The sequence below is a fragment of the Microcebus murinus genome, chromosome 12 (assembly GCF_040939455.1).
Source record: "Microcebus murinus isolate Inina chromosome 12, M.murinus_Inina_mat1.0, whole genome shotgun sequence".
Lineage (NCBI taxonomy): Eukaryota > Metazoa > Chordata > Mammalia > Primates > Cheirogaleidae > Microcebus > Microcebus murinus.
The window spans coordinates 13,704,855-13,849,033 of NC_134115.1; the positions used below are offsets into that span (position 1 = coordinate 13,704,855).

General features: G+C 43.3%; 2 protein-coding genes, 1 long non-coding RNA gene, 1 other non-coding gene and 2 pseudogenes across 7 annotated transcripts; 3 read left to right on the forward strand and 3 right to left on the reverse strand.

Annotated features, from left to right (window-relative positions):
* Positions 1–17,349: 17,349 nt before the first annotated feature.
* On the reverse strand, positions 17,350–23,449 carry LOC105883806 (spermatogenesis-associated protein 31E1-like). The gene is given in 4 exon segments (XM_076008419.1): positions 17,350–21,610; positions 21,856–21,916; positions 22,249–22,459; positions 23,183–23,449. Coding segments are annotated over 4 exon segments (4,407 nt in total). The 3' UTR covers positions 17,350–17,742.
* Positions 23,450–23,507: 58 nt separating this feature from the next.
* On the forward strand, positions 23,508–35,685 carry LOC109731158 (uncharacterized). Its single transcript, XR_002224605.2, has 3 exons — positions 23,508–23,605; positions 34,750–34,840; positions 35,604–35,685. It is a non-coding gene; the product is annotated as an uncharacterized LOC109731158 (long non-coding RNA).
* LOC105883807 (F-box/WD repeat-containing protein 12-like) lies at positions 33,807–80,657 on the reverse strand. Of its 4 annotated transcripts, none has more exons than XM_012787256.3 (10): positions 80,534–80,657; positions 77,947–77,984; positions 69,140–69,300; positions 68,583–68,701; positions 60,547–60,756; positions 40,412–40,570; positions 38,995–39,205; positions 37,698–37,876; positions 37,486–37,613; positions 33,807–36,610 (listed from the first exon to the last, which is right to left on the reverse strand). In XM_012787256.3, exons 1-10 carry the CDS (start codon positions 80,621–80,623, stop codon positions 36,484–36,486), a joined length of 1,422 nt encoding a protein of 473 aa, XP_012642710.2. In that variant the 5' UTR covers positions 80,624–80,657; the 3' UTR covers positions 33,807–36,483. The 4 variants fall into 4 exon arrangements, with proteins under 4 accessions (XP_012642710.2, XP_012642709.2, XP_012642708.2 ...); XM_012787255.3 differs by having other exon boundaries at positions 38,995–39,217; XM_012787254.3 differs by having other exon boundaries at positions 37,486–37,876.
* LOC142874657 (uncharacterized) lies at positions 56,685–56,785 on the forward strand (annotated as a pseudogene).
* A 4,563-nt stretch (positions 80,658–85,220) lies between the features above and the next one.
* LOC142874668 (U6 spliceosomal RNA) lies at positions 85,221–85,326 on the reverse strand. The gene has a single exon (XR_012922323.1). It is a non-coding gene; the product is annotated as a U6 spliceosomal RNA (small nuclear RNA).
* Positions 85,327–88,974: 3,648 nt separating this feature from the next.
* Positions 88,975–90,507, forward strand: LOC105883809 (ornithine decarboxylase pseudogene; annotated as a pseudogene).
* Positions 90,508–144,179: the final 53,672 nt, after the last annotated feature.

Genomic DNA, 144,179 nt, shown 5'->3' on the forward strand with positions numbered 1-144,179 from the left:
GGCTTTCATGTAAAAAACAAAACAAAACAAAACAAAAAAAACAGAGCAGCATCAAGAGGCTTTTCAAAGGAAGCGTGACAAGAAGTGTAAGGCCAGTCGACTTGGATGATGTATTCCTGCCCTGCACTCTGTGCCCTTCACTTGTGCGTTCCCAGAGCCTGGCATGAAGCAGGTGTCAACAAACACCTGTGGTCGCAAGGGCACAAGTCAAAGGGAACTCTGTGTACACTCTGTTAGAGGAGCACATCTGCACTGTCCTTACTCCTTCATCTCTTTTCCTTATAAAATTGAGGGCTTTTTCACTAGAAAATAATGTGGATAAGATTACAGGTTGAAATTTTTATTTCAAAATGATAAATAAACAGAGGCATAGTTCTGACTATGTACTACTTCTGCAGGGCTTGTGAAGTTAGAGAAACAGTTCCATGGGGACTCCAGTCAGACCCAGAATGTCACCAACCACACTTGTGACTGGCAGAGATAGCCTCTTTGATCTTCAAGGATTTAAAAGTTCTTCATCCTAATTTCTGAATATCATAAAAAGTAAAAAGCACTTTCATTTTTTTCATTGAAAATGATTTTTTTTCTTTGAAAATGTTTTTAGTGGCAAACAGGACTACTTCATTTTTATGAGCATGGTAGTTATACCTACTAGTGTTTCCCCGAAAATAAGACCTATCCATAAAATAAGCCCTAGCAGGATTTCTAAGCATTTGCACTATATAAGCCCTATCCTGAAAATAAGACCTAGTGGTGGGCGTGGCTACACAGCGTACCTGCGCAACCCATGCATTTCATCACAGAGCGGTAAAGAAGATGGGCATCCCTTCTTATCTGCCCCATGAGACCTCTATTGCTTGACTTGAGAGATTGGGGTGAATGGTTCTAAAGGAAATAGAGTCATAAGAAATTCAGGATGGAATTCGGGGTTTGGAGAGTTATGATGATGTTCTAGAGGAAGATGACTTAACTATATTTGAATAAATGTAGATTGTTGTACCTTACTTAAAAAAATAACACATTCCCTGAAAATAAGCCCTAAGGTGTCTTCTTCAGACCCTGTCTTATTTTTGGGGAAACACGATATGTCAACTTATTTAAAATTAAAGAGGGGAAAATCCAGAGACCTCTGAGTGGCACTGCTCACCCACAAAAGGCCCACATGAATGGATACTCATGTTCATGGTATCATTTCTACAAAGAGCAATAACATAATGTTTGTAAATCAGAAGTACAGTAGTAGCAGTTCACACATATTTGATATGCTTTCACACAAGCATTTGGTAGACAATAAATATAATTTCCCCTCTTCATGTTTATCAGCGTACCATTTTTAATGTGCTTTGAAAGAATTAAAAACCATGAAGCTGTATTCATTGAATACTGGTCCATCTTTACTTTTAACCTGGCTTAAATACATACATCGTGGCTTTGTATTAAAATCCTTAAATCTATGGTAATTTGTGATGGATATATTAAAATTTTTTTTCTCATTAACAATTTCATTGTTAAAAACAAAAATGGAATATTTAATGAATTGACATTTTATTTTATTTTTTTATTTTTTGTTTTTTGAGACAGAGTCTCACTTTGTTGCCCAGGCTAGAGTGAGTGCCGTGGCGTCAGCCTAGCTCACAGCAACCTCAAACTCCTGGGCTCAAGCAATCCTGCTGCCTCAGCCTCCCGAGTAGCTGGGACTACAGGCATGTGCCACCATGCCCGACTAATTTTATATATATATTAGTTGGCCAATTAATTTCTTTCTATTTATAGTAGAGACGGGGTCTTGCTCAGGCTGATTTCGAACTCCTGACCTCGAGCAATCCGCCCACCTCAGCCTCCCAGAGTGCTAGGATTACAGGCGTGAGCCACCGCGCCCAGCTTGAATTGACATTTTATAACCAGCCTCTTTTCATCTGCAGTGGGAATCTTTGATTCCAGAAATTTATAAAGGTTCTATATCTTCACATTTCAAATAAGCATAATACCATAAAAATGACATTTCATGACATTTCAAAGTGTTTGTCATTTCATTTTAAACTTGTATTTTCTTTTGAGATAAAAATGAAATTAAACTATTTGTTTTTAAGACATAAAAAAAAAAGAATTTAAGTTCAATATATGTTAGGGTTGAAATACAATTTAGCCACAGAGATTTGAGAAAGTTGTGCAAGGGACTCTTGCACAACTTGTGGTCAACTTAATTCAGTAAACATTTATCAAATGCTTGTCATGTGCCAGGCACTGTAATAAAAGCTGAAGTAATAAAAGCAAATACTGGTTCTTTACAAAAACTTGGTGATCCTATAAGAGAGTCAGGATGAGTCATTAAAGTGGCACCAGTTGTGATTTTAGAACCACCTTCACATTTGGAATCTGTTCCTTTTGCTGAATGCAGGTGTTCAGTGGCCATGTGTGAATAATAATTGGGATTATTAACATTTGTCTTTCAAACAAGTTTAAGTCGTTTTCTTTTAGGATACCCAAGTAGGACAGTCTGAGAAAACAGGAACAATTCTCCCTCCACAGTTTCAGTTCCCCTGAGGTTCTGTAGAGTCACATAATTCTGCCTAATTTAAAAACCATAAAGCAGATAGATTTGATTCAGTTGTCAGGCCAAGTACAAGAGCTGAATTTCAAAAATAGGCTCCTGGACATAGAACTGGAAAAAAAATAACAACTGAAAGATTAAATTTCTATGTCCTTACTGTCAGTAAAGTTGTTTATGTTAAGTCTGGAGCCTCGTGTGTGGCAAAATGCAGTTTTTTTGGAGCATCTGGGTGCAGATGGGTGGAGGCTGAAAAAGGCATCCATGAGAGAAAAGGGTTTTATAGAAGATTCTCTAGGGTGAGTAAGTGGGCCAGAACAGCCGCTGTAATAAAAATTTTCTTAACCACTTCGGGACCAGCGTGGACTATAGTTGACAGCCACAGATGAACCCGCACAGTGACTTTAGCCGACAGCCATGATGTGTAGGCGTACAGCCAAGCCTCGACTTTAGCCAACAGCTGTGATATGACTTTTCTAATTTTTCACTTAACAAAATAAAATTGTGAACACTTAAACATAACGTAATGAAAACATATATGTATATGTTGCCTATTCTGATTTACATTACAAGTAAAGCTGCCTGTAAAGTAAAACAAGCTTTCAGTGTGTGTTAAAGCTTTCCTCATCACACAAGAGCAAAACGGATTCGTCGTCAATGCACAGCACACACTGTCCTGTGGACTGTGAGTGCCGGCTGTGGGCAGGGTTTCACGGCCGGTGAGCGCAGTACCAAAGTGGTTAATTTAGACTCTGCTAATGGCTGGACATAATCCCCTGCATATATGAAATAAATTAGCCGAGAACCAGGAGCAATGTGCCGTTTCCTTTTTTCTTCTGTGAGGTCTCCATGTGGGTCTCAGGCAGAGGTCCCTGCTCTGGCCCCAGCTTCCCAGGGCCTTGCCCCTCTCACAGAGTGTCCCGCTGGAGGTTGCCCAATGCCTGGTGGAGACAGGACTGGCTCTAGGAGCAGCCCAAGTGTGAAGAGCAGGCAGCAGGCACAGGGCCTGTGCTCACCTCTTGCACCCCACCATTGGGCAGGGTCCATCCTGGCTTCTGTGTGTCAACATCCCTCTGGCACCTGGTCCACCGCCAGCCTTGAGGGAAAAAGCAGCACAGACTCACTGAGGGACCCAGGCCAGCCTCTACCTCCTCCTGTAGCCACCCCCAGTGGCCCTATCTTGCCTGTAACTCTCAAAGGGAGGAAAGCAGAGGCTAGGAAAGGAGCACTCCTGTCACCAAGGCTGATCCCAGAGGTACAGGAAGGGCCAACCTCCACTTCAGGCTTTAGCAGGCCCGAAGGGGGCTCCAGGCAGGGTCATCTGTTCCCCACCTTGAGAGACAGCGGTATTTATCTCTCTGCCTCTAAACCCAGGGCCAGCAGCCCCACTGCCAAACTGCCTGACCCACTTCGAGGGTGTGAGGCTGCTTGGCTCCCACATTCCTAGAACCCAAGGGGAATTTCTGTCCCAAGAGGCCTCTGGAAACCCATCCCTCACTGCTGCACAAAGTTCAAGGCAGAGACAGAACAAGGAAAGACCAGGTGTGTGGAGAACATGGAATGTATGTTTGGAAATGTGCTGTTTTGGCTGTTCCAAAATGCCTGAGGGAGGGACGCCACAGCAAATCTCTAAGTCCCCGAGCACTTGAGCCTGTTTGGGAAATGCAGCCGTCCACATGGCCATGGGCACAATGATAATGATTGACGGATGCTGTTACAGATCCGTCTCCATCTGGATGTGTTGTATTATGCCAGTGGTGTGTGCACAACAGAAAATGTAGCTGGGTTCATCTGGAAATATTTCTTCCTGTGTGAGTTTTTAATACAGTAAAATTGTATGAAACTGACAGTAATATTGTAGTCTATAAAGAGGAATCACTCTTTGAGGTTAACAATGTATGTAGAATGACTACTTTTTTTTTTTTTTTTTTTGGTCAGCTTATTTGGGAAAAGATCTTTATCCTTTAGAGCTGTGGGCCCCAAGCCCTGGGCTGCAGACGGGTTTGTGGCCTGTTAGGAATGGGGCCTCACAGCAGAAGGTGAGCGGTAGGCGAGGGGGAACGAAGTGTCATCTGTATTTATAGCTGCTCCCCATCCCTCCCATCACTGCCTGAGCTCCGCCTACTGTCAGATCAGCTGCGGCATTAGATACTCATAGAAGCATGAACCCTACTGTAAACTGTGCATACAAGGGATCCAGGTTGTGCACTCCTTATGAGAATCTAATGCCTGATGGTCTGAGATGGAGCCGAGGCGGTGATGCCAGTGCTGGGGAGCAGCTGCGAATATAGATTAACATTAGAAGAGAGGTCTGACTGCACAGTAAATGTAAAGTGCTTGAATCATCCTGAAGCCATCCCCCCCACCATGTAAAAATTGTCTTCCGTGAAACCTATTCTTGGTGCCAAAAAGGTTGGGGACTACTGCTCTAGAGTGTTAAGAAGTCATCATATAATTGCCAACCTCCACATTGTGTTCTGGAGTACATGATTTATCGAAATCAGTGTGAGATCTGTTTTAAATAAAAATCTATTTCAAAATCACATTTATAATAGATCCTGAATACCATTTAGAGAGATATTTACCTACAGATTAAAAAATCACTTCATTTTCAGCAAAATATTTTGGTGTGAAAAATTTTGAAAACAAGGGAGATGGGTTTTTGTTATTTTCTCCATTATCTCATTTTTTGGTATTCATTCTTGGTATGTGTAAAATGGTAAAATGTTTATTAGATTTGCAGTAGGTGAATCATTAAAAAGAAAATACAGGTGGTCATAAATTCTGGAAATATTGAGAGTATTTTTGAAATAGATTGAACCTTTTTGATTATTTCTTCTGAGGTAAAGGTGCAAATTTATGCCTTGAAAATTGGACACAGAAATCATTTGAGGCAACATGTGACATATGTATGTGCAATGACTGATGGGAATGTTGCTTTAATGCACATCATTCATTGCAATTTTGCACAGCTTATTGAACTGTGAGTTGCTACTGAGGGACAACACATTCAGCATGTCTTAGCAGTAAGCTGTTTATTATGGATGTTTGTATGTTTTCAGACTTTATGGGACCTTGAACAACTTTAATTCAAAAGACCAAGTTTAACCTGTTAAAGAAAAGAATTTGAAAAAATACACTACTCTTTGTAAAGTATTTCCCATATGAAATCTTCCCTAATTGGTCCCATTTTGTTCTGATGATTAAACTTGCATAAGTTGCACTATTAAAAAAAATGCAGTAAAATACTAGAGAATATCTATGATTACATTCCAGTGTTTTGTGATTCAATGACATTTTAAGGGAGTAAAGTAAAAAAATAGCATGTATAAATATATAATTATGGAGAATAGAAGGGAACTTCTGGTTGGAACAACTAGGCCTAAAGAGCCCTCATGTCAGCTTTGCTCCTCTTAGAGAAAGGACAGTGATGCTTTCATCCTGACGGATAATCTGAGAGACTTAACCAGTGACACACGCATGATGATGCTGTTGAAATGGAATTTAACAAGGCGAGGGCAACGGGTTGCTTATGAGCAGCAAGAAACATGGAGTTTCACTGAAGTGCACCCTTTGGAAAGTGTGGGGTATTTAACAAGTGAGGCCTTTCATTATTCTAATGCAAATATTGACTAAATGTACACTTTCTTCAGTTCGGATGTTAAGGTGTCCCTTCCCTGTAGTTTTATTGGGCTATGTGTATATCTCAAGCATAGGTTCAGTGATATATTTTGTAAGATTCCAAACTATTTGAGGCATTGCATCCTTTTTAGCCCTATGATGAATATAATAGAGAGCCTGCCTTCCTGACTCTTGGAAAATGTACAATTCTTAGAATTGTTTTAAAAACGAATCCTTCCAAATAGTTCATTCATCCATTTAGCTATGTTGGCTGAACATAGGACTCCATCATATCCTGGAAACATGTATATCATGATGTGAGGGCATCACCACATTTTAAGGAAGAAAATAATATTACTATTAAGAAATAAGTACAATTTTGCCAGAGGAAAAAATAAGAATATTGTCAGAAATCTGACTCATTATTTTAAATCTTTACATGATTGTTAGCTTGTTTCATTTAAAAATATTCATAGGCCGGGTGCGGTGGCTCACGCCCATAATCCTAGCACTCTGGGAGGCTGAGGCAGGCGGATTGCTCAAGGTCAGGAGTTTGAAACCAGCCTGAGCAAGAGTGAGACCCTGTCTCTACTAAAAATAGAAAGAAATTAATTGGCCAACTAAAATATATAGAAAACATTAGCCGGGCATGGTGGCGCATGCCTGTAATCCCAGCTACTTGGGAGGCTGAGGCAGAAGGATTGCTTGAGCCCAGGAGTTTGAGGTTGCTGTGAACTAGGCTGACTCCACGGCACTCTATCCTGGGCAATAGAGTGAGACTCTGTTTCCAAAAAAAATAAATAAATAAAAATATTAAGAAAACCCTACAAGCTTGGCACAGTTGTTATACACAAAATAATGTGCTAGTGGCACCCCTGCTCCCAGGCCAGTGTGAGTCCAGATGCTTCTTTGCTGGTTTATTTCATTTTCTAGGGTCCATTTGCTACAAATCTTTATCGTGCTTCCAAAATAAAGAAGTCAGCCATTTCAAGTTCAGGTCTTGACCCCAGTGAAATAAAAAAAGTGACACAAATCCTCTGAAGAGCAGACTGACCCGCATGGCGGTGACAGCCCAGCCCAGGACTGCTGACACAGACTTGGACTGGGGTTGTGGCATCTAAGGATTGAACTGGGTGACAACATGGATGGGTCACAGTGGGGGTTAGTTGTTGTGGGTCTAATGTTTTGGGGATGGAGACCTACAGCTGTACTTACCGCCCCGAACCCCCACCAACCCCATAACCTTACATGGGTCTAAAGATTACTGTATAATGGTGTTAGTGTTCCCAAAAATAATATACCACACTGAGGAGACAATGTATGAGGGCATAGTAGGGTGAAGAGTCACCAACCTAATTTTTAAAAGAAAAAGAGAGCCCTTCACAGCCATAACCCTGGCTATTCTTTTTGGCTTAGGGGCAATAGGAGCAGGAACTAGTATCTCTTCTCTGGCAATGCAGCAAAGAGGGTTTAATACTCTGAGGGCAGCTGTTGATGAAGATATTGCAAGGATAAAAGATTCAATCTCACACCTAGAAAAGTCACTAACCTATGTGCTGCCCTCAAAGAATGTTGTTTCTATGCAGACCATACGGGAGTTGTTAGAGAATCTATGGCTAAGGTCAGGGAAGGGCTTGCCCGCCGCAAACGGGAATATGAACAGCAAGCAGGTTGGTCTGAGTCTTGGTTTAACAGTTCCCCCTGGTCAACAATGCTACTATCCACCCTACTAGGCCCACTCATTATGCTAATCTTAGTCCTAACTTTCAGACCGTGTGTAATTAATAGACTAGTAGCTTTTGTGAAAGAATGGATAAACACTGTCCAGCTACTAGTATTGCAACAACAATATCAGCAGCTACGGTCAAGTGCTATAGAACTAGAGCACCTAAGAGACCTTGAGGACGAGCAGGAGTGCTTGTCTGCTACCTAGAGAAAGGGGGGAATGTAGGACAGAGGAAGGGCAGAGGAATTTGTAGGGCAGAGGAAGGGCAGAGGAATTTTTCCAATTGTCGGGAATTTACTTGGGTGGGGCAATGAGCTAACCGCAAACTTTTGCTTCTGGTCATTGCTTGCTTGCTACACCGCTGTATGGGGAATGAGGTCATTGAAGCACGGGCGACTGGCCCATCAGGCAATAGAGGGCAACCAACCCGCCAATTATTTCAAAAGGCAATAGTGGGCAACCAATCATTTTAAAGGTCAATGCATGATCCATGCATGATCAGCGTGTGCGCAGCTTGTGCACCATGGGGATAAAAGGCATGCCGTTGTTCCGGTCGGGGTCCTTGCCTGCGAGAGTGGCCACTGCATTGGTGCTCTGGGGCTTGGACCCTGGCTAGCCAGAAAATAAACCTCCTCTTGTGTGATTGCAAAAAAAAAAAAAAAAAAAGTGACACAGATACTATTGCATTAGTGATAATAAAAATCAAATAAATAAGATATTTTTCTCTCATTGGAGGTTGGAAGCATTTTATTTACTTGTGTTTAAAATTTGTGATTCTCAAAGAATGGGAGAAAGATGGCAGACGAGAAACACTGATAGAGTGTCTCTGCAGAAAAGGCAGATTCTAGGAGGAATTAGAAGAAAGAAGCAAGTAGAGGAGCATACATAGGAGGAGGGTCAGAAGGAGGGGTACCTGAGACCACGGAGACTTCACGGGAGGAGGTTGCAGAGGAGAACTGGAAGCAGAGATATCCTGAGTAGCCTGGAGACCAGCGGCAAGGGTAGGTGGAGTCATTAACTTTCCTCTCCCTAGCATCTCAGACTGCTGGTGGTCTCCCCAGTGGGTGGAGAGACCGGCGGACACCAGCCCAGAGACGGCCACCGCCAGTGAGCAGTAAGCCTGTAGCAGATGCGGCACCAGGTTCCCAACCCCCTTGGGGCACCTCCATATGCACAGACCGGAGCCACGCGGCAGGCAACACATTGCCTCATTCTCCCCTCCCCCGTCTCTATCTGCGGCTGCCCAGAGAGACAATATAGCTACCAGCCGGAGGCACCTCCAGGGAACCCTCCCTTTTGGGGCCCTACAGCTGACTGAGGGGAATTCAGACAGTGAGCTCTCTACCTACCAGCCCTTCCAGGTGCTCCTGGCCCCGTGATCCCAGAAGAATGGGGCAGACGCTGAGGCTGAGAGACATCAACCCAGCTTGGGCTCCCCATGGGTGAATTAGGACTGGCACTCCTCTCCCTGGTGGGGTTAGGGATTGAACTCTGGGGCCCAGGGGTCAGACCTGTGAACCAGATCCCGTGTACCCAGGTATCGCATTGCCTGGGGCACAGAAGGGATATACGTGAAAAGCCCTGAGGTGTGTGTACCTTCAAGGGCAGATCAGCTTCCTTGAGGGCAACGCTCCTACCAAAGGGAGGCCATGCACCCAGCCCAGGCAGCGATCGTGCTCAGGGAACCTCCCGGCTGGCATCACAGCCAGGGGAGGCCTGGTGGCGTGAGATCTGGCCTGCTGGCAGAGGCCCAGGAGTAGCCGCAGAGTTGGGGAGGGTGGAAAGAAGCAAGGCCCGCTCCAGACTGCGGGTCTCAGACGGCCCCACACCCACACACAGACTTTCTGACTGAGCAGGGCCATTCCAGCCCCTCCCTGACAGCTTTTCCCTGAAGCAGAGAACAGAACTTTGACCCCTGCTAAAGGCATTGGTGGTGCCTGAGGGAAGGCTTACCCAACCCAGCTCTGCCCAGACTCACTCCAGACCAGCCCTCACTGAGGGGGAGAAAAGGAAAAACCTGGAGGTCCCAGGGCCCCACCCACCACCTGGGGCAATAGAGTGCCTCTCCAGAGGAACAAGAACTGGATACAAGACCCCAAAACAACAGTGTAGCCTGTTCCTCCAAATAAGTGCCACCTACTGTCAGGGAGGACATTCTGCACACCTTTTTCAGGGCATCTACAGAGTCATCATAGTCTGGTCTAATCTCACCCACAGATACCACCTACCGGCTCAGAGACTAAACAGGGCGTGTCAGTACCCAAACAAAAACCTAAAGGCAAGAAGCAACAACTGATCCAGATGGGAAGAAGTCAGTGAAGGAACTCCAGAAATATGAAGAACCAAATGGAAACCACAACCCAAAGAGGAACACCAGCCCCTTAGAAATGGACACCAACCAAAACAGGCAACCTAAATGACAGAAGAGGGATTTTGTTTTTGTTTTTGTTTTTTTTTTTTTTTTGAGACAGAGTCTCGCTTTGTTGCCCAGGCTAGAGTGAGTGCCGTGGCGTCAGCCTAGCTCACAGCAACCTCAAACTCCTGGGCTCAAGTGATCCTTCTGCCTCAGCCTCCCGGGTAGCTGGGACTACAGGCATGCGCCACCATGCCCGGCTAATTTTTTTATATATATATATCAGCTGGCCAATTAATTTCTTTCTATTTATAGTAGAGACGGGGTCTCACTCTTGCTCAGGCTGGTTTCGAACTCCTGACCTTGAGCAATCCGCCCGCCTCGGCCTCCCAAGAGCTAGGATTACAGGCGTGAGCCACAGCGCCCGGCCCAGAAGAGGGATTTTGAATGTGGATGGTAAGAAAATTCAATGACCTGCAAGAACTGGATAACCAAAACAAAGAAAACACAAAAAGATTCCAAGACCTGGAACAGAAATTCACTAAAGAAATTGAAACAATGAAGAAAAGTTTAACGGAACTCCTGGAAATGAAGAATCAATTCAGGGAACTACAAAACATAGTGGAAAGCCTCACGAACAGGGTTGATTGAACAGAAGGAAGAATCTCAGAGACTGAAGATAACACCTTCCAATTAAATAAATCAGTCACAGAGATAGAGCAAAGAAGAGAAAAGAGCAAAGCCTACAAGAAATGTGGGATTATATGAAGAAACCTAATGTGAGGGTTATAGGGTTACCAGAAGGGGAAGAAGAAAACACTCAAGGGTTAGACAAGCTATTTGAAGATATAATAGAGGAAAATTTCCCAGGCCTTGCTAAAAATCTCCAGATACAAGTTCAAGAAGCTCAAAGGACCCTGGGAGATTCAATGCAAACAGAAAGACGTCATGACATGCAGTCATCAGACTGAGCAAAATATCAACTAAAGAGGCCCTTCTAGGAGCTGTAAGATGAAAGAAGCAAGTAACATACAAAGGAAAGCCAACTCAATAACACCAGACTTCTCTACTGAGACTTCACAAGCAAGGAGAGACTGGGGCCCCATTCTCACTCTTCTGAAACAGAACAATGCCCAGCCTAGAATCTTATTTTCTGCAAAACTCAGTTTTTTATATGAAGGAGCAATCAAGACATTCTCAGATAAGCAAAGACTAAGGGAATTCACCAAGACAAGACTAACCCTTCAAGAAGTACTCAAAACACTGTTACCCATGGATCAGCACAATAAACACTCACAAATGTAAATCTACTCAAAGCTAAAGATCAAAGCCCAGATACCATAATGGCTCGAGGGAAAACAAAGCCACAAAGTTCAACCTAATATAATGAACAGAATCTGCCCCACCTATCCGTTATCTCAATAAATGTGAATGGCTTGAACTGCCTACTCAAGAGACATAGGCTGGCAGAATGATAAAGAAAATACAAGCCATGTATCTGCTGCCTTCAGGAAACACATATACCCTGCAAGGATGCAGTTAGACTAAAGGTAAAGGGGTGGACAACAATATTTCAAGCAAATGGAAGCCAAAAGAAAGCTGGCGTGGTGGTGCTGATTACAGATAACTTAGTTTTTAAATCAACAAAAGTAATAAAAGACAAAGAAGGTCACTATATAATGATGAAGGGTACAGTTCAACAAGAAGACATAACAATTCTAAATATATGTGCACCCAACATTGGAGCACCAGATTCATAAAGCAAACTCTACTTGATCTAAACAAATGGATAAACAACAACACCATAATAGTCAGAGACTTTAACACCCCATGGACAGCACAGGAAAGATCCTCCAAACAGAAAATTAACAAAGAAATAATGTACTTAAACAGAACTCCAGAACAAATGTGCCTGACTGACATTTACAGGACATTCTACCCCAAAACCACTGAATATACGTTCTTCTCATCAGGTCATGGGTCATTCTCTAAGACTGACCATATCCTAGGAAAGAAAGCACGTCTCAAACAATATAAAAAAATAGAAATTATACCATGTATCTTTTCAGACCACAATGGAATAAATGTAGAAATCAATCCTAACAAGAGTTCTCATTTCTACACAAAGTCATGGAACTCTTCTGCTCAGTGATAACTTCATAAATGAGGAAATCAAGATGGAAATCAAAAGATTCTTTGAACTAAATGACAAAGGTGACACAAGTTAGCAAAACCTGTGGGACACAGCTAAAGCAGTCCTGAGAGGAAAGTTTATTTCCATAAATGCCTATATCTAAAAGTTGAAAAGATTACAAATAGGCTACCTAATGAATCATCTCAAAGAGCTAGAAAAAGAAGAACTGACCAACCCCAAACCCAGCAGAAGAAGTGAGATTATTATGATCAAATCAGAACTAAATGAAATTGACAACAGGGAAACTATATGGAAGATTAATAAAACAAAAAGTTGGTTCTTTGAAAAAATAAACAAAATTGACACATCATTGGCTAGACTAACGAAAAGTAGAAGAGAAAAATCTCTAATAAGCTCCATCAGGAAAATAAAGGAGAAATTACAACTGATGCCACAGAGATACAAGATATAATTTATAAATACTACAAAAACCTCTATGTGCACAAACTGGAAAATGGGGAGAAAATGGACAATTTCTTAGAAACACACAGCCTCCCTAGGCTCAACCATGAAGAAATAGAATTCCTGAACAGACCAATATCAAGTACTGAAATTGAAACAGCAATAAAAAACTTTCCTAAAAGTCCTGGACCAGATGGTTTCACACCCGAATTTTACCACACCTACAAAGAAGAACTGGTGCCTATCCTGCAGAAATTATTTCACAACATCGAGAAGGATGGAAGCCTCCCCATAACATTTTGTGAAGCAAACATAATCCTGATACCAAAACCAGAAAGGATGCAACAAAAAAAAAGAAAACTACATACCAATATCCCTTATGAATATAGATGCAAAAATTCTCAACAAAATCCTAGTCAATCGAATCCAGGTGCTTGTCAAGAAAATAATCCATCACAACCAAGTGGGCTTCATCCCAGGGATGCAGGGATGGTTCAACATATGCAAATCTATAACTGTAATTCACCATACAAACAGAAGCAAAAGTAAAGACGATATGATCCTCTCAACAGACACAGAAAAAGCATTTGACAAAATTCAACACACCTTTTTGTGATAAGAACACTCAACAAAATAGGCATAGACAGGGCTTACCTAAAAATGATACAAGCCATATATGACAAACCCACAGCCAATATCATACTGAATAGGGAAAAATTTAAAGCATTCCTACTTAGAATTGGAATTAGACAAGGTTGCCCACTATCTCCACTTCTCTTCAAAATAGTGCTGGAAGTCCTTACTACAGCAATCAGACAAGAGAGCGGAATTAAAGGTGTCCAAATGGGAGCAGAAGAGATCAAACTCTTACTCTTTGCTGATGACATGATATTATATTTAGAAAACCCCAAGGATTCAACCAAGAGACTCCTTCATCTAATAAATGAATATGGTAAAGTCTCAGGATACAAAATCAATATATAGAAATCAGAGGCATTCATATATGCCAACAACAGTACGAGAGAACCAAATCAAAGACTCAATTCCCTTCAAAATAGCAACAAAGAAAATAAGGTACCTAGGAATATATTTAACTAAGGAGGTAAAAGACTTCTACAAGGAGAACTATGAAAGACTGAAGAAAGAAATAGCAGAGGATGTAAACAGGTGGAAGAATATACTATACTCATGGGTCGGCAGAATCAACATTGATAAAATGTGTACGCTACCCAAAGTGACCTACAGAGTCAATGCAATCCCTATTAAAATACCATCATCATTTTTCACAGATATAGAAAAAATAATTTTACACTTCGTATGGAACCAGAGAAGACCCTGTATAGCAAATCAATGCTATGCAATAAAAACAAAATAGGAGGTATCAATTTACCAGATTTCAAACTATACAACCAGGCTATAGTAATTAAAACAGCTTTTTTACTGGCACAAGTACAGGGACACTAACTAGTGGAACAGAACTGAGAACCCAGATATAAAACCATCCTGATATAGCCAATTAATCTTCGACAAAGCAGACAAAAACATACACTGGGGAAAAGAATCCTTATGGAATAAATGGTGCTGGGAAAACTGGATAGCCACATGCAGAAGACTGAAACAGGACTCACACCTTTCACCTCTTACAAAAATCAACTCACACTGGGTAACAGACTTGAACATTAGGTGTGAAACTATTAGAATCCTAGAGGAAAATGTTGGAAATACTCTTCTAGACATTGACCTAAGCAAAGAATTTATGAAGAGGACCCCAAAGGCAATCACAGCAGCAACAAAAATAAATAAATGGGACCTGATCAAATTAAAAAGCTTCTGCACATCCAAAGAAACTGTCAAGAGAGCAAACAGACAACCCACAGAATGGGAGAAAATTTTTGCAAGCTACACATCCGATAAAGGGCTGATAACTAGAATCTATTCAGAACTCAGGAAAATCAGCAAGAAAAAAAATCAAACAACCCTATCAAAAAGTGGGCAAATGACATGAACAGAAATTTTTCAAAAGAAGATAGAATAAAGGCCTACAAACATGAAAAAATGCTCAACATCTCTCATCATCAGGAAAATGAAAATCAAAACTGCAATGAGATATCACTTATCTCCAGTAAGAATGGCCTTTATCACAAAGTCCCCAAACAATAAATGTTCGCGTGGATGTGGAGAGAGAGGAACATTCCTACACTGCTCATGGGACTGCAAACTGGTTCAGCCTCTGTGGAAAACAATATGGAGATACCTTAAGGCAAAACAAGTAGATCTACCATTTGATCCAGCAATTCCACTACTGGGCATCTACCTAAAAGATCAAATGACACTCTACAAATGGGACACCTGCACTCATGTTTATAGCAGCACAGTTCATAATTGCAAAGGTGTGGAAACATCCCAGGTGTCCATCAATAATAAGTGGATTAATAAAATGTGGTATATGTATACCATGGAATACTACTCAGCTTTAAGAAACAATGGTGATATAGCACCTCTTGTTTATTCCTGGATAGAGCTGGAACCCATTCTACTAAGTATCTTAAGAATATAAAAACAAGCACCACATGTACTCACCAGCAAATTGATATTAACGGATCAACACCTAAATGGACATATAGGAATAACATTTATTGGGTGTCGGGTGGGTGGGGGGGGGCATGGACAATATAAGTAACCTTAACATTTATACCCCCCATAATATGCTGAAATAAAAAAAAATTGTGATTCTCTAAATTGTGAGTCAGAGCTAAAGCTAATGAAAACCTATGGGGGAAAGAATTTTGTGGGTCTGCACATGAAATCTGTAATTCTTCTGTTCAGAGACAATAGCATTACAAAAGAACCTCAATTTTTGAGCAATTCCCCAAGCAGAAAATCCCATTTTGGGGGCAATGTTGACAATGTCTGAATGTCTCAGTTTTTAGGTTGGGGCACAGTCCTTCCCGTGTGGCACTTTGCTAAGTGGACTCAGATGCACTACTAAGGAAGAATGCATGAGGGCTCTGTGGGGTGGGTCTGTGGAGATTTCTGTGGGCAGTGGGAGGTCTCTGTGCATTGTCTCTTGGTAAGTCCTCTGTGAGAGGTGGCTCAGTGTCGTGTTAGCACGAGGTTTCTGCAAGCGCTGGGTGAGATGAGTGTGACTTCTCTGTGTGAAGTGTCTGTGAAATCTGTTTGAAATCTGCATAAAGGGTCTCCATGGAGCAAGATGAGGTCACTGTGCAGCAGTGAGACATCGCTGTGTTGTCTCTCTGGGTGGTCTCTGTAGGGGGAGGTCTCTGAGGTCTGGGAGGTGCTGCGGGAGGCCTGGTGAGGGCAGTGGAGGACTCTGTGAGGCAGCGGGCATTTCTGCGAGGCCTGCAGTGGGCTCTGTGGGGCACGGGGGCTGTGCGTGGTGCTGGGGTAGGTGCTGAGGGAGGGCCGTGTGGGAACCTCGGTGCCAGGCTTCACACGAGGATCCGTGGGCACACAAGGTGGTGTAGAGGGCTCCACGTGAGGTCACTGTACCATCACCTGGGGCCTGCGTGGTCCTGTGGGAGGCACCGCCTGGTGTCTCTGCGCAGGCTCTGTGGGAGGTCTGTGTGGGAGGCTGGGAGCCTTCTGTGGGTCTGGGGCTCTGCGTGATGGCCCCTCAGAACCGTGTGCAGATACTCTGTGGGAGAGCTCCTGTGCTCGCCTCCTGGTCCTGGGCGGCAGGCCTTGGGGGTCCCTGGGCAAGGGAGTAGTTGGGTCGGAGGAGCAGCAGCAGCAGCAGCAGCAGCAGGATCTGTGCCTGCCCCTCCCCCACCCCTTCTAGCCCGTGTGTCCACATCCCTCTGCCCCCCTCGTCCCCTGAAGTCCTCAGGGCAGGTGAGGCCCTGAGACTCGCTGTGGACCGTGGCTAGCCCTGCCTTCCAAGTTCCCTGCCCTGCGAGCTGCCCCAGTGCCAAATGTCCGTAATGGTCACCAGACTGGGATCCTGCCTGACATACGTTGGTCCTTTCTGAAATTGCAGAGGGATTGTGGGCAGGCCGGTCACATATGCCATGGGAAAAGCTACCTTCTTGCATGAGGGCTTTTTGTCCCTGGGTCCTGCCCTCCACCCTGGGGTTGCAGCCCTACCCCCTTGGCCGGTGAGGGCACTGGGCATGCAGTGGCCACCACATAGGGGTCCCATGAGCTCTGCTGCCTTCCTGGCTCCCACCTCTCAGATTCTTCTCCCATGTCCCAGCCTCGTCCTCCAGGTGCCACCCTCCCATGGTTCCTGTGCACACAGTCATGCCAGAGGGGAGGGCAGAGCCTGGGAGGGGGACACTCCTGTCACCAAGCTGAGCCCAGAGGGGCCAGCAGGGCCCATCTCTACTCCAGCCTTAGGCGGGCAGGGAGGGGAGACTGTGGGCAGGGTTGTCTGGTCACCACCATGAGAGTCAGGAAGGCCAGATTGTCTGCACCTGCACCCAGGGTGAGCACCCCACCCCCAAAACTTCCCAGCCCACTTCGGGGTGGAGGCTGCTTGGCTTCACATTCCTGGGGCCCGAGGGGAACTTCCACACTAAGAGGCCTCTGTAAACCCATCGCCCACTGCCGCATGAAGTTCATAGCGGAGGGAAAGTGGGAAAGATGGGTGAGCCAGGTCCTAGGGTGGTGTCTCCACAGGGTTTGCCCATCCTGGCAGTCCTAAAGGCTCTATAGTGATTGCGCTGTGAAAATAAGGTTAGGGACCCCAGCGTCAGGGTGGGTCTGCAAGACCACGTCAGCCTCCTCCATGCCCCTCCTTCTAGAAACCACACTCAGGGAGAGCGGACAATAACCTCCCCTTCCTTGTGTGCCAGCAGCCCAGAGACAGAAGCCACCACCTCTGATGAGAAAACACACAATCTGATTGGAAGGATCACACATCTCAGTAGGAGGAGCCATTAGCACATCGGGGATGTGCTGCCATAGGACAGAACTCGTTTTCTCTGCCGGAACTGGACTTCTTCTGAGAGAAAGGTTTGCTCACCAGGAAAGGTGGGAGAAGTGTGATCTGGTTGACCAGGCAAGACACCTTTAGGTAGACAGCAGTGCCTGGGGCAGCCGATAGGGTAGCTGGAGGCTCTTGCCACTCTTGGCCGATGCTGGCAGGGCCTGGCTGGGGAGGCCTGGTTGCTGTTCTTGTCTCGGACCCACCTGTTCTTGACAGGAGAGCTGTGGCCCACAGGAGTGGCTTGGTGATTGCAGGCGGTATCACTCATCACTCTCCTTTTCTCCGGTTGGGAGGGGCCTCTGTGGTGGCTGCAACTCCCACCCACTGTGGCCTGGAGTTCCTCTCTGTACCGATTTCCCTTTGAGGCAGGAAGTTCATGGTTGGGTCCAGTTTCCTCCTCTAGGATCTGTCCGACAGTGGTCACGAGCCCCCGCACTTTATCCATTCTGGCGTCCGTACATGATCTGCCTGTGACCCGTCCCAAGCACTGGGCAGTGGCTGATGCAGGCTCGCGGTTTTGCACGGGCTCTCCTTCCCCTGTGTTTTTCTTGGGGAAAATCCACTGCAGAAACTGCCTTGTTTTGTTCCTAAAGCGGCTTCCTGTAGGAGCCTGTCCTTCATTTGGCAGGAGCTGGGAGGACTTGCTTCTTGGTGATTCGGCTAATTCCCTATCCTGGGAGGGGTGGCTTATACCATTGGTTTGGGAGGTCCTTGGTCTTGCAGACCTTTGTTTTTGCCCCCCTGGTTTGGGCCTCCTGCAGCGCTCTCTCTTGTCAGTAGGGCCAGACCGCTTGCTTTGACTCTCACATGGCCATCCTGTGTCAGCAGTGGACTTGCTGTGGGAGCTGGACAGAGTGGCCGGAAAGGCCCAGATGTCTACACCCAGAACGTCAGGGTCATAGTTTCCAAGGAGGACACCAGTGGTGTAGTCTTGGAGGAGGACATTTGGGGCAAGGCCTTGAGGCTGGTTCTGACACGCACCAACCCTTGGAGCATTAAGGCATAGCTCTTCTGGGTCCTGGGGGACATAAACTATAAAGGATTGGGAGCTGTTGCTGTTGCTCAGAGACCCTGAGCTCAGGCTGACATTAAACCTGTGGGAGTCTGCCCTCATACTGGTTCCCAAGATGGCTTCCCAAGCAGGGGGCTTCTTTTTCTTAGCCTTCACTGGCTTGATGGTCTTCTTGGCCCCTGAAGACTGGGACCCTAAGGTGAGCTGCTGCATTGACTCAGTACAATGGAAGTCTCCTGAGGCCACGCTCTTCTCTTCCTCCCATGGCTCACTCCTGGCCATTGCTGAACCTGGACTCAGCTCCGGGCTGCCTCTCCTGGCCCCCAGGAACATCTCACTGTGCCGGGTTCTGGATGTGAGAGGCTGAGAAGGCCACCTGCCCTTCTGCCCAGTGGAAAGAGCCTCTGAATGCCCACGGTTGTCACCAGACTGGGTCCCTCTCAGGTCCATCTGGACATTCTCACCCACAGGTGAGGTGGCAGGGTGAGGACCAATCTGGGTGAGGACTGACTTTTCTGTTATCTTCTCTCCTGGACCTTCCTGAGGATCTTCTCCCAGGAACTTGACAACCTCAGTTGTGGAGTTGTCCCCAGATTCACAGGTGGCCCAGGAGGAAAAGGTGGAGAGTGGAAGGGGTGGGGGTTGAGCCTTTTTCAACATAAAGAGATTTTTTGTCTTGAGGATCTTGAGGGGTAGGCCCCACTTGTGCCTTACCTGCAACCTTCTAACATGTGCTTCCAGTGCATGCTTACGGCCTGGATCAAGAAGTCCCTGCGAGGTGTCTTCAGAGGATTCCCGACCCTTTGAGGATGCTAGAGTTCTAGTTTCTATGTGCATGTTTGAATTTTCAAAAGGGGCCAAGGCTTGGTCATTAGCAAGCCTGGAATGACAAATGCTTACAGGGATCCTGCCTTGCTTAATCTGCCCCAACTTCCTGCTCAAGTGGACTTTCAGGATGTCTTCTACGTGCCCCTTGTCTGGTAAGTCATGTCTTGTGTCACTTGAGGGCTTCATCCGGCTGCTTTCTGACTCCTCCTGAGAGCTGGCCCTTGGAAGCACCACTAGGGAGCGGTTTGAATTGCAAGATAGATTTGAATCACTCTCTGGACAGTGCCCCGGTTTCAGGCTTGGGTGTTTCCATATCTGAAAAATTGCTGGGCCCTTGGACTCCATGTCCTGTATATCCTGGCTGCTTCCACCTGTATAGGCTGAAGACCAGGAGTCACCTTGCTTCTCTTTTGCCTGACCTGCCCTTGGAAATCTGCCCCATGGCTGCGCCCTGCCCAGAGACAGCTGGTTCCTGCGGGGCAGTGTGGCCCGGTGTCGGGTGGAGCTTATTCGTGGATGTTGCCCCCACAGCCCAGGGTTGATAATATCTTCTGAGCTGCTGGAAACTGACTTGTAGGTCTGGGAGGTCCATCTGTCGGAAGTGAGCTGGTGAAAGACTTCCTGAGAATTTTTCACTATAGTGGGTAAGGCCCTCCTGCTTTCTTGTTGCTTCTTCAGAAAGTGACACTCTAGTTGTTGAACAGCAGTTGAGAGAGGAAATTGGGCCTCCCTACGGACTGTTGGGCAAAATGCTCCACAGAAAGGTATCTGAGGTGAACAGAAATGTGGGGTCAAGAGAGAGTGTGGGAGACAGATCTGGGGCTGGAACCCAGCCAGAGGGAGCTGGGGCAGGGCCCTGTGGTGGGGCCAGGACTGGGGCAGAAAGAGTTGTGGATGTGGATGTACGCCAAAGGAGTTAGGGAATCCATTGAATAAAACAGAGGGAAAGTTTAACGGAGGACCAGAGACCCTGACAGCAGCCACCAGGGACTCACTGTGCAGAGAGGGGAGGCCCCAGAAAAGCTGGGTGCATTTCTGCTGTAAATGGTCCCCCTTGGCCTTGGGATGGGAGAGCTGCTGGGGACCCGGCAGCTGCTCTGGTTTGTCTGTCATGTTGCAGAAGCGCTGTGGGGTTGTGTCCCGATCTCCGCTCGGTGACTTCACCATATTCCCCAGGCAACCCCGGGGGTAGTCTGGGCTCACTTGTTTCAGAGATGACCCCTCCTTTTCGTTCTCCTTCCTCTTACCCATTAGCGTCTCCAGCAGGTCCTGGACGTCAGTGTGGATGAAAGAGGGGCCACGACCCTCCATCTGCCTGTGCGTGGCGTCTCCCCAGGAGGAAGCCTCTGGTGGGCGGTTGGAAAGATGCCCCTGCTGGGATTTGCTCTCGGCTGAGGCGGAGAGGCTCCAGGCTCTGCCAGTTCTGGCAGCCACCTGCCACCAGGTGAGGGCTGAGACGGTGTCACTTGTGCAACTAAGGTCCGATATCTTTGAGACGGGAGGAGGCAACCAACAGTTGTTATAGTGTGGAGAATAGCTCTGTGGGACAGTGCCCAGTGGGGGCGCCATTGAGTCACACTGAGCATGAGCCAGGCTGGAGTCAGGAGGAGGCAGAGGGCAGGCCACGGGAGCAGGAGACCGCGGTGTGGGAGGGGAAAGCGCCTGTGGCTGGGGTGAGGGGCGTTCTGGGGGCAGCAAAGGCTCTGGCGGCCGGGCGGCACTCAGGGATGACTGTGATGATCCAGCACAAACTGGGGAGGCTGTCGGACCTGGAGACAGCGTGGAGGCCAGAGGCGGAGGGCTCTGGGCCAGGGGAGCTGGCGATGCCAGTGGAGACGAGGTGGTGGGCGAAGCATCTTGCACACGCTCCGCACGTGGCCGGTGGGCGCTGGCAGGTGCTGGGTTGCACTCCTCCCCCGGGGGGTCTGGACATGAGAGCTGATGAGAGCCCCCCTTGTCAGGGAGCTTCACCTGGCAGCTGCAGGAGACAGGAGGCACAGACTATAGCAGGGGTGGGTGGGGTTGGGGGCCAGGCAGGGGTGGGCACCTGCAGCCCGCAGCCCCTCCTCCATGACATCACAAATCTCTGCCTCTCCCTGGCCCCAGGGCTCCAGTCACATCCCAGCGGATTCCCTGATCTTCCCCTCCCAAGTCAGTCCTAGGCCCTGGGGTCGCATCCCAGGCCCTGACGGAAGGACTGGGAGAGAAGGGGAGGGTTCTCACCTCTGCAGAAGCAAAGTCAGGTCCCAAGCCCCATCGAGTTCCCTCCGGCAGTCTCTATAAGCTGGAATCAGGAGTTGAGTTAGGTGGGAAGGGAGAGGCTTGGCTGAGTGTCCCTCTAGGGCAGACTGGGGGGGTTGGACCTTGCAGCCCATGCCTCAGTGTCCCAGCCCACGTGACACCGGGAATGGCAGCAAGAAGCGTGGTCCTCAGTGCTTTACCTTGTACACAGTGCTCCCACGTCCATCCCCCAGGTCCTCACACCCCCTGTGCGGCAGAAGGCAGGGTCCCTCAAAGAGAAGCCAGGCTTTGCCAGGCTGAGCAGCCGTCCACAGTCGGGCCTGGAGGCCCCACCTCCGCTCCAGGCCCCTAGGGCAGCCGCCCCCCCCCCCCCACCTGGCTTCACGCCCAGCGGGATCTGAGAAAATCCCGCTCTGATTTCCTTCCCGGGATGCCCACAGGCCTCTGCAGCTGACTTCCTCAGAGGCTGACCCTTCAGGGACAGCGACGAGGCTAAGTCCCCCTGGGGTTCGGGGCGGAGCAGCAGCTCCTTACCTTTCAGAGGGCCGCTCCTCTTCCTGCTCCGGGGCCGCTCCCTCCTGTCCGCCTGACGCCAAGAGACGGGGAGACTGAGGGGCTGGGCCGTCCTCCCACAGAGATCTCCATCCTCCCACAGAGATCGCCATCCTCCCTCAGGGATCTCCATCCTCCCTCAGGGATCTCCGTCCTCCCTCAGGGATTGCCATCCTCCCTCAGAGATCTCCACCCTCCCACAGAGATCTCCACCATCCCACAGAGATCTCAGTCCTCCCACAGAGATCTCCGTCCTCCCACAGAGATCCTCGTCCTCCTACAGAGATCTCCGTCCTCCCTCAGAGATCCCCGTCCTCCCACAGAGATCTCCGTCCTCCCACAGAGACCTCCGTCCTCCCACAGAGATCATCGTCCTCCCACAGAGACCTCTGTCCTCCCACAGAGATCCCTCCTCCCACAGAGATCCCCGTCCTCCCACAGAGATCTCCGTCCTCTCACAGAGACCTCCGTCCTCCCACAGAGATCCCTCCTCCCACAGAGATCCCCGTCCTCCCACAGAGACCTCCGTCCTCCCACAGAGACCTCCTCTCCTGTCGCGAGCCGCGCTGGCCCTGAGGCCCGAGGTGGCGCCGCCCGCCGCGCGGTCCAGAGCTTCCCGCAGACACCGCCCGCCCGCGCGCGCCTAGAGGACGAGCCCGCGTCCCAGCCGGGAGTCTCCGTCTGATTCGGAAACGTGGAAATGACAATGGAAAGAAGGAGAGGATGACTGTGTCGGGGCTGGGCTGAGGGCGCCTACCTTCCTGACGCTCCTTTTCTGCCGGGCCGGCGGCGAGGACGGGCCGCTCCCGAGGCAGGGGAGCAGGAGCAGGAAGAGCCCCAGGCCACACAGGATGCCCAGGATGAGATCCGTCACCCAGGCGGAGGAGCTGAGCTTCAGCCATGAATCACTAACGCTACTCAGAGGAAACGGATAATTCTCCATCTTCTGAATCGCACTGTTGCCCTAAAGCAACTGAGCCCTGGGCGTTGCCTTTGGGCCTTTTGACCAGGGCCCAGGCAGCATCACAGAGCTGTGGCCTCGTCACAGAGGGCTCCTGGGGTGGGGGAGGGGCGGCGAGAGGAGGGGGCTGGACCACGGCCCCTCCCCCACCCCAGCCCTGCTCAGCGCTCCAGCCCCTGGGCCTTCCAGAGCCCGCCTTTGACTCCATCCTCTCATCCGGTCAGATATAGACCTTGGTCAATTTTCTATTCCTCCCCCGGGACCAGATATTCCCTGGTTCCTTTTATCCATTGGAGACTTTGGCTTGAGGTCCACCTATTTTATAGCCCTTGAAAATCTGAAGTTGATCCTGGAATTTTCGTTGTATCCCAGGGGTTTTTACTCTCAGAATGTCCTTTGTCCTCAACTCCAGCTTTCCCACACAATGTTTTTGTCTTACATCCATGCAGGGGCAGCACTTAAATTTCTTTTATGCTTATTTAGTTTTGTAAGTTTTGAATAGTTTTTTATTTCAGTCCCACTGTTAATCAGAGGGACTGACACACATAAAATAATTATTCAAAATTCATAATTCTAATTATGAAAGAATTATAGATAGTTAAACAAAATGATATTTATGTAAGTGTGTAGCATTTATAGTTTTGGTCTTAGTAAAGCTTAAACTACACAAAGACTTTGGGACTGCTATACCGGTATACCTCAGAGATATTTGGGGGTTGGTTCCAGACCACAGCAACAAAGCAAATATGGCAACCAAAGCGAATCACACAAAACTTTTGGTTTTCCCATATAAAAGGTATATTTATACGATACTGTAGTCTATTAAGTGTGCACTAGCATTAATATTATGTCTAAAACAACAATGGACATACCTTAACTTCAAAATACTTTATTGCTAAAAAATGCTAACTATCATCTGAGCCTTCACCAAGTTGTAATCTTTTTGCTGGTGGAGGATCTTGCCTCCATGGGATGGTGCTGACTGATGAGGGTGGTGGTTGCTGAAGGTTGGGAATGGCTGTGGCCATTTCTTAAAATAAGACAACAATGAAGTTTGCTTCATTCATTGACCCTTCCTCTCAAGACTTCTCTGTGGCATGCAATGCTGTTTGATAGCATTATAACCATAGTAGAACTTCTTTCAAAATTGAAGTCAGTCCTCTCAAACTCTGTCACTGCTTTATCAGGTAGTTTATGCAGTATTCTAAATAACATGTTGTCATTTCGACAATGTTCACAGCATTTTTGCTAAGAATAGATTCCATCTCAATAAACCACTTTTGGCCAGGTGAGGTGGCTCATGTCTGTAATCCTAGCAATCTGGGAGGCTGAGGCGGGAGGACTGCTTGAGATCAGGAGTTTGAGACCAGCCTGAGGAAAAGAAGACCCCATCTCTACTAAAAATAGAAAAATTAGCTGGGTGTCGTGGTGCATGCCTGTAGTCCCAGCTACTCAGGAGGCTTAGGCAGGAGGATCGCTTGAGCCCAGGAGTTTGAGGTTACAGCTATGATGATGCCAACCCACTCTAGGTGGGGCAACAGAGTAAGACTCTTTCAAGAAAGAAGAGAAAGAGAGAGAGAGGGAGGGAGGGAGGAGAGAGAGAGAGACAAAGAAAGAGAAAAGAAAAGAAAATAAAAGAAAAGAAAAAAAAGAAAGCAACCAATTTCTTTATTCATTCATAAGAAGCAACTCCTAATCTGTTTAAGTTTTATGGTGAGATTGCAGCAATCTTAAACTTTAGTGTGGTTAAATTCCTTAATGGGTAGTTCTTTCGTGACTGGTTTAAGCATCCTGACATACCACAAAATCAAGAAAATGTTTGTTCTATATGCTCACTCTTCTAAATGCTTTATAGTTTACTTTGCTGTCATGGAATTGATACTTGCATATGGTTTGAGGAAGGATTTCAGTTTTCTTCCCATATGGATACCCAATTGTCCCAGTACTATTTATTAATTTAAAAGATTGTCCTGTTCTCTTATTGTTCTTCAGCACCACTTTTCTGTTGTATCATGTCTATATATGCATGGGTCTGTTTTTGTGGTCTCTATTCTTTTACCTCTCTTTCTTTTTTTAATCTTACCACCAATACTACAGTCTTAATTTGCTTTAAAATAATTTCTGTTAATATCATACCTTAATTTCATTTTTTGACTTTTAGCCCTTCACATTTATAAACTGTAAAATCAGCTTGTCAACTTCCAGGACAAAAAACAATGTGTTGAAACTTTAATGGAATGCCATTAAAAATATATATCTTTCACTCAGTCATATTGAATGCAAAAAAAAGAAAGAAAGAAAATATATATATATATATATATATATATATATATATATATATCTACCTGAGATACTGAGATATCTTTACCACTGAATCTTCCAATCCAGGAACATGACATTCATTATTTGTTTAGTACATCTTTAATAGATCTAATTAAAGATTTATAAGTTCACCTAAAAAGATTGTACACACATTTTGTTATATCTATTCCTAGGTACTTGTAACTTTTCATTCTACTATGATTAATATCTGTTTTGTTTAATTTTATAAATTGCTGGTATGTGGAAATGCAGATTTTAATTTGTTCATTTTGTATCCAGCAAATATGCTAAAATGTCTTATCAATGCTAATAGTTTAAAGATTATTTTGGATTTGCTGCATATATCATCTTATTTCCTAAAAGGATAGAGTGTTGTTTCATCCTTTTAATCACTAAAATTCTATTTATTTTTATTTACCTATTGCTTAGGCTACTGTAAAAATTTTAAATAGCAGAAGTAATGGTGGATTATATTGATCCTAATTACAAAGGGAACCATTTAAATGTTATACCAGTGAGGATTGTGTTTGCCATAGCTTTTTCACAGAAGGAGTTCTAAAACTAGTAGTTGTTCTTTATTCCTAGTTTTCTAAGATTTTTGTCAACATAAATGAGTATTGAGTCTAGTAAATTATTTTTCTGCATCTTTTGAGATGATCATATGATTTTCATCCTTTACACTGTCAATGCGGTGAATTTCACTGATTGTTTTTTCTAATCTTTTACCAGCCTTGCATTTTGAGGATTAACTTGTCTTGACTATGATATAGTATCTTTTTAACATATAATATTGGATTTGTTTTACTGACATTTTCTTCTGAATTTTTGTACCTATGTTCATCATTGACATTGGCCTATAATTTTCCTTTCTCTTAATGTCAAGTTTTAGTATAAATTTATGCTAGCCTCATAAAATATGTGGAACATATGAAATATGTCCACTTATTTCTTTTCTCTGGAAGTTGTATAAGATTTGGAATTACTTTTTCATTAATTATTTAGCAGAACATACCAGTGAAGCCACATGGTCTTAGAGTTTTATTTTGGTAAAACTTTCTTTTGAAGTCAGGTTCATTGGGGTATACCTTTTGATAAAATCCACCCTTTATAAGTGTATAGTTCAATGGATTTTTTTAAATTTTATTTATTTACTTATTTTTGTAATTTTATTTATTTATTTTTTGAGACAGAGTCTCACTTTGTTGCCCAAGCTAGAGTGAGTGCCGTGGCATCAACCTAGCTCACAGCAACCTCAAACTCCTGGGCTCAAGCGATTCTACTGCCTCAGCCTCCAGAGTAACTGAGACTACAGGCATGCACCACCATGCCTGGCTAATTTTTTCTATATGTATTAGTTGGCCAATTAATTTCTTTCTATTTATAGTAGAGACGGGGTCTCACTCTTGCTCAGGCTGGTTTCAAACTCCTGACCTCGAGCAATCTGCCCGCCTCGGCCTCCCAGAGTGCTAGGATTACAGGCGTGAGCCACTGCGCCCAGCCGAGTTCAATGGATTTTGACAAATGCATATAGTCATTTACCACCACCATGAAATATAGAACATTTCCATCAACCTCAAAGTTCTCTCATGGCCCTTTGTGTTCAATACCCTCTCCTTAGACCCAGACCCAGGAAACCATTCATTTGATTTCTATTTATATAGTTTTTCCTTTTCAAGGACATCCTATGAGTGGAATCTCAGAGTATGTGGCCTTTGGGATGGGCTTCTTTCACTTAGCGTGAAACTTTTGAGATGTGCCCATGCTTTGCATGTGTTAGGATCTTGTTCCTTGTTACTGCTGAGTACGATTCTGCTGTGTAGATACAGCACACTTTGTTTATCCACTCACTGGCTGATGGACATTTGGGTTGTTCCCAGCCTCTGGCTGTTATCGGTAAATTTCGTATAAACATTCATGCACAAGCCTTTATGTGGATATTGTGGCACCCTGCAGGGACAAATTTGCCAAGTTTGGTTTGGATGTTGAGAATGAGGATGCCACCCATCCACCAAAAGGAGACGAGAAGACTTGTTCCTCACATAATGCAGCTTTCTAGGGGGAGCAGGATGGCTACCAAGCAGGCCCAAACATGTCCTAAAAGGAGACTGGCTTGGAGATTTCATGATGGTGAGGAGTGGGGGCCAGAGTGAGGGTTCCCAGGCAGGGGCAGGGGCTTTGAACCTTCCACTGCCACCAGAGGAAGGGACATCTTATCAGCTTGCCCAGGAGTGTGACAGAAGGGGAAGGGAGGGGTGAGGCTTAAAAGCTGTTAGCAGCAAACATCTAAAAAATGGAGCCAGGTTCTTCCTTACAGTGCACGTATATGTTTATTACTCGTGTGCCAATAGGTAGGAGTGGGATTGCTGGTTTATATGGTAAGGGTATGTTTAACTTATAAGGTACAGCCAATCTGTTTTCAGAAGTGGCTGTGCTATTCTGCATTCCCACCAGCCAGAGTCCTAGTTGCCCCACGTCCTTGCCAGCATTTGTTATTTTTTGTTTCTTCCTTTAAAACTTTATGTATACTAGTACTGTGGTTTTAATTTACATTTCTCCAATGACTAAAGATCCTGAGGATTTTTCATGTCTTTATTTGCCATCCAAATACCTTTGCTGTTAACTTTTACTCTCAACTCTGTATTTACTTTTATTTTTAATCATTTTAGGACTATTCAGTTTTTCTATTCCTTCTGGAAATTTTTTTCCATGTCATCCAAATTAAAAATGTATTGGCATAAAGTTATTCATAATATTCTCTGATTTTCTTCTTAATTACTGTAGATTTTTAATAAATCCTCTTTGAATTGTTAATGTTGGCTTTTTGTGCTGTCTTTTTTTATGTTCATTCATCTTCCTAAGGAGTTGTTAGTTTTATTAGTCTTTTCAAAAAACCACCTTTTAACCTTATTATGTATTTTTTTTCATTTTCGTTAACTTATCCTTTTTATTATTTCATTTCAATTTTTAAATTTATTTTCTTGTTTGTTTTTCTAAATTTTGAGATGGATGGAGGCTAATTAATTTTCAGCCTTTTTTTTTCTTTTCTGATATAACTACTTAAAGGTTATGAAATTTCACCTAGTAATGGCTTAGCTGCATTCCACAGGTTTTGATTCATAATAGTTTGTTTGCTTAACAAAATAACAGATTTCTCTTTCAATACATTCTTTGATGTGTGATTATTTTGTAGTATATATCTTAATTTCAAAACATGGGAATTTGATATTTTTGTCATTTATTTCTAAAATATTTTGTGATCAGAGAACATATTCTATATAATAATTCATTAACATTATTGAGACTTGATTTATTTCCCAGTATATTTCATTTTTTGTAAATGTTCTCTGTGTTCTTGCAAAGAACATGCATTCTGTAGTTGTAGGTAGAATGTCCATGTTGGGATAAAATTTTGTGCACTTGCTTTAGATTCTCTATGACTCCTGCTGCTTTCTCTTTTGGTCAGTGACCCATCTGAGATTAATTTCTCCTCTAGTACTTGGATGAAATACAATAGCACATCACTTTACAAAAAAAGAAAATGACAGTCAACCTCCAAATTAAAGTATATTCTAAAAGCTAGAGAACCATAGGGCAGCCAGAGGGCAGACTGCTGTAAGTCCGGCTGTGAATATGATTATAAGGGTGGCAGATCTGCAAAGGAGACCAACTGTACAGCCTCGGCAGTCTCTATGTGAAAGGGGCCCAGACAGGGAAAGGGTGAGACCCTGAGATTGGAGACTGGGACATCTGTGTGAACAATCTGAGGATTTTGACCTCCCCAACTCCAAGTTTCCCTGAGGCCTTCTGATGGCAGAATCAGCTCCTCCCCATTGCCAGGGGAAATTAGCCTCACTTGAGGCAGGTGATGTTCGTTCTTCCCAGGACCTAGGATTTGTCCCTCACTGCCACCAGGCTGACAGCCAAAGTCAAGTACCAGTGGAGCCTGGATGGGGAAATACAAACCTCCCCTGGGAAGAAATGCTTGTATAACAAAAGATTTATAGGACCTAACTAATAATAGGACTGGGGGTGCGTGTGTAAAAGTGGATCTTGGGGGTGTCAGATAGAAAAAAGGGTAGAATTTAAGACTGGAAGGGAGATAATGTATTGACTTGGGCCATCCACCTTTGATTCAGGATTATTACTTGGAAAAGAACACCTGAGGCCATTCCAGCAAATTCTAAGGACCAGCGGGGTGGATGGGGCAGTCAAGATGCTTTAATCTGCAGGGATCTGAGGTGGTCAAGATATTCCCTAAGGGTGAAATAAATGGAGAGCCAATTAGGGTATTAATTTATTTTTGTAAATAGAAGAAAATCCTGAGAATTGGTTAACTAAATTACTTCCACCTCTACGGAAATTTAAGGCCCCATACCCAGTTTGCAGATCTAAATTTACAGACCCGGAGTATACCGATCCGATTAAAAGGAAGGCCAGTTCCCCTTGAGTAAGATCCTACAACTCCATCACAAATATATGCAGTAAATATCCCTCCCGTCCTTTCTCAAGGGAACCTGTGGCCATTTGCTGGGTAACCATGCACTGGGAAGGTCTAGTGCATATCAGGGCATTTCTTCTCAGGTAAAGAACGAGGTGCTGCACCTCCAACATCTCAGCACTTAAAAGAGTATTTTTGGGCCTCTCTAGAATTTGGAGGGAACAGATACTAAACACAGTAGTACTGCCACTTGGCCCTGGGGGATTTGGGGCACAGTCTCTGGGCATAAGGACTGCACAGGTCGGTGGGCATCTCCATTTACAAGGAGCTCTGGAGACACCCTGAAGCATTCAAGCCCATAAGGCTGGGACAGGCAGGTCAGGGATGGGTGTGGGCCCTCCCGCGTGCTGGGCCAAGGAGGCTGCTGTGCCAGGCTCAGGGCAGCACCCACACGGGCTGGCTGGGGTGCCCCGACCGCTGCACACACAGGATCCTGCGACGGCCCACAGGTTGCTGGATGCAGAAAGGCTGGGCTGAGGCCCCACTGTGGGCAGCCCTTGGAGTTGTCTCAGATGCTTTCCCTGGAGGGAATGTTCTGGAAAGTGGGGGGAAAGTGAGGAGCAGCCACCTTGGGAATTGCCTCCCTGTCTGCTACACTCTTACGGGGTTTGAATGAATGGGAACTTTTATCCCTGATAAATTTCTGATTAATAATTGGCATCTTCAGCATCGAAACTCATTTTATGACCACAGTAATGTCCATCAGGCACTTCACTAGCTTGTGAATGTTCCACTGGGATGCGCATCCCGCAAACTGCCAGGCTCATGGGCTTCTGGGGCAGCCCCAGGAGGAAGGTGCCCTTTGTTCTGAAAAGCGGTGGTCAGATGAGTGTGAGACCAGGAGCCTGGATGTTTGTGACAGCAGTGGGCTTGAGTCACATTTTTTTGTGACCTTTAAAGTTAAGGTCACAGATCCTTAATTTTAAAGAAGCTACGACACCCCAGGAGACACCCACCCTGGTTAGTATGGGAACACGGCCTAGAATATCACTGCTGGGAATACTGTGCTGTGTGCAGAATAAGTCAAAGCACACGGAATAAATCCTGTTGCCTAGGAAAAGGAGAAAAGAGGGTTTTGTTTGTTTTGTGCTGATGCTGTTAGTTTAATTTTATCTAAGAAACTGACAGTGGAACCGAGGCCCCTATGCAATTATCTGCCAAGTAAGCAGTGAGGTCTTCAGGGCTCCTCAGCTTCTACATTGCTTGAGTAAAGTCCACATACAAGAAATGCAAATTTCTTGTTTTTTATTATTTTTGATTTAAATTAATTTAATTTTTTTCTTTTTACAGAAGCGGGATTCGAAGGAAATGCAAATTTCTCAGGTGTACTGTTTGATGAGTTTTTATTTTCATTCTGATTGATTTTTTTTTTTTTTTTTTTTTTTTTTTTTTTGAGACAGAGTCTCACTTTGTTGCCCAGGCTAGAGTGAGTGCCGTGGCGTCAGCCTAGCTCACAGCAACCTCAAACTCCTGGGCTCAAGTGATCCTTCTGCCTCAGCCTCCCGGGTAGCTGGGACTACAGGCATGCGCCACTATGCCCGGCTAATTTTTTTTTTTATATATATATATCAGTTGGCCAATTAATTTCTTTCTGTTTATAGTAGAGACGGGGTCTCGCTCTTGCTCAGGCTGGTTTTGAACTCCTGACCTCGAGCAATCCGCCCGCCTCGGCCTCCCAAGAGCTAGGATTATAGGCGTGAGCCACAGCGCCCGGCCTTGATTGATTTTTTTTTTTGTGGTTTGCATACATGGAAGTTCAGCGTCAGGGATGTACAGTCCCAGGGGTCTGAACTAACGTGCAGAGTCTCCTGTCCACCGCTCCAGTACTTTAGGGAGCATCTCCTCATCCTGAGTCCCCTGTACGTCCCCTTTGGAGCCAGCCCCTCCCACTCCATTGGCCTCTGGCAACCACTGATCTCTTCTCCATCCCTATGACTTGGTTTTTCTAGAATGTCCTATGAACAGAATCAAACTGTGTAGCCTTTCGGGCCCGGCTTTTCCACTTAGCAAATGCACCTGAGATCATCGTGTTCCTGCTGTGGGGTCAGTAGCACGTTCCTTTAATCAGCGAGTTGTATTCCGTCTCATGGATGCACCGCAGTTTATCCATCCCTGCTTATAGTCATCTCAGTTGCTTAGAGTTGTTAGTAATCAGGAATACAGCAGTGAATGTTGCAGGCAGGTTTATGTGGATGTAGTTCTCAAGTCAGCTGGGTAAATATCTATAAGTGCTGTTGTATCATACGGTAGGTATACATTTAGCTTTGTAAGAAACCACCAAAATTTCTTCCAAAATGGCTGTATAATTTCACATTCCCGCCAGCAGTGGACGAGAGTTCCTCTTGCTCCACTGCCTCCTAGGCCCCACCTTCCCCAGGCCCCACCTTCCCCGGGCCCTACCCCCTACCTCCAGAGTCTGTACAAGATACAGTGCACACCCAGCAGCTGTTGCCTGGCCTTGCCTCAGCACCTCTGCCTTGCACCGCCAGGCAGCTGGTTCTCTGCCCCTGTGCCCCCACCCCTCACTTGTCCCCTTGCTGTTCACTGGGCCAGCTCCCTGTCTCCCTGTAGGTCTGGGTTTACATGTGAACACACAGGAATCCCTCCTCCTCATGCCCTGGTACATCCATACCCCAGGACCATGCTGGTCATGGGGAACACTTTTCACCATGCAGCATTATTTTGTTTGCTGCTGTTATTCTCCTTGGGAGCTACCTTAGTCTGGCGCCACGTACCTCAGTCCCTGGCTCAGGACATGGTGCTGGCTGTTCCCTGTGCCAAAAAAGCCCTCAATGGTGGTGTCGCTACCTCCTCTGGGACCTCTGCCTCTCCCCTGGGACCTCCCTATCTTCCTTGGGACACCTGTCCTCCCAGAGGTCTTACTTGATGCCATAATACTTCCTGAACATGACATGGTTTCTTAATGTGTGGCTCACGTGTAAGTCTAGGGCATTCAGGTTTATTTCTGGTGAGAGCACCTTGCCCTGCTCCCTTTTCTGTAGGGCTGGGCCAAGAGGAGGAACCAGCCTCCTCAACTACACCACCTGCCCTCACGTCTGAGGATTTAATATTGACACCTCCCACTTTACTACTTAACTCACTGCTGACCTCCCTGCTTCACCTGACCCAGATGACCATTGCTAACAGCAGCTCTATTGGAGATATTTAGATCATATATGTGGGAACAAGACACAGTTGCCCCCTAATACCCAGGAAACCTGGTGAAAAACAGCTTAGCCTCTCTCCTATGCTTTGGGAGAGCTCAGATGATGGTATGTTGGTTGTGTTAGAAAAGAATGCACCTTTTAAGAAATGTTGATTTAAACTTCTTCAGATTCCAGAGCATCTGGTTATACTACATATATGATTATAAAATCTGGTGTCTTCTCTTCCTCCTTCTCCTATATCTTCTTCTTCAAACTCTGAACCTGACATTTTTAATTATAAAATGATTTAAGCTGGCTAGTAGAGATTGTAGAAGAAGGTTCATCCCTTACAAAGACAGCCCTGTACGGTTTTGCTCAGGAGCTGCTTGTGTACTTCATGCTGCTTTTGAGTCGATTGAAGGTATTATTGCTGAACATCTGGATTGTGTGCAGAAAACCTATCCAACTAATTATGCTGAATTTTGCTTACTAATTCTGATTTCCTTAGGTTTCTGAAACAGATAGTACTGTTTGGAAATTATGATAAATATACCTCCTCCTTTCTCATCTTTTTGAAACTCAATTGTGTTAAAAAAAAAAAAAAAGAAGTACTACATGTATTAGCACCTCTGGGGCAATACTTAATCACGGTGGTGATCATTTTCACCCTTTCCTTGTTTCTAACTTGAGTTAATGGAACAATGTGAGAAAGGCTCACACAGATTTGCATGCTTCTGCAGGATCCTGTGAAGCTCCTGCAGGCCTGCTCGGGTCGTCACACTCCCCTAGTTGCAGCAGTGGCATTCCCACTGAATGCCGTAAAGCAGCCTTCAGGACTTGGATTTGACTTGAAAGCATAGCATACTTTCCAAGTGTTTCTTCCCCGGGCCAGGGCACCATACTTCCGAAGTCCATGTTGTCCTGGTGATATCCCATCTGTCAGACTCAGCACACACCTTCATCAAAATTAACCAGATGTTACAGAGCTTCCTGTGTTCCTATCAAGACCTCCTTTACCAAGCTGCCATACACCCCCAAGCAGGGACCCCTAAAGCTGCACATGTTCTCCAGCAGAACCACCAAACCCAGACATGACACCACCACCCTTGATGTCAAAGCCAACCCACCAGTTTTCTCAAGGAGGGTGGGACTAGACCTGATTATTACCCTTCCCTGAGAACTCATGAGAACTGGTTGGGATCTTGCCTCTCAGATCCCTGGAAACTTAACACCTCCCTAATCTGACCCCAATCTCTTGCCAATACTGCAAACCCTTCCACTATCTTCAGCAAAAACCTCTGTATTCTCAACTTATCCAAATTTTCCCTACATTTTCTGTGTATTTATGTCAGCTAATTTCTCTTTTGTCTCCTTCCATTCCCCTACTACTACCCTAGGTATGCTGACCACTTAGGGCATGAGTTTCAGAACATGCAAAACTGATGGAATTAGAAAAGGAATGGACCCTGCCCCTGACAGTTTCAAGAGGTAATGAAGACTTTGGGGCAATGACTACATGTGGTTTTGACTACACTGGCTATAGTTGCTAGGTTAGGTAAAAAATTGTTAAAGAGCAAATATAAGAAATAGGGCATATTATGGTATTATGGTATTATATTATAAGTAGCCAAAGTAGTAGACTATAGTAAACAGCTTTTTATCCTTATTTTCTATGTTTCTTTGTTTTTTTTGAGACAGTCTTGCTCTGTTGCCCGGGCTAGAGTGCTGTGGTGTCAGCCTAGCTCACAGCAACCTCTAACTCCTGGGCTTAAGTGATCCTCCTGCCTCAGCCTCCCAAGTAGCTGGGACTACAGGCATGCGCCACCATGCCCGGCTAATTTTTTCTAGATATTTTTAGTTGTCCAGTTAATTTCTTTCTATTTTTAGTAGAGACAGGGTCTCCCTCTTGCTCAGGCTAGTCTCAAACTACTGAGCTCAAATGATCTTCCTGCTTCAGCCTCCCAGAGTGATAGGATTACAGGCGTGAGCTACCACACCCAGCCTATATTTTCTATTTTTGAGAAATTCTTCCTATTTTTGAAGAATTTTCCACCGTGTGAGTCTGGGTTGGGGCACTTCCTACTGAAGATGAAGGCGCCAGACTCTCCCTCTCTCCCACCCTGGCCTTGGTGATGTGAGCATGTGACCTAGCTACAGCAAATCACACGTGCACACACAGAAAAATGCACACGTGTGCACACGCAGCATGCACATACACACGTGGCACTCTCAATCTCGCTGCCTTCCTCAGGAGCAGCTGGGAAGTGTTTCAGATGGTGGCCGCGATGCCTGTTGGGTGACACTGATGGCAGTACAACAGCAGCAAACAGCAGAGCCACAGGGAAATGGTGGTGATGACCCACCAGCACGAGGACCATCCACGCCAGACCTGCTAGAGCAGGCCATGCTAGACTCATGCTGCCCGGCTGCCCTTGGTCCCACCTTGCTTTCCCAGCCTTCCCACTGACTGCGTGGGTGAATCCACATCCTTTCAATAAATTCCTTTCTGGGTCTCTTAGTCAGTGTCAGCTCCTGTTGCCTACAATCAGGAACTCTGAATGATGTGCCCAGCAACCTACCAGGGATTCCACGGTGACCAACACCAGGGGGCGCCACTGTTACAAAATAAAAAATGGCAGCCCTACAGTTATGCGGAACAGTGCCACACAATTCATCTATGTGACAGCAAGAACTATGTATTAGTGTGTGTCTATAGTATAGAATACAGAATAGGAAGATAAAAAATATTTACTTAATTACATATTTGGACAACAAAAACAATTATTTTATAATCCTAGTACTTTAAGCACGGGCTTCCTAGTCCTTTACATGTGTATTTAACTCCTTTTGGCCACTTACTACCCCAATCATCTCGGGCAGGTTGCTTAGCAGCTCAGCAATGGGGTTAATAATGGGTTAATTACTCTCCTGCATTTCATTTTCCTTGTCTGAAAAACAGGGACAATAACAGCTACTTCACTGACTTGTGAGGATGTAAAAGTCAAGTCACATAGCACAGGGTCTGGCACACAGTGGGCATCTGAGAATTACTAATTCCTTCCCCAGCGTCGATAACATGATCAATCTAGTCTTTGCACGTGTGCAAGCTCTTCACCAAAGTGAGACCATCTTCAATCGGTGCCATCATTCCAGCTGTGCTGCACCCTGAAGCAGTATGACCTTAGGAGGCCTGTTCCAGAGCTTCGGGCTTCCACACCTACAATGCTCATGCTGTCACTTTCCACATGGGTAAATCCACTGCAAAGAGAAGGGGCACGCTGGATGTCAGTCAGAGAAAAGCACAGACATTTCAGTAGTAAAAGCCTTTACATGGAGAGGGAGCTCAGCTTCCTGTGCCATCTCCCACCAGCCCACCTAGCTGGCCCCATTTCCACCTCTTGTTTACTCTGCACTTTGATTTGAGAACCTAAATTCATTTGTAATAACTGGCAAATATTATCACTCTTAAGTGGGAATATCGAATCTGGGCCCTCCTGACAGCAGCTGCCTGAGTCATAATGATTCCAGCTGATCTAGAAACTTCTCCTTTATAGGAGCCTTGATGGGTTTTGAAAAAAAACAGAGGAAAAAAAAAAAAAACTTCTAACAGAGGAGAAGGGGCACCTAACCTAATCTGGGCAAGTCTGAGACATTGTCTAACACACACAGGGTTAGAATTAACCTTCAATTGCTGATCAGTCTCATTGCTCTCTTGAATGAGAGAGAGAGAAACACAAGAGCTAATGGGCGCAGCCATTTTCCATGAGGTCAGAATCAGGTTCCAACCCAGGCTTTGTTGTGTATTACCTGGGACTTCGGGCTACATGTCCACATTTCTAAGCCTCTGTTTCATCTGTAAAATGTACGGGATGTCCACTGCATGTGGTGGCTTTGTACACTATGGGAGATAATGTCTATAATGCACAGCTGAAGCTAGCAATCCGGCTTTTTAACACAAGAGGAAATAGAATCTGAGCTCTGGCTTGTCTCAGGTCCCAGCTAACAAAGGGCAGGCGGGGCTTACAGCTCCAAGTCCTGTCAACACACTTTCCAACACTTCCTTAAGAAACACTGCTTGGCAGGCCACACACGGCCATTTTACAGGCAACGTGAAGGGAAACAGAGCCAATTACCTGGCCCATCTGTGGGATCCCCCAAGCAAGTGATAGCAGCTCTTGAGGATGGGAAATTCATTTTCTTTATTCCACACGTAGACTCGCAAAGAGAGGTCAAAGGAAGAGGTGATGACTCGGCTCGGGTCCTTGAAATGAAAAGTCAGATGAGGTGTGGATGTGGACTCCTTAAGGCGGAGACCTGTGACGTGGGCAGCGGGCATCGTACTCACCACCCACAGGGCCGTGATGGGCCTCTGGTGGTCCTGGAAGGCTGCCAGCTGCAGGCCGTGCATGGTGAACAGCACCAGCTTTGACTCTGAGCCCAGCAGGATCACCTGAGAGCCATGGCCCTTCACGAGGTGAGGAGGCATCATGGTGTCTGGCAAGAGGAAACTGGCGATCTGTTGTACTTTTTGAATAAAAACACACAGGTTTGCTTCTCTGGAATAGACATATGCCTCTCATAAGATGATGCGGTTCACTGCAAAGAGTAGACAGCTTTGCAGTCAGACCTGCTTTCAGTCCTGACCCAAGCGTTTACTCCCCTCAGTCTCCAGTTCCTCAGCTCTAACATACTGATGACGACGCCACGCTTACAGGGCGTTGCAAAGATGCGATGCAATACGCTCATGCAGTGTCTGGCACGTAGTACCACCCAGGGAATGGGGCTCCCTCCCTTCTACCCTTTTTCATCCACGGCAGGGTGATATAAAAAATGCCACATGAGAACTATGATATTTATGACATCTGCCAAAAACTATTGTTGAAGATACTGTCCTTTATGCTACATAGCATTCCTTTTTTAACCAGGAAAAATAATACCTCTCATGAAGAATTCATGCATTTTCTCACATCAGACAAGGCGTTATATTATATATCCTGTTTTCCCTTTTTTCCCTACCTGCTAGGAAGCTCAGAGGAAAATTGATGGTCAAATAATGATGTGAAAACAAACAAACATAATACAAAAAAAAATGCTAAGGACCATCAAGAAGGCCTGTCAGAGTGACGTGGGTTTGGGAACTGGAGGAGGAGATATAGCCGGAGAGGGCTGTGGGTCTTACTTTCCTACTGGACTAGGAGCTCCTTGGGGATGAGAAAGCTATGGCTTTTATTCATCTTTGTATGTGGTTAATACTGGGAACAGGGCCCCTGACGTAGTCAGAAGAGAGGCAGGAATGAAGCAGGAAGACCAGCAGGGGAGCAGAGACAGGAGGGGATCAGTATTGAATGTCTGATCCCAGAGGCACACTGAGGGCCCGACACCTAGTAAGTGCTCACTCACTCAACCAATATGTAAAATGACAAACAGCAAACACTATGTGTCCCAACAAAGGTTTTGCTGTTTGTCATTTTACATATTGGTTGAGAGGACCACATATTTCATGAATATATGAGAGGACCATATATTTCACTGAGAGAAAAGAAAAAGTGTCCCCAAGGAAAGATAAGAAACCTAAGCTGGAATCACCATACTGCAATGGTGGTGACACGCAGACCTGCCGGTGGCAGCAAGGGGACCCTTACCCAGAATGTTCACTCTATCCCTGGACTTCTTGGCTTCTAACTCATAGGTAGTGACAACCAGCTGCGTGCCACTGTCATTTTTGTGCATCACAATCAGCCTGGCTGCCTCTCCGGGGGCCCAGCAGCTTCTGGAAGTCAGCCAGATGGGGAGGGTAGTGGAGACAGGAGGCTTGTCTTCCGATGGGTGCAGCAAGGACTGAGTGTAGAACACCTGGGGAAACACCTGTGCACAGTCACACTGCAGGCGAGGAAGGGGCTTCTCAGACCCGGGAGCCCTCAGAAACACTGCCTATCTCTGCCCCCTTGGGGCCTGGCTGGGGAAGCTGGCTCTGCCCCCACCCCCACCCCCGTTCTGTGGGGCCTTACAGGGTGACCTGTGCCACTTTTGGATCCTCTTTTCCAGACTACACACAGACCTGGGGATTTTCGAGCGTGATCCCAGCCCACATCTGACCCCTCTGGAAACATCCTGGCACTGTGATGGAGGAATCAAATAAACGGTGCTTCTGTTTTTGAACAGCTGTCGCCACGGTTTTCCTGTTGCCTCCATTGTCTTCTGGTGCATTCCTTTCCTATCTCTTTAAGCCTCCTCTAGAACCCTCGGCCCACATTTTCAGAGCGTCCTGGAGGCCCCTCCTGTGGCCTCTCTGCACCCAGCTGCTCTTCTCTGCCTGCCTGCCTGCCTGGCTACCAGGTGCTGGGGCTCCCGGTCCCTTCCTGTACTGTGACACACTCTCTCTCTCTCTCTTTCTCTCTCTGCATCACCAGTGGTCTGCCGTTTACTTGGCTCTAATTTCCTGATTCAGACCCTGGCACTCCAAAGGGGCCTCATCTGCAGCAAATGACTGGACGTCTCTGTGCCTGCCAATCGTCCGCTCTCCATGACCCGGTGTCAGAGGACGGGGCTGGGCGCGCACTCACACGACTGCGACACAGGAGGCGCTGCGAAGCCCCTGCCTTCCTGCTCGGGCACCAGAGGCTCCTGTGCGCCTGCCCTGATGACCTTCACTCTCACGCTCTCGCTGAATCTCTGTCCTCGGGTCACCAAGTGGCTCCTGAACGCTTCCTCCAGGATGTCCCCAAGGCCCCAAACCTGTTCAGAGCTGAGGACAGGGCCCTGGCCCCTTCCAGCTCACAGGTCGCGGCAGCCTGGGAAGAGCAGAGGCTCCGGGGGCAGGATCCCTGAGGACCAGTGCCAGCGCTGCCACCGACTCAGCAGCAGCCGGTGCCAGAAGTTTTTGCTGGGAGCAGACCCCCACGAGGAGCAGCACGTGGCTGTCAATGAGCAACTCCGGACCAGGCCTGCCCTGCCCGCCCGCCCGGGGCTCGGTGCTGGGCGGGGAGCCGCTCCTGGCGCGCAGCTGCACCCTGGGCTGCCTCCCGCCACCCCTGGGGGCAGGGCCCGGCAGACACTGACCTCTGGGCCCAGGTCTGAATTCTCTGCAGACACAAACGCCCACTGTCGGTCAGGAGAGCAGAGGAGACTCACAGCGACGCTGGCAGCCACGGGCACTTTGGAGACCTCGTGCAGCTGAGGCACCGTCAGCGTGTGAAGGTTCCCGCCGGCGCAGGCCGCCTGCGGCAGACACAAACGATGCAAAACCACAGCGCGAGAGGCGCCGGCCCCCAGGCAGAGGAAGCACCGTCGCCTTTTGGAAATAGTACCTGTTTCCTCACCTGGCGGGTGGAGACGCCGGCTGCTGAAGTGCCTCCCTCACAGGGTGCACGTGCCTGTTACTTCTGTGTCTTAGAACAGCTTTTCAAACACACAGGCAACAATGAACACGCTCAAACAACGTGTAAGTCTTTAGAGCAAAGGTCTAGTGTGTAATCCTGGGGCCCCTTCTGTCCCCTGATGGCAGTGCTGTTCTGCAACCTGCCTTTTGTTTTATATTTTTAAAACTCCTTCGAAATCTTTCCACATCAGTGGACACTTCCCATCAATTTTGTACTTCCTCTCACACTGATGGAAATTTAAGTTCTTTACAAACTGTGTTACTACGAACACCAACTGCTGCGATGAGCACACTCCTACACGCCACCCTGTGCACAGATGCCAGTATTTCTTCACGGGAAATCCCTAAAACTGGAATGATCAGGCCTAAGAGTATGCATATTTAATGTTTAAAAGAAAAGAACCAACCAAGCTTTCAAAAAAGCCTCAAACTATACTCCTATTCACCATGTATAAAAATACCTATTTTTCTTCATCCAACTTACTACAATATTAATCTTTAAAAATGTTTGCTCCTCTGGTAGGTGCAAAGTCTTATTTTAATATCACTCTCTTGATGACTAGTCAGGTTTTACACCTTCACATATTACTGGCTATTTGTACTTTATTCTGCAAATTCACTACTCATTTCTTTACCTATTTTCTACTAGATTTCTGCTCTTTATATGAGCTGATATAATTCTTCATTAAATAAGATATTGTTAGCTCATAATTTTTCATGTCTCTTTATTTTATAATCCCATCCTTCTATGTTTTGGGTGTTTTTAATTTTTTAAGTAAATCAAATCTGTGTATCTTTTGATTCTGGGTTCTGTCTTATTTAGCAAGGCCTTGCACATCCCAGATTGATTTTTAAAGCCACATATATATTCTTCAGATCATTTTATAACTTTGCCTTTCACATTCAGTTTCTTAGTTACACTAAATTTATTTGTATAAAAAGAGTGAGGTGAGGCCAGGTACAGTGGTTCACGCCTGTAATCTAGCACTTTGGTAGGCCAAAGAGGGAGGATCCCTTGAGGTCAAGAATTCGAGACCTGACTGAACGACACAGACCCTGTCACTACAGAAAATTTAAAAATTAGCCAGGCATGGTGGTGTGCGCCTGTAGTCCCAGCTACTCAGGAGGCTGAGACAGGAGGATCGCTTGAGCCCAGGAATTTGAAATTGCAGTGAGCTATGATGCTGCTGCTGCACTCCACCCCTGGACAGAGTGAGACCCTGTCTCAAAATAAATAAGTAAAGCTAACAAATGAAATACTACAAGCCTAATTTAAAAAGGAAGAAGGAGATTAAGGGTACTACAAAAAAGTATTAAGATAAAGGTAACCACTACAACAAAAATACAAGGTCTTTCTAAATAACAAAAGGTATCACCAGTCCCCAGAGCATATACACACAAAAGGGAAGAAAACAGACACAGAGAAAGGAACCCAGTAACAAGCCACACACAGTAAACGTAACATAAAATAAAATGCAAGGTTGAGATTAAACACATACGTATTATCAACCAACATAAATGACTTAATTCACTTATAAAGTAAGCCATTTAACAACAACAACAAAATTTTCAGGTTAACAACAACAAAAAATCCCCACAACTCTAATGCTATATATTCAAGAGACCCATTCAAAACAGAAAGGCCAAACAGGAAGGAAGGGGTAAAGTTGCATCTGACAAATGCAAACCATTAGAAAGCAGATTTCTGGTGATCCTGGTAGCAGAAAGTTAGGCCCAAAGGATGAAATGAAACCAAAGAGACACTTTACCATGTTTAAGGCCATAATTCACAATGAAGAAATAATAGTTATGAACACTTATGAATCAGAGAAACACCTCAATCACCTTTAAAAAAAAAAAACCAGAAAAAAGCAGAGTGAAATAAATCAATAATGAATATTTAAATACTTATAACTAATTATCATTATTAAATAAAAATAAATAAAAATGATAATGATAATAATACTGTTCTCAGTCTAGGACAGGTCAAAAGGCAAATAGGCTGGGTGCGGTGGCTCACACCTGTAATCCTAGCACTCTGGGAGGCTGAGGCAGGCGGATTGCTTGAGGTCAGGAGTTCGAAACCAGCCTGAGCAAGAGCGAGACCCCATCTCTACTATAAATAGAAAAAAATTAATTGGCCAACTAATATATACAGAAAAAATTAGCTGGGCATGGTGGCGCATGCCTGTAGTCCCAGCTACTCGGGAGGCTGAGGCAGAAGGATTGCTTGAGCCCAGGAGTTTGAGGTTGCTGTGAGCTAGGCTGATACTACAGCACTCACTCTAGCCAGAGCAACAAAGCGAGACTCTGTCTCAAAAAAAAAAAAAGGCAAATAAATGTAAGACCTAAACAATATAATGAATAATGACTATAGTTGGACGTTTGTACCCCAATAACAGAAAATACACCTTCCTTGCAAGCGCACATGGGGTAGTCACAAAATTGAATGTCTAGTCCAGTTACAAAGAAACCTCAATAAGTTCTAAGGTAGAGGAATACGAGCAACATTCTTTGATCATGATGACATAAAACTAGAACTCAGTGACTATTAACAAAATAGAAAAGGCATTAGCTAGTCACAGAAAAAATGGGAGAATGTACATATACACAAAAAATGACATGGGGGAAACAGGCACTGAAATGGAAAATTTAAAGAAAAAAATCTCAAGAGAATATTTTAGACACTGGTATGCCTAAAAAATCAACAATTGAGACATATTGGATAATTTCCTAGGAAAATACAATATATCAAAACTGATAGCAGTGGAGACAAAAGCTTAAGCAGACCACCCAATTTCCATAGAAGACAAAGAGAAAACTGTTTAAAAACTACCCCCCCCCAAAAAAACATTCAGTACCAGATGATCTGAAAGATGAATTCTATCAAACTTAGAAAAACCAAATAATCTCACTGCAACTGAGAGTGTTCCAGAGCATTAAAGAGAGAGAGAGAGGGAGGGGAGGGGAGGGGGGGAGGGAGGGGAGGGAAGGGGGGGAGGGGGGGAGGGAGGGAGGGAGGGAGGGAGGGAGGGAGGGAGGGAGGAAGGAAGGAAGGAAGGAAGGAAGGAAGGAAGGAAGGAAGGAAGGAAGGAAGGAAGGAAGGAAGGAAGAAAAATGATCAGATCCCTTTTATGAATAAGTAAAGCATTTATATGCAAACATGATAAAGCACAAAAACAAAAAACTACAGACTAATCTCACTTATACAGATCCACAATCCTAATAAAATACCAACATTCAGAATGCATCATTATTTACAAGAAATGCATGGATAATTTAATAGTTTAAAAATCCAATAATTCGCCCTAACAATAGATCTATGGAGACAAATCCTGTAATCATATCTCCATGCTCTTTTGGGTAGATGCCTAATAAAGACATCTGCACCCGAATGTTTATGGCTGCACAATTCACGATTGCAAGGATGTGGAAACAAATCAAGTGCCTGTCAATTCATGAGTGGATTATTAAAATTTGCTATATATTTACAATGGAATATTATAAGAAATAACAGTGATCTAGCACCTGTTATATTTTCCCGGATAGACCTTGAGCTCATTATCCGAAGTGTCATAACACAAGATAGGAAGAACAGGTTCCACATGTACTCGCCATCAAATTGGTACTGACTGATTAACACTATGGTGCTCACATGGTAGTAATATTCTCCAGGGATGGGGGTTGGGGGGTAAATTCACGACTATAAGACACAGTGTGTGTGGGGGGGAAGGGCATGTCTCTAACCCCCGCTAGGGAGAGGCAATGATATCAAATGTAACTAAAATGTTTGTACCCTCATAATATCCTTCATAATATCCTGAAATTAAAAAAAAAAAATTATATCTCCATGCTAAAAAAGCCCTTGACAAAATTCAACACCTAATCCTGATTTTTAAAAACTAATAATAAAATAGGCAATGATGGATAGTTCATGAACATCATTCCTGAAGCCAGCATACCTCCATAATGGGAAAGCACTAAAGGCAACTCTACCAAGGTCAGCAATAAGGAAAAAGGCCACTAATGCCACCAGTGGGCAGTGTCGGATTGGAGGTTTTAGCCAGTGTGATCAGCAAAGAAAACAGTGGAATGCCAAGACTTAGAAAAAATAAACTATCTGCACCTATGGATAATAAAGTATTTACCTGAAAAACCTGAGGAGCAATGATACAATAACAAAAAATTCAATAAGAACACAGGATATAAAATTTACATCAATAGCCTTCATTTAACAAACAATACTCAAAAAATATGATGGAACAGAAAATACTCTTACATAGCAATAGAATAGCAACAAATGATAAAATATTTTGGAGTAAATTTAACAACAAGAAATGTGCCTGTGCAAAACTTATCTGAGATAAACTTTAAAACATTTCTGAAGAACATAAAAGCACACTTGAACCATTGGAAATACATCATTTATTCTTGGACAGATTGACTCAATATCATAACCATGTCCATCCTCTCTGTGTTAATATTTAAGTTGAGGCCGGGAGCAGTGGCTCATGCCTGTAATCCTAGCACTCTGGGAGACCAAGACAGGTGGATCGCTCCTCAAGGTCAAGAGTCTGAAACCAGCCTGAGCAAGGGCGAGACCCTGTCTCCACTAAAAATAGAAAGACATTAATTGGCCAACTCAAAATATATAGAAAAAAAATTAGCTGGGCATGGTGGCGCATGCCTGTGGCAGAAGACTGAGGCAGGAGGATCGCTTGAGCCCAGGGGTTTGAGGTTGCTGTGAGCTAGGTTGACGCCACGGCACTCTAGCCCAGGTAACAAAGTGAGACTCTGACTCAAAAAAAAAAAAAAAAAAAAATTAAGTTGAACATGATCCCAATGAAAATACCATTTCCTTTCCTGGAGACAATAAAGTTGATTCTAAAGTTCGTATGGAAAAGTAACCTATGATACTAAAACCATTGATCCAGTTTCAGAACATTTCCATTATCCCAAAAAGTTCCTTCATATCTCTTTATAAAGGTTGTTAATCCATCTTACCTACATCTCCAGGGACCACTGATCTGCTGATACTGTAGATCCATTTTGCCTGCACTATAATTTCAGATATGTATGGCTCGTTCCTTTTCCTTGATGAGTGGTGTTCAATTGTATGCATTTATCAGTTAAAAAAAATTTACTTCTCTGCTGATGAACATGTGGGTTGCCTCCAGTTTGGGCTATTATTACTGAAGCACTACTCAACATTCATGTACAAGACTTTTGTGGAAAGAAGTTCTCATATCTCATAGGTAAATTCCTAAAAGGAATTGCTGGGTCACTTGGTAAGTATACATTAAGATTAAACTAACTATATCAAACTAAAAAAATTAAAAAATGTCAAGCTATTCACATCTTTGCAAATACACTTTTAATTTCAGCTATTTGGGTTGAAATGTACTATCTTGCTGTGATTTTAATTTGCATTTTGCTGATGACTAATGACTCAGAACATCTTTTCATGTGCTAATGGCCAAATGTATTAATATATTTTCTTTTGTGAGATATTTAAACCTTTTGCCTGTTTCTTTAAATTCTTTTTCTCTCTCCTTTTTTAGGCATTGTTTATGTGCAGAAACCTATTGTGTATTTTAAAAATCACTGTCTCCTTTTCACTGAGAGATACGGGTTCTTTATACATTTTAGACACAAATCCTTTGTTACATTTACATATTACTAATATTTTCTTCTAGTCTGAGGTTTGCCTTTTCTTTTTTTTTTTTTTTTTTTTTTTGAGACAGAGTCTCGCTTTCTTGCCTAGGCTAGAGTGAGTGCCGTGGCGTCAGCCTAGCTCACAGCAACCTCAAACTCCTGGGCTCAAGCAATCCTACTGCCTCAGCCTCCCAAGTTGCTGGGACTACAGGCACGAGCCACCATGCCCGGCTAATTTTTTATATATATATATTAGTTGGCCAATTGATTTCTTTCTATTTTTATAGTAGAGACGGGGTCTCGCTCAGGCTGGTTTTGAACTCCTGACCTTGAGCAATCCGCCCGCCTCGGCCTCCCAGAGTGCTAGGATTACAAGCGTGAGCCACCACGCCCGGCCTTGCCTTTTCTTTTAACAATGTCTTTCAAAGAGCAAAAGTTTTAAATTTGATAAAGTTCACTTTATCAATTTTTTACTTATACAATTAGTGCTTTTTGTATCCTAAGAGAACATTACCTCACTTTAGATATCCGTGAACGAAAAAACACTAAAAGTAATAAGCAAATGTACCAAGGTTGCTGGATATTAGGTCAATGTACAAAAATCAATTATATCTCCATATATGTTTATACAGAAATTATTTCTATATGTTGTATATAGTATATATAGCAATTTCTCCACATACTAAATATAAAACCATACATTTCCATATATGCTATTATTTATATATTTCTACATATGTTATCTTTAGCAAAAGAAAATTAGAAAATCAAATTTTAAAACAATGATATTTAAAACATCATTAGTAAAAATACTGATGAGGACAGGCGCAGTGGCTCACGCCTGTAATTCTAGCACTTTGGGAGGCTGAGGCAAAAGGATTGCTTGAGGCCAGGAGTTTGAGACCAGCCTGAGCAGGAGAGAGACCTCATCTCTACAAATAAAATAAAATAAAATTAGCTGGGTGTGGTGGCATACACCTATAGTTCCAGCTACTCAGGAAGCTGAGACAGGAGGATGGCTTGGGCCCAGGAGTTTGAGATAGCAGTGACCTATGACAATGCCACTACACTCTAGCCTAAGGTGACAGAGCAAAACCCTGTCTCAAAAACAAACAAACAGGCCGGGCGCAGTGGCTCACGCCTGTAATCCTAGCTCTCTGGGAGGCCGAGGCGGGCGGATTGCTCAAGGTCAGGAGTTCAAAACCAGCCTGAGCAAGAGCGAGACCCCGTCTCTACTATAAATAGAAAGAAATTAATTGGCCAACTGATATATATATATAAAAAAATTAGCTGGGCATGGTGGCGCATTCCTGTAGTCCCAGCTACTCGGGAGGCTGAGGCAGAAGGATCGCTCGAGCCCAGGAGTTTGAGGTTGCTGTGAGCTAGGCTGACGCCACAGCACTCACTCTAGCCTGGGCAACAAAGCGAGACTCTGTCTCAAAAAAAAACAAACAAACAAACAAACAAAACCTAATGAATAATTTTAATAGAATATGTATAAGCCCTGTTCACTTAAAACTAGAAAACTTTGTTGAGAGAAATAAATGAAAACCTATATAAATTGAGACAAATATATTTGTGGCTTATAATACTAAATATTAAGATATCGGTGATCTCCAAATTCAATCTTTACATCCAATGCAGTTAGAAGCAGCTTGGTAGAAACTGACAAACTAATATGAAAATTTTATGGAAGCGTACATATTTTTGAAAAAAGCAAATGGAGGTCACAATATACTATAAATCTGCAGCAAGCAAGACACTGTGTTACCATCATTATGGATAGACATACAGAGCCACAGAAATTAATCTACATATAACACGGTCAGTAAAATTTTTTTTTTTGAGACAGAGTCTCACTTTCTTGCCCAGGCTAGAGTGAATGCCGTGGCGTCAGCCTAGCTCACAGCAACCTCAATCTCCTGGGCTCAAGCAATCCTCCTGCCTCAGCCTCCCGAGTAGCTACAGGCATGTGCCACCAGGCCCGGCTAATTTTTTCTATATATATTAGTTGGCCAATTAATTTCTTTCTATTTTTAGTAGAGACAAGGTCTCGCTCTTGCTCAGGCTGGTTCTGAACTCCTGACCTTGAGCAATCCTCCCGCCTCGGCCTCCCAGAGAGTTAGTATTACAGGAGTAAGCCACCGCCCCCGGCCCAGTAAAATTTTTTACGAAGGTCCAAAGTAATTCCATGAGGAAAAGACAGCCTCTCCTTCAAGTTCTGGATATACACTTGTAAAAAAAATGAACCTCAACCCTTACCAGACACCATAAATAAAATTTAGCCACAGATCTAAATGCAGAGCTTATAAATAACCTGGGGGTCAAAGAAGAAATCATGCAAGGCTGAAGTCGAGGTGTCAGAGTGCTGGGCTTTTGGGGAAGCTCTGGGGAAGATTCTTCTCGCAAGCGCATTAAGGTGGTGGCAGAAGGGAAGTTTTCTTGCTTGCTGCTGGCCAAGGATAACTCTGGGTGTCTAGGCTGCCCTCAGGTCACTGGCACTGGCCTTCTCACAGGTCTCTCTATAACGTCACAGCCAGCAGTGGAGTCACACCAACTGACTCCCTCTCAGGCTGCAATCTGACTTCCTCTTCCGCAAGCAGCCAGAGAAAACGCTCTGCCTTTAAAGGGATCAACTGTGTAATTAGACTAGGTCCACCAGAGCCATATATCAGCAATTTCTCATAATGTTTGTAGATTTAACCACTTCTTCTTGCAATTCTATAAATTTTGCTCTCTGTATTTTTAGGCCATATTTCAAAGTGCATCCAAAAGTAGATATTATCTTCTTGGGAGGTTAGAAATTAGATTGCTATATTTTCCTGAGATATTAATCTAATTATTATATGAAATGTCCCCTATTATCTAGTAATGCTTTTATCCTGAAGTCTTCTTTGTCTAATATTGTAGGTATATCAGTTTTCTTTTGGTTAGCATCTCCAGTATACTATTAATAACTAATGGATTGTTTCCCATGTTTTAATTCTAACCTTCCTTAAGTGTTATGTTTTACATGAGTCTGGTATTCATTTCCTAAGGCTGCTGTAACAAAGCACCACAAAATGGGTAGCTTAAAATAATAAAATGTATTCTCTTACTGTTCTGGACACCTAAAGTCTGAAATCAAGGTGTCAGCAGAGACACCCCCCCCCCCAAGGGCTGTGGGCTTTCCCTGGCTCACGGCAGCTTCACTCCAGTCTCTGCCTCTGTCCTCACACGGCCTTCTCCCCTGTGTGTCTTTGTGTCCTCTCTTTTTCTTGTAAGGACATCAGTCATTGGATTTAGTGCCCAACCTAAATCCAGGATGACTGCATCTTGAGATCCTTAACTAAATACATCTGCAAATATCGCATTTCCAAATCAAATTCCAAGGTTTCAGGTAGGTATGAATTTTTTTTTTTTTTTGAGACAGAGTCTCACTTTTTTGTCCAGGCTAGAGTGAGTGCCATGGCGTCAGCCTAGCTCACAGCAACCTCAAACTCCTAGGCTCCAGCGATCCTTCTGCCTCAGCCTCCCGAGTAGCTGGGACTACAGGCATGAGCCACCATGCCCGGCTAATTTTTTATATATATATCAGTTGGCCAATTAATTTCTTTCTATTTATAGTAGAGACGGGGTCTCGCTCTTGCTCAGGCTGGTTTTGAACTCCTGACCTTGAGCAATCCGCCCGCCTCGGCCTCCCAAGAGCTAGGATTACAGGCGTGAGCCACCGCGCCCGGCCAGGTATGAACTTTTGGTAGGACATTATTCAACCTACCACACATCTCTTATGTTGCCTTTAAAAAAATCTAGTTTATTAATTCTGATCCTGACCATAAAAAAAGAGAAAATAAAAATCTAGTTTAAAATCTTTGCCTTTTATGTGGTATATTTCAGACTATTTACATTTAATTAATTACCGACATAATGAGGGTTAATATATATCTTCATATTATGGGATTTCTATTAATTCTGTTTTATGTTCCATTTTATGCTTTTCTGGATATCTTTAGGATTATTATTTTTGTTTCATTTTTACCATTTTGTGATAGAATCTGACTCCATTTTTAATGTTTGACTGCCAACAGCTTCCAAGCCCTACCCTTTTCCCTCCCACTTCTGCCCTTATTTTGGGCAAGCTGATAAGAAAGTCCACATGGTCCCTGCTTTGGCCCCAGTGGAGAAGTTCAGATCTTATAAACCCTGGCCCATGCAGGAAAACCCACCTTGGGCTCATCTTCTAAGCACTACGAAGGCCAAGCTGGGCATAGTGGCATGCACCTGTAGTCCCAGCTAGTTAGGAGGCTGAGGTGGAAGAACTGTGTGAGAACAGGAGTTTGGGGCTGCAGTGAGCTATGTTCATGCCTGTGAATAGCCAATACACTCCAGCCTGAGCAACATGGCGAGACCATGTCTCTTGGGGAAAAAAAAAAGCCAAAGCCAGTCACCCCTACATACTTTCTCAAGCCATATTTGGATCTTTTGAGGAGCATGTCCTACTTTATCCAAGAAAGGCTCATTATGTGAGTAATAAACCTTTTCTACTCTATTGGTGCATATGTAAAGTCAGCAGTCTCTAAATCTGAGCCAAATTTGGAGGGGAAGGTTGATTCTGCCCTGTCCACCTGCAGGGCAACCAGAGGAAAACTGGCACAGAGAATAGAGTGTCTAGGTGATGCACCCCACACTTCTCTTGCTTTGGGTGGTAACTGGGTTTGATGCCAGCTGGCAAGCAGGCACCTTGCTGTGCTGCTTGGTTCTGCGTGTGCTCAGTCCCACCAAGCCACTGGTACAGACTTAACTGACCTAGGTTTCAATAACTGGCACTTATGAACAGGAGAATCCTCTTTAGAAATGACCTTGGATGATGTGTCTGAATTCCAGCATAACCCAAGACTGACACTATGCTCAAGGAGTGGCTCTCACCCTGGGAACACTGGGGTGTGTATCAACTTGGCTCTGGTCTCTGTTCCACAGAGCACTCAGAGTAAAGACTGATGCTCTATGCAACATATGGGCCCATCAGGTGCTCGCTGGTGTGAGGAAGACCAGACACCCTGTCACACACTCAGGCTCTCACTCCTGAAACCAGGTGGCTCAAATGCCTTAGCTGTTGCTGCTGCCTAATGTCTCCATAGCAACAAAGATTCTGGTTTTCAGGGTTATAGGGAAAAACACCCATGGCACTCAGAGGCACAGACCCTTTGAAAAGCAGCACCAATGTTTGCCTTACCCATCCCTTTTTTAAAGGGCCAAAGAACAGCATCATCCTCTTCGTCAAAAGTAAAACGACCAACAAAGACTTGGAATTCCACTGAGTTCCATGGCTTACCACTATGCTAAAGGGCTACTCCAATCCCAGCTTAGGCCCAGGGCCCCCACGACCAACGAGGTCACAACTGCCACAAGAGTTGGGGGGTGATAGTTATTTGGGACTCTCTGGGGAGAGAAACTTATAAATATGAGCAGGGTAGAGAGATCTCCCCTACTCTCTAAAGTGTATCAGGTAACCAAGAAAGAAAAAAGAAAAGAGGGAAAGAAAAGAAAAGAAAAGGAAGAAGGAGAAAGAAAGGGAGCAAGGAAGAGAAAGAGAGACAGAAAAAGGAAAAAAAGAGAGAAAGGAAGAAAAAGAAAGAAAGTGACAAAAGATTCCAAGGGAGGAAACAAAACCCAAGACAGAGATCCATGAAGCAATCCTCTAAGCACCCACAATGTTAAAACAAATGCAACACCTGGCAGGCCTTTTTGGGTTCTGGAGCCACATCATCGTCATTTACAAATTTTCAGGTGTTATCCACATTATCAGCCACCACAAAACTTGTAGGGGGAAAAGTCACCATTCTGAGTGGTGCTTTATTGTAGCAAAAGGCTGTAGAAATTGTCCACACTGCAATACAACAGGCAACCTGCTAGTGCCCCCAGAGACTCCTTCACCACAGAGCCTTCAGCAACCTCCGCTAAGGTCTCCCTGGGCCTCTGGACCACCTGAGACAGGGACTGTCCTCACTGGCCCCGCGCTAAATACCATCACAGTGAAAATGCCTGGCCGCATACTGAGCCCTTCTGGTGATGGAGGCTGTCACAGTTCTTTAGCCTGTGACTCTCTGTGCCCAGCTGCACGTTGTGCCCTGGGTCATAGGGGCAGCACCCACAGGCCTGGCACAGCCACAGAAGCCTCCTTGCTAAAACATAGATGACATCTTCAGGATGGAGGCAGACCTGGGCTACCTGGAGGAAGCAGCTTCCTTTGCACTCAGTCCCTTGCCAGAAAAGCAATGGCAATGAAGAGGCCACCCCTCTGCAGGATGCACCAGCTATCTGAGAGGCTCCCTGAGAACACCCTCGTAAGCCAGAAAGGGCCTTCATGTACTTTGTGGATGAAGTACTGCATGGCCCGCACCCACTGAAGAGCTGCGGCCACTGAGCCCTTAACTGGAAGGTCTCTGATAAAAGGATGGGACCCAAAGCCTGAATGTCAGGCCATCATCTTAGCCCTGGATGCCCTGGCCAACAACCAGCCTCCTTTGCACGTGTTTATAGACCCTTGAGACATTGCCAAAGGTCCAGCTGTATGGCCCACCAATGGCAGAAACAATTCCTCACTGAAGGTTTCTCCCTGGGGGTAAAGATCTCTGGGAATCTCTTGCCTGCCATATAATGAAAAGGTCACTCATGTCTCTGCACACACTTAAGTCAGAAGACAAGGCCTCACCAAGACACTCCTTATCCCCTTCATGTATACATTAATGAAAGAGACAAAAGCATTTAACCTTTCAGAATACACAATATTGGGCTCTTGAACAAGTCTTTCCACAGAACTTTCACCTCAGTTACCAGCCTTAGAATGTAGACCTCCTAGAGCACCATGATAATTACTTACACAGGTTCAAATTCAATCAAATAAAATATGCACCTTTCAGCCATCAAACATCAGAGTGAATTATAATGAAGAGTCTGGCTCCATTTCTGATGTCTGACAACTGATAGTTTTTAAGTCCCACCCCCCCTCTCTTCCCCTTCTGTTCCACATCAGGGCAAGCTGATGAGGAAGCCCGTGCACTGGCAGGGAAGTTCAAGCCACATAAACACTGTCCCAGGTTCCACATCCTCCCCAGCACCAAGAAAAGCCTAACTAAGTCAGTCACTCCTCCTTGTTCTCTCAAGCCATTTTCAGACTTGCCTCCTGCGAGCCCACCCTGTGGAATCATCCGTCTTAACCTCAAAACCAAATTTGGGGTCAGGGTCAATTCTGCTCCCGTAGGGCAACCACCAGACACATTCACTTTCCTCTTATGATTTAGAAGCTGTAAGGTCTTCCACTATCCTTCCTGGAGTTACACTAGAGATTACAACATGCACCCTTGACTTCTAAAAGTATACTATTAATTGGCACATTTAATCTTCCTGGACAATTCAAAGATCTTAGAACTTTTTAGTTGCTCATAATCTTCTAGCTTAAAAGCAAATGTCACATGTTTTATTTCTACATTTAAAGTCTATAACATGCTGTTATTACTGTTTTACAAAATCAATATTCATTTAGATTTTATTTTCCATTGTTATTGTTCTTCAATTTTTCCTGCCTCTCTGAATTTCATCTGTGATCATTTTCTTTCTGCCTGAAGAAGTCCCATTAGTATTCTTTTTTAAGTGGTGGTCTGGTTGTTACAAATTCTCCATTTTTTCATCCTCGGAAAACACTTTTTCTAGCTATGGAATTCTTGGTTGGCAGTTCTACCTTTAAAGATATCATTCCATTGTTATCTAGCTTCTACTGTTGCTGTAAGCAGTCTTGAAGGTAGTTATACTTTCTCTGGCTGCTATTACGATTTTTTTCTTAGTCTTCAGTTATCTTAATTCACTCTGATGAGTTCATATGTAGATCTATTTTTATTTATTCTTCTTAGCGTTGCAGGCTCTCTTGATTTCATGTGATTAGCCTATTCTGGAAAAGTATCTGCTATTATCTCTCCAAATATTTCTTCTGCCTGGTTCATCCCTATTCTATCCCTAAGATATTAATTAAACAAACACTGGAATTTTTTGTGGATCCTTTATAGCCTTGTGGACCATACGGTCTATGGGGAGCATCATTAACATTACCTAGAAACTTATTAAAGTCAGAATGTTAAGCATTTCCAGGAACCTCCTCAATCATAATCTGCACTTAAACAAGATGTGATTCATATATCCATTAAAATCTGAGAAAACCCTAATCTATTTCTCTTACCCTCTCTTCCACATTTACCACTTTTGGTATCCCTGTGGTTAATTGTAGATAGTTTCTTTAGATTTCTCTTCCAGTTCACTAATTGTCCTTCATATTCTTAACTTTTTAATTGATATATAACATACATATGGAAAATTTCACAAAACCTAAGTATAGAGCTAAATAAATTATTACAAAGCAAATATGCATGTCATCATCTAAGTTAAGAAATGGCACATTACTAGAAGCCCCCAAGCTCCCATACCCCTATTCCAATCACTGCCTGATTCAACAATCTACCCTGCTATTAAATCCATCCACTGAATTTGTAACCTGTTAATGAATTTTCCTATTCTATAATAGATCTGTGATGGTTATTTTTTATAGCTTTAAGTTCTCTGCTGAAATTTATCTCCCTGAACATAGCAACTATAGGTTTCATAATGTCTGTATCTACTAACTGTAATACCTACAGACCCTGTGGCTCTCTTTACATGGTCTTATTTCTTCATGTGCCACTGGTTTTAAGTGTGGGTCGAATGTTTAATTTGAAAATGAAAATAATGTGAGGTGTAAGGTGATGCTATCTTTCTTCAGAAGGTATTTTCAGTTACTCCGACCAGGTGACCAGGGGTGAGAGCTGCAGACTGTGCAAGGGCTGTTTTCCTTATGGTCCACCCTTACCTTCAGTTCCAATCCTTGCTAATCTCCCTCAGTGTATGAGGACTCAGAGGTTTCCCATCCTTGGTGGTCTTGCTATCCAAGTTTCATCCTTTAGGCTGTGAAAGGTTTGCTCAGCCTGTCAGCTGTCTTAGAGTAGATGTCTTCATGGAAAAACAGCCCCCAGTGATAGGACTCATCACTTAGACTTTTGTCATCTCTTGAATCTTGCCCTAGAAATTATTCACTATCTTTTTAGCTCTCTGATGTTATCAAGTAGATTTTATATATATATATATATATATATATATATATATATATATATATATATATATATATATATTTATTTATTTCCTTCCCTAACTTTTTTAGTTGTCCTTCAAAAGTAGTGTGAATTCCAGTCTGTCATCCCCAGGCGAGAACTATAGTTGTTCCTTCTTTGTGTATATAGCATTTTCTCAAATTTCTCTGTAGATAATTAATTATACTCATTCTAAAGTCTTTTAGACAACTATAAAGCTGTTTATATTAAATCTGTTTTATTAGATCTTTTTTTTTTTCTTTGAGACAGGGTCTTGCTCTGTCACCCAGACTAGAGGGCAGTGGTGTGATCATAACTCACTGTAGCCTGGAACTCCTGGGCAAACCTCCCACCTCAACCTTCCGAGTACCTAGGACTATAAGTGTGTGCCACCACACCTGGCTAATTTTTTTTTTTTTTTTTTTTTTTTGAGACAGAGTCTCACTTTGTTGTCCAGGCTAGAGTGAGTGCCGTGGCGTCAGCCTAGCTCACAGCAACCTCAAACTCCTGGGCTCGAGTGATCCTTCTGCCTCAGCCTCCTGAGTAGCTGGGACTACAGGCATGTGCCACTATGCCCGGCTAATTTTTTATATATATATATCAGTTGGCCAATTAATTTCTTTCTGTTTATAGTAGAGACGGGGTCTCGCTCTTGCTCAGGCTGGTTTTGAACTCCTGACCTTGAGCAATCCGCCCGCCTTGGCCTCCCAAGAGCTAGGATTACAGGCGTGAGCCACAGCGCCCGGCCCTGGCTAATTTTTAAAAATAATATTTTTTTATTTTTAAGAGATAGGGTCTTGCTCCACCACCCAACTTAGAGTGCAGTGGCATGATCATAGCTCACTACAGCATCGAACTTTTGGGCTCAAGCAATCCTCCTGCCTCAGCCTCTTGAGTAGCTGGGACTAGAGGTATGCACCACTGCACCCAGCTAATATTTTTTATTTTTTGTAGAGATGGGGTGCCATGTTGCCCAGGCTGGTCTCAAACTCCTGAGTTCAAGAAATCCTCTTACCTTAGCCACCAAAGTGCTGGGATTATAGGCATGAGCCATCACATCTGGCTGGTCTTACTTTTTTGATTGCTAAGCCAATTTCCTCTCCTTAACAGAATTAGATTTGTTTAAATATGAAATTGTTCCTGGGTATGCATACTTTGGCAGCACATATACTAAATTAGAACAATACAGAGAAGATTGCATGGCCCCTGTGCAAGGATGACATGCAAATTTGTGAAGTGTTTCATATTTTTAAATAAATAAATGAATAAAAATAAACAAATAAATTGCTCCTGGAGACTTCCAGTTCCAAAATGGTGAAGTAGAAGCAAGCTGGCTTCACACTCCAATCCACAAAAACAAAAACAAATACATAGCACTGAGATTATCACCATCAATATCCCAGAACTCAAATATGAGGAGACAGTTCTGAGGGCTACAGAGAAGTGAAAAACCTCCAAGCACATGGTAAAAGAATCAGATTTCCATATCTGAAATGCCTTTCCCCTTTGCCCTCATCTGCCCAGCACCAAGCACATGGTAAAAAACATTAATGTGCAAATAGAAAACACTTAAAAGTCTAAAATCCACTGATAAAATTAAGTATACAGACAAACCCAGAATACTCTAATACTGTAATTGTGGTGCTCAATCCACTCATAACTCTACTAAGAAGCCAAAAAGATAAATCTATCCAATATAATAATAGCTATAACAACCTGTTAAAAGATAGGCAATATAAAAATATGTAAATTGAAACAAAGTCAAAATGTGGGGGTATGGACTTAAAGTTTAGGGGTTTTTTCCATTTTTTGCTTTGGGAATATTATTTTCTTTATGACCTAAGGTAAGTTTTCATCTATTTAAAAGAAATTCTTATACCTATAAGATGTTTTTTATAAGTTTCATGGTAACCACAATGCAAAAAATTACAACAGATTCACTAAAAATAAAAAGCAATGAATTAAAACACACTACCACTGAAAATCACTTAACTATTAATACAAAGGAAGACAAGAAGAAAGGGAGAAAGGAAGAGAAGAGTTATAAAACCAGAAAACAAGCAATGAAATAGCAGTAGTAACTCCTTACTTATCAATAACAACACTGAATATAAATGAACTCAATTCTCCAACTGGAAGACATGGAGTGGCCAAATGAATGAAGAAATAAGACCCAATTATATGATCCCTATAAGAAACCGACCTGACCTATGAAGATACATACAGACTGAAAGTGGAGTGGAAAAACATATTCCATGCAACTGAAAACCAAAAAAGAACAGGAGTAGCTATACTTGTATCAAATAAAAATAGATAGTAAAAGGAAGACAAAGAAAGTCACTATATAATGATAAGGGGTCAATTCAGCAAGAGGACATAACAATTATAAATATCTATATACCCAACTGTAGAGCACCAAGTATATAAAGCAAACATCTAAAAGGAGAGATAAACTGGAATACAATTAATAGTAGAGAACTTCAACATCTCATTCTCAGTAATGGGCAGATCATCCAGATAGAAAATCAGCAAAGAAACACTGGAATTAATCTACACACTAGACCAAAGAGGCCTCACTGACATTTACTGAATATTTCACCCAACTGTTGCAGAATACACATTCTTTTCATCAGCACATGGAACATCAAAAGCACAGGCAACCAAAGCTAAAACAGACAACTGGGATTACATCAAGTCAAAAAGTTTCTGTACAGCAAAAGGAAACAACCAATAAAGTGAAGAGACAACCCACAAAATGGGAGGAAATATTTGTAAACTATCCATCTGATAAGGGATTTATAACCAGAATATATAAGGAGCCCAAACAACCCAATAGTAAAAATAGAATAATCTGATTAAAAATGGGCAAAAGATCTGAAAAGACATTTCTCAAAAGGTGACATACATATGACCAATAGGTATATGAAAAAAAGCTCAATATCACCAATCACCAAGGAAATGCAAATCAAAACCACAATGAGATATCATCTCACTTCAGTTAAAATGACTTTTGTCAAAAAGACAGGGAATAACAGATGCTGGCAAGTATGCTGAGAAAGGGGAACCCTAATACACTGTTGATAGGAATCTCAATTACTATAGCTACCATAGAAAATGGTATGGAGATTCCTCAAAAAACTAAAAATAGAACTACCACATGATCCAAGAATTCCACTACTGGGTATATATCCAAAAGAAAGGAAATCAGTATATTGAAGAGATATCTGCACTCCCATGTTTACTGCAGCACTTGTTGCAATAGCCAAAATAAAAAAAAATCAACCTAGCCAGGAACAGTGGCTCATGCTTGTAATCCCAGCACCTTGGGAAGCAAAGGTGGGACGATCACTTGAGGCCAGGAGTTTGAGACCAGCCTGGGTAACACAGGAAGACCCCATCCCAACAAAAAATAAAGGAAAGAAAAAAGAAAAAAAATCAGCCTAAGTACCCATCAATGGGTGAATGGATAAAGAAAATGTGATATATATTCACAATAGAATATTAGCCAACCATAAAAAAAGAATGAAACCCTATTTTTTATAGCAACATAGATGGAACTGGAGGTAATTATATTAAATAAAATAAGCTAAGCATAGAAAAGACAAATATCATATGTTTTCACTCATATATGGTGAAAAAATAGATCACATGAGCTAAAAAAGTAGATCACATGAAGATACAGAGTAGGCTGGTGGTTACCAGAGATAGGGAGAGTGGCAAAGTTAATGAAGAGAGTGTGATTAATCAATACAAATATACAGTTTGACAGAAGAAATAAGACATAGTATTTGATAGATCAATAGGGTGACTATAGTTTACAATAATCTAGTGCATATTTTTAAATAGCTAGAATAATTTGAATGTTTCTAGCATAAAGAAAAGATAAATAGGGCTAGGCATGGTGGCTCAGGCCTGTAATCCTAGCACTCTGGGAGGCCAAGGCAGGGGGATTGCTTGAGTTTAGGAGTTTGGGACCAGCCTGAGCAAGAACGAGACCCCGACTCTACTAAAAATAGAAAAAATTAGCTGGGTGTGGTGGTGAGTGCCTGTAGTCCCAGCTACTCGGGAGGCTGAGGCAGGAGGATCACTTGAGCCCAGGAGTTTGAGGTTGCCATGAGCTAGGCTGGTACCACAGCACTCTAGCCCAGGCAACAGAGCAAGAGTCTGTCTCCAAAAAAAAAAGAAAAGAAAAGATAGATATTTAAGATGATGGATACCTCAATTACACTGACTTGATCTTTACAAATTATATGAATGTATCAAATTATCACATGTGCACTAAAAATACATTTAGCTATTAGGCATCAAAAAAAATTAAATAAAAAAATTGTTCCTGGATGTCTAATCATCTTTTTTATTCAGGAATCCTAGCTTGCCCACACTTTCAAATACCCCTTTCCCCCACAAGTGGATGATACCAGCTCCAGCTGAGAGCAGCTGCCTCGATTTGTCACCTTAACCACCACCTCCATTGTGCTTTCCCTGCTCAAATCTCTCCAGTGGCTAAGAACCATGTCTACACTATTGACTGGGCTATTGAAAGCCTTCACTGTCTTGGGCAAATGCTCACATTCTGTCAAACATGACTCAGTTTTTCCTGAGTTAGACCTTAGCAAGGACTTGAGAAACAGGAATGAAAGACAAGAATGGAGCAATAAGAAAAGATCGCAGGTAGAACAGACTATAAGCAAAGGTCAGGAAACAGAAGGGCAAAAGCACAGAACAAAAAACCCTAGGCAGTCCACAGATCTCATGTGACAGAAAAGGTGATGCTACAGAGACGGGTTATGGAGACAGGCTGCTGCCATGTGCTAGAATCAAAGGCCAGGACAAGGAGTCTGCACTTCACGTGGCAGGCAAGGGATGGGGGATCTGAGTAGGAGAGTGACATGGTCTGTTGTGTAGAGGGCCTGGCTTGAGGCTCTATACACCATAATGGTCATGGCACCAGTGTCCACAGACCCTGGAGACAGCCAAGACCTGCAGAGGCTCCTGAGAGTTGGGTCACTTACCAGCAGAAAGGGGCCCTCAGGATGGTCACAGGCCTCCAACGCAGACGAGTGCATCGGCAGGCAGAAGGAGGCCAGCTCGCACCCGTTCTCTGCCTTCCATGATTTGATCAATCCTTGCTTGTCCACAGTGACAACCAGCTGCAGCTGAGGGTAGGCCACCAAATTCACCAGAGCGGCAGGCTGTTGAGGGCTCGACCAGATCTCCATGCCCTGGGCAACAACAAAAGTAACATAACAACAGACACAGGGATCCACTGATTTCGTAAACGCATATTACTTTCATGCATTCAACCAACACCTATTTACATGTGCCTACTCTGTACCATACTCACAGCACACAGGTGGAAGGGCATGATCCCACCCTACAGCACAGTAGGTGAGACAATAGAGGAAAGACAGGGGTGTCCAAGATATAAGAAGCACAGAGACTTAGCTAGGCTGTCTGGAAAGACCTCCTGAAGGCTGGATAGCACTCACCAGGGAGACACAGCAATGAGGTCTGGCATGCACAATGGCATGTCTGAAGCACTCTCAGCAGTGACCCAGAGCTCAACAGAAGAAGGAAGGCACAGGCTAGATGAGGCCTTGATGCAACACTGCCACACCACGCTCAGCAGCCTGGGCCACGCACCACTGCTTGTGCTCTCAGTCTACACACAACGTTCATGGGTATCATCTCATGCGATTCTCACAGCAGCCTGGTTTTACTGATAAGCAAATTTAGGCTTGTGGATGTGACTAAATGCAGTTTATGCTGCACAGACAGCAGCTGCCCTGCTCGGAACACCCCTTCCTTCTCTTGGCCCAGCCCTGGCCAAGCCCTAACCCCATACACAGTCCAGCGATCCAGAGGAAAACGACTGCCCCAAACTCCGTCCGTGGTCTCTCCTGGGATTTTGAAAATTGGAATGAAGAGGTAAAGAGCCCGGTGCTGAGGGGCCCATGCCGCATCGGGGCAAAGTGTAAGGGGCAAAGCCGCTGATGGCTGCGCCAAGTGCCCAGGCCTGCCCGGTTAGCTGTCCTTCCATTTGGGGCTCTTAAGGCCTTTTTCATGTTGTATCAGTTTTACCATCATGTCTTTTTTCCAATCATGATTATCTTGGTTTTCCTCTATTAGTTTCTTTTTTCCCCCTCAGAGGATTTCTATGGCTTAAACAGCTAACATGACTGTCACTTGTACTGTATAGACCTCAGCACCGGGGACCGGGCTGACGGCAAATGACTCTCAGAGAAATGCAGACTATTTACAAGCGGTTAGTGATACTGAAATGGGCGAAAAAGCAGTGAAACTGAACGCTGAAACATGCCAGTCTAATTCCTGCCTGTCTTCCCCAGCTCCACCCCCCCCCACCGAAGAGAGGGGATCCCTGACCAGGAGTCACAAGGGACGTGGAATCGGGGGCCGATGTTTCCCCTCGCACCAGATACTGTGAACCTAGGAAGAGGCAAGCTCAAGCCCTAGAATTCTCCCGAGATGAGAGAACAAAACAGTGTGGGAAGCCACATCAGAAATCAATACAGAGAATTGGTCAAAATGTGGAGTTGAATATAACACAGAAAATTAAGCAAAATTTTTTTTTTTTTTAAAATAATAACTTCATGGAAAGCAAAAGGTAATGGGAGAGGAGGAAGGATTGGTACTGAAAGTTTACCTCCCGGCTCAGCTGTGAAGAGCATTTAGACAATTATAATAATATAAACAATAAATGTTGGCCTACACAACATCAGTGTTATTATTTTGGGACAGGAAGGTTAAACCTGTGTGAAGGGCAGAACAGGAAAGAGCTAAATCACTTATCACAGAACTCAATAGATGTCTAATAATTAGATGCCTAATTATCCCTTTGGGAACATTGTTTCCTCTGGGGAAGCAGCAGTGGGCATGACTGGTTTTTAAAAGCAATCCTTTTAGAACTTCGACCTTTAACTATGTACCACTATAATGTCAGCTGCACCCCAATTTCTACCATCCTTCTGTAGAGTAACTGCAAACTGTTGCCATGCTTTTAGTTATATTCTACCCCCAAAAAAAATTGTCATGAATTTCACAAATAAACAAATATTTAAAAAATATATTCATGAATATAGATTAAAAAAAATTTAAATAAATTATTGGCAAACTGAACCGTACTGGGTATAGAAAAAGACAGACTAGAGAGAATGAGAAAGGACTACATACCACAGCCAGAAAGAGGATGAGAAAACCACAGCCAACAATGGGCAGTTTTGAGGCAACACTAAATTTGAAAATTTAGAAGGGATGATAATTTTCTAGCAAAATAGAAGTGATTCAACTTGACTCAAGTAAAGGTAGAAACCTGGACAGTAGAGGAACTACAGGAGAGACTGAAAAGACTGGTAGCGATCACTCACGACAAAGAAAAAGGTCTGGATCACAAGTGAGTCTAATCCACGTTTTAGAAATGCTTCATTCCCACATTCATTCTTATTACAGTTCCAGGACTCACTACATGTGCCCAAATCCAGACATACTCAAGTCTCACGGTTAGCCCTGTGGAGCCCATGTATTCAAAGTCAGCCCTCAGTGTACACGGGTTTCGCATCCCGTGAATACCGTGGGTATTTTTGTTTGTTTTTTGAGACAGGGTCTCACTCTGTTGCCCAGGCTGGAGTGCAGGGGCTCCATGTTTGGTTGAAAAACTTCACATATAAATGGACCCACACAGGTTAAAGCATGTCATTCAAGGGTGAACTGTATTTCAAATTACAGGATGAGCTCCAAGGGGAGGAAATAGGGTTCCAAAGTTCACATGGAAGAATGACCATGAAGAAAATTTAAAAAAAAAAAAACAAAAAAATGAAACTGTAAAAGAAGATCTGCCCTACTAGATATCCAAAGTTTCACAAAGCCCTTGTATTCAGAATGATATGATACCAGCAAAAAAGCCATTCAGACCAATGAAACAGAAGGCCCACAGGCCCAACATAAATGAGAATTTGATATATAAAAGAGGAGCTTTATAAGTCAGTGAAAGGTTTACTGAGTAAACAATGTTGGAAGAGTCAGCTACCTAGTTCAAGAAACTACAGTTCAACCCCTATATTTCCAATCATACACACAAAAATTCTTATAAATTAAATTTCAAAATGTACAATTTTAAAAAATTACCCCAAAATGCAGGAAAATAGGAACTTCCAGTTGGGATAAGAGAGGTCTTCTAAACCAAAACAGGATGCCCAGAAGTCATAAAAGAATAACAATTAAACTTCTGTAAAGCAAAATCCAAGAAAGAATAATGCTAAGGAGTCTTTGCCACTTGAGCAGGAAACACTGAGTAATCCCTGGTGACTGTAGAGTACAGGAATTAAGAACAGGTTCAGAGGCCAGGCTGACTCTCGACAAGAGGCTGCATCTCCTTGAACTTCAGTTTCCTTGGCTGAGAAGTGGTGATAATACCCTCCCAGGCATAGGGTGCCTGTGCAGATTCAATGAGTTCATTAGCTTTTGCATTATTATCCTTCCCATATAAAGAATTTGTACACATTGACAAGGAAAGGACACACAAACTGGCCTCTCTCCCACCTCTACCCCCACATGGATGAAGAAGCTGAATAGAAAAGAAAGAGCAAATTACAACTTTAACATTCTGCATATCAGATTGGCAAAAAATAAACAATGTTGGGAGGAATGTGGGAAACCAGTGTTTTCATACAATCTTGGTGGAAGCATAAATTATCCCAGACTTTTCTGCACAAATATGGTAGTATTTATTTATTAAAGTCTAAATTGCTAATGAAGTTGACCCACAACCCAACTTACGGAAATCTGCAGAACAGAATGTACAAGCCCTATAGTGTTTAGAGCACACACATACACACAAATATATACAATAGCAAAAAAAAAAAAATGTATGAAACCTGAATGTTCATAGAGAGAGAAATGGCTGAATAAACTATGACACAATCACATTATGCAATGCTAGAGAGGTGTTAAGGAAGAGATGAGAACTGTATGAGCTGACAAGAAGGAACGTCCATCAACACAGTAAATAATAAACAACTTACAGGGGCAAGATGATCTTACTCTGTTTAAAAAAAATAAAGTAATACTCTTTAATGACCAAACACCTTTCTATTTAATCATACACATGTGTGCCTGTTTGTATTTGTAGAATAAAGCAGGGTACAGACCAAATGGTTAACATTGGTAACATTAGTGGGTAGGATTAGGAGGGATAGAGACTATTTTTAAATTTTTTTTATTTCAGCATATTATGGGAGTATAAATGTTTAGCTTACATATATTGCCTTTGCCCCAACCGAGTTAGAGCTTAAAGCATGTCCATCCCCCAGACGGTGCACCCCACACCCATTACATGTGTATACACTCATCCCTTTCTCCGTCCTCCCTCCTGCCTGACACCCAATGAATGTTATTACTATATGTGCACTTAAGGGTTGATCAGCTAATACCAATTTGCTGGTGAGTACATGTGGTGCTTGTTTTTCCATTCTTGGGATACTTCACTCAGTAGAATGGGTTCCAACTCTACCCAGGATAATACAAGAGGTGCTATATCACCAGTGTTTTTTGTGGCTGAGTAGAACTCCATGGTGTACATATACCACATTTTATTAATCTACTCATGTATTGATGGGCACTTGGGTTGTTTCCATATCTTTGCAACTGTGAATTGTGCTGCCATAAACACTCGAGTGCAGATGTCTTTTTTATAAAATGTCTTTTGTTTTTTTGGGTAGATGGGACAGAGACTATTAATCTTACTTTATACATATATAATAAATCTTTATGAGAATGTTTACCTTAAATTTGAAATGACTGAATCTTTTTAAATTAACTGATGTGATTTTTTAGAGCAGTTTTAGGTTTACCGAAAAATTAAGTGCAGACTGGGCACAGTGGCTCACACCTATAATCTTAGCACTCTGGGAGGTTGAGGCGGGAGGATTGCTTGAGCTCAGGAGTTCAAGACCAGCCTGAGCAAGAGCGAGACCCCATCTCTACTAAACATTCTAGAAAAATTATGCTGGCATCAAGGCACATGCCTGTAGTCCCAGCTACTCAGGAGGCTGAAGCAGAAGGATTGCTTGAGCCTAGGAGTTTGATGTTGCTGCGAGCTAGGCTGATGCCACAGCACTCCAGCCTAAGTGACAGAGCAAGACCCTGTCTCTAAAAATAAAACAAAACAAATCTGACATTAGTGTGTTACATTTGTTATAACTGACAAACTAATAATAATACATCTTATTAACTAAAGTCCATAGTTTACATTAGGACTCACGCTTGGTGGTGTACATTCTTCAGATTTTGACAGTTGCATAATCTCATGTAGTCACCATTACAGAATCATACAGAATAGTTTCACTGCCTTAAACTTCCCCTGTGCTCCACTTATTCATCCCCCACCCCCAATCACTACCAACCTCTTGGCAACCACTGATCTTATTTTTGTCTCTATACTCTTTTTTTTCCTTTCTTTTTTTGAGACAGAGTCTCACTCTGTTGCCCAGGCCTGAGTGCCGTGGCGTCAGCCTAGCTCGCAGCAACCTCAAACTCCTGGGCTCAAGCAATCCTCCTGCTTCAGCCTCCTGAGTAACTGGGACTACAGGCATGCACCACCATGTCCAGCTAATTTTTTCTATATATTTTTAGCTGTTCAAGTAATTTATTTCTATTTTTAGTAGAGACAGGGTCTCGGTCTTGCTGAGTGGGGTCTTGCTCTTGCTGAGGCTGGTCTAGAACTCCTGAGCTCAAGCGATCCACCCGCCTCGGCCTCCCAGAGTGTTAGGATTACAGGCGTGTGCCACTGCACCCCGCCTTCTGTCTCTATACCCTTAACACACAATCTAACAATTGTACTTTTGGTATTTACCCAAATGAGTTGAAAACTTATGTCTATATAAAAACTTGCACACAAATGTTCAAAGCAACTTTATTTAAAATTGCCACACTTGGCAGCAAACAAGATACCTAGGTTTAATATGATAAACAAACTGTGGCACAGCCATACAATGGATTATTATTCAGTGCTAAAAAGCACTGACATCACAAAAAGACATGGGGGTACCTTAAATGCATACCACTAAGTGAAAGAAGTAAATCTCAAAAGGCTACATACTATTATGATTCCAACTTTTTTAGTCTGGTTGTGCTGCTGTAACAAAATACCTGACACTAGGTAATTCATAAAGAACAGAAATTTGTTTTCTCACATTTGTGGAGCTGAGAAGTCCAAAATCAAGGTGTCAACAGGTTCAGTTGTCTGTTGAAAGCTCTTTTGCTGTGTCCTCCAGAGAGGATGAACACTGTATCCTCACATGGCAGAAGGCAGAGGGCAAGAAAGGTGAACCCCTCTGTGAAGCCCTTTTATAATGGTACCTAATTGCATTCATGAGGGCAGAGCCCTCCCCAAGGGGAGCGGAGGGGAGCCAGGCAGAGTGGCATGAAGGGCCTCTGGCACTTTGAAACTGTTCCACACTGGAAACAGTGAAGGATATTAGAGTTTGGCAAACTATGGCCTGCAGCCAAACCCAGGCCACCAACTATTTTTGTTTTGTTTGCATTTTTATATATTTGTTAAAAAAAAAAACCATAAGAATATTTCATGACACATGAAAATTACATGAAATTCACATTTCAGTATCTAGAAGTAGTTTTCTTGGAATATAGCCACTTTCATTTGTTTAGGTATTGTCTATGCTTGTGTTTGTGCTCTATTTATTCAATATAACAATAGAGTTGAGCTGTTGCAGAGACGGTCTAGCCTGCAAAACCTAAAATATTATTTAGCCCTTTATATAACAAGCTTGCTGACCCCACATGAAAGCACTCTCTTTATTCAAGTCAAGACCTTTTTGTTTCATGACTATGGAATGCCCCAGCCCTCAAGTCTTCTTCTCCTCCAAGTGTCCCTAAATGTAAGCCTGCTCATGCCACATGTCCACAACCTACACACAGGTCTCTCTCAGGAGAGATGATCCCACAGGGAGCTAGAGTGGGACTGGGACCTGAGCTCAGTCACTTCTCCTGGCACCCTGGTTAGTGGTGTGCTAAGTAACTTGTATACTAAGTAAAAGGAACCTGTAACTTGTTAGAGGCAGCACATACTTGCAGCAAAACTAATGAACAGTAAAAAATGTACCAAGAGATTGGAGCCAAGAGCCAATCTTACCTATGATTGGAGCCAAGAGCTAATCTTACCAAGACATTATTTACATAATAAAGGAAGGGACTGGAGGTGGCTTTGCTTGTCTATGGCATTCAAAATATGAAGTAATCTATAGTTTTCCAGGAAAATATCCATTATAGGAGATTGGGTTCCATCTCTTGTGGCCCTAGGCAGAACCCCTGAATTTGCAGGGCGATCACATGGTTCAAGACTCAGAGACACGTTCCCTCTCTCAGTCCCAGTTTACACTTATATAAAATTATGATAATAATGAGTACCTTCTTGCCTGCTGTAACAGAAAATGGATATGAAAACTTTTAAACAATAAGCACCAACAAAGTGCCAAAGTGTAAAATATTAATGAAGTTATACAGATTTTAACACTTAAGTTTACACAAGCGAATGGCTAAAAGCTGTAATTATCTAGGCAAAACCACCCAGTGGGCCAGCATAACTGCCAATGTAGAAGATCACATGACTGGGTGGTTTCAGATCAAAGTCCAATGATGCTTCAATGAAGGTACACAGAATAACATGGCAGCTGCCATTCCAGGCATGTGCCAACAGTCCCCACCAGGCACTATCAGTAAAGTCCATCTCCCTGCGGCAGCACTATAGGAAGCCAAGAATGCATCATTTGAGATCGGTCAGACTCCAGTTTCAAGCATGGGTCCGTGCCATGCCTGCTATTAGTGTGACCTCGTATGCTGACTGAGCCTTTTGCAAACTCATATTTCTTGTCTGCAAAATGGGACTCCTACTCCTCACCTCAGTTTTCTATGATGAGTAAATGAAAACATAAAGAAAAGGGGCCTAGCTAAGACCAGGACACAGCAAGGATTCAATTAATTTCATCCTTGCCCTCACTTCCGGGGACCAGCTCACCTCGTGTAAATCCCAGGCACGCACAGTACAGTCTGAGGACACAGTGCAAACCACAGACTTCTCCCTCCCATCAAACCGGCACTCATCGGTAGAGATGTAAGCCAGCTCATCTATCGATCCTGTAAGAAAACACAGACACTGGTGGCTCGGGATGTCAATACTTAACTTGGTGAAAGGGTAGGCAGGAAAACAATTCCTCTTTCTCTGTCTCAGGAGCATAATGGGTACTCATTCAGGGGACAATATGGACAGGACAAGAGATAGCACTTTAGGGTTACAACCAGATTCTGCTCTCAGGATGGTCCATTAACCACTAGCCACCTTGAACTACTCCCTACTCTCTTAGTTTCTGTCTCTTTCTACTCTGAAATGGATATAATGATCCCTTCCTCACAGGGTTATTATTGCAAAGATCAAATGATATAACACAAATGGCATAAACCCAGAAAGATATGTACTCATCAAGTACTGGCTGAAACTCCAAATCCCATGAGACCTGATCCAGAAGAGCATAAGCATTGGAAATAGACATAGCAACTACGTTCCCCACTTCATACCTGTGTGTCCAGCCATGGCTTTGCAGGTGAAGTCCACTGGCCGCCCAAATTCCATTCGGAACTCCAGCTCAGATCGGCACAGATAGTACTGTTTCCATGTTTGTGTGCCCAGGACCATCTGGGAGGCTTTGCAGGATGACCAGCGTCTCAGACACAGCTGCCTAAAAAATAAACCCACAATGTCCAGCAGGATATAGGAGTCATGGATGTTGGAGCCAACAGGCCTGCCTTCGAATCCTGGCTTCACTATTTGTGGGCCATGAAACCTTGGGACAACTCACTTTGCCTATGTAGGCTTCAATGTCCTCTCCTGTAAAATGGGGATGAGATAACATCAAACGAGTACTCACTACATGTCAGACATGCAGCGCTTTTTACGTATTCAGTGGGTCTTCATAACAACCCTATGGGAACTCATCACCATTCTACACATGAGGACACAGAGGCAGAGACAGGTTAAATAACTTACCCAAAGTTACCCAACAGATTCCAGCGCCTAATTTTTGAAATCTCACTCTTATTGCTGAATTGCCTATTTTTCCCTTCAATTCTGTCCACCCTTCATGTATTTTGTTGCTTTGTCAGGAGCATGTTTACAATTTTAACTTCTTGATGGACTGACCCATTTATCATTATAAAACTTCCGTATTTGTCTCCAGTAACACTTTCTGTCTTAAAGTCTATTTTGCCTGATATTAGTATAGCCACTCCACTTCTTTTATTGTTTGCATGGTATATCTTCTTCCGTTCTTTTATTTTCAACCCATTGTGTCTCTGAATCTCAAGTGTGTCTCTCGTAGACAGCATAAAGTTGGATCACTTTTTTATCCATTGTGCCAATCTCTGCATTTTTATTGAAGTGTGTAATCCATGCAATTACTGATGAGACAGAATATACGTGTTATTTTGTTATTTTCTAGGTCTTATCCCTTTTTTGTTTCTATTCTTCCACTACTGCCTACATTTGTGTTAAATATTTTCTAGTGTACTATTTTAATTTCCTTATCATATCTTCTATTATATTTCTTGAGTTATATTTTTAGTGGTTGCTTTGGTGATATCTTAAATCTTAAGTATAACAATTTAGTCTTCATTAATACCAACTTACTCAATAGTATACGAACAAAATCTTTGCTCATATATTGCTCTATTTCCTCCCTGCCTCATTTGTGCTGCTATGGTTAAACAAATTACAACTTTATATACAATGTGTCTATCAACAGAGACTTGTGCTGACTCCTTATGCAGTTCTCTTTTAAATCAGATAGGAGAAAAAAGTTATAAACATTAAATACATTTATTTATACTACCTTTTATATATGCCTATAGTTACCTTTACTGGTGCTATTTCTTCATATGGATTCAAGTTACTATCTAGTGTCCTTTCATTTCCTTTTAGTATTTTTTGTAGACTCTTCTTAGTATTTCTCATAAGGCAAGTATACTAGCAACAAACTCTCTGAGCTTTTGTTGATCTAGGAATATCTTAATTTCTTCACTTTGGAAGGTTAGTTTTGCTAGATGTGGAATTCCTGGTGATAGTCTGTATTCCTCAGCACTTTGAATGTCAGTCTTACTACCTTCTGAGCTCTATGGCTTTTGATGAGAACTCAGTGCAAAATCTTAGTGCAAAATCTTTCCATTTATCTTACTTTGTCTTACTTGCAACCCACTGAGATTTTGGATGTGAAAATTCATGTTTTCCCATCAAATCTGGGAAGTTTTCAGCCATTACTTCTTCAAATACAGATGCTCCTCGACTTACAATGGGATTATATCCCAATAAACCCATCATAAATTGAAAAGATGGTAAATGGAAATGTATTTAATACACTTATCTACCAACCCATCATATTAATAGCTTAACCTATCCTACCTTAAATGTGCTCAGAATACTTACATTAGCCTACAGTTGGGCAAACCCATGTAACACAAAGCCTATTTTATAATACAGTGTTGAGTATATCATATAATTTACTGAATACTGAAGTATGGTTTCTACTGAATACATATCACTTTTCCCATCATTGTAAAGTCAAAAAAATTAAAAGTCAACCATTGTAAACTGGGGACCATCTATATTCTATCTTCTTTCCCTCTTACTCTAGAACTTCTATGTGATGTTGTTATGCTTGTGTCCCACAGGTCTCCTAGGTACTGTTTTCTTGTTTCTGTTTGTTTGTTTTTGTCTTTTGAGACAAGGTCTTGCTCTGTTACCAAGAATGGAATGAGTGGTGCAATGAGAGATGATTGCAAACTCAAACTCCTGGGTTCAAGCAAATCTCCCACCTTGACCTCCCAAAGTGCTAGGATTACAGGCATGAGCCACCTCGCCCAGCCAGCACTGTTCAAATTTCATTCTTTACACTCACTGTTGCTCAGACTGGATAATCCCAATTGATGTATCTTCACGTTCACAGATTTTTTCTTTTCTGCTCAAATCTGTTAGTGAGCCCCTCCACTTTTTCATTTGTTATGTATTTTTTCAACTCCAGAATGCCTATACTTATTTCATAATTTCTACTTCTTTATTAATATTCTATATTGGTTGAGACATTGTCCTCATACTTCCCTTTAGTTTTTTACATATGATTTCCTTTAGTCCTTTCAACATATTTTAAATAGATGATTTAGAGTATGTCTAGTAAGTCCAATGCCTGGGGTTCCTCAGGAATGGTTTCTACTGGTTGCTTTGTTTCTTGTGTGCTGACCATACTTTCATGTTTCTTTGCATGTCTTATAACTTTTGTTAAAAACTGAACATTTTAAATAATATTATGTTGCAACTCTGGAAATCAGATCACCCTGGTTGTTATTGTGGTAGTGTTAATGTGCTTATTTAGTGATATTTCTGAACTAATTCTGAAAAATCTGTATTCTTTGTTATTTGTGGCCACTGAAATTTCTGCTCAATTAGATTAGTGCTTACTAATGACTATACAGAGATTTCCTTAAGTGTTTGGAACCAGTAAGTCTCCCAGTCTTTGCCATGGGGCTCTATGAAGAGGTTGGGACTACCTCCAATACTCAGCAGGGCAGTTGATGACTCCACCTTAGCGTTTACTTTCTGCTTGTGCATAGCCTCAAGGCTAACAGGATATGTAAGAGCTTAGGGCCTTCTTAAGTCTTTCCTGAAACGTGCACACAGCCCTGCGCATGCATGTGACCATTTAGATTCTTAGGAATGTGTCGGAGTTTTTCAAAACCCTTAAGAACATCTCATTCCCCAGCTTTTCCTTTCAAGTTTTTGGTTAGCCTATTTTTTACCCAACTGTTATCCATCAGATCAGGCAGCCACAAAATTAAACAGATATCTATGATTGTTTCAACAAATACCCCAAAGTAAATGGGGTTATTTTTGCACTGGGGAAAGGTCATGTCAAGTCAGATAAAGACAATTCTGTGGGAACAGGCTTTCAAGGCTCTCCAATCCCATTCTTCACCCTCTAGTGGCTGCCAGGCTCAGTTTACACTGTGATTGTGAGCTATTGATATCCAAAGCTCACAAAGAACTGGAATGGGGTTTTGGCAATAGGGTCACTCTTGCTGAGATTTAGTCATTTTTCTTGAATAAAGACTTCCCTGATTGCTGCAAACCTTTGGTTATTTTCAGAGTTCTGAAAAAGTTGATTTTGATACTTGCCAATTTTCTCATTGCTTTTGTGGAGAAAATTTCCAGAGGTCATTATTCTGCCATTTTCTAAGAGTCTGCATTCTTAACTTCAGTGTGACTACTATCAATTTTATTTATTTATTTATTTGAGACAGAGTCTTGCTCTGTTCCCAGGGCTAGAGTGCCATGGCATCAACCTCCAACTCCTGGGCTCAAGCAATCCTTCTGCTTCAGCCTCCCAAGCAGCGGGGACTACAGGTATGTGCCACCATGCTTGGCTAATTTTTTCTATATATTTTTAGTCATGCAGCTAATTTCTTTCTTTCTTTTTTTTTTTTTTTTTTTGGAAAGACAGGGTTTTGCTCTTGCTCAGGCTGGTCTTGAACTCCTGAGCTCAAGCAATCCTCCCACCTCAGCCTCCTATTGTCAATTTTATACTAACACATCTCTCACAAGGTTGTTGATAAAATGTTAACTCACCCACACTGTAAACAATTATTGAACACCTACCTAATCTGTGGGCCCCTAAGTGAACTAGAGGCCTTGCCCTACAGGCACTCTCAGCTGGTGATAAGGAGGAAGATAAACAAAACTAAAACTCAGGGAGAACTTCTAAGTTTCAAGAAAAAGGAACAGCTCATGGTGCTATGGGAGTTAAGCACAAGTAAATTGGACATCTGGCTGGAGAGGGTTAGGGAGGCTTCATAGACAGAGACTTTTGGCATTTAGGTGGCATCCTCTGGCTACAGTGTAGCACTCATATCTCAAGAAGACGAAAATGAGGTCAGATGGGAAATAACTGTTTCATAGCCCCATGTTGTAAACGAGAACACCACAAAGTTTGTCTCTACCATCATACTTGTACATTCATTGAGCACCTATGCATCAGGCTCTCTGCTAGCCCTGGAGAGCTTCTAACACACTCAGAATTCCAGCGCCCAGATGGGACAAAGGTTCACTGTGCTTACTGAGTCTTTGGTCTTTCTACCAGAAGTAGCACACTAACAGTCTGTGCGCAGAACAGTCTCTACACTATTTTACTTGGCCTGCATAGGATTGGCCCACATAAACTAGTTGCAGACACTTAAAAATTATGAGATTTAAAAAAAAATTAAATAAAAACAGAAGGTCCAGCAAAATACTGAACCCAAATTACCACTTGGAAAAATATGTCTGGGGCCACATAGAGGTATACCCTTTAGATGAGGACGATTCACCACAGTCATCATTCCTTTCATCTCCTGTATTCTAACATTGAATGTCAGTTGCTTTATATCATCACCCTTATACTGCTGATTTACTTTTAGTTGAAAAAATAAAGTGAAATACTTCTTGTATCCATATATATTACGATTGAGTATATATACGTATAAAAAGTGTGTATTTTTATCCAGGGTTCCAGGCTATTAAGTCCCATAGCCTTTGTTGGGTTTTTTGCTGTATTTACAACACTTTAGACCTCAGAAGCAGGTCTCAGGAACACACCCCAACTCCATGGGGACAGAAGCTCCTGTGGTTGGGACCCTTCCAGACCTTACTCTATGTATCTCTTCATTTTATTTGTATCCTTTTAAATATCCTTCGTAATAAACCAGTGAATGTGTTTCCCTGAGTTCTGTGAGCTGCTCTAACAAATTAATCAAACCAAAAGAGGAGGTCACAGGAACCCCACCTTGAAAGTAGCTGGTCAGAAGTTCTGGAGGCCCAGACTTGTGACTGGTATCTGGGTGGGGAGACAGTCTTGGTGACAGAGCCCCCAACCTGTGGGATCGATGCTATCTCAAGGTAGGTAGTGTCAGAATTGAATTGGAGGACACCTTGCTGGTGCCCACTGCAGAACTGCTCGCCTACTTGTAGTGGGAAGAAACTCCTACACATTTGGTCACAGAAGTCTCCTGTGTTGATTGTTATTGTGGTGTGAGAGTAGAAGAAAAACACGGTTTAAATTGTTTTTTTCCTCCTCATACCATATTTCAGTCTGAAAAGTTTGAAAATAAAAGCTAGACCAAGATGATAATATGGTTTAAGAAAAGGGGGAGAAGGAACATTTCTTTGTGGAAGTGAAATCTATTTCTTCATGTATAAGGCAGTATGCACCAAACCAGGGGTCTTCAAACTTTTTAAACAGGGGGCCAGTTCATTGTCCCTCAGACAGCTGGAGGGCCGTTTGAGAGTGCGGCACACATTCCACACATGCACACTGGGGGCCCAGGACAAGCCAGCTACTAAGCAGGACAGGCAGTGGTGGCAAAAACACCCAGAGGGCCAGACAAATGTCCTCAGCGGGCCGCATGTGGCCCGTGGGCCGTAGTTTGAGGACCCCTGCACCAAAGCATAGTGAAAACTGTAACCAATATTTAGAAAAGAGATAAGAAAACCAAATGATTTGACCAAAAAAGAACAAAAAAAGGTGGACATCAACAAGGTTAAAGTAGGAATATGAATAAAGTATGTGCTATGCCTCTGAAATACAATGACGTATCCAGTGAAAAAATATCTTGGCACCAAAATCTTTCATAGATAGCAACCAACAAAACAATCAACTGCACACAACAAAAATGATCTACTTTAAATAAAAGATATTTGCAATTTTACTTTTAACCAAAAAGCTCAAGTTTAGATTGTTGAAGACAGGATTAAAAAGATCACGAAGCATTCAAAATAGTAACTTGTAGCATTTTCAATTGAGATTGTATAGTACAGATTAAAAATACATGACATGGTTAACCACGTTTATTTACTGTGTCCATGAAAACTTCAATGGGCTTTTGCACATGCCACGATAGGCGCAGCACCGGCATCAGGAGATAACACATACACGTGACCGCAGGTGATGACGTCCCTAGAATGCTGTTGTCTGAGCTCAAAAAACATAAACCCAGTGTTTTTACAAGCACATGGGTCAACAGCACAAGGGATGTTTTATGCTAAAAAGTTCAACACTAAACACTATGAAATATTAATGAACTGAAAATCCATTTGTGAGCTGGCTTGCAGACAGCTGAAGAATTTGCACAAGGAACCTGGAAGCAACATGGAAATATATGATACTACATGGAGATTAATGTGATGTGCTAAAGAGGATTTTTTTTTTTAACTACTCAAAGAAATACACATTTCTCTCAAATGAAAAAGTCCTAACCTGGCTTATAAGCAAAAATAACAAAGACTAGGACCAGGGTTGGTATCCCACCCATTTAAACATGTGAATATTCCTCTGCAAGGGCTTCCATAAACAGATATACCAATCCATGAGCCAATTTATTTATTCCTAATGAAACAATTTCTTTGAAAAACACATTTGGCAAGACATAATCTTGTCCACCTACCTAGACAGATACCAATTTCCAGAACTGAATTTTATGCCTAGACTACATTCCCTAAATTGGAAACACTGAATTCCAATAAAAGTTCTCTCACTTCAAAACTAAAAAGATTAATACTGTTTTCCAATTAATATTAGTAACAAAAAATTAATAAAAAGCCAACAAACAGAACAGTGCTGTATGATGCTGAAAACTAAATATGCCAAGATTGACATTGGAAAATTCTCAACTATCCTAAGGTATAGTTAACCTACAGGTGCAAACAAAGACTTCCTCCGTGTTTCAAAGAACATGGGTAAACATTATTTTCCATCATGAGTGACTAAAATTAAGCATAGCTCTTAGCTGACAATCAAGGCTGTACTGTATTTAGAAAAAGGTTGGAGATCTGACAGTTCCTTTTTTTCCCCAGCTCCTTATAGTTCTACCTTGGTACAAAAGAAAAGATGTGAGGTTCCAAAGGAAGAATAAATAAGAAAGAAAAATTTAATAGTTGAGTGATTACAATGTTTATTTTCAACTTTAATTTCTTTCCATTGTATCTTTATGAGTTCTAATATCATACTTACATTGCTATATTGTTATGCTAAAGCTGATTTAAAATAAAAGTCGTTTGATCATATTTCTGTTGATTTGTCTCCTACTAGCTTGCTGCCTTCATTTGATGTCCATTGGCAACCTGGAAGATATCAATCTTCCATTTGCTTAATAAAATCTCTTTCATTTCTGCCAAAAAAGTCCCTGAAAATCATCAGCACCAGGGTGGGGATCTTACTGGGGGTTGCTTTTCCCTTTTAGGCCTTCCTGAGGAGGGGAAGGTCATCGTGTGTCCCTGCCACCTCACAAGCACCCCACAGCCCCTCAGGGCCATCTCCCTCTATCCCAAAGCCCACCAAAGACACTGTTTTCCCCTCCTCCTTCCCCCATTTAGCTCAGATCTTTGTGCACACGTATCAGTGTGTGTTCTCTATGTTGGTGGGTGACAAACAGACCCCAAGAAAGCAATACACATGTGTCTCCTCACACAGCATGCCTGGTTACAGGAGCTGGTCTGGCCTCCTAGCAGAGCTGTGTCAGCTTGTTGACCAGGCCCCTCTCGCCTGACACCCTCACCCTTCCCAGCCCCCTCCTCCCTTCCATCCTCTGTCTCCCAGCTCTGTCACCACCATCAACAGCCCATCAGTTTCCTCTTCCTCCTCCAGCCTTCTCTTCTTTTACACCTTGGGGAAAAATCCAAGTCCTTTCACCTCAGGGAAGAAAACCGGGGATGTTTGGGGTGGGGATGAGGAGGTTGAATGAAGGGACAGCAGGAGAGAGGGGCACAGAGGCCTTTTACAAATCATCTGTGAGGCTGGGCATGCTGGCTCATGCCTGTAACCTCAGCACCTTGGGAGGTCGAGGTGGGAGGATCACTTAAGGCCATGAGTTCAAGACCAGCCTGGGCAACAAAGCGAGACCCCATCTCTACAAAAATTTTTTTTAAAAAATTAGCTGGGTGTGGTGGGGCACACCTGTAGTCCTCCTGCCTAGTTACCCAGGAGGCTGAGGCAGGAGTCTGAGGTTCCAGCCTGGGCAACAGAGCAAGATCTTATCTTAAAAAAAAAAAAAAAAAGTCTTTGATGCACAACCAGTGCAGTGCTGGAGGGGGAGAAAAAAACCTCTACATCGCAATATTCAGAAGAAAAGAGTCTTACATCCTCAACCAGGGAGAAGTTTCCTGCTGGTAGGGGCTGTGGATAATAATCCTTTCTTACGTACTCAACAGAGCCAAAAATACAGAGTCCTCAAAAGACTTATCCAGGGCACCCATCTCTCCTTCGTGAGACATTCTTCTTTGTGGGACCACCTTTGGCTCTTCCTTCACTCACCTCCACAGGTCCTTGGTCCTTGAAACCTCATTCCAGACCTAGAACAAGAGGAGAAAAGAGTCAGTCAAAAGGCAGTTAGCACCTAGCCTGCCAGGCCCGGTGGAGCAGACAAATAGCTAAACCAGACCCAGTCTCTGCACACAAAAAAACATACCCATGGAAACCAGAGACAATTAAAAACAAATAATGACAAAGAAAAGAGAGAATGACCAAATCAATGGGGGTGAATGGTGGAAGGCTGAGAGGCACAGAAAACTGATTACTGATCAAGTCCCAAAGGAGAGTAGCTGTCCTCTAAGAGAACGGCTGAAGCACTGCAGGGAGAGACAGAAGAGCCAGGCAAACATTCCTAAGTATGAAAAAGATGGGCTAGTAATTTGCCTTAATGAGAACCTAGGGTCCTGGACAGAAAGGAATGGGAAAGGGAGCTGGAAATGTGTAAGGACAAAAATAGTGAGAAGCTGCTTGAGGATTCTAAATAGAGGAGTGGCAAGCAGGCGTCCTCAAACTACAGCCCACGGGCCACATGCCGCCCACCTAGGACATTTATCTGGCCTGCTGGGTGTTTTTGCCACTGCTGCCTGTCCTGCTTAGCAGCCGACTTGTCCCAGGCCCACAGTGCGCACTCTCCAATGGTCTGAGGGACAATGAACTGGCCCCCTGTTTAAAAAGTTTGAGGACCCCTGGGCAAGGTCAAACTGTGCTTTAGGAAGATTGCTCTGGCTGCTGTTGAGGATTGAAAATGAGAGCAGAGAAGCAGGCTTCCTAGGAAGGCTGCTGTAAGGGAGTAAACTGAGGCACTGGCCACAAGGATGTCCTCAAGCTGCCAAAATGGTTTCATGGGAACAGCCTGGGGGGCAGGGGTACTATGCAGGTCCTGTTCCCACAACTGTTCTCTGCAGAAGTATCTGCAATAGGCTCGGGATGGTTCTGTGAAACCAGGATCAGGGTGCCAGACGTCTCCCTCCCTCTGGCCCTGGACTTCTGGAACTTCCTGGCCTCTCTGCGCTGGATTCCGGAACCTATAGAGTTTTAGTGGGTAAACTCTAGAGCCTTCGGTAGTCCAGCCCTTCTGAGGATCCCATCCCAGAAATGTGGCTTTCCAAGCCCTGGCAGAAGCATTTCAACAGCCCTCACCTACCCGCTAGCTCAAAGTTTCTCAGCCTTCAAGAAGTCTTTTTGGCTAATAGGGATGTAAAGTTTATATTTGGCAAAATCAAATCAGCCAAGAAGATCTTGTGAATTTTCCTTTCATGTAGTTCCTAGTTCCAAACCCAATTGTTATTTTATTTCCCCAATAAAGAGTTATAATATGTGCAATATCCATTCCAAGTTGGGGAAAAAGGAGATGAAAAAAGAATTATAATATGTATTAATAATATATTCTACAAAATGGATCCTAGCTACCATTGAGGATCCTTCTGTTGGATCCTGGCCTTCACAATGACACCCTGAGGAATTACTGACCTCATTTTACCTATGGGCAAACTATGACTCAAAGAAGTTAGTGCTACCAAAGGAAGTGAAGCACCTCCCTGACAAACTCTGCCCCTGAATTACCCCTAACCCCTACCCCTACTGCTACGAGAACAGCCAAGGGTCTAATTCCAGCCCTGTGCATGACTTGGTGGGTGACCTTAAGCAAATCACTGTGTGATACTCAGTTTTTTTTGTTTTTTTTTACCATAAAATGGGGATGAAATGATGAAAACCCAGTATTTTACTTGATATATTTAAATATAATTATGGTATTCCAGTACGGACCTGTTAATATTCTTGTAAAATGAGATAATAATGTATTTTAAATTCCTTACAAAACTCGCTCACTCAACAAATATTTCCTGAAGGGACGCTGAATATCAAGTCATACACTGGGCGCCAGAGACAGTGATGGAAAAGACAAACATCCCTCTCTTAGGAAGGAGTCTGGCTGGGAAAAACAAATACTAAACAAATACACTGCACAAATAATCCTTTAATTACAGTTGTACCGAGTCCTTGGAAGAAGTCCAGGGTACCTGGACCCCGCGGTGGCAGTGCAGCGGAGGGCAGCCGGGATCGAGTCACTCAACGGGCACCTCGAGGTGAAACAGCCACGAGGGAAACGGCGCGACGAAGGGAGGCAGTGCGAGTGACTGGGGAGGATGCCTCTGAGGTGGCAGGATTGGGGCGGAATCACGGGGAGAAAAGGGAGCGTGGCTTTCCGGGGACAGGGAAAGCAAAACGCCCAGCGCAAGGAAGTTCCAGAATATTCCAAAAGGCGGGAGTAGAAAGAAAAACGACCCCCCCTCAGCCAACCTGAGGGGTGGACCCTGACGGCAGGGAGACTGCATCTTATCTCGTCCAGAGGCGGCGGCCGCCGCAGGAGCTCAGGAGGGACGGACTGGACTTCCTGAAGCCGCCCAGGTCACCGCCCTTGCGGCGACGAGCGCCCTCTGCAACAGCACGGATTCAGGATTCAGAGCGGCCCGACGCCCTCCCCTCACCGATGGGGAAACTGAGGCCCCAGGGGAGAAGCGCCTGGCCTTGGACACGCCGGGGACAATGAGCACAGGCCCAGCCTCCCGCCTGGGACAGAGCTTGTTACCTTGTTCACCTGTGCTGCGGAGAGCAGGTCTCGGGGCTCCAGGAATGAGAAGACGTGCAGCAGCTCGTGCGGACCCAGCTGCGGCGCCATCTCGCCGCCTCGCCCAGCCGCCTCTGTCCGGCCCGCCCCGCCTCGCCCCGCCTCGCCCCGCCGCCTCCGTCCGGCCCGCCCCGCCCCGCCTCGCCCCGCCGCCTCAGTCCGGCCTGCATGGCCCGCCCCGCCTCGCCACGCCCAGCCCCGCCGCGCTCCCGCCCTGCGTGGCCAAACCGCATCCTGCCTGCCGCGCTTCCGCCCCGCAGGGCCGGCCCCGCCGCCGCGCTTCCACCTCACACAGCCAGCACCCGCCCCAGCCCTGTCGCACTGCAGCCTGCAGGCTAACTCGCGAGACCCCCGAACTTCTCTCCGGACGTCCCACTGCACTTCCGCCCTGCAGGGCCAAACCCCGCACACCCTGCCGCGCTTTCGCTTCACTGGGCCAGCCCTGCCCGGCCTCGTGCGCCTAATTCTCCGTTAATTAGGCCAGCCCAGCTTCTCGCTGACTACCAACTTGCCCATGCCTTCGCCCTTGCCCTCACCTTGGCCCACCTCTTATACCACCATACACCTAGCTCTTAACCAGTTCCTGTGTTTCACCTTAGCCCTGACCCTTGCCCTTGCCTTCATCTGCACCCTGCGGTGGTCTTGAACCTCCCCTTAACCTGGTGCTGGCCCTAACCTTTGACTTCGTGCTTGCCAATAAACGTGTCCTGTCCTGCATCTCTACCTGACCTTTAACCTGGGCTTGGCCCTGGCCTTCACTCTGACCCTGTTCCTCAACCTTGCCCTGTACATTGCCAGCATCTGCCACTTAGTCTTTACCCTTTTTCCAACCCTCACCTGACCCTGACGCTGGCCCTGGCCTTCACTGTAGTTTCACCAGGCCTGAACCTCACGATGAGGGCAAGGCGCTGGCCCTAACGTTCACTGTTCCTGTCCCTACCATTGGCCATCTCGCTAGCCCTGTCCTCAGCCTTCATCTTCATCCTGGCGATGTCCCTAGTTAAGGCCTTGGCCAAAATCCTGACCATCACCTACACCTGGTTCAGGCCTGATATGCTGCTGATAAGAGTGTTCTTACAACCACTTTGAAAAGTTGGCATTTTCTACTAAAGATGAAAGTGTGCACACACACACACACACACATACACACACACTAAGACCTAGTAATTAACTCCTGACAGGAGTGCATATATGTTCACCAGAGGCATACAGAATGTTCATAGCAGCATTCTTTTTAATAGCCCAATTTTGAAAACAACCCAAATGTCTATAATAGAATGGATAAATTGTGGAATATTCACCCAATGGAGCACTATATAGTAATAATAATAAAGTATCACTACTGACAACAATATGGATGAATGTCAAATACAATGTTGGGTGAAGAAACCAGACTAAAAAGAATACATACTGTACCATTTATATAAAATAAAAAATTAATCTATAGTATAAGAAATCAGGAACATAGTAAACCTTGGGGAAATACCTAGAAAGGGGAATGAGGGGCTTTGGGGAGCTGTTAGCAGCTACGAAGTTATAGCTTGTGCCCTTTTCTGTGTATTTATATATACTTGAAAAAGATGGGGACATATGTAATATATGAATATATTTTCCCTTTGCAAAAAAAAGTGTATATACTTTTTTAAAAAAATGTAAGTCAAAAATACTAGATCCTTTTTTAAGCATAAAAATCAGTTTCCACTTAGTCAAGTTTTACTGGCTAGTTTGATGGCCCAGAAAACTTTCAAAGCAAATACTTTTTTGCTAGACGAATTACCACTAAAGTTTACTCCCCTTCCCACACATAAGACCTTTGCACAGTTTTCAAATGTTTCATGAAGGGTCATTTTGTGCATCATATCACAACACAATGACTACTATGATTATGGGAATATGGTAGTTATTCCACTGTTCTCTTGAAGAAATACTCAAAGGAGATCATCCCCAGTTGAGGGGCATTCTACAAAATATCTGAACAGTACCCCTCAAAACGATCAAGGAAATTCTGAAAAACTGTCACAGCTGAGAAAAGCCTAAAGAGACATTAGATTAGATTACATTAGAACACAACTAAATGTAGTGTGGTTTCTTGGATAGAATACAAGAACAGAAAAAAAGACATTAGGTAAAAACTTAAGAAATTTGAATATTTGAGTGTGGCCTTTAGTTAATAATAATGTATCAATATTGATTCATTAATTGTGACAGATGTGCTATACTGATATAAAATGTTAATAATAGACATATTGGATGTGGGATATATCAGAACTATATATTCTTTTTGCAATTTTTCTGTGAATCAAAAACTATTCTAAAATGTAAAAGTTTCCTTTAAAAAAAGCATATTCCATGAGACCATTAATCACAAGAATGCTAGAGTGGCTCTATTAACATAAGACAGTAGACTTCAGAGCAAAAAAATTTACCATTGTCAAAGTAGGCTATTATAGTGATAAAGGGTCAATTCACTGCAAAGATATAATCCAAAATGTATATGTACCAAACAACAGAACTGACAGAACTGAAAGGGGAAGTAGACATATCACCAATTGTAGTCAAGGACTTTAACACTCTTCTCACAGTAATTGACAGAATCACTAGACAGAAAATCAGCAAGATCATAGAGGAACTGAACAACACTATCAACCAAATAACTACAGGATTTCTGTAGATGTAGACAAGCTGATTATAAAATTTATATGAAAAAGCAAAAGAACTAGAATAGCTATTTTTTTTAAAAAAAAAAGCTTTGAAAGTGAAGAATAAAGTTGAAGGAATCACCCTACCCAATTTTAAGAAGTTATATATAGCTACCATAATCAAGACTGTGATACTAACAGAGAAGTAGATACATAAATTGATGGAATGGAATGGAATCCAGGAATAGACTAAAACAAGCATGGCAACTGTTGGTTAATTTTTGACATATAGCTCACATATCACATAATTCCCCCATTTAAAGTGTGCAATTTAGTGCTTTTAGTATATTCACAAGGTTTTCATTATATTCTTAAGATTGCAGTCATTGCCACTATCTAATCCAGATAGTTCATCAACCTCCAGAAAGATCCTATACCCGTGAGTAGTCACTATACATTCCTCTCTTCCCCCAGCCCCTGACAATGACTAATCTACTTTCTGTCTCTATGGAATTGCCTATTCTGGAAATTTCATATAAATGAAATCATACAATATATGACCTTCTATGTCTGGCTTCTCTCATTTAGCATGTATTCAAAGTTTATCCATGTTGTAATGTATATCTGTACTTCATTTCTTTTTACTGATGAAAGATATTCTATTGAAAGGATAGTAATATTTTGTTTATACATTCATCAGTTATGGACATTTGGAATGTTTCCACTTTTGGGCTGTGATGAATATGAACATTTGTATACAAGTTCTTATGTAAACTTATGTTTTCAATTCTGTCTGGTATATGAATAGGATTAGAATTGTGGTCATATGGTAACCCTATGTTTAACCTTTAGAGGGGCTTCCACACTATAGTCCAAACTGGCTGCACCATTTTACATTATCACCAGCTATGTATGAGGGTTCCAATTTCTCCACATCCTCCTCAACACTTGTGATTACCTATCTTTTTTATTCTAGCCATCCTGATGAGTGTAAAGTGGTATCTCATTGTGGTTTTGATTTGTATTTCCTTAATAATCAATGATATTGAGCATGGTTTTATGTGCTTGTTAGGCATTTGTATGTCTCTTTGGATAAATGTCTATTCAAATTCTTTGCCCATTATCAATTGAGATATTTATGTGGTTTTTTAAAAGAGATGATGTTTCACTCTGTTCCCAAAGCTGGAGTGCAATGGCCCAGTATAGTTCACTGCAACCGCTAACTCATGGCCTCAAGTGCTCCTCTCACCTCAACTTCCTGAGTAGCTGGGACTAGAAGAGCATGCCACCACATCCAGCTAATTTTTTTATTTTTTATTTTCATAATAGTGGGGGTCTCACTAGGTTGCCCAGCTTGGTCTCTAACTCCTAGGCCCAAACAAACTTCCCACCTTGGCCTCCCAAAGTGCTGGTATTATAGGAGTGAGCCACTGTGCCTGGCCTAAATATTTATCTTTTTGTTGTTGACTTGGAAGTGTTCTTTATGTATTCTAAATATTAATCTCTTATCAGATACATGACTTGCAAATACTTTCTCCTGTTCTGAGGGTTCTCTTTCATTTTCTTGATAGTGTCCTTTGAAGCACAAAAATTTTTAATGTGGACAAAGTCCAATTTATCTATTTTTTTATTGTTTGTACATTAGGTGTCATATCTAAGAAACTATTGACTATTCCAAGATCACAAAATTTACAATTATTTTTTATTCTAAGAGTTTTATAGTGTTAGCTCTTACATTTATATCTTTGATTCCTTTTGAGTTCATTTTTATATATGGTGTGAGGCAAGGGTCTGACTTCATTTCTTTGCATTTATCCCAACAGTATTTGTTAAAAAGACTATTCTTTTCCTTTTGCATTGTCTTGGAATCCTTGTCAAAAATCAGTTGGCAATAATGTATGAATTTGGTTCTGGACTTCCAATTTTATTCCATATGGTTAGATCTATATGTCTATCTTTATGCCAGTACAACCCAGTCTTAATTACTATAGTTTTGTTTTTTGTATTTTTTTTTTATGGAACACTTCACGAATTTGCATGTTATCCTTGTACAGAGGCCATGCTAATCCTCTGTATCATTCCAATTTTGAGTATATATGCTGCCAAAGTGAGCACATAATTACTATAGCTTTGTAGTAAGTCTTAAAATAAGGAAATATGAATTCTCTAACTTTGTTCCCTTTCTAAAAGATTGTTTTGGCTATTCTGAGTCCTTTGAATTTCCATGTAAATTTTCAAATCAGCTTGTCAATTTAAAAAAAGTCAATTAGATTTTGTAGGAATTTGCTAGCTATGGTTTGGATATGATGTGTTTGACCCCACCAAATCTCATGTGGAAATTTGATCCCCAGTATTGGAAGTGGGGCATGGTGGCAGGTGTCTGGATCATGAGAGTGAATCCCTTATGAGTGGCTTGGTGTCACTGTCATGGGAGTGAGTGGATTCTCACTCTTAGTACACTAAAAAATTGGTTGTTGAAAACAGTGGGGCACATCCTCCTCTCTCTCTTGCTTCCACTCTGTCACCATTTTGTAATTGGCTCCATGAACAAATACAAAATGACATTCCCCCATAAATGCTTCTCCTGTGGCTTTCTTATGCTTTTCATTTCCAGGCCGGTGGGGCTCAATGATCAGAACATTATAATCTTTCTGTTTAACCCTTTAACCTTTGGAGTTCTTTCCCACAAAAGGCAGACTCTTTGCAGGATAACAACATGAAGACTCACGGTCCATCACCAACCTGTGACTTCTGAATAAGACCTCCTGCACATTTGCTTTCAACACAACCTGCCCTGATACACGTAGGCACCTTCCTGAACCGCATTCAGAAACCCCTACCCTCATTTGGTCAAGGAGACAGATTTGAAGCAGTGCTGCCATCTCCCAGGGGATGTCATCTTCAATAAATTATCTTTTTACCTTGGCAATTCTCGTCTCAGTAATTGGTTTTCTGTGCAGTGAGTACTGGACCTAGGCCAGAACCCACTTCTGTGTTAGGTAACAAGTCTCAGTGACCCATTCGGGGACTTGTTGCTATGGCTTTGGGGCCACAGAGTGGGGAGAATCTTGAAAGCCTCCCTAGCAGCTGCCTGGGTAAATTTCTGCTGGAGGTTGGTTTTTGTTTCTCCTATTGGCTCTGCTGTCACCAGCTTCACATCCCTGATTGCCTCAGAAGAATGGATACCTGGATCTTGGCATCTGTGTCTGCATGAGTGAGTGCTATTTGAGGGTACTGTGTAGGAAATAGCACCACCCTCAAGTTGGGGGATTCTAAGGAGTTTCCCATTTGGTTTTGGGTTGGAAAAGCCCCATCCATTTGCGAGAATGGGAACTGCTCTGACTGTTTCTGTTTGGCACTCCCCAAGGTGTATTTGTTGGAATTGTAGTACGTTTGTCTTTTGATGGATGTTAAATGGTTGTGTGAGCTGATGTGTGTGTATGGCCATAGGAAATCAGAATCCCTGAATTCAGCCCTATGGATTGCATTGTTCAAAACTGGTATGAATATAGTTATGAGCTTATGAAAAAGAAGAAAATGGTATTTTTCTGTAATTCTGTTTGGCGCCAGTACTCTCTCGCGTCTGAGGAAATATGGCCCCTTAATGGATCACTAAACTATAATACTATTCTCCAATTAGATTTATTTTGTTATCATACTGGGAAATAGACTAAAATCCCTATGTGCAGTCTTTTATACTTCTTTTTCAAAACAAGCCAGATCAGATTAAATGAAAGATTCTGGTGCAGAGAACAGAAACCTTCGGAAAGGTCAAGGAACAAGAATTCATGCCCAAGAACCCCATTCTGCCAACAGAGGGGAATTCTTACTCTGAAGGGGACCTTTCGGCAACCACCACCTGGGCTGCAGCTCCAGCGGTGGCCCCAAGCACGTCAACTCCTTCTGGGAATCCCTTCCCTAGCCCTCCTACTCCTCTTTATGAGCCTGGGCCCCTTATTTCACCCCCATTGGCTCCTCCAGCCATCTACCCTTCACTTTCTTCCTCTTCTGAGGACAATCCCAGGAAGCCTGAGGAGATGGCCTCCCCTTCATGCAGCCAGCAGGGAACACGGTTCGATTGGGGGTCCTCCCTCCTTTCCAGCAGGGCAATTTCCTTTGAGGCAGGTTAAGTTTTGCTTTGTTTTCAGTGATAGATTTAAAAGATGCTTTATTTTGTGTTTTCCTTGCTCCCAAATCCCAAGAACTATTTGTTTTCAAATGGGAAGATTTAAGACCTAAAGCCAAATGCCAATACTGTTGGACTGTTCCCCAGGGATTTAAAAAGTCTCCAACTATCTTTAGAGAAATTCTGGCCAGAGATTTAAGAGCAATAATTTTGGACAAAGGAACAATTTAACAATATGCAGATGACATCCTGACAGTCAGTGAGAATGAAGTGAATCAAGGCAACTTGCCTTACCTGTATTAAATTTCTTGGCTGACAAAGGATAGAAAGCATCTCAGAAAAAGGCTCAGATCTCACTTCCCGCTGTCAAATTTTGGGGGATTGAGTTGTCTTAGGGATCTCAGAACCTCCTCCTCCCAGATCATAGAGAAGTTGCAAACTGTGTAGCAGTTCCCACCACCTGCAAGCAGCGGCGAGGATTCTTGGGATTTGGATTCCCAGCTTTGGGCTAATAGCAAAACCCCTCTATGAAGCCATAAAGAGGAAGAAAAAGAATTCTTTACTTAGACTAGAGAATGCCACAAGACTTTCTTGACTATTAACCACTTCGGGACCAGCGCTGACTGTAGTGGACAGTCGCAGATGAACGCGCACAGCCCAGCGTAGACTATACTCGATAGCCACAAATGAACGCGCACAGCGACTTTAGCTGACAGCCGTGATATGACTTTTCTAATTTTTCATTTATCAAAATAAAATTGTGAACATTTAAAGATAACATAATGAAAACATATATGTATATGTTACTTATTCTGATTTACATTACAAGTAAAGCTGTATGTAAAGTAAAACAAGCTTTCAAGCTTTCCTCATCACACAAGAGCAAAACGGGTTCGTTGTCAATGCACAGCACAAACTATCGTGTGGACTGTGAGTGCTGGCTGTGGGCAAGGTGGCAAGGTTTCGTGGCTGGACCGTGGTCCCAAAGTGGTTAAGGAAAAATTGATGGCCTGGCGTGGTGGCTCATGCCTGTAATCCTAGTACTCTGGGAGGCTGAGGTGGGTGGATCGTTTGAGCTCGGAAGTTCAAGACCAGCCTGAACAAGAGTGAGACCCTGTCTCTACCAAAAAAAAAAAAAAGAAAGAAAAAGAAAAAATGAGCGGGGCATGGTGGTGCATGCCTGTAGTCCCAGCTACTCGGGAGGCTGAGGCAGCAGGATTGCTTGAGCCCCGGAGTTTGAGGTTGCTGTGAGCTAGGCTGACGCCACAGCACTCTCTCTAACCTGGGCAACAAAGCGAGACTGTCTCAAAAAAAATAAAAAAAGGTCAGTCCCTGCAGCTGCAGCCGCTGTCTGCCCCTCTGCCAGCTGCTCCGGCGCCACCTCTGGCGGGCGTCTCCGACTGGCGGGAGCCAGGCGCTGACGGGCGCGCGGGGCGGCGGAGCGCTCCAGCGGGCGGGGGCGTCCGGCTACTCCATGGGGCTGCCCCCCCCCCCCCCCCCCCCCCCCCCCCCCGCGCCCGGACGCTCTGAGAACGTTTCCACTGTTGCTCTGAGGGCACGCGATTCCTGGAGAATTGCCTTTGTGAGAAGCTGGAAATATTTCTTTTAAATTCCATCTCTTAGTTTTCCAATTTTAGAGGAACATTAAGGAACCATGAACAACTTTAGTAACGAAGAGTTTGACTACCACTTCCTTGATGAAGGTTTTACTGCCAAGGACATTCTGGACCAAAAAATTAATGAAGTTTCTTCTTCTGATGACAAGGATGCCTTCTATGTCGCAGACCTTGGAGACATTCTGAAGAAACACCGAAGATGGCTAAAAGCTCTTCCTCGCGTCGCCCCCTTTTATGCAGTCAAATGTAATGACAGCAGAGCCGTTGTGAAGACCCTCGCTACAATCGGGACAGGATTTGACTGTGCTAGCAAGACCGAAATACGATTGGTGCAGAGTCCCGGGTGCCTCCAGAGAGGGTTATCTATGCAAATCCTTGTAAACAAGTGTCTCAAATTAAGTATGCTGCCAATAATGGAGTCCAGATGATGACTTTTGATAGTGAAGCTGAGCTGATGAAAGTTGCCAGAGCACATCCCAAGGCAAAGTTGGTTTTGCAGATTGCTACTGATGATTCCAAAGCAGTCTGTCGACTCCGTGTTAAATTTGGTGCCACGCTAAAAACCAGCAGGCTTCTTTTGGAATGGGCAAAAGAGCTCAATATTGATGTCATCGGTGTCAGCTTCCACGTAGGAAGTGGCTGTACTGATCCTGAGACCTTCGTGCAGGCAATCTCTGATGCCCGCTGTGTCTTTGACATGGGGGCTGAGGTTGATTTTAGCATGTATCTGCTGGATACTGGTGGTGGCTTTCCTGGATCTGAGGATGTGAAGCTTAAATTTGAAGAGATCACCAGTGTAGTCAACCCAGCATTGGACAAGTATTTTCCATCAGACTCTGGAGTGAGAATCATAGCTGAGCCAGGCAGATATTATGTTGCATCAGCTTTCACACTCACAGTTAATATCGTTGCCAAAAAAATCGTATTAAAGGAACAGATAGGCTCTGATGATGAAGATGAGTCCAATGAACAAACCTTTATGTATTACGTGAATGATGGAGTATATGGATCATTTAATTGCATCCTTTATGATCATGCACACGTAAAGCCCCTTCTGCAAAAGAGACCTAAACCAGATGAAAAGTATTACTCATCCAGCATATGGGGACCAACATGTGATGGCCTTGACCGGATTGTTGAGCGCTGTGACCTGCCTGAAATGCACGTAGGTGACTGGATGCTCTTTGAAAACATGGGTGCTTACACTGTAGCTGCTGCTTTTACTTTCAATGGATTCCAGAGGCCCACTATCTACTATGTGATGTCAGGACCGACGTGGCAACTCATGCAGCAAATCCAGAACCCGGACTTCACACCCGAAGTAGAGGAGCAGGATGTCGGCACTCTGCCTGTGTCTTGTGCTTGGGAAAGTGGAATGAAACGTCACCCAGGAACTTGTGCTTCAGCTAGTATTAATGTGTAGATATTATTCTCGTAGCTGTTAACTTCGAGTTTAGCTTGAATTAAGGGATTTGGGGGGACCATTTAACTTAATTACTGCTAGTTTTGACATGTCTTGTAAGAGTAGGGTTGCACATGCAGCAATATGGGAAGACCAGGAGATGGGGTCACACTTATCTGTGTTCCTATGGAAACTATTTGAATATTTGTTTTATATGGATTTTTATTCACTTTTCAGACATGCTATAAGAGTGCCCTTCAGCTGCTGAGCAAGCATTTGTAGCTTGTACAATGGCTGAATGGGCCAAAAGCTTAGTGTTGTGACCTGTTTTAAAAATAAATAAAGCATCATAAAAAAATTTTTTTAATTAAAAAAAGTAAACAAATTATTGAATTGTACATTTAAAAAAAAGGAAGAAAGAAAAATTGATGACTGCCCCCATATTGGGCCTCCTGGATTTATGCAAACCTTTTAATTTATTCATCCAAGAAAGATAAGAAATTGGGCTCAAGGTATTGACACAAACTTTGGGAGATCACAAGCTACCTGTAAACTATTTTTCTAAGCAATTAGATGTAGTGGCAAAAGGATGGCCCACTTGTTTGAGATTGGTTGCTGCTACTTGTGATATTTTGCCAAAAGCTGAAAAGTTAACCCTTGAACAGCCAGTAACTGTTCAAACCATACTTTGGGTATTACCCCAGTTAAAACGGAAGGGAGGCTATTGGTTAACAGACAGCCATTGGGCAAATATCAGGCTACTCTGTTAGATTATCCCAACATAACTTTGTAGGGAACTTCCTCAAGCTAATAAAGGCAACTCAAAAACCTCACAATTAATATTATATTAATGATAAAAAGCCGGAACTTTTCCCCCTAATATAAGGAATAAGACAATAATGTCTGCTCTCTCCATTTCTATTTAACATTGTATTGAAGATTTTAGTCAGGAAAATGGTATAAGAAGAAGTAAAAATTGTCCAGACTAGAAAGAAGAAGTAATTTTAATAGCTTATGATGTCCCTTAGTCGGAGAGCCAGATTTAAGGCAGTTTCTCCTGTTTTCCTGGCAAGACATTATCCTATTAAAAATTCCTTTCTTCCTTGGCAAAAAAAAAAAATTTTTAATTAAATAAAATAATAAAAACAGGAAGTAAGACTACCACAAATGTCCTCATTTGTGGAGGACATGATTTTGCATATAGGAAACACTAAGGAATACACAAGAAAACTATTAAAGCTAACAAACAAATTCAGCAAAGTTGCAGGATGCAAGATCAATATACAAAAATTAATTGTACTTCTACACACTAATAATAAATAATCTGAAAATAAAATTAAAAAACAATTTCACTTATAATGTCATATAAAGAATGAATTTATTAGGGATAAACTTAACAAAAGAAGCACAAGACCTATATATAGAAAACTATAAAACATCATCGAAAAAATTAAATGAGATCTAAATAAATAGATGTCCTATCTTCATGAATTTGAACACAACATTTTATTTATTTATTTATTTTATTGATACATAATATTTGTACATATTTATGGGATACATGTGAAATTTTGTTACATGCATAGAATGTGTAACAACCAAATCAGGGTTTCAGGATATCCATCACCTCAAGTATTTACCATTTCTATGTGTTGGAAACATTCGGAGTCCTCTTTTCTAGCTATTTTGAAATATGCAATACATTGTTCTTAACTGATATTAGGATAACCACTCTGACTCCCCTTTTGTTATTATTTCCATACTGTATCTTTTCTCATTTTTTTACTTTCAACCTATCTGTGTCTTTGAATCTAAAGTGAGTCTCCTGCAGACAACATATATTTGGATCATTTTCTTTCCATTCTGCCAATCCATTTTGCCAATTTCTCCCTTTTGCCTGCAGCGTTTATGTTTATTGTAATTATTTATAAGGTCAGATTTACACCTACCAATTTTCTATTTGTTTTCCATATGTCTTTTTCATTTCTCTATTCCTCATCATTGCCTTTTTTTATGTTAAATAGATGTTTTCTAGTGTGTTCCATTTTAATACCCTTGTAATTTCTTTTATTAAATTTAAAAAATTATTTTCTTAATGCCATCCTTGGGATGAAAATTAACATCTTAACTTATAACAATTTAGCTTTTGATTAATACCAACTTAATTGTAATAGCATATAAAAAACTTTGCTCCTATATAGTTCTGTTATTTCGCCCTCATTGTATTGTTGTATACAAATTATACAAATTTATGCTTATTGCTATATGAAGTTTTCTTGTAAGTTAGATAGGACAAAAAAGGAGTTACAAATAAAATGTACATTTATACTATCTTCTTTTACATTTTACTATATAGTTATCTCTACTGATGTTCTTTATATCTTCATGTGGATTCTTGTTACTATCTAGAGTCCTTGTATTTCAGCTCAAAGGACTCCTTTTAACATTTCCTGTAAGGCAGGTCTTAAGTTATCCTTTATTTTTATAAAGAATAGTTATGCCAGATGTAGAATTCTTGGCTGATAGTCTTTTATTTTCACTACTTACAATATGTTATCTTTCTACTTTCTGACTTTCATGGTTTCTACTGAGAAGTTATAGCTGTTGTTAATCTTATTGAGACTCTCTGATAAATGATGAGTCACTCCTTTCCTGCTGCTTTCCCTTTTTCTTTGAGTTTTAGAAGTTTGATTATGATGTATCTAGAGATGCATCTCTTTGAATTTATTCCATTTGTAGTTTGTTGAACTTCTTAAATGTAAATAGGATTTTCATCAAAATCAGGACATTTTGAGCCATTATTTATTCACATATTCTCTCTGCCCTTTCTCTTATGTCCTTCTGAGACTCCCATTCTGTGTACATTGGTACAGTTAATGGTGTCCCAGTGGTTCCTTGGTTTCTGTTCAATTTTCCTTTTATTCTTCATTTCATTCTTCAGAGTAGATAATATTATTTGATCTACCTCCAAGTTTGCTTATGTTGGGGGCTGATTCTGGTGTTATGCCTTATACTAATCATTCACCATAGCCTGTAATGTACGTGTGCTGCATGACGCAGCGGTAGCCAGTATTTTCTTTAGACACGGTTACTGCCTTGGGACATAACAAGAGGCCTGAGTTTCTGCATGTAAGCAAATGCTGCCCAGCTCCCACACGGAGGGTCCCCATGGTGGGAGTCTGGAGGTCATAAAGATAAGAAGAACATTCCCAAGGTCCGGCCCCATAAGATAGTTGGTAGTCAATGACGGATAAGATCCCTCAAGGAGGGACGACCTAAGACAGGCACAACCATGGGGGTCTGCTGCTGACTGGGAGAGAGCACAAGAAGTTCTTCTGATGGCTGCATTGTTTAATGTTGTTTATTTTGGCCTTGGTTTTTCAGTTATGTCTGGTGCTGGTGGCTTTAATAACCGTTTCGAGGTCTGAGATCATGGGAAATTGTTCCCTGTTGAAACAACTCCGGAATTGACGGTTATTGCTGCTATGCTCAGATGCTTACGTACAAGGAACTAATCTTGGGTCTGGGGGGTATAAAATAAAAGTGATCAGTGCATTTGGCGCTAGAGTCATGTATTGTCTGTGTGTGTGTCTGTGTCGCTATTTTATGTTCTGTGTCCATCCCCCATCCTGTAATTGGGCCACGTCATGCTTATTCTTCCTTTTAAATACTTAAATCTGCTGATGAGCCTCTCTAGTGGATTTTTCATTTCAGTTATTGTAGTGTTGAACTACAGCATTTATACTTGTTTTTTTTAACATTTATTCTCTTTTTAATTGATATTCTCTAGTGAGACATCATTTTCAAATTTTCTTTAGTTCTTTTTTCTTTTTTTCTTTCTTTTTTTTAAAAATTGAGACAGAGTCTTGCTCTGTCACTCTGGCTAGAGTACAGTGGCATCATTACAACTCACTGAAACCTCAAACTCCTGGGTTCAAGCAATCCTCTCACCTCAGTCTCCTGAGTAGTTGGGACTACAGGCATGTGCCACCATGCCTGGCTAATTTTTTCTATTTTTAGGAGAGATGGGGTCTCACTCTTCCTCAGGCTGGTCTTGAACTCCTGACTTCAAGCAATCCTCCTGCCTTGGCCTCCCAGAGTGCTAGGATTAGAGACATGAGGCACCACAGTCAGCCTTTTTCTTTAGTTCTTTATACATAGTTTTGTTTAGTTCTTTGAACATATTTAAAATAGATGATTTAAAGTCTGTCTACCCAATAAACATATGAAAAAATGCTCAACATCACTAATCATCAGGGAAATGCAAATTAAAACCACAGTAAGATATCACCTTACCCCTGTTAGAATGATTTTTATTAAAAAGTCCAAAAACAATAGATGCTGGCATGGATGCAGAGAAAAAAGAACACATATATACTGTTGGTGGGACTGCAAAGTAGTACAACCTCTATGGAAAACAGCATAGAGATTCCTCAAAGAACTAAAAGTAGAACTACCATCTGATCCAGCAATCCCACTACTGAGTATCTACCCCAAAGGAAAAGAAGTCTTCATCTCTGCTAAATTTGGGTCTGTTCTTTCTCTTGATTATGTGCTACATTTTCCTGCTTCTTGCCATGTCTAGTAAGTGAATACTGGACATTAAAAATTTTATGCTGTAGAATGTCTGGATTTTCTGATCTTTCTTTAAAGAATGTTGAAATTTGTTTTGGCAGTCAGCTAAGTTACTGGCAATTCTATTTGGTCCTTTCAAGTCTTGTTATGAAGCTTTGTTAGGGCAAGTCTCAGTTAGTCTTTGCTTGCTACTGGGCTGGGACTCAGGTCTGTGGTGTCAAAGGTTGAAGCTGAAGAATTCACCACACTAGACTCCTGAGTGACTCTCAACAGGGTTAGCTCTGTGTAAACACTCTGTAGAAGTGGGTGTTTTGTGGATTTCCATCCTTTGGGAGAAACGACTGGTCCAGGTACAGGAGTGAGTGTGCAAACTGTCTTCTCCATCAAATGCTGTGCCCAAGAGCCTGCATGTCCTGTGCTTTGGTCCACTGTGACAGATATTCCAGCCATGAGATGGTGAGTGGTTGGGCCTAAGCTCTACTCTGAAACTCTCTGTACTGTTCATCTGTCTTAAGTAGGTCCCGCCTCAACTGTTTGGCCTATAGCACATGCCAATGGTGCTCTCTGCTCTCTTGAAGGAAGTTCAGGCAGGGACCTAAGCCCTGTCCCTCCCCCCAAAGGGGCTCTGGTGGACTAGTTGTGGGGACGATGCCCAGGGCCCAGAAATGTGGTCCAAGAGGGGTCAAGAGGAGACCTGAGGCTCAGTGTGTATCCATCCCCACCTCCACCCCCCTACCCCACCAGCAAGCCCATTCTTCCCAGGCTGACACTTGGATCAGTGGATGATGGGGGTCACCTACCTGTGGACGTTATTGAAAAATCCAGGTGGCGCTGTCTGACTTCTTCCCAGAGAGACAGCCTTGGCCTCCCCACTGTGGTCTCTGGCCAGGCCCTGTGAGCATTTTATCATCATTCTTCTGTCTGTCTTCCTTTTGCCAGTCAGCATATCTTAAACATGTGAAGTGTATTGTAGCTCCATCCCAGGTTTTATGATTCTAAGAAGATTTCTCTCTCTTTCTCTTCTCACCCCCTTCTGTCTTTTCTTTCTTTCTTTTTGGTTTCCTTCTTTCAGTCCTCTTGTCTTTCCTTCCTTCTCTTTCTTTTCCTTCTTTTCTTCTGTTTTTCCTTCTATTTTCCTTTCTTTTCCCTTCCTGCTTTCCTTCCTTCCTAGTTCCTTCCTTCCTTCCTTCCTTCTTTCCTTCCTTCTTTCTCACTCATTCTCTTCTCTTTCTTTCCTTCTTTTTGTCTTCCTCTTCCCATCTTTTGTTTATTCCTCCTTTCTTTCCTTCCCTCCTTCCTGTTTTTCTCTTTCTTTTTCTGTCTTTTCTTATCTTCTTTCTTACTGTCCTCTTTCTTTCTAATTCTCTCTTTTTCTTTTCTTCCTTCTTTCTGTCTTTCCATCTTTTTAATAGTTTAAATTTCTTTTTTCTTTTTTTTGTAGGTTATCACCATTTTACAGATGGACTGTCCATCTTTCGTTTACTTTTATTTCTCTCTCTTCTTTTCCTTCCTTCTATTCTTTTTTCTCATTTTCTTTCTGTCTTTCCTTATTTCTTTTTTCTTTCCTTCTTTCATTCTTGCTGTGTTTCCTTCTCTCTCTCTCTCTCTCTCTCTGCTTGCTTGCTTTCTCTCTCTGTCTTTTTCATTCTTTGTTACTTTCTTTCCTTCCTTCTTTCTGTCTTTCCTTCTCTGTCTCCGCCTCTCTTCTTTCTTTCTTTCATTTTTTCCCCTTCCTTTCTTTCTTTGTCTTTCTGTGTCTGGACTATGTCGTGGTCCATGCAGAGACAGATTGTGGGGGGTGACGTCTGTGGTCACGTCCACTCATCCTCTCTTGATGGCCTCGGTGGGGGTTAGAGGGACTGTGTTGGATGCCTTAGAGCAGCGGTCCCCAAGCTTTTTGGCACCAGGGACTGGTTCATGGAAGAGAAGTTCTCCACAGGGAAAACTTGGGGGTGGCGTGTGTGCGTGCGTGGAGCTCATGCGGTGATGGCTGGTCCGGTTCCTAACAGGCCATGAAACGGTACCGGGCCGCAGCCTGGGGGCTGGGGACCGCAGCCTTAGAGGGTGCTTCTGGACTTTGATGGCCTCCACGATGGCCTCCAAAGGGTTGCCCACGCTTTCCAGGAGCCCTTTGGTCGGGCGCCATCTGGCGGCCACTTTGATAGAGGGCGCGTGTCCTCTGAGGCCCGGTGCCTCAGGCAAAGGAGGGAAGAGTCACCGAAGTGCGGGAGGCCGAGTTCCGGGAGGCAGGCGGATTTCCGCATGACCCTCCGGCTGAATCACGAGATTGGGCGCGACATCTCTGAGTCAGAGCTTGGGCTGGCAGGTTTGCGAGGGAGAGGACGTGGTAGGTTGTGGGGCTTGCCCGGGAGGGGGCGCCATTTGAGCGGCACGCCGGGCAGAGAGGCCTGACAGACCCGCCGAGTCCCGACGGAGACGGAAGGAGAGGTGACCAAGGAAAGGTGGGTTTCCGTGCTGCTGAGAAGTCGTCGCTCACCCTAGCATGTTTTTGTCCTTGGCTTAATTAACTCTGAAGTTCGTGGGTCCCGCGGAGGAAAGAATTGGTGTAAGTGAAGTGTTTTTGAAGCCAATGTGAAGACATGGACTTGGCCCTCGGCAGCACGGGTGGGTGTGGAGAGTCCTCGGGCGGGTCATGGTTCTCGCTCGGTTCCTCGGGGCCTTTGTGGTGCCTGTCTGAGCTCTCAGGAGCCCTCGGTCCTGCCCTTGTTTTTTCCAGATCACCACGTGGAGCCACAAGCCAGCCCCGAGAGTGGCGCTGTGGTGGGCCCAGGGATACAGGTACTTTGGGGCGCCCTCCTGTTGGGGGACCGTACCTTTGGGGGCCCCTCCTGTTCCTGCTTGCCCAGTAGGCTACCGGGGTCAGACGCCAGGTAGGTGTCTCTTCATCTTCCTTGCCTTGAGCTTCGGGAAGCTGTGGGAGGAAGCCATGAGCACTGTGTGTTTTCTTGTGAGGAGACGTGGCTTTAAGTGGCTCATCCCCAAGCCCTAGGCGCGGGTTTTCCGTCGTCCCACCGCGTGGATGGAGCTGCCCTCCGCCTGCTCCCGTGTCCGGCCTTGGCTGGCGAGGGCCCGTTGCCCGCCAGCCCCCCGTTGAGGCTTCCTCTGGCGGGGACCTGGGGGGACTGTGGGCAAGCGCGCTGTCGCCGAGCTCTACCGAGTGCCACGGAGGCGCAGTCGTGCCGGGGTTGGACAGCAGCAAAGGGCTGTCTGATGTTGTCCCGGGCGTGATGTGTTGCGTGTCCTCCTCGAGTCTGGGGGTGGTCCTTTGGGTCCCGCTTATGTGTTTTGTAGGTGTGTGCCTGTTTGCACCTGTCGTATCGTACTCTCAAGGCCTTGCTCCCATGTCACCCTTGCCACGTGTGTCCTTGTTCATTCCCCCGCCTCTGCTGACCACCGCCCACGAGCGCTCCGCTCGCTGTGCTTACTAGACGAGCCACAGCCTCACTATGGAGGGTGTGGCCTGACCCCACAGCCGGGCTCAGTGACACCCTCCACAGTGAGCCGGTGGTTTGCTGGTTGACCAGTTGGTGGGCCCCTGCGTGGCAGAGGAATGACGTGGGGGCGGGTAGGGGGGTGTCTAGAAGAGGCTTCTCGGGGGCTGGACTCGGGTTTGGGCCCCGAGAGGCCTGCGGGGGTGTCGCCCAAGGCCAGCCGGTCTGTCCAGGGGCCGCAGGACGGCCTTTGTGCCGGTAGGCCACCGGCAGTGGGACTCCGTGTGAGTCTTGGCCTGCGGGGTCTGTCCAGAGCTTCCCTTGGCCCTCGTGGCGTCCGGCGTCCTCTCCCTGTCGCCTTTCTCCGCCCCTCTAGTCGCTACCAGGCCGTTGCAGACCCTTCCATGCTCTGCAGCCCGACGGTGGCCCCTGTTCGTGTCCACGTGGGGCGCTGTGCCCTGCGGTGGCCCTTCGTTTGATGCATGCTTGCGCCCAAGTGCGGGCCATCATTGTCTCCCTGCCAGCAGTCCTGAACATTGGTCCTATTCTCGCACTCGCCACGGAGGGAGGGCCGTCGCCCTCTGCCTCTTCTTGTCCCCGGTGCACTGCGCAGAGGATGCTGCTCAGATGATGAATGGGAAGGAGGACCAGGCAGAAGCCAGCTCTGGGCTCAGTGCTGGCCTGGGCAGCAGCACTCAGCAGTTTTAGAAGGTGCCCACAGAGCAGGGGATGGGCACCCTGATACCCACCGAACAGAAGTGGCTGGAGGGCAGGGCCTCTCTACAGTCACATGGATGTCTCCATCTGGGTGGGTGACCCTGGCTCCTGCCCAGTCAGAAGTGGGTGACCACAAGGCAGCCCCTCCCTTCCCCCCAGGTGCTTGGTCACCCCCGCCTCATACACCTTTAGAATAAGGGGGCAGAGCTTGTAAGCTGGAATGGCAGCGTCCCCCACTGCCAAGGCGGCTCTCAAGCCCAGGGTCCTGGCCTAGCCCTGACCTGCACAGGTTGGCTGTGGGTTCTGAGATGTGTCCCATTCTGAGTTCATTACTGGTTATCTGGGTCAGATCATGCTTAGGAACCCAAAGATGGGGAAGGAATAGGAAGGTGCCAGGACTTGCCTGTCCTGGGGAAAGGTGGGTGTGTTGCCTTCATCCCCACCCTCAGCGTGGAGGGCACCAAAGAGCAGGGGCTCCAGACCCTTCTCAGGGAGGGGAACAGTACCAGGTGGCCACGTGCCTGGGCTCTGGACATTTGTTCTAGAAGCCCATTCCCATCCTGGCTAAGTTTGCTGTGTTCATTTACACATTCATTATGGAAAACCCTTTTGGAATGAGATGGGGCAAATTAGACCGATATCAAATTGTACTGATAATGAACGCTAAAAGAAGGGGCCCTTGTATTTCTATGGGAAGGAAAAAGATAGTAATGTGTGATCCTGTTTCTGTGGCTGTCTCAAAGCCAGTGAGTTTATGTAGGGACATGTCTTAGATACTGAAGTGTAGGAAACCTGTGGTAGACCACACACATCACACACCCCATATTGGGTGGCCCTGGTGCACCAGGTTGCAGAGGAAGGCATGTTAAAGCTCTGCTGCCCTTATGACATGTAGGGATGTCATCTCCACAACTCCACCAACACTGAGGTGGCACAGGATGGTGAGGAGTCACCTCATCTTATGAACTGTCTTGGGGCAAAAGAGGGAGCGGCTGGGGTTAGGGTTGGTTGTATCAGCCTTCCCACCCTGGGTGTCCTCAGACCCGCCCTGGAGCTGCTGCCTGTGAAGTCGGAGTGCTACCTGGCAGGGACCCCTGGGCAGGTGTCGGTCCCACAACACAGTCCTCAGAGCCCCACATGTGGGCTCCAAGGCAGCCCTCATCACAGAGGCCAGCACCAGGTGGTACCAAGGTCATTTGGGGACTAGGCTAGGGCTGAAGGCCAGGCCTGCCACTATTGGGCCTAGGGGACATAGGCCCAGGCTAAGCCTGATCTCTGGAAGGCCATGTGGGAAATCCTGCTCCCTAAGGCTCCTCCAGCCAAACGTCCAGAGATTGTGACCCTATTGTGATCCTCCTTGTTCAGCTCAGCATTTAACTTCCCTGGATGGAAAAGTCTCTTGGTGCTGACATGATCTTTTAAGCAGTGGAAGCCCCGGCAAAGTGCAAGCAGAGACAGTGTTTCTGCGTTTCAGAGATTCTGAAAAGATGAGTCCTGCATCTCCACTGCGATGCCCTCCACCTCCACCTCGGCGGCTTGCCTCCAATGTGCTCCCCCAGGGCCAGTGCCCTGGTGGCGGACCCCAGCCATGCTCTGCTTGGTGCTCAGGGGATCCTTACCTGGTACACCCAGGCCCCTGGGGGCAGCCTGGCCTTTGGTGGCACAGAAAATACCAGGTGGGCAGGGCAGATGGGGACTGCTGGCTGTTCATCAAGTTAGCAATTAATAAATAATTCATTAGGTGCCTAATGAACAAGTTACAAACCTGGCAAGCCATGTCCAGCCACTGACTGGGGAGAGAAATGTCTGTTAATAAGGCCTTGGAGTGGCAGCTGTGGTTCAGTGGTGAAGGCACTGGGCAGCCCACGGGAGATATGGGCTCTGGATCTTGGGCTAAATCACTTTTCTTCCCCTGGCCTCAGTTTGACTGATCATGTAGTGGGGGTGATCAAACATGAGGTGTCAGGTGTCAGAAATAGTCTCTACAAAGGCAGAGCCTTGGATTATATAAACTCTAAGAGCCTTTAGTTCTAGCTTTCCATGACTGAACCTTTTCAAGGCACTACAAGGTTTACCCAGGCCATCACTGTGCCCCCGTGATTGGGGGGTACTCACTCACTACTTCAGACATGCCTGGAACCCTGCAGAGGGTATGCAGTGTAGGGAAGATGTGTACAATGTGTCCCTGCTCTCACGGAGCTTCCAATTCTGTTGGGGATATCAGATGTTTGTACACAGTAAACTACCCAGAATATAAAGCAATTTATGCCTGGGCTGAGAGCTGTAGAATTGCACAGGAGAAAGAGAACGTGAGCTGGGATTCCGGAGAGGGCCTCAGAGGAGGGTGGGGACTTAAAGAATGGCTTCCTTGTGTTTATTATTATTATTATTATAGAAATAACGTGCTCATTCCTCCAGAACTCCAAATGGAGGAAATTGTAGGGAAAAAGATACAGATAATCTGTAATCTTGTCACCCTGAGACAGCTGCTGTTGACATTGTGTTTCTGAGGAGGAGGACCTTGACAGGCAGAGATGGTGAGAGGATATTCCAGGTGGAAGACACACCTGAGTGAGGGCTCCGGGGTGGGGAAGGCTGGGACACGTGATGGGCGCTTTGGGGATGGATGTGTGGATGAGACAGGCTGGAGCAGGGATCCCAGCATAGAATTGAGGCCGATTAGGGCAGAAAAGGCTGGAAATCACGCCAGGGGCCACACCACAGGAGTGGAAGGGGTGGGAGCTTGTGAGACCAGAAGCCCCAGCCACAGCCCAGACACTTTGCTCTTCAATGACATTCACAACGTGATGGCACTTACTGATCTAGCTGTCCCACTTACACTGCAAAAACATCTGCAGGAAAATAGACAAATCCAAGGCTGTGACAGAATTGCCAGAGTATCTGGGAGCAAAGGAGGAGACAAGAGGGGCCTACTTCCCCAGTCGGTAGGGCTGCCGCAGGTGTGTGAGGAAGACTCCTCCGGGATAGCGGATCTGTCCAGCTTTGCTCCCCATCCAGGAAGGGTGACCTCTTTTCAGACCCTTGCCCCATCTTCAGTGGATTTCTAATCCATGGCTATCCTTTTTTTGTCATGTAATAGCAGAGATATTTATAGTTGGCAACAACTCTTTTCTATAAGGTAATTAAGGGATAACAGATATTCCTATTATCTCCATTTTACAGATGAGGAGATTGAGGTTCAGAGAGATGAATGATTTACCTAAGCTTGTAAAGCTAGTGACAGAACCAGGCTGAGAATCCAGATCTTGGGCCTGCAAACTGTGTGTGTGTGTGTGTGTGTGTGTGTGTGTGTGTAATTAGTGGCCCCATCTGGCAGAGGGTTAGCAGTATAGGTTGATGGTAAAATGAATGGTTTTTGGAGACAGGGTAGTTTTCCATTCAATTCTCTGCTCTGATATTTTAATAATTGAAGAATACAAAGAACCATGGACTTGTTCTCTGTTATCTTCATATATCAAATGGGTGTCAGGTCTGCGAGCTGCTGAAGCCCATGGTGACCAACGACAGGTCTGCTCCCCTCCTCAGCTGACGGCCACGTCTGCTATGCTACCCATGTGGCCACCACCCCACCCCCACATGGAAACTATCTGTCATCACCTGCGTGTTCCTGCTTAGGGAACCGCATGCCTGCCGGGCTGCACCCACTGCAGTCTGGCCTGGATCCCGGCTGTACCTGGTGGAGGCCACACGGAGTGAGGGCTGGTCCCAGAGAGACCCTGGGGCAGAGGAACCCGCCTCATTGAGGGCAGGCACCTCTGGGCCGTGGGCCTCGGAGCCCTGGGGCACCCTGGGTCTGGAGGACAGGGAGGACATCCAGCCAGCTGTGGCTGGAAGAGGAGCCCAACTGCCCTCTACTCCCACAAATGTAGTCAATAAACAGGCTGCCCTCCCCAAAAAAGCCTTTATTCAGACTACTTTTAAATAAGTGGTTGTTTCTATTGTCAGTATTTTATTTTTCCCAAGTGTATTTTTTCTCTATTTTTCTATTTCTTTGTTTCTCTTTTTATATATATGTATAAAATTCATATATATATATAATTTCCAATCCAGGATATTGCCCTGCCACCCATGAAAACTGTTCTGGCATCAAAAGTAATAGCAAATGTTAAGTGTAATAGAAAAGTAGAGCAAACAGCCATTCAGCCTCAGTCTTTACATACCATGAATAAAACACTAAAACATCACATGGAGAAGTTTACATGGTGATTGTTCACTTGCAGTACTGTGGACTTTTAACTTTCTGTCCCCTTGTCAGTGAAACACAGTGAAAATATTCATCTACCATTACTATTGTTTGCTGATTTTATTTTATTTTGATGGTAATATTCTAACCTTATGACACTATTGCATCTGAATTGGCTTTACCATCTTGGCTTTAGTAGGTATAGAAGACAATGGATTACCATCTTCATTGCTATAATGTGTTAAGCATTGTATACTAGTAGAATCTAGTTTAATTGTTTCAGGTGGAAAGTATTCTTTGAGTTTCCATTTTGAATGTGTTTGGACTAACAAACAATAAACTACTGATGTTTGCAGCGAAAAAGGAAAAAAAGCCTGAAGATGTCGGAGGGAACATTCAGCTGGAAATTGGAGATAAAATAAACTTTGTAAGTGATAACAATAAACATACTGGAGCTGTAAGTGCTGGTGACATTATGCTGTTGATAAAGAAGCAAGCCTGCTGTCAGGGAGTAGCTTGTACCATGAAAGAGGCATTTGGCTTTATTGAAAGAGGTGATGTTGTAAAAGAGATATTCTTTCACTATAGTGAATTTAAGGGTGACATAGAAACCTTACAGCCTGGAGATGACTTGGAATTCACAATCAAGGACAGAAATGGTAAAGAAGTTGCAACAGATGTCAGACTATTGCCTTAAGGAACTGTCATTTTTTAAGATATCAGCATTGAAAATTTTGAAGGAACTGTAACCAAAGTTATCCCCAAAATACCAGTAAAAGCCAGAATAACCCATTGCCAGGATGCATCAAAATTGAAATAGTTCTATGTTTTGTGAGGAATCAGAAAAAACCCCAAATAGCTAATGCAACCTTACTTGATAAGAACAAATTGGGAGGCATCACTTTGCTAGACTTCAAGTTATACTTATAAGGCTATAGTAACCAAAACAGCATATTACTAGCACAAAAACAGAGACATATATCTATGGATTAGTACAAAGAACCTATATGTGAATCCATCCTCATATCACTATCTGGTCTTTGACAAAGCAGACAGAAACATACATTGGGGAAAAGAATCCCTAGTCAATAAATGGTGCTGGGAAAATTGGATGGCCATATGTAGAAGACTGAAACAGGATCTGCACCTCTCACCACTCACAAAAATGAATTCACAATTGATAACAGACTTAAGCTATGAAACTATGAGAATTCTAGAAGAAAATATTGGAAAACCCCTTATAGATATCGGCCTAGGCAAAGAATTTATGAGGAAGACCCCAAAAGCAATCACAGTAACAAATAAATGGGACCTGATCAAATTAAAAACTTCTGTACTGCCAAGGACACAATCAATAGAGCAAATAAACAACCTACAGAATAGGAGAGAATATTTGCAAGTTATACATCTGATAAAGGGCTGATAACCAGAATCTACAAAGAGCTCAAGCAAATCAGCAAGAAAAAACAACTCCATTAAAAAGTGGAAAAAAGACATGAAAAGAAACTTTTCAAATGAAGATAGACTAATGGCCAACAAACACCTGAAAAAATGTTCAACATCTCTACCCATCAAGGAAATGGAAATCAAAACCACAGTAAGATATCATCTAACTCCAGTGAGAATGGCCTTTATCAAAAAGTCCCCAAACAATAAATGCTGGCATGGATGTGGAGAGAAAGGTACATTTATACACTGTTGGTGGGGCTGCAAACTAGTACAATCTCTATGGAAAGTAGTATGGGGATACCTCAAAGAACTAAAAGTAGACCTACCATTTGATCCAGCAATCCCATTACTAGGTATTTACCCAAAGGGAAAAAAGACATTTTATAAAAAAGACACTTGCATTCAAATGTTTATAGCAGCACAATTCATAATTGCAAAGATGTAGAACTAACCCAAGAGCCCCTCAACACATGAATGTATTAATAAAATGTGGTATATGTATATTATGGAGCTCAGCCATAAAAAAATGGTGATCTAGTTTATTTTGTAACAACCTAGATAGAACTGGATACCATTCTTCTTAATGAAGTATCACAAGAATGGAAAACAAACACCACATGTGTTCAACACTAAATTGGAACTAGCTGATTAACATGTATGTGCACATATGAAAGTAAAACTCAAGGAAAATAAAGTAGATGGGAGGAGATGATGGGTAAATTTACACCTAATAAGTACAATGTACACTAACTGGGGGAAGGGCACACTTAAAACTTTGACTCAAACTGTACAAAAGCAAATTATGTAACCAAAATATATGTAGCCTGGTAACATTCTGAAATTAAAAAAAGAGAAGGGAGGAAGAGAAGGAAAATAAATCATGGAATCTGAATTTACCTTAAAAAACCATTTATTGGGAGGGGCGGAGCAAGATGGCAGACGAGAAACACCGCCAGACAGAGTGTCTCTGCAAAAAAGACAGTTTCTACAAGAAATTAAAAGAAAGTAGCAAGCAGACGAGCATACATTGGCCGAGGGTCGGAAGGAGGAGTACTGGAGACTACGGGAGACTCCAGGGGAGGAGGTTGCCGAGGAGAACTGGAAGCAGAGACATCCCGAGTAGCCTGGAGACCAGTGGCAAGGGTAGGTGGAGCAGTTAACTTTCCCTTCCCTTGCATATCAGACTGCTGGTGGGCTCCCCAGCGGGTGGAGAGACCTGCGGGCACCAGCCCAGAGACGGCCAACGCCATTGAGTGGTAAGCCTGTAGTGGACATGGCACCAGGCTCCCAACCCTCTCAGAGCACCTCTGTGTGCACAGACCCAAGCTGTGCAGCAGGTGCCCTATTGCTACACTTTCCCTTTCCCTGACCCTAACCGTGATTGCTGAGAGAGACAATATAGCCACCAGACAGAGGCATAGCCAGGGAACAGGACCTTCCCTTTTGGGGCCCTACAGCTGATTGAGGGGTACTCAGACTGTGAGCTTCCCTACCTGCCAGCCCTCCCAGGTATTGCTGGCCCAGTGACTGCAGGAGAGCAGGGCAGACCCTGAGGCTAAGAGACATTGACCCAGCTTGGGCTCCATGGGTGAATTGGGACTGGCACTCCTTTCCCTGGTGGGATCAGGGATTGGATTCTGGGACCCAGAGGTCAGACCTGCAGACCAGATCCCATGCACCCAGGTCTTGCATTGCCTGGGGCACAGAAGGAATATTCATGAACAGCCTACTGAGGTGTGTGTGCCTTTAAGGGCATATCAGTGTGCTTGAGGGCAACCCTCCTCCCAAGGGGGGGGCCATGTGCCAAGCCCAGGTGGCAACCCTGCGCAGGGAACCTTCCAGACCACATCACACCCAGGGGAGACCCGGTAGTGTGAGGTCTGGCCTGCTGGCAGAGGCCCAGGAGAAGCCCCGGAGTTGGGGAGGGTGGAAAGCACTGGGGCCTGCTCGACACTGCGGGTCTCAGAAAGCCCCACCCCCACACGCAGACTTTCTGACTTAGCGGGGCCATTCCAGCCCCTCCCTGTCAGCTTTTCCCAGAAGCAGAGAACAGAACTTTGACCCCTGCTGACAGCATTTGTGGTGACTTAGGGCAGGCTTAATCAACCTAGCTCTGCCCAAACTCACTCCAAGACCAGCCTTCACTCAGGTGGAGAGTAAGGAGACACCTGGAAGTCCCAGAGCCTCACCAGAGGCACTAGAGTGCCTCTCCAGAGGAACAGGACACAAAAACAACAGGGTAGCCTGCTCCTCCAAGCAAATGCCACCTACTGACAGGGAGGACATTCTGCACACCCTTTTCACAGCCCCTACTGACTCATCATACAGGGTGTGGTCAATTCTCACCCACAAACACAACCTATTGGCTCAGAGATTAAACAGGCTGTGTCATTACCCAAACAAAAACCTAAAGGAAAGAAGCAACAACTGATCCAGATGGGAAGAAATCAGCGAAGGAGCTCTGGAAATATGAAAACTCAAATGGGAAACAAACTCCCAAAGAGGAATACCAGCACCTTAGAAATGGACACCAACCAAAATCAGACCACTAAAATGACACAAGAAGAATTTTGAGCATTGATCGTGAGAAAATTCAACAAGTTGCAAGAAAAACTGGATAATCAACACAAAGAAAATGCAAAAAGACTCCAGAACCTGGAACAAAAATTCACTGAAGAAATTGAAACAATGAAGAAAAGTCTAACTGAACTGGAAATGAAGAATCAATTCAGGGAACTACAAAACACAGTGGAAAGCCTCAAGAACAGGGTAGATCAAACAGAAGAAAGAATCTCAGAGATTGAAGATAACACCTTGCAATTAAATAAATCAGTCACTGTGATAGAGCAGAGAAACAAGAGAAAAGAGCAAAACCTACAAGAGATGTGGGATTACGTAAAGAAACCTAATGTAGGGGTTATAGGGTTACCCGAAGGGGAAGAAGAAAACACTCAAGGGTTGGATAAGCTATTCAAAGATATAATAGAGGAAAATTTCCCAGGCCTTGGTAAAAAGCTCCAGATATAATTTCAAGAAGGTCAAAGGACTCCTGGGAGATTCAATGCAAACAGGAAGATGTCATGATATGCAGTCATCAGACTGACCAAAATATAAACTAAAAAGGCCTTTCTATGAGCAATAAGGTGAAAGAAGCAAGTTGCATACAAAGGAAAGCCAATCCGAATAATGCTAGACTTCTCTACTGAAGCTTAACAAGCAAGGAGAGACTGGGGCCCCATTCTCACTTTTCTGAAACAGAACAATGCCCAGCCTAGAATTTTATTCTCTGCAAAACTAAGTTTTGTATACGAAGGACAAATCAAGACATTATCAGATAAGCAAAGACTGAAGGAATTCACCAAGACAAGACCAGCCCTTCAAGAAGTACTCAAAACACTGTTACCCACAGATTACCACAATAAACACTCACAAATGTAAATGTACTCAAAGCTAAAGATCAAAGCCCAGATACCACAATGGCTCAAGAGAGAAAAAAAAGCAACAAAGTTCAACCCAACATAATGAACATAAATCTGCCCCACCTATCAGTTATCTCAATAAATGTGAATGGCTTGAACTCCCCACTCAAGAGACATAGGCTAGCCAAATGGATAAAAAAAACACAAGCCAAGTATCTGCTGCCTTCAGGAACCACATCTAACCTGAAAGGATGCAGTTAGACTAAAGGTAAAGGGATAGAGAACAATATTTCAAGGAAACGGAAGCCAAAAGAAAGCTGGCATGGCAGTGCTGATTACAGATAACTTAGTCTTTAAATCAACAAAAGTAATAAAAGACAAAGAAGGTCACTATAAAATGGTGAATGGTACAGTTCAACAAGAAGACATAACAATTCTAAATATATATACACCCAACCTAGGTGCACCCAGATTCATAAATCAAACTCTAATTGATCTAAACAAATGGATAAACAACAACATCATAATAGTCGGAGACTTTAACACTCCACTGACAGCACAGGACAGATCCTCCAAACAGAAAATCAACAAAGAAATAATTGACTTAAGGGGAACTCTAGAACAAATGTGCCTGACTGACATTTACAGGACATTCTACCCCAAAACCACTGAATATATCAGTCTTCTCATCAGCTCATGGGTCATTCTCTAAGATTGACCATAACCTAGGACACAAAGCATGTCTCAAACAATTTTAAAAAATAGAAATTATACTATGTATCTTTTCAGATCACAGTGGAATAAAAGTAGAAATCAACCCTAACAGGAACTCTCATTTCTACACAAAGTCATGGAAACTAATCAACCTTCTGCTGAATGATCACTTCATAAATGAGGAAATCAAGATGGCAATCAAAAGATTCTTTGACCTAAATGACAAAGGAGACACAAGTTATCTAAACCTGTGGGACACAGCTAGAGCATTCCTGAGAGGAAACTTTATTTCCATAAATGCCTATATCCAAAAGTCGAAAAGATCACAAATAGACAACCTAATGAATCATCTCAAAGAGCTAGAAAAAGAAGAACAGACCAACCCCAAACCCAGAAGAAGAAGTGAAATCATTAAGATCAAATCAGAACTAAATGAAATTGACAACAAGGAAACCATACAGAAGATTAACAAAACAAAAATTCGGTTTTTTGAAAAAATAAAATTGACATACCTTTGGCTAGAGTAATGGAAAGCAGAAAAGAAAAATCTCTAATAAGCTCCATGAGGAACAATAAGGGAGAAATTACAACGAATGCCACAGAGATACAAGGTATAATTCATGAATACTACAAAAACCTCTATGCAAACAAACTGGAAAATGTGGGGGAAATGGACAATTTCTTAGAAACACACAGCCTCCCTAGGCTCAATCAGGAAGAAATAGAATTCCTGAACAGACCAATATCAAGTACTGAAATTGAAACAGCAATAAAAAACCTTCCTAAAAAGAAAAGTCCTTGATCAGATGGTTTCACACGAAAATTTTACCACACCTACAAAGAAGAACTGGTTCCTATCCTGCAGAAATTATTCCACAACATTGAAAAGGATGTAAGCCTCCCCATCACATTTTATGAAGCAAACATAACCCTGATACCAAAACCAGGAAAGGATGCAACAAAAAAACAAAACTATAGACCAATATCCCTTATGAATATAGAGGCAAAAATTCTCAGCAAAATCCTAGCCAATTGAACCCAGGTGCTTGCCAAGAAAATAATCCATCACAACCAAGTGGGCTTCATCCCAGGGATGCAGGGATGGTTCAACATATGCAAATCTATAAATGTAATTCACCACATAAACAGAAGCAAAAACAAAGACCATATGATCCTCTCAATAGATGCAGAAAAAGCATTCGACTAAATTTAACACCCTTTTATGATAAGAACGCTCAACAAAATAGGCATAGATGGGGCTTACCTAAAAATGATACAAGCCATATATGACAAACCCACAGCTAATATCATACTGAATAGGGAAAAATTGAAGCATTCTCACTTACACCTGGAACAAGACAAGGTTGTCCACTAGCTCCACATCTATTCAGCATAGTGCTGGAAGTCTTTGCTACAGCAATCAGACAGAAGAGCGGAATTAAGAGCATCCAAATGGGACCACATGAGATCAAACTCTCACTCTTTGCCGATGACATAATATTATACCTAGAAAACCCCCAGGATTCAACCAAGAGACGCCTTGATCTGATAAATGAATTTGGTAAAGTCTCAGGATACAAATCAATACACAGAAATCAGATGCATTCATATACGCCAACAACAGTACAAGAGAGAACCAAATCAAAGACTCAATTCCCTTGAAAATAGCAACAACAAAAAAATAAAGTACCTTGGAATATATTTAACCATGGAGGTAAAAGACCTCTAAGGGAGAACTACGAAACACTGAAGAAGGAAATAGCAGAGAATGTAAACTGATGGAAGAATATACCATGCTCATGGGTCGGCAGAATCAACACTGTTAAAACGTGTATGCTACCCAAAGTGACCTACAGAGTCAATGCAATCCCAATCAAAATACCATCATCATTTTTCACAGATATAGAAAAAATAATTTAACCCTTCGTATGGAACCAGAGAAGACCCCATATAGCAAAATCAATCCTAGACAATGAAAACAGAATAGGAGGTATCAATCTACCAGACTTCAAACTATACATCAAGGCTATAGTCATTAAAACAGCTTTTTACTGGCACAAGAACAGGGACAATGACCAGTGGAATAGAATAGAGAACCCAGGTACAAAATCATCTTTATATAGCCAACTAATCTTTGACAAAGCAGACAAAAAGATACACTGGGGAAAAGAATCCCTTTTCAATAAATGGTGCTGGGAAAACTGGATAGCCACATGTAGAAGACTGAAGCAGGATCCACACCTTTCACCTCTCACAAAAATCAACTCATTCTGGGTAACAGACTTCAACCTAAAGTATGAAACTATTAGAATTCTAGAGGAAAACATTGGAAATACTCTTCTAGACATTGGCCTAGCCAAAGAATTTATGAAGAAGATCCCAAAGGCAATCACAACAACAACAAAAATAAATAAATGGGACCTGATCAAACTAAAAAGCCTCTGCGTAGCCAAAGAAACTGTCATGAGAGCAAACAGACAACCTACAGAAGGGGAGAAAATTTTCACATGCTACACATCTGATAAGGGTCTGATTACTAGAATCTATTTAGAACTCAGGAAAATCCGCAAGAAAAAATCAAACAACCCTATCAAAAAGTTGGCAAAGCACATGAACAGAAACTTTCCAAAAGAAGACAGAAAAATGGCCAACAAACATATGAAAAAATGCTCAACATCTTTAATCATCAGGGAAATGCAAATCAAAACTGCAATGAGATATCACTTATCTCCAGTAAGAATAGCCTTTATCAAAAAGTCCCGAAACAATAAATGTTGGTGTGGCTATGGAGAGATAGAAGCACTCTTACACTGCTGGTGGGACTGCAAACTAGTTCAACCTCTGTGGAAAGCAATATGGAGATACCTTAAAGCGATACAAGTAGATCTACCATTTGATCCAGCAATTCCACTACTGGGCGTCTACCCAAAAGATCAAAAGTCATTTTATGAGAAAGACACCTGCACTCGAATGTTTATAGCAGCACAATTCACAATTGCAAAACTGTGGAAACAACCCAAGTGCCCATCATTTCATGAGTGGATTAATAAAATGTGGTGTATGTATACCATGGAGTACTACTCAGTTTTAAGAAACAATGATGATATAGCACCTCTTGTATATTCCTGGATACAGCTGGAACCCATTCTACTAAGTGAAGTATCTCAAGAATGGAAAAACAAGCACCACATGTACTCACCAGCAAATTGGTCTTAACAGATCAACACCTAAGTGGACATATAGGAATACCATTTATTGGCTGTTCCACAGGTGGGAGGAGGGAGGAGGGGATGAGTATATACAACCACAATGAGTAAGATGTGCAAGGTTTGGGGGATGGACACTCCTGAAACTCTTACTCAAGGGGGGGGGTGGGCAATATACGTACCTTTAACATTTGTACCCCCATAATATGCTAAAATTAAAAAAAATAAAAATAAGACCAATTTATTTAAATGTATATGTGTCAGAGAGGGGTCACAAGAGGGTATTGAACAATTCAGTGATTTCAAAACAAGACCATTATCAGTTTTGCTGGTTCTGGAAAATGCCAAGTACCAGTAACTCTTAAAATAGATTTTATCACCTCACTTAGGATCTGTTTAGCAGACTGTCTTCCAAATTGGCAGATGCTTAGAGGAAATTAGAGAGCAGGTCGGTTTGGCGGAAGGTTGGGTTGGAAACTCGAGGTGTCACCTGCAATGGGAACACCAGGGGGCTGGACACGTGGAGGAGCCAATACCTGTGGGAGGGGACAGATCAGCGCTACTCTTTCCTTTGGTTAGAAGCCACCAACTCTTGATACCCCACCTCCAGTGACAATGTTTGTCTGTAGAGGACCGTGGCTCCTTATTGGGAGAGTCCTGTGCTCCTGACCCTGTTGCTCGTTCTCTGTGGGCTATGCCACTGTCACCCACTATGGGGGGTTGACCTGGGGGTGGAACCAAGGTTGCAACTCCTTCATTTCTTCAGACTAAAATATTATTGGCTTCACTGGGCTGGAGTGCAGGGCGGTGGGCGGGGATCACACTGCCAACGAGAATGAGATAGTTCAGTTCACTGTGTTGATAACAAGTCTGACTCCCAGGGTTGTGCTGAGTTGTTACAGAATTAGACTTTAAAGTCAAGAGCATAAGCCAATCTAGTTTGGATTAAAGGAATTTAAATGGTAAAAAATCCTCCAGTCAGATTTATCAATTTTTCCTACGGAGAACAGAGTGGGAGGGAAGAGAAGTGTTTAGTATATGCGACGCTTATACCCCAGTGAGTCCAGAGCAGTGGTTAAGTGGTTTGAACGTGACCAGTGATCCTGGGCTAAGGTTATATTGGGTAAGAGGCATCATTTGCTCATTTATTCATTCAACAAACATATATCTAGCACTTATTATGTGCCAGCCTCTAAGGAGATGGTGATGAAGAAGATGTAGGTCCTGTTTGAATACAGCTTTGAGTCGAGTGAGGAGTACAGGCAAGAATCGGAACGTTTTCAACAGGCTGTGAGAAGTTGCTAAGAGGGGCATTCGCAGCGGGACTTGGAGGCCTCGGCTTTCCCACCTACGAAAAAGGAATATTGCTCTTTACCATGGAGCTCCAAGTCACTAAAGTCGTAAGAGCTGTCCCAAGTAATGCGCTGGGCATGGGGAATTCATTTCAGGAACGGATGGTGAAGGGTAGTCCCCAGAACTCACTATGAGATGTGCACTGCCTAAAGAAGTTATAGCAGTTTCTTGCATCTGCAGCGTGTCCCATACATTTCAAAGCACTGTCATGTTCAGCGTCTCATTTGTTCATACTTCTCCCTTGTGAGTTGGCAGGGTAGGGGGCCCCTAAGGTCACAGAGTCAGCTGGTGGCAAAGCTGGTGGTTAGAACCCAAGTATACTTTGCTGGCTCATTCCAGGATATGAATTGGATGGAAGATGAACTTGGGGAGTTAGGATGGAGCAGAGACAAAGAGAACCGAAGTACACAAGTCCCTCCCTCCCTTCCTTTCCTTTTCTTTCTTTCAGCTAGGAAATCCTTACTGACCATCGGCCATGTGCGCTGTGCTATAGGTAGCCACGGGCACAGTGCCACCCCCAGAGAGTACTGAACTCTTTTCTGGGATGTCAGCAAGTCCAGATCAAAGCTAGCACTCAAACCCTTGTTCAGACCTCTTCCCATAGTGCCACAATTTGCTGGTTGCGGTGTCCTCTCCAGGGCCAGGTAGCAAGAGTACGAAAGGATGGACCACCCATGGCAAGGGAGGATTGCAGAATCCTAAGCTTCCATAGCTCTCAGGACTGCAGACCACCTAGTCCAGCCCACCCCTTTCCCCTCCTGGGGAGAAGGGGCTCACTCACTTTGGATTAGGGTGGCAGCAAGTGCCTGCCTCTGGGAATGCCCCATCCTGGAGCCCACTTTGTGGAGGTGATGACTTCCCTTGGTGACTTGGGCTGGGGAATAGGAGGGGGAAATTTTACCCGATCCCTGTGGCGGATAAAATGAGGGGTATAGGCCTTGGTTAGAAGAATGAAATAGTTCAGTGTTTTGCTATAGGAGTTTCCATGTATAAAAATCACATTTCAGAAGGAGTTGTTTCAACTCAGTTCTAGGAAAAAGGCACAAAGAGCTAGCAACCTAAATGTTATTTGTTCTAGAGAGGAAAGGAAAGCTTGGGTTTTACAGCAAAAGTTCCACCCAGGTTCCCAGTCAAGTCTGTCTATTCAAATGAAAACTTAAACTTACTTAGTCCTGATTGGTCAACACAGCTACTCTCTGATTGATTGGTTGAAGAGAGCCCTGAAAGTCCCCTAGATAAAAACATGTGGGCTTTCAGGGAACTCAGAGTACCTGTATAACCCCCTAGTCAGCAAATGGCCACGTGGCTCTATTTAAAATTTAGGCCCAGCTAGCCACCTGGGATCATTTTGAAAGATTGGCTCAAACCTTTTGACAGACAGCATTGCAGTCCATCAGAGTGCCAGGAACCTGCTCTGGGTCCATCTAGTCCCACACAGGAATCCTAGTAGCAGGGCAGTGGCCAGTTGAACAACCAGAGCCATTTACTTACATGAGGCACTCAAGTACCTGTTCAATTTGAATTAGAGCCTCTCAGGTTAAGTTGGTTCCAGCTTCCAGCTGGAGTGAGTTGAAAGTCTCAATGGTTGGGTCAACATGGTCTTTGTAGGGCATTAAAAACAAGCTAGGACTGCCTTAAAGGGGAGTGAAAGGCGTGGCCCCAATACGAGGGGGATCATTAATACTTGTAGGGTGCAACACAGCAGGAGTCGTATACAAAGTGAAAATCAAAATTTAACCCAGAAAGTCTAGCCAGGAGGCTTTCTGAAGATGTCCCTTTCAGAGATTTGGCTAGCTTTAAGATCTTAGAGGTTTCCAGTTTGACCTGATTGGAGCCAGATGCAACAGCAAATGTGGGCAGCAGCACAAACACCATCTTGTTCAGTGTGGTGATAGTTTAAAGCAATGTGGTTTTCTAGGACCAGGCAAACAAGGAAGTCTGGGGACCTCTATTGTGCACTGATGGCTTGTGTGGGCAAACTTAGAGCAGGCAACTCTATCAATGGTTCAGGAAAGGTTTAAGACCATATATTCATTCCAAGCAGAATCCAGTCCAAACCAAACCCCAGAAACCATTCTAATCTAGCTCCTTCACTGGAGTTGATATCTCTGGAAAATGGCATGCTTGAGAATGTCCCCAACTATAACCCCAACTAAGGGGTTACTATCAGCATGGGATTGTGCCCCAAGACTCTATGTAGCTCTTAGGAAGTAGGGTGGATAGCATTGGCAAGGCTAACTGAATAGATGGGAATTTGTGTAAAAGCTGTTTCTGTGGGAAAATCTGGTGCTGATAACTCAAGCATTATTTAGCTTTTTGGGAGAAGAAAATATAAACCTGACAGGTTTCTAAAGTCCCTTTTTAGGATGTGTGGGAGCCCACAGGTCTAGCAAAATAATGACTGCCTTTAAGGGGCCCTAGTTGAAAGGGGATAGATAAGTATTTAGGAACCATCATATGTTGATTGGCTGTCCTGACCATCTGGGAAGATTCAGAACTTCAGGCAGGTGTGTTAACAATATGGCAGGGTTAGAGAGGACTAAAGAAAGATCCTTGAGCAATGGCAGGCTAATTGCCACACCAATCTTTGTCAGTTGGGCTTTTATTATTCCATTGGTTCACTCCACAGGCACAGAAAACTGGAGGAGGTAAGCACAATGGAGAGTACCTGTACCTGATAAGTTGGCCAAATTTTGCCAACATTTTTAATAATTTGCCCTGTAAAATGAGTTGCTCAGTTCTCTGTGAAGCTCCTGAGAGATTTAATTTAGGAGAGCCTATCTATACCCAGTGAGAAACACAGACATTGAGAGATGACTCAATAAGTATCTTCTCCATGGCTTTTTACAAAGGAAGAGACAGCATCTGCTGCTTTGAGACAAAAGGGATATCCCTGAGCAATAAGATCTAACTGCTGACATAGTATCCTATAAGCCTAGTTTGTCCCCACTTCTGATATATAATTTCTCTAGTTCGTTAGATTTAAGATGGGGAAATACCCTGAATGTCCCTGGAGCATGACTAGTCTGGATCTGGGAAAGAGGGTCGGGAAACTGCATTGCGATTTAGTTATAACCAAAAATTGGAAGAAATTAGGAGAATCCAGGAACTAGTCCATTATACAGGCAGATAACAAGGACTTGAATATAATACATAGGGTCACTACCTCATAACAGGTGTACTTTTGCTTTCCTTAGAAGTATAGCTTTTCTTTCCACATTGGACATATAGAAAATCTCAGATTTAGAACCTCTTATGGCTAGGAAGCCAAACCAAGACAGGCTTTACATTTTACTAACAGTTTTAAGGTCACTGAGCCTACCAAGAAGTGACCATCTTGACTCACTGTAAATCTGGGAACTCTTGAAGCCAGGAATTTTGTGCACATTTTAAAATATGACATTTCAGTCCAAACCTTGGTAACATAACCAATGTTTTTGATTCTATCCCACATATAAATAAAGAACAGAAGAGCAGATTTTAACTGAACTTATATGAATAAATTAGAATACTGGTAGTTTCTGAATTATGGAAGAATCAAGTAGGGAGAAAAAGCAACTGCTTCCACTTTTGTTCACAAAAGCATACTGTACCAAATTATTGCAAACTATTGACAGCTTATAAGAAAATTTTTTTGAATTTGGAAAATAAAACATCTAAGTCATAAAAACATTGTCATTGTCAATTAATTAATTTTATGTAATAAATTTTGTTCTTCTCAATACTGATTAGCAATTTAGGAATATATCCAATTGCAAATACTTGCAGAGAAGGATTTAAAACAGTAACTGTGGGTAACAAAAACTCAGAATAGCCATCATCAAAGATCTGATGAGAGCATACAATTGACAAGGTATTGTCAATTAGGTTGACAATTTAGGTATTTATTGACAATTTAGGTATTTCTGTGGCATATGAGCATTTAACATACTAATCATAATCATGACAGATAATACACATCACAATACAATGTCCCAGATTTTAAAAATAAACTTACACATAGTCAAAGTTCATGTAGAGTGAAAAAGAAAAAAATAAAATAGAATAAACTTACACAAATATAACTTAAAGGAAGTTAAACACCATGCCTTATTTGGCAGTGCTTCTTGTATCATTTACCAAATAAGCCTAATCAGTTAATATCTTTACAAAATGAGAGGTATATCTTTTGAGGCTCTCCAGGGTGCCCACCTGGGAAATCTGAAAAGCAATCTTAGGCCAAAAGGCTTATTATTGGACTTTGATTTCACGAAAACCTACCAAAGATGTTAAAATATTCAAAGTATTTCCTTCAGTGAAATCATGGGTCACTGCTAAATAACACTTACTCATTCAACCAGAGTAACCATAACAATCAAAATACTTCAAAAGCAATATAGAGGCCCAGTGGGCGGCTCACACCTGTAATCCTAGCACTCTGGGAGGCCAAGGCAGGAAGATCATATAAACTCAGGAGTTCGAGACCAGCCTTAGCAAGAGCGAGACCCTGTCTCTACTAAAAATAGGAAAAAAATTAACCAGCTAACTAAAAATAGAAACAAACAAAAAATTAAGCTGGGTGTGGTGGCTCATGCCTGTAGTCCCAGCTACTCGGTAGGCTGAGGCAGGAAGATCACTTGAGCCCACGAGTTTGAGGTTGCTATGAGCTAGGCTGACGCCATGGCACTCCCTCTAACCTGGGCAACAAAGTGAGACCCTGGCTCAAAAAAAAAAAAAAAAAGAAAAGAAAAGAAATATAGAAAGTTACATAGGTGTAAAAACTTTAACCCTTCCAAAGCTCATTTTTCCTAAGCAATCATTGTTTCCTAGGCCAGTTACCTTGAGCAAGAAATTCATGGATCTTAGTAACAGCATATGACATCCTGATTAACATGAAAAAATTCAGACACATCAATAAAAGCCAAGAGTATAAAATCAAGTTATATTGGCATTAAACATTGCTCTTCTAGACTTTCAAGATAAATCTGACACCAGGGAAACTAGACAGTTCTCAGGAAGAAATATGGCAGAAATAGAAACTTGTTTATGATTCAGAGAATAGCTGTTAAACAGATTTCAGAATTAAAAGTCAAAACCTTTTGTAATCTTACTAAGAGCAAATTAATATTTTAAGAAACCTTTGTTTTAACACGGGGGGCAAATATTTATGATCTGTCAAGTACATTCTAACATCCAAGTTCATTCTTTAGAAATACCCATAAACAATTTCCTTCCATTTGCATACAACTTGATCACATATAAAATTCCTTTAATAAAATTCAAACTCTACAGACCTTCTACAACTTGTTCAAACCTTTATTTTTGCCCTATAATTTCTTTCTTAAATAACCAATCATTTTACTCTAGTACAAAGATTTACCACACAATACTCTTTCTCATACAAAATTATACATCTTCACATCCATAATTTTCTTCACATCTGTCTTTCTTACTTACTGCTTTTCTTCTGTCTTATTTCTATTTCCTTTCCAAATCCATATTTTAAATCTCCATTTAAATAACCTCCAAATTAGACATAATTATTGTTTTTCCTCAATAAAGAACACATTTTGTGCCTCTTATAATTTTTCCTTATTAAATACTCCTTATCTTTTGGCACACTTTATATATAGAATTATGTATTAATTAGAATTTTTAACTCAGTAACTTTAAATTTATTAAAAAACAGAATAAAATTGTGAATTGTCTTTCACATATAGGAATTTTATAGATAAGAAATATTTCATAATTATTTTAAAAAACACGTTTCCCTAAAAGATAATTTTATGAGTATTTATAGACCCAAATCCATTTAGTCTTTTTTTTAACATTTTTTTAAATTTTAGCTTATTATGGGAGTACAAGTGTTAAGGTTACTTATATTGCCCATGCCCCATACTTCAATGTATTGAAGTAAGAGCTTCAATACATTTAATCTTTCTATTAAATTAAAGAAGCTAAAGACAACCATATTTATTTAAGCAATTTGTTTTATTTTTCATCTGATTTTGAAAAGACCCACACATTAAGGAGTATCTATTATTTATGATTTCAAATCACATAAAAATTATTTACAGATATTTATCCCATTTACATTTTATTCATTTTAAGCACTTTATCAAGATTACTTATAAGAACTAAGGCATTAGACAATGCTAGTCACCATTCCAAATTATTTATCTGCTACTTATTTCATGCAACTGCATGTCAGGCAACTATTATAAAAGTAAGAACCTAAAAGAGAAATAACTCAGAACACACAGCCATTCCTATCAAACCAACAGTTTTAGACTAGTCTCATTCACCAAAAGATTACTAAATCATGTGAACTTGAAAAGCATTGGGGCTTGTTTGCTTGATTTATGAGTACTCATTTATTTATAAGCCAGTTTGGTACTGTAGACAAATACAACCAAATGTCAATGTACTGCAGGATACAAATAATGACCTTGTAGCTTTAATTTTTAAAGCTTTAGCCAGGGGTGAGTTAATACTTGCTAGTTAAAAGGACAGTTAGATTCATAGTGCATTTCTGTCAAACTAATAATTTTCACTGAAATGTATCTGTCCCCAAGAGCTGAAAAAACACTGGAGCAAAGTAGACATGCAGAGTGGCAGGAAGTAGGGAGAGGGAGGGCTAGTGGAGGAAGGTTAGCTGTAGTGTCAGTTAGAAAGACTGCAAGTCTCTCTCCACCACAATTATAACCCAGGGTTTCTACAATGTAGAGAGCCCCCAGGTCCCACCATTTATGTTCACTCTTAACAAGCTGTGGCATCTGGGGCACTGATTGATGGGGTGGGGATGGTGAGGACATTCCTGTTGCCAGCGGACCTCTTGCTTACAATATGCAAATTGATCCCAAGGGCAGATGACTCTTTTTGCCAGCCAGCGAGGACACCAGGGATCTTAACCATGGCCATTTGCTTCTTCTAGCACACACCTTTCTGTGTCCTGGCTGATCATGGCCAAGAGCTGTGGTGAGCAGCATAGATTATCTCAAGTCCCATTATTGTGGCCTTCCTGGATTCATCACAGCTGTTAAACACCTGGAAGGCAATCTCAATTAATAGAGATGTTGACATCTCCAATCTTCCTTCTGCTTTTTGTAGGTTTTCTTTTACATCAGGGGCAGTCCAACTGATGAGAGTCAGAGTAACCAGTCTCATGTGACGTGGGTGTTCAGTGTCCATGTCAATATAATCCCTAGAGGCTTCTAAACCCTCTTGAAAAAGGCAGAGAGATTTTCATTTGGCCTTCGTTGCACTTGTATGGCTTGTGCTGCTGGAGTCCTATTGGCATTCCTCATTTTGTGTGGAGCATTATCTGAGTTTGATAGAACAAATTCCTGTACTAGGGAGGTGTTTTGGTTCTGCAATGTGGTGCTTAGGGGGATTGCTTCCCAGAGGATCACCAATGGGCCAGATTCCCCCTAGTCACCTGGGAACATCCTAACAGGGTCAGAGAGAGCAAGGTAGTATGAGGATCCTCATTTAAATAATTTTCTGATTAGGCTGTTACGGCAAACATCAAAGTTTTTAACTTCTACTTAAGCCAAATATTGTAACATAGATAAAAACATGAACACACAGACAACCAGACCTGGACCAGAAATAGATTAAAAAAAAAACCACCTCGGGACTCTAACCCAAGATTTGGGCCTGTAGTGAGCACCTCAGCAGTTACAACCTTTTACCATTGACCTGATTTGGGACTTTAGCCCAAATTGGATTTGAGACTATAACTCAAACCTGGTTTGGGATTCTAACCTGAACTTGATCCCTCCTCTTTAAGATAGGATCTGAGTCACTATTTTAGGGAGAGGTTGGGACTCCAACCCATAATCCTAGTCCAAAGATTGGGACTCTAGGACAGTTTCAATTTGTAAGTACATGTTAACGAGGTTACTTACACATGGAGCAGTTTCTTTTGTCAAAAGAAGAAATACGACTGAAGAGCTTTGAAGTGCCTTGTTGGAGAAGCAGGGGCCTCTCATTTAAACCTCTAGATGAACTGGTTTAAGTGGCCACTGAAGGTTAGTGAGAGGGCCTGTAGGCCCCACAAGAGACAGCAGTACCTTGGGCAGGCTTGGTCCGTTCATGACAGTAGTCCCTTGGGCAGGCCTCAGTGTCACCAGAATTGTTACTGAGCAATCAATGGGCTTGCTTCCCAACTGTAAATACCACAGCACTGGCCTTTGAGAAAAGAAAAGCTGTATTGCAAGTCACCTGGCAAGGAGACAGAAGAGAATGCTCAAATCTGTCTCTCTGAGCTGGGGGCTATGTTAGTTTTTATAAGCAGAGGGTAATGAGGCATGAACTGATGTTATCTTGCAATGAGGCGATGCCAGGAGGCAGAAGCTGACTGGATTCTGCCATGGGGTGGTGCCAGGTCTTGATCTGAATGGATCCTGGATCTTGCCATGCAGTATCTGCTTCTTAATTCAATCTCTGCTCCTCAGTCTGAGCACGTCAATTCTGCCCATGGTTGCATGCTTGGTTCATCTGGGAATGCTCAGTTTATGTGACCTTCAACCTGGGGATCTGTGGCAACTGAAAAACATTTCACAAGTTTGTTGCATGAAAATTGAGTGAGAGTGGTCTGGTGTGGTTAAAATATCAACAGCAATGAAAAATGAGTATTTTTTTAATGGGCATACCTCCCAGGTTCTTAATTATTAAAAATTATTATTTGTCATGTATTCAGGACTCAAAAAGTTGAAAGATTGAAGTAGGTCAGAGATGCCTGCTCAGAGTACACATAACACCATAATATAGATTTAAGCGATTATCTTCGGAAAAAACTCCATGGCCTAACGTACCTCATATATGCTGAGAAAGATGTATGGAAATGCATCACGTGTGATAAAACACTATAAAAATGTGTTCTGACAGGAGAAAAGTGACATTTAATCTCTTAAAAATCTCTTTCATCTTCCTCTTCAGAGAACATTAATAGAAAGAGAGTCATTCCTGTGGAGCATATTACCCAAATAAACAGGATGGTCTGTCAACTCCTGGAATTAATATGAAACTTATGGTTGCTGAAGACTCAAAGTGTTTGTCAAAGACTAGAGAACTTAAGTGAAAGGGGCAGCCTTGCAAAAATAACAGGAAAATACCTAATCCCGCAATTTCCCCAGTGACAGTTAAAGACCCATCCTATGAATTCTCTCACCAACAGGCACCCTGCAGGAGTGCTGTTTTGCACAACTTCTGAAGAAAGCTGAATAGACAGAAAAGAGATGTAAATTTCTCTCTTTCAAAATGGTTTTTTGAGAATCTGCTTTTACAGAGTTCCTGACTAAACAGCAGGAGAACAAGCTATAGCCTCAGCCATATCTCAGGGACAGAGTCACATGTCCTTCGATAATCCCTTCTTCAAGGAAAAGCAGGAAACCAATCTTGGACTTTGACATCTTGCTGCCACTTTTATCAATGGACAACAATGACCATTTTTCCCCCTCTTCATCCCCCTTAAAATCAGCAAGCCACTTGGCCTCCCTGCTGGCACCACTTTATCTTTCTTGGGGATGCCATGCCAGCTCACTGTTCTCTTTCCCTCCCACCCCCTTCCCCTCTCTCTTTCTCTCATTCACTCTATCCTTCTAAGAAGATAAAATAAACTTTTTGTACTTTTACATATTTTAATTTCTGCGGAGAAATCTTATTATACCATCCACATTATGAGCACTTATTAGGCTTTCCACTTTAATATCAGGTTTCTCAATTGAAGATTAAAACAACATTAAATGATGATATAGCACTAGAATTGGAAAGAGACATAGTAAAATGTACTGTATTTTAATGGCCTTCCTGTGACTTCTCCAGAACCTACTGACATTTGTCTTAATGTCTGAGCAGCAAGCCTTCCCAATAGGCATGTCTTAAGCGATCATCATATACGTCAGGGAAACTAATGTACTATTGCTAAATTTAGGAAGGTCTTTATATAATACCCAGGATTTCTCTCTACTTATACACACTATTCTGGTTAGTGTGTATAAGTAGATAAATTATAAATTATAGATAGATAGATAGATAGATAGATAATAGATAAACATTATGTTTTCTGGGAGAGTTTTCTTATTGATTTACATTTTAAAATGCCTCCAGTAGCCGGGTGTGGTGGCTCACGCTTGTAATCCTAGCACTCTGGGAGGCCGAGGCAGGCGGATTGCTCAAGGTCAGGAGTTCAAAACCAGCCTGAGCGAGACCCTGTCTCTACTATAAAAATAGAAATTAATTGGTCAACTAATATATATATATATAAAATTAGCTGGGCATGGTGGCGCGTGCCTGTAGTCCCAGCAACTCGGGAGGCTGAGGCAGGAGGATTGCTTGAGCCCAGGAGTTTGAGGTTGCTGTGAGCTAGGCTGACGCCACGGCACTCACTAGCCTGGGCAACAAAGCGAGACTCTGTCTCAAAAAAAAAAAAAATGCCTCCAGTTGCCACACATTGTCTGAGGTAGAAAGCCAGTCATTTGGTGGCCGTGCTTGAAAGTGAGTAATGTTTGCTCTGTTCTGAGAAGCCTGATCCCTTGAGGGCCTAACAGTGCCAAAAGGCTTGTGTGGGAGAGCTTCAAACAGACTCACTGATCACAGTCATTGGTCTCACTCTCATTTGGAGGAATGGCTCCCCCACTGCCCTGTGAGCACCCTGAGGCAGCTTCTTCTTTGTATGCAACCCCAAAACTGGTTCCTGAAAGGAAATACCTGGGGAAAGAGTCCACAAGGCAGTCAGAAGAATTGACCTCTGAACAGCTGCAGGACACCAGAGTAGCATTACTTGAGTTTTGGCTTTTCTTAGCAGCAACACAACAACCCTTGCTGTATCTGAGAAAAATACTGAAAGCTGACATCCTGGTAATGCCCTGATTTGAAGATCCATTTTCGTAAACCTTCCTCCCCTAAACAGTGATTAAAACTGCAGGCAATCTATTACAGGTGTCTTTAAAAAAGAGGCATAAGGACTCCATAGAAATGTACATGAGAGCCTAGAACAACTACTAAACAGGGTTACCTTTTAGAATTTGTTAAAAATGAGAAAGCCAAATTAGGATTGTCCAAAATGTGATGCAATAGTAAAATAAACCATTTAAAATATTGAATTGTACAAGATTCTTTTCCTGTACCTATTAAAGTGATCACTGGATTCTTCTCCTTTATTCTGTTACTATGATGTGTAATAATGATGGATTTTTTGAATGCTAAAATAACCTTGCATTCATGAAATAAACTCTGTTTCATGGCTTTTATGTCCACTTGAATTTCCCCAAGTATTTTAATTTTTTTTTATTTGTAGCAATGCTAAACCTCATCCACTTTCATTCTATCCAGCTTGTTGAAATTTTTCATGGGTTGCAATCTAGAGATCAGCACTGTACATTACATCAGGGAATGCTGATACTAAAAAAAAGGGAAAACACTAAGACTGGATAAAGATCACAGCATCATCATTGGCGAGACCAGGAATCCTCCATTTCCAGAAAACCAACCATGTCTTTCACAGACATCAGTACACAATTCATAAACAAATCATACACAAAACATGGCACAGTAAACATGACAAGATTTCTGATACTAAAGTGAACTCATACATTGTTTTCAGGTCCAATAAAAATTCATATTATTTGCAGCTTATAAATGAGGAAAGGTAGTAGGGTACTTTATTATAAGGATGAAGGTTAAAAATTTCTGTTTGGTGCCATATTAATAAATGACTAATGGCTCTCTTTAGTTTTCCTTTATCTCTAACTTAGTCCCATATTCCTAAGCTAGGCATATTTTAGTGTCCAATGTCTAATTGGCATATTAGAAGACCATCATTATGATATAAGGACACACAGGCAAAAATTATGTTAAGCTGTGAGGTGTAAAGAACACAGGACTAAGAGTCAAGGGACTGTGTGCCACAACTATTTCTGCCACAAACTGGACATATGACTTGGACAATGTCATCTAGCTCTAATTCTAACTAGGCCTTACCTAAAAAAGGTATGCCTAGGTCCACAGACTTTCAAGGTACCTCTATGTTGCTTGAACTTGAAAAAGTGTATTATTCAAAATTGTTTCTGCTCTCCAGAGATTTGTCATCTAATAAAAAAAAGTCAGACACAACCACAGGCAATTATGCTACCAAGCAAATGATAATAAGTGATTTAATAGAAGTAACAAGGGGCAATGGAATGATGCATATGGGGAAATTTACTTTGTAGGGTTCTCTAAAATTCTCTTGAAGGAGGTATTTATGGAATTGGAATTGGAATCATGGTGCTATTGTCTGAATGTTTGTGTCCCTCCCAAAATATGTATGTTGAAATCCTAGCCCCCAAAGTGATGGTATTAAGAGGTGGGGCCTTTATTTGGTGATTAGGTCATAAGAATTGTCAACCCAAAATAAGTGACTCTGGCAAAGACCTCAATCAATGGAGGTTTATTAAGCCAAAGTTGAGAATGTGCCCAGAAAAAACACAAACCACAGACAGACCTGTGGCTATTTTTCCAAAGGGGAATTTGGAAGTTTCAGCATTTAAAGGAATATAGAAGGGAAAAAAAGGCAAAAAGGTTACATTCTTGTGAGACCCAGGAAAATCTACATTTTACGTAAGATAAGGTAAATGTTAGAAGAGTAAAAGGCAGTGAAGGAAGCATCAATTATGAAGATATCTCTGGGTAGGTGGAAGACTATCTGATGCTGTCCTGGCTCTGTTTTGCTGCCTGTGAAGGTGAGCTTGTAATTCATTATTAATGTGGAAGCAGACTTTAGTTTTAGGAGTGGACATAGACTGAAGACCAACCTAAAGTTACAATTTGCATGTTCTTGCTTATGAGAAGTCATCAAGGAATTTCCTTAATGAATGGTTTGTGGGGCCAGTTCTTCACAGGTACCTGCGGCCTTTAACTTCCCTTTTTCAAAAGGAGTTGGAGGGTAGCCCAAGATTTTGATTTTCTTTTTATGTTCCCATTTGTCAAAATCTTTCAAAGAAACCATTGAGAAGACATGAGTTTGTGGTTGTATGTTTCATTCAATCTCACACCACTAGGAAGGCTTATTCTTAGGAAATTATGTCCCACAGACAGGAGAAAAAAGTAAATCAAGAAGGACCAACAATCTCTGCCCAAGCATGCACCTTCAGAAGAACCAAAAGCCAGGTGAGCAATCATACTACCTGGTTTTAACATTATATCAAGGAAAGAGGCATTATATCAAGGAAGAGGGCAGAAAAGACACTCTTACATTGCCTATGCCCTATCCCCTGGCAGTGTCAAACCAGCAGGCCAAGTGGAGAGAGAATCTGTGTGCCAGGGGGAGGGAGAATGAAGTGATTATGGGGCTTTGCATTGAAACTCAGGACTCCCTGGCACAAGGGAAAACAGCACAGGGCAGAATTCTCCTGGTGCCCACGGAGGGAGCATTTTGTCAAACCCAGCCAGAGGGAAATCTTCTGCACTGAAACCAGAATTCTGGCTAGGTCCACCACCAGCTGAAATAAAGCATCCTGAGGCCTGGACTAAATTTATAAGGCAGCCAGTCCACAAAGGCTGCAGTCCTTGGGCAATTCCTGCAGCTTTACTGGCTCAAAGCCAGTGGACTTGGGGTGCACAAGACCCAGTGAGACACCAACAGCTGTGGCCAAGCCAGTGCCTATGTCACCCCTCCCCCAACTACAGGCAGCACAGCTCAGGGAGAATTTACTTCCACTTGGGAAAAGGAAAAGGAAAAGCTCAGGGCCTTTGTTTTGCAACTTGGCTACCAGCTCAGCCACAGTAAAATAAAGTACCAAGCAGACTCCTGAAGCCCCTAAGTCCAGACCTTAGTTCCTGGATGGCATTTCCAAATCCACCCTAGGCCAGAAGGACACATGCTGCCTTGAAGGAAAGGAACTAGTCCTGGTAGGATTCACCATCTGCTGACTAAAAAACCCTTGGCCTTTGAAAAAATATCAGTGGTAGCCAGGCAGCAGTCACCACTGGTATCGGGTGAGACTGGGCTGGCTTGAGGTATGAGTTGGCACTGGTGGCCACAAGAAAGTGTGCACATCCCTCCTCCCCCAACTCCAGCAGCTCAGCACAGAGAGTGAGGAAAGAGTGAAAAACTTTGCCTGGTAATCTAGGGAATTCTCCCTTATCTTACCAAAGTCCACCAAGGCAGTATCACGAGGAATCTGCAAGAGTCACATCATTACTGGGCTTGCAGCCCCCCTAGGGCTGATATGGCTGCATTGACCAAAGACTTAAATCACAGCACTCAATTCCCTTTGACTATCTGGAAAGCTTTCTCAAGAAGAACATGTTCAAATAAGTCTATACTGTGAAGATTAAAATAAATACCTAACTCTTCAGTGCCCAGACATTGATGAGCATCCACAAACATCAAGACCTTCCAGAAAGACATGACCTTACCAAACGAACTAGATAAGGTACCAGTGACCAATCTTGGAGTGAGGAAGATAGGTGACCTTTCAGAGAAAGAATTCAAAATAGCTGTTCTAAAGAAGCTCAGTCAACTTCCAAAAAAACACAAAGAAGAAATTCAGAAGCCTATCAGAGAAATTTAACAAAGACATTGAAATAAAAAAGCAGAAACTCTAGAGCTTAAGAATTCAATTAACAAACTGAGAGATGCATCAGAGTCTCTCAACAGCAGAACTGACTAAGCAGAAAAAAAGAATCAGTGATCTTGAAGACAGTTTATTTGAAAAAACACAGTCAGAAGAGAAAAATATAAAAAATAATAAATAAGAATGAAATATACCTACAAGATCTAGAAAATAGCCTCAAAAGAGCAAATCTAAAAATTATTGGCCTTAAAGAGGAGGTATAGCAAGAGTTGGGGGTAGAAATTTATTCACATAAATAATAACAGAGAATGTTCCAAGCCTAGAGAAAGATATCAATATTCAGGTATAACAAAGTCATAGAACATCAAGCAGATTTAACACCAAGAAGACTACTTCAAAGCATTTAATAATCAAGCTTCCAAAAGTCACAGATAAAGAAAAGGTACTAAGGGAAGCAACAACAAAAAACAAAAAAACAAACAAAACAACATATAAAGGAGCTCCAATATGTCTGGCAGCAGACTTTTCAGTGGCAACCTAACAGGCCAGGAGAGGGTGACCTGATATATTTAAAGTGCTGAAGGAAAAAACCTTAATCTTAGAATATTATACCCTGCAAAATTATCCTTTAAATATAAAGGAGAAATAAAGAGTTTCCCAGACAAACCCAAGCTGAAGGATTTCATCAACACCAGATCTGTCCTAGAAGAAATGTTCAAAGGAGTTCTTCTATCTGAAAGAAAAGAATGTTAATGAACAAATAAGAAATCATCTGAAGGCATACAACTCACTGATATCCATAAAGACACAAATACAGAATACTGTATTGCTGCAATTGTGGTGTATAAACCACTTATATCTTCAGTAGAAAGACTGAAAGACAAATCTATCAAAAACAGCAAGAACATTTGGACAACTAGATACTATAAAAACATATGGATAGAAACAATAAAATGTTAAACAGCAGGGAGGATGGTGTTAAATAGTAGAATCTGTTAGATTTCTGCTTGCCTGTTTATTTTTTGTAGCAGACCTGTCATATGTTTAAAATATTGGTTATAAAATGCTTTTTGCAAGTCTCATAGTAACCTCAAATCAAAACAGCTACAAAACATACACAAAAAATAAAAATAAGAAATTAAAACACACCACCAGAGAAAACCACTTTTAACAAAGAAAGATGGAAGAAAGGAAGGAAGGAAGGAAGGAAGGAAGGAAGGAAGGAAGGAAGGGAGGGAGGGAGGGAGGGAGGGAGGGAGGGAGGGAGGGAGGGAGGGAGGGAGGGAGGTCTACAAAACAACCAGTAATCAAATAACAACATGGAAGTAGTAAGTCCTTACCTATCAATAACAACACTGAAGGTAAATGGACTATATTCTCCAATAAAAATACAGAGTGGCTGAATGGATAAAAAAAAAAAAAAAGCCAACCATAAGGTGTCTATAAGAAACACACTTCACCTATGAAGACACACACAGACTGAAAATAAAAAGATGGAAGAAGTGATTTGATACAAATGCCAACCAAAAAAGGAGCAGGGGTAGCTATACTTCTATCAGATAAAATAGATTTCAAGACAAAAACTGTAAAAAGAGGCAAAGAAGGTCATTATACAGAGGTAAAGAGGTCAATTTAGTGAAAGAATATAACAATTCTAAATAAATATGCACATAACACTGGAGCACCCAGATATGTAAAGCAGATATTATCAGAGCTAAACAGAAAGATAGACCCCAGTACAATAATCATGGGATACCTTAACACTCCACTTTCAGCATTGGACAGATTATTCAGACAGAAAAACAACAATGAAACATTGGACTTACTCTGCACTAGAGCAAATTGATCTAGTAGATATTTATGGAATGTTTCATCCCACAGCCACAGAATACATGCCCTTCTCCTTGGCTCACAGATCATTCTCAAAGATAGATCATACGTTAGGCCACAAAACAAGTCTCAAAAACTTCAAAAAACTGGAATCATACCAAGTATTTTCTCTGTCCACAATGGAATAAAACTAGAAATCAATAACAGGAGGAACATTGGAAAATATACAAACAATAAATGGAAATTAAATAATATGCTTCTTAATGACCAGTAGGCCAATGAAGAGATTAAGGAGAAAATTTAAAAATTTCTTGCAAAAAATGAAAATGAAAACACAGCATATCAAAACCTACAGTGAAAGTAGTAATAAGGGGATAAATTTTGGCCGGGTGTGGTGACTTGCACCTGTAATCCTAGCACTCTGGGAGGCTGAGGTGAAAGGGTTGCTCAAGGTCAGGAGTTTGAAATCAGCCTGAGCAAGAGCGAGACCCTGTCTCTACTAAAAATAGAAAGAAATTAATTGGACAACTAAAAATATATAGAAAAAATTAGCTGGGCTTGCTGGTGCATGCCTGTAGTCCCAGCTACTCAGAAGGCTGAGGCAGAAGGATTGCTTGAGCCCAAGAGTTTGAGGGTGAGCTAGGCCAACACCATGGCATTCTAGCCTAGGCAACAGAGTGAGACTCTGTCTCAAAAAAAAAAAAAAAAAGAGGACAAAGTTTATATCAATAAATGCCTACATCAAGAAAGTAGAAAAGCTTCAAATAAGCAATCTAACAATGCATCTCAAAGAATTAGAAAAATAAGAACAAACCAAACCCAAAATTAATAGAAGAAATTATACAGAATAGAGCAAAAATATATAAAACCGAAACAAAAAATACAAAAGATCAAAGAAGCAAAGATTGGTTTTTTGAAAAGATAAACAAAATTGACTCACCTTTAGTCAGACTAACTAAGAAAAAAGAGAGAAGACACAAATAAATGAAATCAGTGATGAAAAAGGAAATATTACAACTGATACTGCAGAAATTCAAAGGATTATGAGAGACTACTATGAGCAACTATATGCAATAAATTGGAAAACCCAGAAGAAATGAATAAATTCCTAGACACATAAAACCTGCCAATATTGAACCAGGAGGAAATATAAAACTATAATAAACTAATAACAGGTAATGAGATAAAAGTAGTGATAAAATTTTTTCCATCAATGGAAAGCCCAGAACCCGGTGGTTTCACTGCTGAATTCTACCAAACATTTAAAGAAGAACTAATACCAATCCTACTTAAACTATTCCAAAAAATTGAGGAGGAAGGGATAACTCCCAAACTCATCCTATAAGGCCTGTATCACCCTAATACCCAAACCAGACAAAGACACACACAAAAAAGAAAACTATAGGCCAATATCTCTGATGAACATAGATTCAAATATCCTCAACAAAGTACTAGCAAAACAAATGCAACAACACATTAAAAAGATTATTCATCATGATCAAGTGGTATTCATCCCAGGGATGCAAGGATGGTCCAACATATAAATTAATCTATGTGATACATCACATCAACAGAAAGAAGGACAAAAATCATATGATCCTGTCAGTTGATGCTGAAAAGTATTCAATAAAATTCAGCATCTTTTCATGAGAAAAACTCTGAAAAAACTAGGTATAGAAGGAACTTACTTCAACACAATAAAAGCCATATATGACAGACCCCCAGCTAGTATCATACTGAATGGAAAAAAAAAAAACTGAAAGCCTTTCCTCTAAGACCTGGAACAAGAAAAGGGTGCCCACTTTCACCACTGTTATTCAACACAGTACTGGAAGTTTTAGCTAGAGCAATCAGACAAGACAAAGAAATAAAGGGCATCTAAATTGGAAAAGAAGAAATCAAATTATCCTTGTTTGCAGATGATATGTTCTTATATTAATATCTAGAAAAACCTAAAGACTCCACACACAAAAAAATCCACATTAGAACTGATAAACCAATTCAGTAAATTTGCAGAATACAAAATCAACATACAAAAATCAGTAGCATTTTTATATGCCAAAAGTTAGCAATCAGCAAAGAAATGAAGAAAGTAATCCCATTTATAGTAACTACAAATGAAATAAAATACCTAGGAATAAACCTAACCAATAAAATAAAATATCTTTATAGTGAAAATTATAAAATATTAATAAACAAAATTGAAGAGGACACACAAAAAAATGGAGAGATATTCCATGCTCCTGGATTGGAGAAATCAATATCATTAAAATGTCCATATTACGCAAAGCAATCTACATATTCAAAGCAATCACTATCAAAATACCAATGACATTCTTCACAGAAATGTAAAAAATAATCCTAAAATTTATATGGAGCCACAAAAGACCCAGAATAGCCAAAACCTTCCTGAGCAAAAAGAACAAAACTGGAAGAATCACATTACCTGACTTCAAATTATACTATAAAGCTGTAGTGACCAAAACAGCATAGTACTTGCATAAAAACAGACACATAGACCAATGTGTCTCAATAGAGAACCTAGAAATAAATCCACACATCTACAGTGAACTTACCTTTGACAAAGCTACCAAGAATGTACAGTGGGGAAAGGACAGTCTCTTCAATAAATGGTGCTGGGAAAACTGAAGGTCCACATGCAGAAAAATGAAACTAGACCCTAATCTCTTGCCATATAGAAAACTCAAATCAAAAGGGATTAAAGACTTAAATATAAGACTTGAAACTATGAAACCACTAAAAGAAAACATTGAGGAAATGCTTCAAGACATTGGTCTGGGCAAGGATTTCTTGAGTAATACCCCCTAAGCACAGGAAACCAAAGTAAAATTAGACAAATGGGATCACATCAAGCTAAAAAGCTTCTGTACAGTAAAGGAAACAATCAACAAAGTGAAGAGACAACCCACAGAATGTCAGAAAATATTTGCAAACTACCCTTCTGACAAGGGATTAATAACTAGAATATATAAAGAATTCCAACAACTCAATAGGAAAAAAATCAAATAATCTGATTAAAATATGGGAAAAGAATCTGAATAGACATATCTCAAAAGAAGACATACAAATGGCTAATTTGTATATGAAAAAATGCTCAACATCATTAGTCATCAGAGAAACACACAACAAAACTACAATTAGATATCATCTCACTCCAGTTAAAATGGCGTTTATCAAAAAGACAGGCAATAGCAAATACCAAAGAGGATCTGGAGAAATGGGAACCCTTGTATGCTCTTTTTGGGAATGTAAATTAATGCAACCACTATGGAGAGCAGTATGGAAAGTCCTTATAAAACTGAAAATAGAACTACCATATGACCCAGCAATCCCACTGCTGGGTAAATATCCAAAGGAGAGGAAATCAGTATATTGAAAAGATACCTGCACTCTCATGTTTATTGCAGCACTAGTCACCACAGCCAAGATTTGGAATCAACCTAAGTGTCCATCAACAGATGAATGGATAAAAAATTGTGGTACATATACACAATGGAATATTACATAGCCAAAAGAAGGAATGAAATGCTGCCATTTGTAACAACATGAATGGAACTGGAGTACACTATGTTAAGTGAAATAAGGCAACCACGGAAAGACAAATCTCCCATGTTCTCATGCATATGTGGGAGCTAAATATTAAAAACACTTGATCTTAAGGACACAGAGAGTAGAAAGACATCTCCAGAGGGTGGGAAGGGTAGCAGGGAGTGGGGAATAAAAAGTGGGTATGGTTAATGGGTGCAAAAATATAGCTAGACAATTAGATTTGATAGGACAACAAATGACTGTTAATGAAAATAAGCTAGAATATGATTTAAAATAACTAAAAGAGTAGAACTGGTAAGTTCCTAACACAAAGAAATGATAAAACATCTTCATCCTGAGGTGAAGGATACCCGAATAACCTTGATTTGATTAATTCACATTGTATGTCTGTATCAAAACATCACATGTACTGTATAAAGATATACAACTATTATGTACCCATAATAATTAAAAAGAAAAATTATATATAGTAAAAAAAAAAATTATACCAGAGTTGCTGTACCAAGACTAGTCACACAAATCCTTTTCCTTCCATTAAACAAAACCTTGCAAACACTGATTTTTGTCTTTTGTTTAACAGAGAACAAGGCCAGGAGCCTGGCTGGTAAGAAATTCTTACCCTTTTTGCCAGCTGGCCAGGTTCTTGGATTTTCTCTACTGTAGCTTTTCAGAAGAAACAGAGTGGCTTTAAACCATAGGGAGCAAAGGCCCTTTCCCACATAAGGTTCTCTGAAAAATCAGACATGAGGTAGATTGATTCACTGGGAAAAAAAATCATTTAAATTAATTTTTAACATGTATACACAGGAGCCTTTAAAATGAAACTTAATTCCTCAATGAAGTACAGAGGGGTTTTATGGTTTGTTTTTTCTTTTGTTTTGTTTTTTGTTTTTGTTTCTTTTAAGAATGGGGGTTTAGAAGTACCAAAACAGGTTTGCAAGAGAGAAAAGAGGCTAGCCAAGGTGGTCTTGTTATGCAGGTAAAGCCTCACAGTTAGTAGTCCTCACAGAGAGGAGGTAGTAAATTTTTTTTAATCCCTTTAAAGGTGTCAGTCTCCCACTTATTCTTTCCTAGATTGGGTAAATAAAGTCCTGGCTGTATTAATAGAGATCCTCTACAGATGTAAATTTTCTCCCACAGATGAGAGCTTTGTAGCATTATTTCTTTGCCAGCCACCTCAGAATATGCCAAAGAAATATATTTCAGGGTAAAATACTATAAGTTTTCTAACTGGCTGATGTACAGCCACTGTGGGGGTTTTAGTCAATTTTAGAGGCCTCATTTCCCATAATCTAGACCTCCTGTCAGTTTTGACCAAGAATTGGTCAAATCCAATGTAAGACAGAGTAAAACCAAAAACAGAAGAAATGTATTGCAGGTAATACATTGTTGAGATCTCTAAGTATAAATGGAAATTACAGCCAGCTAACAATAAATCTTACCTTCAGCTAGAAATGTCTAAAAGGAAACCTCAGATCAGCTCCTTACCTAGAGATGGGGCCCAAGCTAAACCTACTCTCTATCATCTAGCAAGCAGGGAAAATTGCTTTCCTTATTGGAAGCGAGCAAAACTCCTTGGAGGAGTTTTCCAGCAAAATAAACCTTGAATCTCAAGTCAAAAATTTGGGAAGATTGAGGAAACCCAGGAGACAGCTGCATTTTGGCCTTGACAAAACTAACAATCTGTTAGAGTAAATCTCTAGCTGCTACCTTAGCCCTGATGGGAGAAATCACTATAAGTCAAAAGGGGCTCTACTCCAGGGTGTCCACTCATGCGGTTGTCAACTCAAAATAAGTGACTGGTGCATACTCTGAAGAAAAATATATGCATTGAAGACATTAGAGATATCAGAAGAGGCCTCTTTGGACTAGACTCAAACCTGGGCTTTGGTTCCCCACTCCCACTCTTCACTGTGAGGATCAGTACTTCAGTGCATCCTGTCAATGGACAAAAAGACAAACTCTGGAAGATAACTTAAGGAGGTTTATTCTGAGCCAAATTTGAGAACCATGACCTGGAGCCACGCCCAGGAAGCCTTGAGCAAGTGGGCTCGCTGTGGCTGGGTTACAGTTTGATTTTATACATTTCGGGGAGACAGGAATTACAGGGAAAGCCACAAATCAATACATGGAAAGCCTACATTGGTTTGGCCCAAAAAGATGGGACACCTCAAAGCAGGGGCTTACAAGTCATAGGTGGGTTTAGGGATACTTTGGTTGACAACTGGCTGAAAAGAATTAGATGCTTTGTCCAAAAGATGCTTTGTCCAAAAGACCAGGAATTGGTGAAAAGAATGCTTGAGTTCAGATAAGGGTCTTCTGTCTTTCATGTGATGCTATACCAGAATCATGTTGGGAAGTAAACATCATAAAAACCTGTTTATTGAGATTTATCATTTGTAGGCATGACTCACCAGGCTCCCTTAGAAAGGATATTTTATGGAGGAACAAAGAAAAAGATCAGAGTTCAGTCCTCATAACCCATTTCTTGCTTTCATGTGTATTACAAATGTTCTGAAACCTTGACGAACAGAAACTGTGTTTTGGGCAGAGTAAGAAAAAATGGGACTAACACAATATATGAAAGATTTAGAGAAAATGCTCCATTCATAGATTTGAAAACAATGAATTAGTTTGCCACAATATGTGTATATATCTGTATGTGTGTATTATAACAAGTTCCATAGTGCTTGTGCAGCTTTTATAACTGAGAATTGTTACTAACCAAATAAATATCATTTGGAAGTCTAATGATTTATATTTTTACTATACTTATTTAGTTTTGTAAATTTTGAATAACAAATCATTATTTTGACTTTTTATGTCAGCCCATGAGTGAAGACAGCAATGGTTAACATAAACAGTAACAACTAAAATATTCAAAATTTATAAGATTGAAATAAGTTTAAAGTTAAGTTCTACTTCTGAGTTGAAGAAAGTAGAAAGCTTATTTTGTGGGAAAATTATGAAGAAAAAGGAGATTTTGAGAGTGAAAATCCCTACAAAATAACCAAAATTCCTGAGAGAATTTCAGACTTTCAAAGGCTATGAAATTGGTGGGTTCAAACCAAGATCTCCAGGAGATCCAAGGAAGCAGGTAATATCTGGGTTGCAGAGGGAAAGAAGAGGAAATTGACTGAGATCTCTCTCTGACAGGTTGAGCAGGTGGAGTCTGAAGGAGGATCCAGAAGGCCCAGGGGGTGGAGGGATCTGCAGAACAGGGTGGGTGGGGAGGGGCTGTGGTTCAGCCTCCTCCCCACATCATCAACCCCACCCTCAGGAGCCCTTTGTGATGAGGGGTCACAGCTCTGTGATGCAGGCCTGGGCCCTAGTCAACTGGCCCAAAGGCAACGTCCAGGGCTCAGCTGCTTTAGGGCAACAGGGCAATTCAAAAAAGATGGAGAATTATCCGTTTCCTCTGAGTAGCGCTAGTGATACATGGCTGAACCCCAGTTCCACCTCCTGGATGATAGATCTCATCCTGGGCATCCTGTGTGGACTGGGGCTCTTCCTGCTGTTACTCCCCTGCCTTGGGAGCAACCCATCCTCGCCACCGGCTGGGCAGAAAAGAAAAATCAGGAAGGTAAGGAACTCTCAGCCCAGACCTAACAGAGAATGAGTCTCTCTTTTCTTTCTATTATTATTTCCACTTTTCCAAATTGACTAGAGATTCCCAAGATGGGAAATTTCCTTGTCCTTCTAGGCCCGGGCGGGGCAGGAAGGGGTTAGAGTAGTATAGCATTTCTAGACTAAGCTCTCAGACACCTGTGTGGGTGAAGAGGCGGCATCAGGGAAAAGTCAAATGCCAGGACTAAGGAGCCAGGAGGAGGCTATGAAAGGCTTGAGATCTGTGTGCGAGGACAGCCCTCAGCCCTGGTTCATCAGTCATCAGTTGCCTTCCCATGGCCAGTACCTCTAGCCCAGCCCATCTGTGTCTGGTGATCTGAGGCCTGTGCTGAGCCTCCCATCAGAGGCTGCTCAACTCTGACCTCTTTGAGAAGCAGAATCCTGCCTGACAGCTCAGAGGCACCTGTAGATTTGAGTCTTGAGTGCCTCAAACAGAGGAACAGTGACTGAAGACACCCATGGTGGATCTCATGTCAAAAATCCCTCTTGGCATTTTTTCAAAGAAGGAAAACAAACAATATTTTTATCCACTTTAAAAATGAGTAAAAGGAAAGAAAAGAAGACAGAGCTCCATTAACTAGCTGTAGAAGGTCATGTCCTCCATAAGGACTAAATGCCTGCAGCGTGTCTAGGGGGAGGTGAGTGAGGACTGGTCCCAGCCCCTCAATCTTTCCTCTCTCTCAGGATCCAGTGGAGAAGAGGAGGCGGCCCAGGAGCAGGAAGAAGGGCTGCCCTCTAAAAGGTAGGGTTCTGCTTCTGCCTCTCCACCCAGAGCCCCTGGGGGGGATTTAGCTTCATTGTCCTGAGGAATGAGTCTCCCAGGAGGTACATTGCAGGCCTGAGGTGGGTGGGGGTGGCATCCAGGGAAGGAAATCAGAACCCAGGATTCTCCTCAGATCCCAGGATGGGCATGAAGCCAGGTGGGCCAAGAATGGGTCCTGCCCAGTAGGGGCCTGGATGTGGAGGTGGGCCCTGGAGGCCCAACTGTGGACAGCTACTCAGCCTGGCTAAGGCTGGTTCCTCTTTGAGCAACCCCTGTCTGCTCCCCCACAGGGTGGGTGTGAGGACCCTGTGGGATGGATATGGGAGCACTGTGTACATGATAAAGTGCTGCACACCAAGCTTCCTGCTGTCCCTCTCAGGGTCACCTGGCCTTGAGCCCTGATGCATGGGCTCTAGGGTCTAATCCCCCATGGTCTGCCCTAGAGGGACACTCAGCCTCTGGTAAGATCCTCAGGCCCCTCCCTTCCCCATCCTAACCCTGCTCCTAATTTCCAGTTTGCAGAGACTGCCTGAGGGAACTGGAGGGGGCTCGGGACCTGATTTTGCTTCTGCAGAGGTGAGGAACTCTCCCCTTCTCTCTCCTTCTCCTCCTTCCTATCAGGACCTGGGACCGACTCTGAGGCCTGAGGCTGACCTGGGAGGGGGAGATCATGGGATGGGAACAGGATGTGGCTAGAGCCCTGGGACCAGGGAGAGACAGAGCTTTGTGAAGTCAGCATGGGGGCAGTGGAGGGCCCTGGGCCACACCCTGGCCCCACCCACCCCTGCTGCAGCTTGTGCCTCCTGTCTTCTGCAGCCACCTTGAAAAGCTCTGTGAAAAAAGGAGCTTTTACCAGCTCTCATGTGCAGATCCCCCAGGGAAAGTGTGCAAACCAGCACCTGCCAGAGCCCACCGGCCACCTGGGGAATGTGCGGAAGATGCTTCTCCTGCCACCTTGTCCCCATTGGCATCCCTGGCTCCCCTGGCCCAGCGGCCTTCACCTCTGGCCTCCACCCTGCCAGTACAGCCTCAAGAAGACCAGTCTGACTTGATGAGAATCCCCCCAGGCACCATCCCAGAGAGCTCACCTCCAGGTTACTCTTGTTCGGTGCCTCCTGTCTTGGCCACCTTAGGCCTTGAACGCACCATTTTGTTCCTTTCCTGGTGGTGGGCAGCCGCCAAGGCCCTTTTCTTTCCCACCTCACCACACAGCAAATCCCAGAAAGAGCCTCTTTTCCACCATCCACCAGAGGCTTGGTTCTGGGGAGACCCCACACACAGGCAGATAGAGGACGGTGGCTCTGTTTTCCTCAAGCCTGGTGTCCGGAAGCTCCTGGAAATACTCATTACCAAGAGAGCAGGACTGAAGCTGTGGAAAGACAAAGAAAAGGAGAGGTCATTTCTGAAACAAGTGAGCCCCGATTACTCCCAGGGTTCTCTGGGGAATGTGGTAAATTCACCAAGCTGGGAGTGGGACACCACAACTCCACACCCCTTTGGGGACATGAAAGACAAACCAGAGCAGCTTCCAGCTCCTCAGCAGCTCTCCCATCCAGCCATGGGAGACCACTTACAGCAGAAATGCAGGCAGCTCTTCTGGGGCCTCCCCTCTCTGCACAGTGAGTCCTTGGTAGCTGCTGCCTGGGTCTCTAGGAGGCCTTCTACAAAACCACCACGTCGCTCTGTTTCATTCAACATAGTCCCTGACTATTTTCCAGTTGAAGATTGGAGTGAAGAACCTTCACAGCCTCCCCAGGACCAGCCTGATTATGAGCCCCTGGATTACGAGCCCCAGCCTTTGCCTCAAACCTGGCCCAAGCCCCAGCCCCAGCCTTTGCCTCAAACCTGGCCCAAGCCCCAGCCCCAGCCTTTGCCTCAAACCTGGCCCGAGCCCCAGCCTTTGCCTCAAACCTGGCCCGAGCCCCAGCCCCAGCCCCAGCCTTTGCCTCAAACCTGGCCCGAGCCCCAGCCCCAGCCCCCACCTTTGGATGAGATCCACACCGAAGTCCCTCCCTCTCCTGCTCCCCCAGACGTACCATATTGTTCCCCACCCGAGAGTAAAGGGGACCCTACAGGAAGCTGTAGAACAACTTGCCCTGTGTCCCAGGAGAAGGCACAATTCATCCCAACTGAAAGTGACCATCTGGAATGGCCCTTACAGAAGCGACTGAGATGGAAGAAGATGTTATCCTCTCTGCTCAAAAACTCTCGGGCAGCCTGTAGCCAGCCAGACCTTCCCCAGGACGGCCAGGACACTCAGAGCCACAAGTCTGCCTCCGTTCTTCCCGGAGATTCGATCCACCCTGAGCACCAGGAGCCACCCAAGCAACATATTCAAAGGAGTTTTATCCCCAGTAAAGACCAGTTAGGCCCTCCCAGCAAATCCCAAGTACCTGGGGAACCGATGCAGCCTCAGGGTGAATTCCCAGGGAGGGGTCAGACTGGGGCAGAAGATAAGTATGGGGCATTTGCAGGTGAAAGCAGCAAGGGTGAACAGAAGATGGGGTCTAGACATTCTGACAGATTCTCTCAGGCGAGTTCCTTAAGTGTCAAAGAAGACAAGGACCCATACAGGAACCTATGGCAAGATCTGAAGGGTTTCCCGGAAGAGCCATATATAGATTTAAGAAATACCTTGGTGAAAGTTCTGGAGGATAAGAAGGAGGAGGAGGAGTCAGATATTGACTGGATTAGGCTCCAGAGGTATAAATCAGGAAATTACCTATCCAGGGGCCCAAAGAAGCAGCAGGTTGAAAAAACCCTGAATTTCCAATTGGACCAGAAGTTGGGGGACATCAACAAAGGCATGGTCCCTGATCAGTCCAGGATCACTACCAGCCGTGTCATTCCCAAGTCTGACACCTACCGTAAGCCCAGAAATCTAGCATCCTTGAGGGCTCAGAAATACCCTGTGAACACCTCCCAAGAGCTTTTTTTCCTTGATCCCGGCACTCAACAGATGCTAGAAGCACATATTATAAGGTTTCGTGTGAGGCACAGGTGGGGGTCAAACCTCCAGTCCCTGGAGCGCATAAATCTCCAGGCTCAATCCCCACCCTTTCCACTCCCCAACCTTCCCTCCTGGGCCACTGGTGAATTTGGAGATGACTCCATGGATGAATTTGCCAATTTACTGGGAGGACATCCTTGGAAACGTCCAGGACAGAAGGTGATAACAAAAAAATCAGTCCTCACCCTGACTGGTTTTCTCTCTGCCCCCTCACCTGTGAGTGAGGAGGTCCAGAGGGACCTGAAAGGTGAGCAGGCTGGTGACAATCGTGGACACTCAGAGGCCTCTCCCACTAGACAGGAAGGCAGGTGGCCTTCTCAGCCCCTCACATGTAGCATGGTAAGCAGAACCTGGGAGAGTAGTACTGTCCTGGGGGCCAGGAGAGGCAGCCAAGAGCCAAGTGCAAGTCTAGCAATGGCCAGGCATGATCCACGGGAGGAGGTGGAGGGCATGGCCTCAGGAGTCCCCTGCAGTAGCATAGCAATGCTGGGGCTCAGTGTAGGGTCCCAATCTTCAAGGGCAGAGAAGACTATGGAGCCAGTGGAGGGCAGGGAGGAAAAGCCCCCTGCTTGGGAAGTCATTCTGGGAGCCAGTGTGACAGCAGACTCCCAAACTATTAATATGAATCTGGGTTCAGGGTCTCTGGGGACTAGTGAAAGTTCCCCTTTCTCTAGAATGTCTGGTACCCAGGATCCAGGAGAGCTACGCCTCAAAACAAAGGTTGTGAGTAAGTTTTCATTCAAAGTGGAGGTAGAATCAGAGGACCAGCTTCAAGGCCCTGCCACTGGTGTCCTCCTCCAAGACTGTGCCACTGGCCTGCATGTTCGAGGCCGTCACACCGACATACTCCCCACAGCAGACATGTCGGTTTCTCAGGAACCTCAGTCCAGTTCCCAGACCCCTCTGTCTGGTACCCAGAGTGTGCCCAGTAAGGACGCATCAACTTCTCAGGGGCTACATGACCCCACTTGGCATGGAGGGAGCAGCCAGGGGCAGCAAGAGCCCAGGAGCCCAAAAGTGAGGGGCTCCTGGAAGACTCAGAGCAATATGCTTGGCCCTACTGACAAGAGAGAGAGCTGTAGGAGGCCGAAACCAAGGGAGCATGAACCAAGGTCTGCAGGACCAAGGCCCTTCCAATCCAGTGGGATGAGTCACCCTGCTCAGGTCAGGGAAAGAGAAATCCTTGGGAACAAATACTCTCAGTTCCCACAAGAGAAGGGACAGGCACCTCCAGAAAGCCACTTCGGAAAAAGGATCAATCGTTTTCTGCAGCATCTCAAGCTCAGTAAGAAGGGCAAAGAGCAGGAAGATTCCCTGCAGAAAGGCAAGCCTGTGCCAGCCACTGCCCAGAGCCCAGGGCCAGCCACAAGGTCACCTATGAACAGCAGGGCTCCTGAGGTCCGGGCAGTCATTACACTTGTCGGACAGATTTTAGTGGAAAAACTGGGGCTGAGGCAAGGACATGGTCCCCCCCCAGAGTTTGCTTTCCACAAACAGGAACCCCGGGCCCCAATGGATGGGCGTTTCTACTACCCCAAAGGTCCCTGCCACCCAGGGTCAAGGAGAGTGATGAGAGATGTAGCCTCCAGTCATGCCACCCCCATGGGCCACAGCTATCTTGTCAAGAACAAGTGGGTCAGAGGGAAGGACAGCAACTGGGCCTCCCCACCCAGGGAGCCTGTGCTCCCAGCCAGTCCCTGGCAGCGTGGGCCAAGGGTGGCAAGAGCCTCAGGCCACCTTCACCGTTAGACAACACCCTTGTCTGTCTGGTCAACAAGATCCTGCCTTTGATGCCTTTCCTGATGGGAATATTTTCTCACAGAATAAATTTTGTTTAGGCAGAGAAAACCTGTTTTGCTTCATGTTAGCACATCTGCTATATGCTAATGGCTTCTTCTTATCAAGAACATGGGCCAAATGATGTGTTTTTCTCATCAGAAGTGGTGGCTTCTGTCTGGGATGCTGGGGCGCAGGGAAAGGGTGAGCTTTTGCTCTCCCTGGGTGTGGCTTCTAGACAGGACAGGCATGGGGAGGCTGATAGGGGCTGGCAGACCCACCCTCACCCCAGAGTCCCTCACTGCACCTTCTCTTCATAACTCAGTCATTACAGGGAGTCTTCAGGGCTGTCAGGACTGGCAAACCCTGTGGAGACGCCCCCCACAACCCCGGGATCTGACTCACACTGTCTCTGCCCAGGCTTTCCCTCTACATGAACTTTGTGCAGTGGTGGGGGATGGGTTTACAGAGGCCTCTAAGTGGAGAAATTCCCTCAGGCTCCAGTAATGTGGGAGCCAAGCAGCCTCACACTGCCTGAAGTGGGCCAGGGAGTTTCAGGGTGGGGGTGCTGGCCCTGGGTGCAGGGTCAGAGATATCTGGCCCCCGTGACTCACCTGGTGAGAAACAGACCATCCTGCCTGAAGCCTCCTCACTGCCTGCTGCAGGATTGGAGAGGCAGCCCAGAACCAACTCTAAGGGATGGTCCCTGCTGGCCCCTCTGGGCTCAGCCTTGGTGACAGGAGCCTGTCCCTCCCATCCTCCACCTTCTTCCTTTTGAGAGCAGTGGCCAAGACAGGGCCAGTATGGGTGGGCACATAAGTATGTGCCAGGGCCTTGTATGCCCTCCTGGCCACCTGCTTTCCCCTCTGGTATGACCAGAATGGGGAACCATCTGATGGTGGCACACAGAGGATGAGGGTGGACTGTGGGAGAAGAATTGAGGAGGTGGCAACAAGGAAGATGGCAGAGCTCACCTGGCACCCTAAACAGTGACTGCCTAGTGTACCCATAGGCCAGGGGAGTCAGGCAGCAGCTCCATGGTGGAGGGCTAGACCAAGGGGCACAAAGCCTTTGTAGGAAGGTGGCTTTTCTCATTGCATATGTGACCAGCCTGTGTACCATCACCTCTGGAATTCCAGAGAGGACTGGCAGAAAAGACAGTACTGAGGTGCCTGTGGTATCACAGTCTGGTAACTTTCACAGACATATGGCCTGAAGGCTGCTTCCAGAGCTGGAAGACTTGGAGGACCAGTGCATGTGCCTGGGCTGCTCCTGGAGCCTGTCTCATGTTGGCTGGGGACAGGGAAGCCACCAAGGGCATAGCAGCAAGGGGGGCCAGGGCCTGGGAAGGCTGGAGCTGAGCAGTGACCTTACAGAGAGACCCCCACAGAGACCTCTGACAAAGACCCCCACAGGGACCCCAAGAGACCTCTGACAGAGATCCCCACAGACAGACCCCTCACAAAGATGGCAGAGACATTGACAGAGACCCACAATGAGAGACCCCCAGAGAGAAGTGTGACAGACATGCCCATAGAGAACTCTGACAGAGACACCTATAGAGACCTCTAACAGACTCCAAAAGAGACCTCTGACAGAGACCTGTGCTAAGAGACTGC

What these genes read in the sequence shown, in the direction of transcription:
- LOC105883807 (XM_012787253.3), bottom strand. Translation starts at nt 80,623, where the DNA reads ATGGCGCCGCAGCTGGGTCCGCACGAGCTGCTGCACGTCTTCTCATTC. An exon ending in AGGACCAAGGACCTGTGGAG is followed by an intron (nt 69,301 to 77,946) that starts GTGAGTGAAGGA and finishes TTTATTTTTTAG; the next exon opens with GCAGCTGTGTCTGAGACGCT. An exon ending in ATTCAGACCTGGGCCCAGAG is followed by an intron (nt 39,218 to 40,411) that starts GTCAGTGTCTGC and finishes GACTGTGCACAG; the next exon opens with GTGTTTCCCCAGGTGTTCTA.